The sequence below is a fragment of the Oncorhynchus nerka genome, linkage group LG21 (genome assembly GCF_034236695.1).
Source record: "Oncorhynchus nerka isolate Pitt River linkage group LG21, Oner_Uvic_2.0, whole genome shotgun sequence".
In the NCBI taxonomy this organism is placed as follows: Eukaryota; Metazoa; Chordata; class Actinopteri; order Salmoniformes; family Salmonidae; genus Oncorhynchus; species Oncorhynchus nerka.
In genome coordinates, this window is record NC_088416.1 from 30519473 (window position 1) to 30647218 (window position 127746).

Sequence of the window (127746 nt, forward strand, 5' to 3'; positions counted from 1 at the left end):
CAAAAAAGGTCTGTTTACGCACACTCGCTTCACCTATTCCCACACAGTTCTTTAAAACAGCAATGCAACAGTTCTCTCATGCATACCCTATCCCCAGTCTGTCTGTCATAGCTCACGGCAAAGCAAGCGTAGGCAACCGGACCTATAACCTGTGCGCAATAATGCCTGCTGTTTGCAGACCGTATATCCTCATGTGGGTATAGTTCCTTCATGATCTAAATGTCAGAACATAAATTGGTTATAGCTTCAAAGACAGTGATTAAGTTGCATCTTGAACATCTAGGTAGGCCTTACCATCAATCTCCTGAACAAAATGGCGTTTTCAAAGGATCTTTCATCTTAAAGGTGTACATTTCTGTCCCAGCAGATTGTACATTTCATCTAGAAAAGGACTTTGAAATAAAAAAAGGTGCTTTTAAAGTATGTCAGTTTTAAAGCATTACTGCTTAATTAACTCTGCACCCCTAACGAGTTTCTGTTGGAGTGGGACTATCAAGCCTCTGGAACCACAGAGGAGATAGAGGGAGTTAAAACATCTGTATACGGGAACACATATCCACACACACACACACACGATGCATTAGGCCTATTACCACAGCCCTGTATGTAACAAAGGCAGACAGCTAACCAGTCCAGGTATAGAGTCCACCTCCAGGCACCCAGCGGTGAGATAAATAGCATGTGACAGAGGGCTGTGATTGGCTGGCCCTGGAGCCAGGGTGGCTGCTGCAGGTTGTTGGAGTGGAGCTGTCCCTGGTCCCTGGCTATTCCACACTCCCCAGCCTTATCAGGCTCCTACACGGCACCACTAGAGGAAGGCATGTCTCAGGAGGGCAGGGCTACCAGCACACCGCTTATCGTCCACCAGCAAGGAGGGTTTAGAGGTCCTTATTAACTCTGCCTGTGTGTGTGTGTGCTCATGTGTTTATAAGAAAGGTAAATGTTTGTATGAGTTTTGGATGTGTGTGTATTGTTTGCACATGTGTGCATGAGTGAAGTGCTTGGTGAGATGCTGTTAATCATGACAAAAACAAAGTAAACAATGATACACACTTCTCTTTGTGCCAGCTCCCACTCTTTCAGTTAAAGCTCCAGCCACAGTTCTTCAAAGCCACTGAATGGGAACACAAAGGCTTTTTCTTAAACAAGGTCAAGTGTTCTGTGTGTATACGTTTAGATCCGCTAGGTTATCTCTCCACACAAAGCGGGAAACAATGCAGTGTTTTCTCTCAGGCTGATGAGCTGCAATCAAAACCAAACCACCAACATTTCGTTCCTGTGTGGAAAGACATAAAATGATCTATTTTTTTGTCCTTTGAGTACATGTGTGGCTCCACATCTCAGAGCCCCATTGGAAATACACTTCTTCATCTCTGTGATTTACTCAGGTCTGGCTCCAGCCAGTACCATGGAGAGGGGTATCTGCAAGGGGGTTTAAAGGAAGGGGGTTCTGGGAGAGTAGGGTTGTCCTCCCCCAGGAGAGACCAGCACTGATATAATCTGTTTTCCTGGCTCTCCATGAAAGAGAGAGTGAGACCCACTAGAGACTGGCCCCCTCAGATCAGCTGCCCTCCACCCTTACTGTCTATCTTCATCTGCTATCTCTCCATACCTCTCTCCAGCACTCCTTTTCTCGCTATATTCTCCAAAGCTTATTTTTGTTCCCTCTCTCTATTCATCCACTTCATCTGCTATTCTGCCCATCCCTTGGTTTGCAATTGATTTATTGATTTAATTCTCCATTCCAGTCCATCCTCTGCTTGCACAAGCATCCATTTGCTTTTCCTAACGGATGTCGGTGTGTCAATGTTTCCTTATTCTTATCTAAACGTATCTCTTGGTATCTACGTTTGTATTAAACATGATTTCAAATATGGATTCATATTATTAATAAAAGATGAAGAAATCATTGTCATTATGTACATCCATTCACTTGAGAACAGCAGCTGCCAATATTCTAGTCTTTTTAGATCAGGGTGGGATTTAGCTACTACATGAAAACAATGATGTAGCTACAATTCTATCCTAGAACTGTACAGTAAGGATGACTTGGAAGCACCATTCATATTTGACCACAATTGAACAAAAAAAGTAATATTTCATATTATTCATAAAATCTCTAACTTTTTTCTTTCTCCATATTGTGATTTTAAAAAAATGCATTAGCAGATGGATCAGCTATAATACTGCAAATATATTGTGGCTTCTACCAATGTAATTGTCTGCATTCTTCTCCATATTGTGATTCCCATTCCCCCCTCTCTTCTTGCCCCCATCCCTCTGCTTCCTGTGTTCACTCTTTCACACCTCTGAGAGGAAAGCATTGTTTTATGGAACCGGGCCATACAGTCTGGTCTGGTCCGGTACACTCTCCATCTCAATTCCTCCTTCTTCTTTCCTCACTGCAGTTTCCCCCATCTTCCTCCCTCTTTTCCCCCCCATCGATGGGTAGAGCCTCCTTAGCAGTGGCAGACTCTGTTTGGTAGAGTGGATCCAAGAGAATATGAATATTCATGACTCACCCCCCACCCCCCACTGTCGGCGGCAACACTTGGTAGCAGCACATGGCGAGACAGCTGTTGCAGGCCAAGCCAGGCATCTGTGCAGTGGGAGAGGGAGACACAGAGAACGCCAGGCAGTGGCCGGGGCATCTGGGTAGAGAGCCAGACAGACAGACAGAAGGAAAGGGGCAGAGGCAGGGTCATCTGGGTGAAAAGAAAGTGGAAGAGACAGACAGAGGGATAAGGGCACCGGCGGGGGAGTTGTCTGGAGAGGAAGAGGACAGACAGCTTGAGGAGCAGGGGAGAAAGTGAGACAGACAGACAGACAGACAGACAGGTTGAGGAACAGGGAAGAAAGTGAGACAGTCAGACAGACAGGTTGAGGAACAGGGGAGAAAGTGAGACAGCCAAACAGACAGGTTGCTGAACAGGGGAGAAAGTGAGACAGACAGACAGACAGACAGGTTGAGGAACAGGAAGGAAAGTGAGACAGACAGACAGATTGAGGAACAGGGAGAAAGTGAGACAGTCAGACAGACAGGTTGAGGAACAGGGGAGAAAGCGAGACAGCCAAACAGACAGGTTACTGAACAGGGGAGAAAGTGAGACAGACAGACAGACAGGTTGAGGAACAGGAAGGAAAGTGAGACAGACAGACAGATTGAGGAACAGGGAGAAAGTGAGACAGTCAGACAGACAGGTTGAGGAACAGGGGAGAAAGTGAGACAGTCAGACAGACAGTTTGAGGAACAGGGAGGAAAGTGAGACAGACAGACAGATTGAGGAACAGGGAGAAAGTGAGACAGTCAGACAGACAGGTTGAGGAACAGGGGAGAAAGTGAGACAGTCAGACAGACAGGTTGAGGAACAGGGGAGAAAGTGAGACAGACAGACAGACAGGTTGAGGAAAGTGAGACAGACAGACAGGTTGAGGAACAGGGAGAAAGTGAGACAGTCAGACAGACAGGTTGAGGGACAGGGGAGAAAGTGAGACAGAAATGTAGGGATAATGGCAGGGTCTGCAGACAGACAGATAGACGTTCAGTTTTGGTAGGAGAGGTCTCCTGGACAGGAGGGACATGGGATAAAGAGACATTTAAATGTGTTTAAGCACATTTGAGTGTGAGGTTTCAATGGAATGATACAGTAAGGAACAGTCTATTACAGACTTACATACATATGTATGAGCAGTCATAAAACACAACCAATGAAGACACAGAATCAGGCCCTAGCAATGACAGTAAGAGTGCTAGAACAATACTAGATGTGCTGACACGTACGTTCCGGTTAGCAGGGCCTGCTGATTCTCCACAGGGTGAGACAACGTTCCTTTGCCAGCCATAATAACCCAACCTTGCCAACCCCTGTGCCCCAGCACCCTGCAGTCGCCTCATCCCCTGCCACCCCCCTACGTGGGGCCCCAGTTCTGGCCGGCCTCCCTATCCTTCTCTCCTCCTCCCTCTCCCCCTCTCAGCAAGGCAGCAGGCCCTGTGGTGCCCTACATAGCAGTGAGCGCAGCAGGCTGGCACTGCAGGGAAGCCTGGGGTTTTCTAACTGTGTCAGGCCTCAGGACACCTCTGCGCTGTGTACCAACACACAAAGGACAATCAATGCAATGCAAACAAGAGTGGTACAGAATGATCAATGCTATCAATATGTACTATTTAATATAAAGGGGTCTGATGATTGGTGGTTGGCACCTGGTTCTGAACCTGGGGGCGCAAAAATGGTTCTAGTTGTTTTGTATGTGTATAAAGCAGGATATATGATATATATGGGTGAAACATGTAGGCTATGTGGATGCAAAAATAAGACCTAAAATCATTACTTTATGCTTTTTGATAATTATACCTCCAATCAATCCTTATTAGAAACAGTCCTCTGTCCACTTGTGAGCAAAACACTGAATATTAGGTACAAGCTGAAGTACAGTTTGAAACTACATCCATTGGAATTATCTTTAATCTCAAATATGAGATCATTTATTATTCAGTAGATGGTATGATAAATGTGTGCAAGCCAAAAGTAACAAGCATTTTCAAAACATTTGAAGTCCCAATATTCTGAGAGTAATAGGATAGCAACAGAGATAAGATTGTATTTAATAACAGTCAGAGAGTCTTTATTCCACGGCAATTGAAATATTTAATCTTGCACTGAATTATGTTAAATAATTGTGTGAGTGGCGTTAGGTATCTACCAACTTTCACTTTAAAAACAACTAGCAATGAAAGTAGAGTTCAGGGCAGCAGCCTCATTTTGTACACACACACAAACAAACACACACACACACAACTGAGTGTTTTACCATTTAAAGTAGCCCAAAGAAAAAGCATTATTGAAAACACAAAAAAATGTCATCAGGATTTTGATGACTACACCATCATTCCAATATCAATTGATGCAGGTGACTCCAACTTCTCTACAGGAATACTTTCACCCAAGTCAACTAGACCTTCGCACAACAATACATCCTCTCACCAGAAATCACTTCATCAAACAATCAATTGATTCCTGACAATCAACTTGCCATTTTAAAAAGTAGATACCCACAGGAACAAAACATTTTCTATGCCCTGTACCTGAGCAACAACCTTCACCCAAATGTCATTTTAATGAAGCACATTCTTTCAATTTAATGAAGAGATGGTCAATGGAGAGAAAAGAAAGCGAAAGTGATGGAGAAAGCGAGAGTGATGGAGAAAGCGATAGAGATAGACAGGGAGTATCCCTACCATCCACCATGACCTGGCAGAGAAGTCGTAGCACAGCTGCCACCTGAGCCCTGGGTCACACTGTCTGTCCGACGCCATTCCTGCGCTCACTCCGCCAGCCAAAATCCTCTTCCCGTGATGCCTAATAAATATATAAATAAGTCAATAAGGGAAAACACGGATGGAGCACCAATCAGGAGCTGTGTGTTACCAGGATGCACCCAGTGTGAGTGTGTGTGTGTGTGAGGGAGGGAGAGGACACGGACACAAAAACACCAAGAAGCCCTCTCCAAGCAGCTGTGCCCGGGCTTTGCCAGTCCTAGTACCCTGCCATATGTAGACTTAGAGAAGCACCATTTCTGAACCAATTCAAAGCTGTGTGTGTGTGTGTGGGGGGAGGGGGGGTTCAATGTACCAATGTGTACTTAAATAATTTACCATTTGTTTTGTATGTTGGGCTGCCTATTGTTCTGGAAGTGCAGTCCATGGTGGATACATGCTACAAGGTGCTATGAGCCAAAGTCACATTTCAGTGGCTCGTCATTGAAGTGCCTCCATGTTACAGGACATGTACATTTATCTTCAGTCTCTGTGAATAAAAATGGTTGCTACTGATAGTGAATTGAATAAAATGACCATTGACAATAGCTGTGTCCCGTGTGTCCTGTCCTCCTCAAATCACCTTTGTCTTGTGGTTCATTCCCCTTGCGACATGACGTCTTCTTGGTTCCCCTCCATAATGCCCATTCTAACTGGATGGAAGTCTGTTGTTGATGAGCATAATGAAAACAAAGTCATTTTCCTCAGTGGTATAAACATTTAGTCACTGTCCATGAGGAAAACATTACCGTGAATTCCATTTATTCAAGCTTATTATGGAAAACAAAAAATAAATGTCTAAGATAAAAATGCACTTTCATTGACTTTGTGCTTATTCCAAAGACACCAGTACTATTATCCATAACACTGTTTGCCAGTGTAAGTCATTATTTCCATCTTACACAGATACCATATAGTCTGTCTGTCTGTCTGTCTGTCTGCCTGCCTGCCTCACTGTCTGTCTGTCCAGTATAGTCATACCTGGATCATGATACAGATATGTGTTTATCCAGGGTCTCATTTGTAGTCATTGACAGACTGTGAAGGAGAGAGCCACCACAACGCCATGTATTCCCAGGTGATTTTGCGTAAGTGCTGCTGTCATCTGTGAATGTTACATGCGTGTGAACGAGTACGCAAGATAGAGGAAAGAGGCTGTGTACGGAGAGAGAAAGAGAGACAAAGCCTGGATGGGGACCCGAGGTGTGGGATGAGTGGTAATTATAGGGCCTGTTTTGGTGTGCTAGCTGTTACAGAGAAGCTGGGCTTGGCACGTCGCCCCAAATGAATTAAAAAGTGCTAGACGGGACCCTTTTGTGTGACCCCACACGCCCCCTCCCTTCCCCCAGCGCTGTCTTCAATCTCGCCAGGCCTCAGCGGGGCCAACAAGCAGAGGGAGTGGGCGCAATGCCTAGATGACCCCGGGTAATATGGAAATGGCTGGAGAAACTCCTAACAATACCCCATCAACACACATACAGAACATACATCCCTCATCTCTTGACTTTATCAAAACCATTCCTGCTCCAAAAGTGGCTGCCAACAGAAAATCACCACTGCCCTCTTTAGGAACCTCGACTTACCTCTACAGTTCCCGTGCTGCTATAATGTTATACAAGTGTTCCAGATACATTTACATGCAGCTCAAGAGCTTTCAGATACTGATGGTGTATACTGTGTAGGTGGATTTGATCACCAAAAAGAGTTTTATTGGCTAAAACCATACCACTAAAGTAATCTGTAGAGTGGTACAGCCGTATCATCCGTACTGTACCTAATAGTGGATGAATCCCTCTCTGGCCTTCCCTGCCTGGCCCTCTACAGTTTCTGATCAGTAATCACATGTTAGCAATTTTCCACTCAAGGCAAAATGTATGCCTCAGAGACAGGACACACAGACTAAAATGTGAAGTTTACTCTCTCTCCTGCTCTCCCTCACACTCCCGGCATAATGTGCCGACCCACTAGTTTCACTTATTACATTTCAAAGGTTTCTGGGCAAAGTGGTTTAAGAAAAAAAAAGTAACCATGGCATTTTTTTTGGCACACCACTCCACCCGTCTTGCCCAGGACGAGGGGGTTACTATGGCTTCGGTGGGCACATTATAAAGCAGACCATTGTTGGGGTTTGTGTGTGTGTGCCACATCAGGTTGCATGCCAGCGTCCTCTGAGCATCCAGACTCATACGAAACCCAGATCATGAATACGGGCAATGCCAGGTTGTGATACAACTACACCCACACCAAGCCTTTAGCCCTGTCCATTACTCCATCATCACATTCCTACAAGACTTCACAGAGTCAACTGCAATACAGTTTCTTGAGGTGAAGCAACTTCAAACCATGTCAAATGTTTCTGTGCATTGTGTACTCATTGAGCATGTATTCCCCAAGCAGTTTCATCATGTACATACTCAGAAACATTTCTGCTTAAAACATGGGGGAAATGAAGACATATACACAAAACCTAAAATAACCTGAAGGGGAAACTGAATGTTTTATTTTTCTTTCTTTCCTACTCAAATCCATTAACAAAGAAGTGTTGTAATACAGGTTTGTTTGTAATTGTTTCTGTTCCAAATAGCTCCAAACACTAAGTTACTATGTGTGAAAACCTGGAAACAATTTGTGGTTCCCCTTAAAACATATATGTGAGTGGAGGGGAAGAAAGCTATTTCAGTTGATAAAAGTTTGGCAAGGGTTGAAACACCCTGGCAACAATAACCTTTGACAGGTGTCTGTTCTTTGGTCCAAATAGATCGTGTGTGATTTGAGGTGGGGCTGGATGTGGTTGTGGTGTAACAGAAAGACCGGTGGCATGCAGGAGGAGCAACCGACCTTCAGGGACTAAATGAGTACTCTGGTGCTCTCTGCTGATGGCTTTGGAACATTGCATTGTGCACCTCTCATTGGCTGTGATTATAGGTGTGGTATTCAAGAAGATGCCTGCAGAACAATGCAATACATGTATACGATTATTTTAATATCTGTCAAATTATTTATTTGAATATCTGTCCAAAAAAAAAGTTGTGTATAGTGTTCACAGATTATCATTTGCAAGAACATTGGATTCATTTGTTCCAGAAAAACAAAAAGACCAGTTTGTCCTTCATTCTGCCATACAATGAGACACTATACCTAGCCCTTTGCTTAGTCAGCTAACCCTATGTACAAAAACCTAATACCCTAACACGTGTGGAACTATAGGTCAACTTAATGTTTCCATAGCTTCTTAAAAGGCCCAGTGCAGTCAAAAATGTGAAATTACTGTATTTTTTTAATGTATAAATGTTTCCACACTATGAGGTTGAAATAAACTGTGAAATTGTGAAATTATCACAATTCCCTTGGTGTACGTTTTGGCGTGCCTTGTTGTCATCAATAAGAACGAGAGTTCCAAACCTCTTTGCCAATAACAGCTAGTTTACCACTCCCCACTCAGACCACTCCCAGACAGTCCTAGCAAAATTGTTGCTTGAGAAATTGGTCTTTGCAAAGAAGCTATTTTTCACAGTAAGGTACTTAATCGTTACCCAGAAATGATTCAATATTGAGATAAAAACGGCTGCATTGGACCTTTAAGGAGAAGCTTCATTGACCACTGATGTCCTGGGAAAGATGGAAGGCAAATGTAATGTCAAAACTAATAAATGTAACCACCTGGAAGAGACTCTTAGTCAGCCTGGCCAAATAAATACATTTAACACTGTGTCTGACAGGGCCGTTTGGTGGCCTACAGATTAAAGCTTCAAATTAGGCTCTCTCCTGTTTGACTACAAGGCCTGGGTGTGAGAGAGTGGAGGGAATAAGAGGTTTATATCTCCTCCTGTACTGAGGGGGCATCCCATTATGATAGAGGACCAGGGGAGGGCTTGGTCACAAAGGGTTAAACCTGAGTCTTTTTTTTCCACCACAATAAACAGGATTGGCTTCTTTACATGTGGAAAACAGCTCCAAACAGATTTCAGCACAAGACAGGTGCCAGCATTACCATCTGGTTTGAATTTTACCCCCACTTCTCTCTCTCCTCTATCCTCATATACCACCCAATCCCACTTTGTCCAGCTCTCGCTCTCTCCCGTTGTCTTCCTACCCATCATCAAGCAAGGCTCATTCTCTCCCTGCCTTTGCGGACACTTTTTAAGTACCTGGCTGAAAAGTGAAGAGAAAGCAAATAAAAAGGAATGAATTTACATCACACACACACACACACACACACACACACACTTTCCCAGTAAACACTGATTATCACTGTAGGCCACTACAGGTTTCAGGGTGAGGAGTAAGGCCTGGAACTACTAAGTGTCACAATTTGAGATTAAATATTGAACTCCCATCTCTAGTTGTAATTAATTATACATAATAGCTTTAGAGGACTTCTACCAAACAAGACAATGACTGCAGTCTACATCCCATAGCTCCCTACATTTTTCTTAAAGTCGGTTCATGTTATCCTTAGTTGAACTCTTGGCTTAAGGTTCTCACTCATTGGTTTAGTGGAGGCCCGTCAATAAATCCCCTGTGAAAGGACATGAGGCCTGCTGTCGCCAACGCCAAACACAGGAAACCTTTGGGACTCCAAATGTATGTTCCATACTATTCTCTAAACTTGCTCCCACTGACTTGAAATGTGCTGTAAGCACTTAGGGCAACCATTTAAACACAGCCTACAGTTGGCTATTCCTAAATCCGTTGTTTTTGCCTCTCAAGTAGAGAATATAAAGCATTCCAATAAGGTGAGATTCCCTTGTTGAATATAATATACTGTATTTCTGTGAAAAAATGTTTTGTCTGCTATAGTCGAGTTAAGAAAATAGCATAGTTAAAATGAAACCATATTGTATTTTGTGAGCTTACCCAACATTGAGGGCCAAGCCTAATTTACCGTGTGGTGCCTGTAAATTGGAGTATTATTACTCTAACCTGTGATTTGCGCCTTGCCGGCACAAAGCTCCCGCTAATGAGCCCATTAGGACAAAGGAGAGTCCTAAACAACCAGAAGAAAATAAACAAGCCAGGTGACAAATTGCTACATGGTAGAGTTGAGACTTTGTCGTCACAAATCCACAGCCATGTTCAGCTTGTGCTTTGGTTTCTTCTATAGGTCTACGTTTGAGTTAAACAGAGAGTGCCAATATTTTTGGGGAGGCTTTTTTTGTCTATCTTGCAGGTGCGGTTTTCAAAAGCAGCCCAATTGCCAGGCACTTTTTGGCCGATCTTGAGCTGCTTGCAGTTGAGCTGCTTGCAGTTGAGCTGCTTGCAGTTGAGCTGCTTGCAGTTGAGCTGCTTGCAGTTGAGCTGCTTGCAGTTGAGCTGCTTGCAGTTGAGCTGCTTGCGGGGCCATTTGTTTGCGTACTGGGTAGCCTATTATATTTACAGAACGCAGCCTTCAACACTGTCACAAGAGGCACTTTTCAAGATTGTCTCTTGCCTACTATAAACCTGTACCAGTCAGGATAATGAGTGTGTTCATGTTTCTAAAAGTACAGTCAGGGGCGTCATGTACCCCAACAATCTGAGGGGTCACAAAGCAGTAGAGGTGTGTGGGTAAAATCACTAGGGAAGCCAAGCAAGAAAAAAAAGCCATTTTACAACCTGTGTGTTGTGATAATTGTGCTGTTTGCAGTATAACATGTTAGCTCATATGCCTTACCACTGGTATATGAACTAACAAGTTATACTGCAAATAAGCACAACTATCACAACACACAGGTGAAGTCCACAAAGCATATTACATGTAACAAATAGTTACATGACCTACAGCATGGTCAAGCAAGTTAATGTTTCCTGATATTTGTGGACTACTGAACAACTATTGATTTCGAACCACGTAGAGTTCCCGCAAGTCACAAAGAAAACAGGAGCTGCCTCCACTATTCCAGCACCATTTCAACTTCATCAAATCACCTCTGCTTTGTCTAATACAGTGACAACTAAAATATACACAAAACTATTTAGTCCAATCAATGTAAGCTAAATATGATGTGGCTGTCCATGGTTCTGACTTCTCTCTCTCTGTGTGTGTGTGTGTGTGTGTGTGTGTGTGTGTGTGTGTGTGTGTGTGTGTGTGTTCGTGCAAGTAGAAAAAACATGTTGACTCACCCTACTTGTTGAGAAACGTCAATGCCCTCCTCCTCTCTTACATACATACATACATACATACATATATACATACATACATACAGTAGCCTACACGCTTGTTTTTTTTGTTGTCCTGGGCTACCTGGCTAAAATGCATGCTCGCTAGCCTAACTTCCTTTCATGGGCAACGTTAGCTAGTTAATATTAGCCTACTACATCTACCTACATATTGAACTTCCATCCTCTCAGGCCAAGGGCACAATGTATGAATATATGGTTGGATCAGAATCGCCATTATAATCATTGGTCAGTACAGAGAATTAAGTAAAACCACAAGTCTAAATCCCTATCTCCATCCATGGCTAATTTAGGAAAGGGCCAATTTTAGCTAGCTAGCTAACCACTGGAGTACAATGAGATGCAACAATTTCAGTTGTTTCTGTCAATGACATATTGCTCTCGATGTGATGTGATTGGTGTGAAGCCAAATCCAAACTGGCTTCCCTTGACACTTTTTTTTTGGTGCGCCAGGACCAAAAATTTGGGCTCACTCAGTTTACCTCAACACTGATTGGCTGTAATTGTATACTTTTTTTTTATCAAGGGAGGCCAAATGCTCGCTGGCTTCGATTGCATTCAATGCTACAGGCGGCAACAATGTCATCATCTTTTTGACCAGATAGCATGAGATAGATGACCTACACATACAGAGGGGCGCTGTTTCACTTGCTCGGATGCTTTCTCCGATGAGATTCATTCAGCCTATTGCGAATTGAAGGAAAATTACGAAACACAGAAAGACTAAATATTAAAGAATAATACACACAACTGGCACAAAGTACGTGAGGATTGATGTGCGGTGGAAGTAAAATCATTTTTCATTTTTCAAACACCTGAAACAGCTTTTTCCTGCAATCTAGAGCTATAATCATTTTTGCTTAATTCTATGTGAAAAATATGTTTATTTTTCTGCACATCTATGCATACCTCTTGTGTTGTCTGTATCTTCCTAGCTGGTGGCTATTTAAAAAAAGTAAATATGTTTCTCTGCTAAAATCTGGGTAAAATACTGAAAGGAATGTTAGTCTTATTCAGTACATTTAGCAATTGCTTGGTTTCCTAAAGTCTACCAACCTTGCCAGCAGGTATGCCAGCTAAGATAGTTAGACAAGCTACTCTAACTTCATTGATACCCTGAAATGTTTTCTTGATAGCTAGTTATGAGGTTGGGAACCTATCTGGGCTAGCTAAAGGCAACTTCATAAAATTGCTAAGTGGCTAGTAGTATTACAGAGAAACAACAACAAAAACTCTGAGGGGGCATGTGCCCCTGTGCCTCCAATGGGCATGACACCTCTGAGTGCAGACTGACCATATCCCAACCTGCCCATGCATATGTTGGCCTGCTGTTGATGGAGAGGTCATTTGGCAATAGATTCGTTTTTTTTCTGATAATCACAACAGCTGAAAAGAAATATACTTACGCCTACTTGCAACACAGTTATAGGCCTTTTAAATGATATGACATGCCAGTGGCCCTGAAGAATGTATAATCTTTCAATATAGAGATGGTGTGTTGTTCCCCAACGACAATTATGAATTATTGCCCACTACTTTCATTCTCTTCTTTGTAGAGTGTGTGAGAGCGTGACACCCATAATCTTGATGTGCATGTGAATTAGTTAGCATATTTGTTAGTGTACTGAGCAGCAGTGCTGAGCAGCAGTGCTACTCTGTGTGGCTACTCTGTGTGGCCAGTTTGCATCCTCAGCTGCTGCCTCTAATTCACAATTAACTGGACAGAGTCGTCCTCACTCTCTCAGCAGATGGTTTGGGAGCTCCACATTTGTGAGCAAGTGCATGTGTATTGGTTTAGAGGCAGCTGTGGGAGGTAAGCATTGCCCAATGCCCAATGTTCTGAGTCTAGCAGCTTCATGTTCAAGCACAGATAATAAGAAAAAAAACTTGAAAACCTCAAAGATCAGGAAATCTCAAAAAGAGCTTCTCTGCCAAGCCTTCCGTAAAATCCTCATATCATTCTCTGTATCATCGTTAGAGGCGGCCGTTGGTTTCATTCCAGAGTAAAATCCTTGAGATTATATCCGTGCATGGTGGACAATGGACATATTGTTTTGATCTTGTTGCTGTAATCCAGATCAGTGCTTCAGCACCATATGGAGGAGGCTTCAGTCAGCAGAACTACTGCATAGACATGGTCTGTGTTGAATACTATTGCAGCACTGTGCACCACATGTGGTTCAATTAGTGAAAATATATATGAATGTAAAATACATGATTATAATATTTATTTAGGGAGATACTATCAACCAAGTCATATTTACCATTCAAGTAGATGGTAAAGACAGATATTTCTGACAGTCATAAACACTGCAACATCATGCATTCACATTTCCCAAAAATACAACATGCACACTGAGACTCGGTGTTACCCCAAAATCTTACAGGAGGAGAGTGAAAACAAGGAGGGGATGAGGCCATCTGTTTTACGGTATAATCTGGAGGAGTCACGGCTCATAAAGAAAGAGAAGACTAAGGCCAAATTGACAGTCGGTGGATGGGATGTCATGCGAGCCAGATGGATTTGCCTTAAGGAGAATTTACCCAGTGTGCACAAGTCCAATCCAGCTGAATCACTGCACTCAAATGTAATGTTTGGTTCTGGTGCTGCACTGTGGTTCCGCTAATAGAAACACCAAACATGCTGCTGTAACATTGGTTGACAAGGGCACCTTGGGTTTGCAGATGTTCACGCTGATGAGAGATGGTACCTGTGCGGCTAAGGGAGCGATGAGGAGATGTCTGAACCAGCCTTGTGCCACCTGCACTCCTCTTAAACTCCCTCTCTGCACCCCATTCCCATAACCCAAAACAGTGTGTGTGAGTGTGTGTGTGTGTGACATTACTCAGCGCCGTGGGATCACAGGGTACCAGGGATTGGCACGCTGCTACAGACAGTGGGTGTGTCTGAATCTCTGGTTGGGTCAGGTAACACAGGCAGGACAAGCTGGTGGCTGGAAGTCCTTCAGCATTTCCACTTCCCTGGAGATGGAACATACAACAGCATATGAGGTCAAATCCATCTGCCACATCAAGCTTCAGATCTCAGGGTTTGCTGGGCTCTAGATGTAGGCCTATATCTTTTCTTTTGTAGTGATAAAATGCCATAAGCTGCCAAAAATGTCTTACTGAAGTGGAAATATAAAATGTGTTTTCCCCATACCGGTATAAAGGGATATGGAAAATCAAGAGTTCTTAGTTACCAAAGGTATACTGTAACTTGAGCTGATGCACAGGCAGTAGTGATCACATTTGTTGTCAACATTTACTCAGGCATGGCTTTTTCATCATGACCACACAGTGAAGTGATGGGTTGAAACAAAGGGGTGCCATCATGACCACACAGTGAATTGATGGGTTGATACATGAAGGGGTGCCATCATGACCACACAGTGAAGTGATGGGTTGATACATGAAGGGGTGCCATCATGACCACACAGTGAAGTGATGGGTTGATACATAAAGGGGTGCAATCATGACCACACAGTGAAGTGATGGGTTGAAACATAAAGGGGTGCCATCATGACCACACAGTGAAGTGATGGGTTGAAACATAAAGGGGTGCCATCATGACCACACAGTGAAGTGATGGGTTGATACATAAAGGGGTGCCATCATGACCACACAGTGAAGTGATGGGTTGATACATGAAGGGGTGCCATCATGACCACACAGTGAAGTGATGGGTTGATACATAAAGGGGTGCCATCATGACCACACAGTGAAGTGATGGGTTGATACATGAAGGGGTGCCATCATGACCACACAGTGAAGTGATGGGTTGATACATGAAGGGGTGCCATCATGACCACACAGTGAAGTGATGGGTTGAAACAAAAAGGGTGCCATCATGACCACACAGTGAAGTGATGGGTTGATACATAAAGAGGTGCCATCATGACCACACAGTGAAGTGATGGGTTGATACATAAAGGTGCCATCATGACCACACAGTGAAGTGATGGGTTGATACATAAAGGGGTGCCATCATGACCACACAGTGAAGTGATGGGTTGAAACATAAAGGGGTGCCATCATGACCACACAGTGAAGTGATGGGTTGAAACATAAAGGGGTGCATCATGACCACACAGTGAAGTGATGGGTTGAAACATAAAGGGGTGCCATCATGACCACACAGTGAAGTGATGGGTTGAAACATGAAGGGGTGCCATCATGACCACACAGTGAAGTGATGGGTTGATACATAAAGGGGTGCCATCATGACCACACAGTGAAGTGATGGGTTGATACATAAAGGGGTGCCATCATGACCACACAGTGAAGTGATGGGTTGATACATAAAGGGTGCCATCATGACCACACAGTGATGTGATGGGTTGATACATAAAGGATGCCATCATGACCACACAGTGAAGTGATGGGTTGATACATAAAGGGGTGCCATCATGACCACACAGTGATGTGATGGGTTGATACATAAAGGGGTGCCATCATGACCACACAGTGAAGTGATGGGTTGCTGATACATAAAGGGTGCACATGAAGTGATGGGTGAAACCATCATGACCACACAGTGAAGTGATGGGTTGAAACATGAAGGGGTGCCATCATGACCACACAGTGAAGTGATGGGTTGAAACATGAAGGGGTGCCATCATGACCACACAGTGAAGTGATGGGTTGATACATAAAGGGGTGCCATCATGACCACACAGTGAAGTGATGGGTTGATACATAAAGGGGTGCCATCATGACCACACAGTGAAGTGATGGGTTGATACATAAAGGGGTGCCATCATGACCACACAGTGAAGTGATGGGTTGATACATAAAGGGGTGCCATCATGACCACACAGTGAAGTGATGGGTTGATACATGAAGGGGTGCCATCATGACCACACAGTGAAGTGATGGGTTGATACATAAAGGGGTGCCATCATGACCACACAGTGAAGTGATGGGTTGATACATGAAGGGGTGCCATCATGACCACACAGTGAAGTGATGGGTTGATACATGAAGGGGTGCCATCATGACCACAGTGAAGTGATAGGTTGATACAAAAAGGGGTGCCATCATGACCACACAGTGAAGTGATGGGTTGAAACATAAAGGGGTGCCATCATGACCACAGTGAAGTGATGGGTTGATACATAACGGGGTGCCATCATGACCACACAGTGAAGTGATGGGTTGATACATAAAGGGGTGCCATCATGACCACACAATGAAGTGACGGGTTGATACATAAAGGGGTGCCATTATGACCACACAGTGAATTGATGGGTTGATACATGAAGGGGTGCCATCATGACCACACAGAGAAGTGATGGGTTGATACATAAAGTGGTGCCATCATGACCACACAGTGAAGTGATGGGTTGATACATGAAGGGGTGCCATCATGACCACACAGTGAAGTGATGGGTTGAAACATAAAGGGGTGCCATCATGACCACACAGTGAAGTGATGGGTTGATACATAAAGGGGTGCCATCATGACCACACAGTGAAGTGATGGGTTGATACATAAGGGTGCCATCATGACCACACAGTGAAGTGATGGGTTGATACATAAAGGGGTGCCATCATGACCACACAGTGAAGTGATGGGTTGATACATAAAGGGGTGCCATCATGACCATACAGTGAAGTGATGGGTTGATACATGAAGGGGTGCCATCATGACCACACAGTGAAGTGATGGGTTGAAACATAAAGGGGTGCCATCATGACCACACAGTGAAGTGATGGGTTGATACATAAAGGGGTGCCATCATGACCACAAGTGAAGTGATGGGTTGATACATAAAGGGGTGCCATCATGACCACACAGTGAAGTGATGGGTTGATACATAAAGGGGGGTGCCATCATGACCACACAGTGAAGTGATGGGTTGATACATAAAGGGGTGCCATCATGACCACACAGTGAAGTGATGGGTTGAAACATAAAGGGGTGCCATCATGACCACACAGTGAAGTGATGGGTTGATACATAAAGGGGTGCCATCATGACCACACAGTGAAGTGATGGGTTGATACATAAAGGGGTGCCATCATGACCACACAGTGAAGTGATGGGTTGATACATAAAGGGGTGCCATCATGACCACACAGTGAAGTGATGGGTTGATACATAAAGGGGTGCCATCATGACCACACAGTGAAGTGATGGGTTGATACATAAAGGGGTGCCATCATGACCACACAGTGAAGTGATGGGTTGAAACATAAAGGGGTGCCATCATGACCACACAGTGAAGTGATGGGTTGAAACATGAAGGGGTGCCATCATGACCACACAGTGAAGTGATGGGTTGATACATAAAGGGGTGCCATCATGACCACACAGTGAAGTGATGGGTTGATACATAAAGGGGTGCCATCATGACCACACAGTGAAGTGATGGGTTGATACATAAAGGGGTGCCATCATGACCACACAGTGAAGTGATGGGTTGATACATAAAGGTGCCATCATGACCACACAGTGAAGTGATGGGTTGATACATAAAGGGGTGCCATCATGACCACACAGTGAAGTGATGGGTTGATACATAAAGGGGTGCCATCATGACCACACAGTGAAGTGATGGGTTGATACATAAGGGGTGCCATGGGTTGATACATAAAGGGGTGCCATCATGACCACACAGTGAAGTGATGGGTTGATACATAAAGGGGTGCCATCATGACCACACAGTGAAGTGATGGGTTGAAACATAAAGGGGTGCCATCATGACCACACAGTGAAGTGATGGGTTGATACATGAAGGGGTGCCATCATGACCACACAGTGAAGTGATGGGTTGATACATAAAGGGGTGCCATCATGACCACACAGTGAAGTGATGGGTTGAAACATAAAGGGGTGCCATCATGACCACACAGTGAAGTGATGGGTTGAAACATGAAGGGGTGCCATCATGACCACACAGTGAAGTGATGGGTTGATACATAAAGGGGTGCCATCATGACCACACAGTGAAGTGATGGGTTGATACATAAAGGGGTGCCATCATGACCACACAGTGAAGTGATGGGTTGATACATAAAGGGGTGCCATCATGACCACACAGTGAAGTGATGGGTTGATACATAAAGGGGTGCCATCATGACCACACAGTGAAGTGATGGGTTGATACATGAAGGGGTGCCATCATGACCACACAGTGAAGTGATGGGTTGATACATAAAGGGGTGCCATCATGACCACACAGTGAAGTGATGGGTTGATACATAAAGGGGTGCCATCATGACCACAGTGAAGTGATGGGTTGATACATGAAGGGTGCCATCATGACCACACAGTGAAGTGATGGGTTGATACATGAAGGGTGCCATCATGACCACACAGTGAAGTGATGGGTTGAAACATAAAGGGGTGCCATCATGACCACACAGTGAAGTGATGGGTTGATACATAAAGGCGTGCCATCATGACCACAAAGTGAAGTGATGGGTTGATACATAAAGGGGTGCCATCATGACCACACAGTGAAGTGATGGGTTGATACATAAAGGGGTGCCATCATGACCACACAGTGAAGTGATGGGTTGATACATAAAGGGGTGCCATCATGACCACACAGTGAAGTGATGGGTTGAAACATAAAGGGGTGCCATCATGACCACACAGTGAAGTGATGGGTTGATACATAAAGGGGTGCCATCATGACCACACAGTGAAGTGATGGGTTGATACATAAAGGGTGCCATCATGACCACACAGTGAAGTGATGGGTTGATACATAAAGGGGTGCCATCATGACCACACAGTGAAGTGATGGGTTGATACATAAAGGGGTGCCATCATGACCACACAGTGAAGTGATGGGTTGAAACATAAAGGGGTGCCATCATGACCACACAGTGAAGTGATGGGTTGAAACATGAAGGGGTGCCATCATGACCACACAGTGAAGTGATGGGTTGATACATAAAGGGGTGCCATCATGACCACACAGTGAAGTGATGGGTTGAAACATAAAGGGGTGCCATCATGACCACACAGTGAAGTGATGGGTTGAAACATGAAGGGGTGCCATCATGACCACACAGTGAAGTGATGGGTTGATACATAAAGGGGTGCCATCATGACCACACAGTGAAGTGATGGGTTGATACATAAAGGGGTGCCATCATGACCACACAGTGAAGTGATGGGTTGATACATAAAGGGTGCCATCATGACCACACAGTGAAGTGATGGGTTGATACATAAAGGGGTGCCATCATGACCACACAGTGAAGTGATGGGTTGATACATGAAGGGGTGCCATCATGACCACACAGTGAAGTGATGGGTTGATACATAAAGGGGTGCCATCATGACCACACAGTGTAGTGATGGGTTGAAACATAAAGGGGTGCCATCATGACCACACAGTGAAGTGATGGGTTGAAACATAAAGGGGTGCCATCATGACCACACAGTGAAGTGATGGGTTGAAACATAAAGGGGTGCATCATGACCACACAGTGAAGTGATGGGTTGAAACATAAAGGGGTGCCATCATGACCACACAGTGAAGTGATGGGTTGAAACATAAAGGGGTTCCATCATGACCACACAGTGAAGTGATGGGTTGAAACATAAAGGGGTGCCATCATGACCACACAGTGAAGTGATGGGTTGATACATAAAGGGGTGCCATCATGACCACACAGTGAAGTGATGGGTTGATACATAAAGGGGTGCCATCATGACCACACAGTGAAGTGATGGGTTGATACATAAAGGGTGCCATCATGACCACACAGTGAAGTGATGGGTTGATACATAAAGGGGTGCCATCATGACCATACAGTGAAGTGATGGGTTGATACATGAAGGGGTGCCATCATGACCACACAGTGAAGTGATGGGTTGATACATGAAGGGGTGCCATCATGACCACACAGTGAAGTGATGGGTTGAAACATAAAGGGGTGCCATCATGACCACACAGTGAAGTGATGGGTTGATACATAAAGGGTGCCATCATGACCACAAAGTGAAGTGATGGGTTGATACATAAAGGGGTGCCATCATGACCACACAGTGAAGTGATGGGTTGATACATAAAGGGGTGCCATCATGACCACACAGTGAAGTGATGGGTTGATACATAAAGGGGTGCCATCATGACCACACAGTGAAGTGATGGGTTGATACATAAAGGGGTGCCATCATGACCACACAGTGAAGTGATGGGTTGAAACATAAGGGGTGCCATCATGACCACACAGTGAAGTGATGGGTTGATACATAAAGGGGTGCCATCATGACCACACAGTGAAGTGATGGGTTGATACATAAAGGGGTGCCATCATGACCACACAGTGAAGTGATGGGTTGATACATAAAGGGGTGCCATCATGACCACACAGTGAAGTGATGGGTTGATACATAAAGGGGTGCCATCATGACCACACAGTGAAGTGATGGGTTGATACATAAAGGGGTGCCATCATGACCACACAGTGAAGTGATGGGTTGATACATAAAGGGGTGCCATCATGACCACACAGTGAAGTGATGGGTTGATACATGGGGTGCCATCATGACCACACAGTGAAGTGATGGGTTGATACATAAAGGGGTGCCATCATGACCACACAGTGAAGTGATGGGTTGAAACATAAAGGGGTGCCATCATGACCACACAGTGAAGTGATGGGTTGAAACATAAAGGGGTGCTATCATGACCACACAGTGAAGTGATGGGTTGAAACATAAAGGGTGCATCATGACCACACAGTGAAGTGATGGGTTGAAACATAAAGGGTGCCATCATGACCACACAGTGAAGTGATGGGTTGAAACATAAAGGGGTGCCATCATGACCACACAGTGAAGTGATGGGTTGAAACATAAAGGGGTGCCATCATGACCACAGTGAAGTGATGGGTTGATACATAAAGGGGTGCCATCATGACCACACAGTGAAGTGATGGGTTGATACATAAAGGGGTGCCATCATGACCACACAGTGAAGTGATGGGTTGATACATAAAGGGTGCCATCATGACCACACAGTGAAGTGATGGGTTGATACATAAAGGGGTGCCATCATGACCATACAGTGAAGTGATGGGTTGATACATGAAGGGGTGCCATCATGACCACACAGTGAAGTGATGGGTTGATACATGAAGGGGTGCCATCATGACCACACAGTGAAGTGATGGGTTGAAACATAAAGGGGTGCCATCATGACCACACAGTGAAGTGATGGGTTGATACATAAAGGCGTGCCATCATGACCACAAGTGAAGTGATGGGTTGATACATGAAGGGGTGCCATCATGACCACACAGTGAAGTGATGGGTTGATACATAAAGGGGTGCCATCATGACCACACAGTGAAGTGATGGGTTGATACATAAAGGGTGCCATCATGACCACACAGTGAAGTGATGGGTTGATACATAAAGGGTGCCATCATGACCACACAGTGAAGTGATGGGTTGATACATAAAGGGGTGCCATCATGACCACACAGTGAAGTGATGGGTTGATACATAAAGGGGTGCCATCATGACCACACAGTGAAGTGATGGGTTGATACATAAAGGGGTGCCATCATGACCACACAGTGAAGTGATGGGTTGATACATGAAGGGGTGCCATCATGACCACACAGTGAAGTGATGGGTTGATACATAAAGGGGTGCCATCATGACCACACAGTGTAGTGATGGGTTGAAACATAAAGGGTGCCATCATGACCACACAGTGAAGTGATGGGTTGAAACATAAAGGGGTGCTATCATGACCACACAGTGAAGTGATGGGTTGAAACATAAAGGGTGCATCATGACCACACAGTGAAGTGATGGGTTGAAACATAAAGGGTGCCATCATGACCACACAGTGAAGTGATGGGTTGAAACATAAAGGGTGCCATCATGACCACACAGTGAAGTGATGGGTTGATACATAAAGGGGTGCCATCATGACCACACAGTGAAGTGATGGGTTGATACATAAAGGGGTGCCATCATGACCACACAGTGAAGTGATGGGTTGAAACATAAAGGGGTGCCATCATGACCACACAGTGAAGTGATGGGTTGAAACATGAAGGGGTGCCATCATGACCACACAGTGAAGTGATGGGTTGATACATAAAGGGGTGCCATCATGACCACACAGTGAAGTGATGGGTTGATACATAAAGGGGTGCCATCATGACCACACAGTGAAGTGATGGGTTGATACATAAAGGGGTGCCATCATGACCACACAGTGAAGTGATGGGTTGATACATAAAGGGGTGCCATCATGACCACACAGTGAAGTGATGGGTTGATACATGAAGGGGTGCCATCATGACCACACAGTGAAGTGATGGGTTGATACATAAAGGGGTGCCATCATGACCACACAGTGAAGTGATGGGTTGATACATAAAGGGGTGCCATCATGACCACACAGTGAAGTGATGGGTTGATACATAAAGGGTGCCATCATGACCACACAGTGAAGTGATGGGTTGATACATAAAGGGGTGCCATCATGACCACACAGTGAAGTGATGGGTTGATACATAAAGGGGTGCCATCATGACCACACAGTGAAGTGATGGGTTGATACATAAAGGGGTGCCATCATGACCACACAGTGAAGTGATGGGTTGATACATAAAGGGTGCCATCATGACCACACAGTGAAGTGATGGGTTGATACATAAAGGGGTGCCATCATGACCACACAGTGAAGTGATGGGTTGATACATAAAGGGGTGCCATCATGACCACACAGTGAAGTGATGGGTTGAAACATAAAGGGGTGCCATCATGACCACACAGTGAAGTGATGGGTTGATACATGAAGGGGTGCCATCATGACCACACAGTGAAGTGATGGGTTGATACATGAAGGGGTGCCATCATGACCACACAGTGAAGTGATGGGTTGAAACATAAAGGGGTGCCATCATGACCACACAGTGAAGTGATGGGTTGATACATAAAGGCGTGCCATCATGACCACAAAGTGAAGTGATGGGTTGATACATAAAGGGGTGCCATCATGACCACACAGTGAAGTGATGGGTTGATACATAAAGGGGTGCCATCATGACCACACAGTGAAGTGATGGGTTGATACATAAAGGGGTGCCATCATGACCACACAGTGAAGTGATGGGTTGAAACATAAAGGGGTGCCATCATGACCACACAGTGAAGTGATGGGTTGATACATAAAGGGGTGCCATCATGACCACACAGTGAAGTGATGGGTTGATACATAAAGGGGTGCCATCATGACCACACAGTGAAGTGATGGGTTGATAAATAAAGGGGTGCCATCATGACCACACAGTGAAGTGATGGGTTGATACATAAAGGGGTGCCATCATGACCACACAGTGAAGAAGTGATGGGTTGACCACACAGTGAAGTGATGGGTTGATGGGTGCCATCATGACCACACAGTGAAGTGATGGGTTGATACATGAAGGGGTGCCATCATGACCACACAGTGAAGTGATGGGTTGATACATAAAGGGGTGCCATCATGACCACACAGTGAAGTGATGGGTTGAAACATAAAGGGGTGCCATCATGACCACACAGTGAAGTGATGGGTTGAAACATGAAGGGGTGCCATCATGACCACACAGTGAAGTGATGGGTTGATACATAAAGGGGTGCCATCATGACCACACAGTGAAGTGATGGGTTGATACATAAAGGGTGCCATCATGACCACACAGTGAAGTGATGGGTTGATACATAAAGGGGTGCCATCATGACCACACAGTGAAGTGATGGGTTGATACATAAAGGGGTGCCATCATGACCACACAGTGAAGTGATGGGTTGATACATGAAGGGGTGCCATCATGACCACACAGTGAAGTGATGGGTTGATACATAAAGGGGTGCCATCATGACCACACAGTGTAGTGATGGGTTGAAACATAAAGGGGTGCCATCATGACCACACAGTGAAGTGATGGGTTGAAACATAAAGGGTGCCATCATGACCACACAGTGAAGTGATGGGTTGAAACATAAAGGGGTGCATCATGACCACACAGTGAAGTGATGGGTTGAAACATAAAGGGGTGCCATCATGACCACACAGTGAAGTGATGGGTTGAAACATAAAGGGTTCCATCATGACCACACAGTGAAGTGATGGGTTGAAACATAAAGGGGTGCCATCATGACCACACAGTGAAGTGATGGGTTGATACATAAAGGGGTGCCATCATGACCACACAGTGAAGTGATGGGTTGATACATAAAGGGGTGCCATCATGACCACACAGTGAAGTGATGGGTTGATACATAAAGGGGTGCCATCATGACCACACAGTGAAGTGATGGGTTGATACATAAAGGGGTGCCATCATGACCACACAGTGAAGTGATGGGTTGATACATGAAGGGGTGCCATCATGACCACACAGTGAAGTGATGGGTTGATACATGAAGGGGTGCCATCATGACCACACAGTGAAGTGATGGGTTGAAACATAAAGGGGTGCCATCATGACCACACAGTGAAGTGATGGGTTGATACATAAAGGCGTGCCATCATGACCACAAAGTGAAGTGATGGGTTGATACATAAAGGGGTGCCATCATGACCACACAGTGAAGTGATGGGTTGATACATAAAGGGGTGCCATCATGACCACACAGTGAAGTGATGGGTTGATACATAAAGGGGTGCCATCATGACCACACAGTGAAGTGATGGGTTGATACATAAAGGGGTGCCATCATGACCACACAGTGAAGTGATGGGTTGAAACATAAAGGGGTGCCATCATGACCACACAGTGAAGTGATGGGTTGATACATAAAGGGGTGCCATCATGACCACACAGTGAAGTGATGGGTTGATACATAAAGGGGTGCCATCATGACCACACAGTGAAGTGATGGGTTGATACATAAAGGGGTGCCATCATGACCACACAGTGAAGTGATGGGTTGATACATAAAGGGTGCCATCATGACCACACAGTGAAGTGATGGGTTGATACATAAAGGGGTGCCATCATGACCACACAGTGAAGTGATGGGTTGATACATAAAGGGGTGCCATCATGACCACACAGTGAAGTGATGGGTTGATACATGAAGGGGTGCCATCATGACCACACAGTGAAGTGATGGGTTGATACATAACAGGGTGCCATCATGACCACACAGTGAAGTGATGGGTTGAAACATAAAGGGGTGCCATCATGACCACACAGTGAAGTGATGGGTTGAAACATAAAGGGGTGCATCATGACCACACAGTGAAGTGATGGGTTGAAACATAAAGGGGTGCCATCATGACCACACAGTGAAGTGATGGGTTGATACATAAAGGGGTGCCATCATGACCACACAGTGAAGTGATGGGTTGATACATAAAGGGGTGCCATCATGACCACACAGTGAAGTGATGGGTTGATACATAAAGGGGTGCCATCATGACCACACAGTGAAGTGATGGGTTGATACATAAAGGGGTGCCATCATGACCATACAGTGAAGTGATGGGTTGATACATGAAGGGGTGCCATCATGACCACACAGTGAAGTGATGGGTTGATACATGAAGGGGTGCCATCATGACCACACAGTGAAGTGATGGGTTGAAACATAAAGGGGTGCCATCATGACCACACAGTGAAGTGATGGGTTGATACATAAAGGCGTGCCATCATGACCACAAAGTGAAGTGATGGGTTGATACATGAAGGGGTGCCATCATGACCACACAGTGAAGTGATGGGTTGATACATAAAGGGGTGCCATCATGACCACAGTGAAGTGATGGGTTGATACATAACGGGGTGCCATCATGACCACACAGTGAAGTGATGGGTTGATACATAAAGGGGTGCCATCATGACCACACAATGAAGTGATGGGTTGATACATAAAGGGGTGCCATTATGACCACACAGTGAATTGATGGGTTGATACATGAAGGGGTGCCATCATGACCACACAGAGAAGTGATGGGTTGATACATAAAGTGGTGCCATCATGACCACACAGTGAAGTGATGGGTTGATACATGAAGGGGTGCCATCATGACCACACAGTGAAGTGATGGGTTGAAACATAAAGGGGTGCCATCATGACCACACAGTGAAGTGATGGGTTGATACATAAAGGGGTGCCATCATGACCACACAGTGAAGTGATGGGTTGATACATAAAGGGGTGCCATCATGACCATACAGTGAAGTGATGGGTTGATACATGAAGGGGTGCCATCATGACCACACAGTGAAGTGATGGGTTGAAACATAAAGGGGTGCCATCATGACCACACAGTGAAGTAATGGGTTGATACATAAAGGCGTGCCATCATGACCACAAAGTGAAGTGATGGGTTGATACATAAAGGGGTGCCATCATGACCACACAGTGAAGTGATGGGTTGATACATAAAGGGGGGTGCCATCATGACCACACAGTGAAGTGATGGGTTGATACATAAAGGGGTGCCATCATGACCACACAGTGAAGTGATGGGTTGAAACATAAAGGGGTGCCATCATGACCACACAGTGAAGTGATGGGTTGATACATAAAGGGTGCCATCATGACCACACAGTGAAGTGATGGGTTGATACATAAAGGGGTGCCATCATGACCACACAGTGAAGTGATGGGTTGATACATAAAGGGGGTGCCATCATGACCACACAGTGAAGTGATGGGTTGATACATAAAGGGGTGCCATCATGACCACACAGTGAAGTGATGGGTTGATACATAAAGGGGTGCCATCATGACCACACAGTGAAGTGATGGGTTGAAACATAAAGGGGTGCCATCATGACCACACAGTGAAGTGATGGGTTGAAACATGAAGGGGTGCCATCATGACCACACAGTGAAGTGATGGGTTGATACATAAAGGGGTGCCATCATGACCACACAGTGAAGTGATGGGTTGATACATAAAGGGGTGCCATCATGACCACACAGTGAAGTGATGGGTTGATACATAAAGGGGTGCCATCATGACCACACAGTGAAGTGATGGGTTGATACATAAAGGGGTGCCATCATGACCACACAGTGAAGTGATGGGTTGATACATGAAGGGGTGCCATCATGACCACACAGTGAAGTGATGGGTTGATACATAAAGGGGTGCCATCATGACCACACAGTGAAGTGATGGGTTGATACATAAAGGGTGCCATCATGACCACACAGTGAAGTGATGGGTTGATACATAAGTGGGTGCCATCATGACCACACAGTGAAGTGATGGGTTGATACATAAAGGGGTGCCATCATGACCACACAGTGAAGTGATGGGTTGATACATAAAGGGGTGCCATCATGACCACACAGTGAAGTGATGGGTTGATACATAAAGGGGTGCCATCATGACCACACAGTGAAGTGATGGGTTGATACATAAAGGGGTGCCATCATGACCACACAGTGAAGTGATGGGTTGATACATAAAGGGGTGCCATCATGACCACACAGTGATGTGATGGGTTGATACATAAAGGATGCCATCATGACCACACAGTGATGTGATGGGTTGATACATAAAGGGTGCCATCATGACCACACAGTGAAGTGATGGGTTGATACATAAAGGGGTGCCATCATGACCACACAGTGAAGTGATGGGTTGATACATAAAGGGGTGCCATCATGACCACACAGTGAAGTGATGGGTTGAAACATAAAGGGTGCCATCATGACCACACAGTGAAGTGATGGGTTGATACATGAAGGGGTGCCATCATGACCACACAGTGAAGTGATGGGTTGATACATAAAGGGGTGCCATCATGACCACACAGTGAAGTGATGGGTTGAAACATAAAGGGGTGCCATCATGACCACACAGTGAAGTGATGGGTTGAAACATGAAGGGGTGCCATCATGACCACACAGTGAAGTGATGGGTTGATACATAAAGGGGTGCCATCATGACCACACAGTGAAGTGATGGGTTGATACATAAAGGGGTGCCATCATGACCACACAGTGAAGTGATGGGTTGATACATAAAGGGGTGCCATCATGACCACACAGTGAAGTGATGGGTTGATACATAAAGGGGTGCCATCATGACCACACAGTGAAGTGATGGGTTGATACATGAAGGGGTGCCATCATGACCACACAGTGAAGTGATGGGTTGATACATAAAGGGGTGCCATCATGACCACACAGTGAAGTGATGGGTTGATACATAAAGGGGTGCCATCATGACCATACAGTGAAGTGATGGGTTGATACATAAAGGGGTGCCATCATGACCACACAGTGAAGTGATGGGTTGATACATAAAGGGGTGCCATCATGACCACACAGTGAAGTGATGGGTTGATACATAAAGGGTGCCATCATGACCACACAGTGAAGTGATGGGTTGAAACATAAAGGGGTGCCATCATGACCACACAGTGAAGTGATGGGTTGAAACATGAAGGGGTGCCATCATGACCACACAGTGAAGTGATGGGTTGATACATAAAGGGGTGCCATCATGACCACACAGTGAAGTGATGGGTTGATACATAAAGGGGTGCCATCATGACCACACAGTGAAGTGATGGGTTGATACATAAAGGGGTGCCATCATGACCACACAGTGAAGTGATGGGTTGATACATAAAGGGTGCCATCATGACCACACAGTGAAGTGATGGGTTGATACATAAAGGGGTGCCATCATGACCACACAGTGAAGTGATGGGTTGATACATAAAGGGTGCCATCATGACCACACAGTGAAGTGATGGGTTGATACATGAAGGGGTGCCATCATGACCACACAGTGAAGTGATGGGTTGAAACATAAAGGGGTGCCATCATGACCACACAGTGAAGTGATGGGTTGATACATAAAGGCGTGCCATCATGACCACAAAGTGAAGTGATGGGTTGATACATAAAGGGGTGCCATCATGACCACACAGTGAAGTGATGGGTTGATACATAAAGGGGTGCCATCATGACCACACAGTGAAGTGATGGGTTGATACATAAAGGGGTGCCATCATGACCACACAGTGAAGTGATGGGTTGAAACATAAAGGGGTGCCATCATGACCACACAGTGAAGTGATGGGTTGATACATAAAGGGGTGCCATCATGACCACACAGTGAAGTGATGGGTTGATACATAAAGGGGTGCCATCATGACCACACAGTGAAGTGATGGGTTGATACATAAAGGGGTGCCATCATGACCACACAGTGAAGTGATGGGTTGATACATAAAGGGGTGCCATCATGACCACACAGTGAAGTGATGGGTTGAAACATAAAGGGGTGCCATCATGACCACACAGTGAAGTGATGGGTTGATACATGAAGGGGTGCCATCATGACCACACAGTGAAGTGATGGGTTGATACATAAAGGGGTGCCATCATGACCACACAGTGAAGTGATGGGTTGAAACATGAAGGGGTGCCATCATGACCACACAGTGAAGTGATGGGTTGATACATAAAGGGGTGCCATCATGACCACACAGTGAAGTGATGGGTTGATACATAAAGGGGTGCCATCATGACCACACAGTGAAGTGATGGGTTGATACATAAAGGGGTGCCATCATGACCACACAGTGAAGTGATGGGTTGATACATAAAGGGGTGCCATCATGACCACACAGTGAAGTGATGGGTTGATACATGAAGGGTGCCATCATGACCACACAGTGAAGTGATGGGTTGATACATAAAGGGTGCCATCATGACCACACAGTGTAGTGATGGGTTGAAACATAAAGGGGTGCCATCATGACCACACAGTGAAGTGATGGGTTGAAACATAAAGGGGTGCTATCATGACCACACAGTGAAGTGATGGGTTGAAACATAAAGGGGTGCATCATGACCACACAGTGAAGTGATGGGTTGAAACATAAAGGGGTGCCATCATGACCACACAGTGAAGTGATGGGTTGAAACATAAAGGGGTTCCATCATGACCACACAGTGAAGTGATGGGTTGAAACATAAAGGGGTGCCATCATGACCACACAGTGAAGTGATGGGTTGATACATAAAGGGGTGCCATCATGACCACACAGTGAAGTGATGGGTTGATACATAAAGGGGTGCCATCATGACCACACAGTGAAGTGATGGGTTGATACATAAAGGGGTGCCATCATGACCACACAGTGAAGTGATGGGTTGATACATAAAGGGGTGCCATCATGACCATACAGTGAAGTGATGGGTTGATACATGAAGGGGTGCCATCATGACCACACAGTGAAGTGATGGGTTGATACATGAAGGGGTGCCATCATGACCACACAGTGAAGTGATGGGTTGAAACATAAAGGGTGCCATCATGACCACACAGTGAAGTGATGGGTTGATACATAAAGGCGTGCCATCATGACCACAAAGTGAAGTGATGGGTTGATACATAAAGGGGTGCCATCATGACCACACAGTGAAGTGATGGGTTGATACATAAAGGGGTGCCATCATGACCACACAGTGAAGTGATGGGTTGATACATAAAGGGGGTGCCATCATGACCACACAGTGAAGTGATGGGTTGATACATAAAGGGGTGCCATCATGACCACACAGTGAAGTGATGGGTTGATACATGAAGGGGTGCCATCATGACCACACAGTGAAGTGATGGGTTGATACATAAAGGGGTGCCATCATGACCACACAGTGAAGTGATGGGTTGATACATGAAGGGGTGCCATCATGACCACACAGTGAAGTGATGGGTTGATACATAAAGGGGTGCCATCATGACCACACAGTGTAGTGATGGGTTGAAACATAAAGGGGTGCCATCATGACCACACAGTGAAGTGATGGGTTGAAACATAAAGGGGTGCTATCATGACCACACAGTGAAGTGATGGGTTGAAACATAAAGGGGTGCATCATGACCACACAGTGAAGTGATGGGTTGAAACATAAAGGGGTGCCATCATGACCACACAGTGAAGTGATGGGTTGAAACATAAAGGGGTGCCATCATGACCACACAGTGAAGTGATGGGTTGAAACATAAAGGGGTGCCATCATGACCACACAGTGAAGTGATGGGTTGATACATAAAGGGGTGCCATCATGACCACACAGTGAAGTGATGGGTTGATACATAAAGGGGTGCCATCATGACCACACAGTGAAGTGATGGGTTGATACATAAAGGGGTGCCATCATGACCACACAGTGAAGTGATGGGTTGATACATAAAGGGGTGCCATCATGACCATACAGTGAAGTGATGGGTTGATACATGAAGGGGTGCCATCATGACCACACAGTGAAGTGATGGGTTGATACATGAAGGGGTGCCATCATGACCACACAGTGAAGTGATGGGTTGAAACATAAAGGGGTGCCATCATGACCACACAGTGAAGTGATGGGTTGATACATAAAGGCGTGCCATCATGACCACAAAGTGAAGTGATGGGTTGATACATGAAGGGGTGCCATCATGACCACACAGTGAAGTGATGGGTTGATACATAAAGGGGTGCCATCATGACCACACAGTGAAGTGATGGGTTGATACATAAAGGGTGCCATCATGACCACACAGTGAAGTGATGGGTTGATACATAAAGGGGTGCCATCATGACCACACAGTGAAGTGATGGGTTGATACATAAAGGGGTGCCATCATGACCACACAGTGAAGTGATGGGTTGATACATAAAGGGGTGCCATCATGACCACACAGTGAAGTGATGGGTTGATACATAAAGGGGTGCCATCATGACCACACAGTGAAGTGATGGGTTGATACATGAAGGGGTGCCATCATGACCACACAGTGAAGTGATGGGTTGATACATAAAGGGGTGCCATCATGACCACACAGTGTAGTGATGGGTTGAAACATAAAGGGGTGCCATCATGACCACACAGTGAAGTGATGGGTTGAAACATAAAGGGGTGCTATCATGACCACACAGTGAAGTGATGGGTTGAAACATAAAGGGGTGCATCATGACCACACAGTGAAGTGATGGGTTGAAACATAAAGGGGTGCCATCATGACCACACAGTGAAGTGATGGGTTGAAACATAAAGGGGTGCCATCATGACCACACAGTGAAGTGATGGGTTGAAACATAAAGGGGTGCCATCATGACCACACAGTGAAGTGATGGGTTGATACATAAAGGGGTGCCATCATGACCACACAGTGAAGTGATGGGTTGATACATAAAGGGGTGCCATCATGACCACACAGTGAAGTGATGGGTTGATACATAAAGGATGCCATCATGACCACACAGTGAAGTGATGGGTTGATACATAAAGGGGTGCCATCATGACCACACAGTGAAGTGATGGGTTGATACATAAAGGGGTGCCATCATGACCACACAGTGATGTGATGGGTTGATACATAAAGGATGCTATCATGACCACACAGTGAAGTGATGGGTTGATACATAAAGGGGTGCCATCATGACCACACAGTGAAGTGATGGGTTGAAACATGAAGGGGTGCCATTAAAATGCACGGTGTGCCATGTGTAAAGAGACAAATGACCAGCTCCTGAACCACAGGAAACAGAGAACGGGAAGAAGGGCTGTGAACGGAGGAGAGAGACAGTAATTACCCCCATTAATCTTCATGGGACCACAGCACCCTGTTATGGAGACACGTCCCTAGCGGAGTGCATCCCCACGTTTGATAAATCTCTCCTTAAATTATCCACCACCAGTGGATAGGGCCTCCATCACTCCATATGCTACCATTCATCATCTCATTAAGAGTATGGGCCAGGGGTGGGTTGAGGACTCCCAACATTGTGGGAGACTTTGAGCTCTACCAAAGACAAGCGGTATGGGGTAGGTTACGGTTGTTTATGGTAGGCCTACGTCCAGTCACATTGGATAATTTTTTTTTTTTTAATCACAAATTGGTTAAATGCAGATGCCATTTTTGGGGGGAAATATTTTGATCACAGGCCACTATCCCTTTACCATTTGAGAGATACGTATGTTTCTGCTACTGTTGCATTAGGTCAACAATGTAATAGGAAGCCAAATATTTTGTTGTTTGAAATTAAATCTATCATCAGTCTGTATTTATGTACCCATGTATGTATCTCTGTATTTGTTTACATATGCGAAGAGGATCCATTCGTGTGAGTTAATTTGGTTAAAATGCAACAGTGATTATGTGACGGCACACAGGAAATGCAGTGACATTAAAACTGAACTCTTTGCTGCAAAGTGAGCAGAAATAAAGGCTCTCTCTGGATTACCCCCCCCCCACCCTCCCACGGCCCAGGTGGATAAATCTTTTTAAAAGCCACAAGCATCTCTCTCTTTTTCCGCAGACACAGAGGAGCAGGGCACTGAGCCAACGAGTCCCGTAGCGCTCCAAACACATCACTAACCGGATCTCCATGTGGTACATTCATTACCGTAAAATACGCCGCCACTCCCCGCTGAACGCTCTACACTCACCGCCATCGCATTTTCGCCAGCCCCCCTCCCTCCATAAAACCGCTTACGCCGACAGTTCTGAATTGGGCTGTGTCCAAGTTTAACATTAGTGGGTGGGAGCTGTAAGAGTGATTACAGCCACAAGTTATGCTCCAGTGATAGAATCTGCACATGGATTATTCCGTACTCTGCAGTCAGTAAACTCTCTACCATGAAGACGCTGGTTTCACCATTGATTTACAATACAGTCTTAACCACAGTCAAATATCCCTCTCTTTCATTTGGATGTGATATCCCATTGTCCTTTGAACTTTACAGTGATCACTCACGTGAATTATCAAGGTAAATTGACAAATGGAAACTCAAAGCAAGATCTGAATTGATATAACAAATGTGTCATAGTTCCTCCAAAAGCGTTGCAGCACAGCCTTCTCATCTAATCAGTTTTGTTGTTGCTTTTTTATTTTACAGTATAAACAGTAGGACATCACTGCTGGTCAATTGTATATTTTTAGATTCACTGCGCTTTTATTTGGAATTAGTCTTCATAGCTCGTTTTAAAGAGGAGATGCTGACAAATCTGATTCTTGGTGCCAAATTCTGGATGAAGTACTTTATTTCCAACAAGAGAGGTCTATATTTGGGCCCATATGATTGTTATTTCTTCTTTGTCAACAAATATTAATGCTGACTATGCAAATGTTATATCAAAGCCAAACATGGTGTGTGTGTCAGTGAAGGCTCCTCAGCGGAGGAAGGGGAGGACCCTCCTCAGTGAATTTCATAAAAATACAATTGTAAAACATTTAAAAATGTATCCTTTTTTGATAAAACATACTAAATATAATCACGTCACCAAATAATTGATTAAAACACACTATTTTGCAATGAAGGTCTGCAGTAGCCTCAACAGCACTCTGTTGGGTAGCACCATGATGTAGCCGGAGGACCGCTAGCTTCTGTCCTCCTCTAGGTACATTGACATCAATATAAAACCTAGGAGGCTGATGGTTTCCACCTCTTTCCATAGACTTATGTAAGGAGGTGAAAAATAAATTGAAGTGGGTCTAGGATGTCAGGTAATGTAGAGGTGATATGATACTTGACTAGTCTCTCAAAGCACTTCATGATGACAGAAGTGAGTGCTACGGGGCGATGGTAACTGAACTAAAGGACTTTTGGGAGAGGGAGAGATTGAATATGTCCGTATTCAGCCATATTCCCAGTCACCTCGCCATGGTTAAATGCGATGGTTCGCGCTTTCAGTTTTGCGCGAATGCTGCCATCTATCCAGGGTTTCTAGTTAGGGTAGGTTTTTATAGTCACAGTGGATACAACAACTCCTATACACTTCCTGTCAACTCAGTCAACGTATCAGTGTATTCGTCAATGCTATTCTCAAAGGAAACTCGGGAACATATCCCAGTCTGTGTGATCAAAACAATCTTGAAGCATGGATTCCGATTGGTCAGCCCAGCAATGAATAGTCCTTAGCACGGATACTTCCTGTTTGAGTTTCTGCCCATAGGAAGGGAGGATACAAAATGGAGTCGTGATCAGATTTGCCGAATTGAGGGCAGGGGAGGACCTTGTAGGCATCCCAGAAGTTGGAGTAGCAGTGGTCGAGTGTTTTAGCAGTGCGAGTACCACAGTCAATGTATTGATAGAAATTTGGGAGAGTTTTTCTTAAATGTGCCTTGTTAAAATCCCCAGCTACAAAAAATGCAGTCTCGGGATATGTGGTTTCCAGTTTGCATAAAGTCCAGTGAAGTTCTTTGAGGGCAGTCGTGGTATCGGCTTGAGGGGGAATATATATGGCTGTGACTATAACCGAAGAGAATTATCTTGTGAGGTAATACGGTCTGCATTTTATTGTGAGGTATTCTAGGTCGGGTGAACAAAAGGACTTGAATTCCTGTATGTTATCACAATCAAACCATGAGTAGTTAATTATAAAACATACTTCTTTCCAGAGAGATATTTATTCCTGTCTGCGCGATGAACTGAGAACCCAACTGGCAGTACGGACTCAGATAGTATATCCCGAGAGAGCCATGTTTCCATGAAACAGAGTGTTACAATACCTGATGTCTCTCTGGAAGGAAATCCTCGCCCTGAGCTCGTCAACTTTATTATCCAGAGACTGAACATCAGCGAGTAATATACTCGGAAGCGGTGGGTGGTGTGCGTGTCGGACTATAAGTGGTGTGCGTGTCGGACTATAAGTCCACTACCTCTCCTCCGCCAGCTGTGTTTTGGGTCAGTCTCTTGAATCAGTTCAATTACGAACAAAGGATCCGATTCAGGAAAGTCGTATTCCTGGTTGTAATGCGGGTAATGCTGGTGAGTTACCGTCGCTCTGATATCCAAAAGTTCTTCCCGGCTGTATGTAATAACAAAAATATGGGCACATTTTTTAAAGAAATAACACAAAAACAAACTAAATATTGCAAAGTTTCCTAAGAGCTAGAAGCACAGCAGCTCTATCCATTTGCGCCCTTTTGTAACGCTTGTCTGATGAAGAATGAGGAGTGGACCAAAGCGCAGCGTGGTACATGTTCATGATTTTTTATTAACTCAGAACACTTTGAACAAAAATAACAAAGAGAGAAACGACCAGTTCTGTAAGGTAACTAAACAGAAAACAACTACCCACAAAACACAGGTGTGAAAAAGCTTCCTAAGTATGATTCTCAATCAGAGACAACGATAGACAGCTGCCTCTGATTGAGAACCACACCCGGCCAAACACAAAGCAACAGAAAACATAGAAATAAAGAAGCTAGACTGCCCACCCTAGTCACACCCTGGCCTAACCAAAATAGAGAATAAACACCTCTCTATGGCCAGGGCGTGACACATTTTGATGTCCTACCGTTGGAACTAATGATTACATCCTATATAAGCTATACGCAGGCAAGAGTGTGTAAGGCGGCATTGAACGGGTCTCAGTCTGTGCAAGTGTCACTGTCTGTCACCTAAAAAAAATGTTGACCTGTGCTCACCTACATTGTAAACTTTCATTCATAGGCTAGGTTGTAACAACCACATGATGGTTAAATGGAAAATTTGAGTATCATGTAGTAGCCTAAACCTATCACTGTTACATTGAACTGGGTGAATAGAATATGACAGTCATCCAATATGCTGTAATAGAAATAAGTCCATGCTCAAGAAAAAAAGTGTCCTCCCTCCTCTTAAACGGCACTGACTGCCACTGGACTTTGTGTGTGTGTGTACTAGTAGGTGGAGGTAAATGTTTATCCTGGCATCCTGCTGAAGTGACCAAACTTAATGTACATCTGTACACCATGTGAGAACTCACAAGACATAATTATAAGATGAAATGAGCGCAGTGTAGAAGGGGTCACAGGAATGAAGAAGGGTACAGTAACACTCATGCAATTTAAACATTCATTTTACATGTGTTTATAAGAGAGTGGAGACATTTTAATATTTAATCAAAAGGCAATATGAACGTCCTCTATAGCTGCACTCACTGGGGTTGGCAAACACTGAATCAAACCTTATGCATCTCCATCACTAATCTCCATGGGAAGTCATGTTTGGTGCCAGGGCCTCCTGTTTTTCCCATCCTCTGCCAACACTCCCCAGTAGATACCATGTACATTATCCTCATCCACACCATCACTTACCTCGATGTCTTTCCACCAGCAGGCAGGAGGTTCTTGTCCACTAATGTGGTTCAGTTATTTTCTCTCCTTTCCAACTCAACTCATCTTGTCCACACAGTAACTCTAGAAGTGAAGGTCCCTGCATAGAAAATGAGTTTGGGTTCATGTTAGTCAGTTCATATTTTGTTATCTATTTACAGATCCTCAGATTATTTTGATATATTTTGTGATAACTAGATTGGTTTATCTTATGATGTCCTACTTAATTTTGTTCAATCTTTATCTATATATCCCTCAGTCAGAAATAGACCAAGGCAATGTGCTTGCCATGCCATCCCTTATATTCTAACTGCTAACAAGCCTATTTGCCAGTGACTGACATTGATTTGATCCCTAAAGCCCTGAGCTTGGCACTGGATTGTTCCTAAGCAAATTAAGCCTCTATCATACCCACCCCCACCTTCACCCCTCTCCTCCTCTTGCCATGGGAACCCTACATCTTTAATGATGATGTTTTGAGCAGATCCCACAACACAAAAGCAGTGACATCTGTCTCAGTAAGTGCTGCACTCAAGATCCCCCCCCTTTGTTCTATCTCCTCTTCTTGAAAATAAATCTAAAATAAAAGAGTTGTGGGAGGGAGCTGCTAAAAGAGGAAAGCGGGGAGAAGTTGAAACAAAGAACCTTTCTTTCAAAGTGTGTTTTCTGGATAATTCCCCATACAGCATTCCTAATGTTAAAAAAAAGGTGTTAGAGTTTATACTTCTCTCCTGGTTCTGGTTTTGGCTCTGTTGCCCACCAGCCCACTGCTGGTTCCAGGCCCCACTTGGATCTTGAAAGGACATTTTCCCCAGATTAATTTATACATTTGAAACTCAAACCCATTGAAAAATAGTTTAAGCTAAAAGTGGCTTGCAAGATCGTATGATGGTGGACTCATGAGCGATGTTGAGATGATCATCATAATTTCGTCTGTGGCAGAATTTAACTTAATAAGAAAACAAATAAGTCCAGTTATTGAGCATAGCTCTATTTCATATGCACATGAGCTCTTAAACTCTAGTGTTACCTTTTCCAGCATGGCGTCCACTGATAAGACTGATTGGATACAGCCGACATTCTGTAGCATACGGTACAACTTTTCAAAACGAAGGCAATTTTGACCTAAACTTCATTATATGCTATGGATAAAAATTTGGCAACACAATAATATTTGTTTTAATTATAACACTGACTGGGCCTATAGCCTAAGAGTTGATAACCTCTATGATCCTCTTGCTTATGATGATGGCAACAATAAAGGACAGGCGATGTTGTAGTCAGCTATGAGCAATCAAATGTGACGCAACGAGGGTCCTCCGAACTTTGCCACAAAAAATGGCAACCTCCATGTTGTGTAGGAGGACAGCAATATTTAGCTGGGCTATTCGAAGGGTTTCACCCTTAAAATCGTATAATCCTGCCAGCTCACACTGCGGGCTTCTACATCAGATAGCAAATTATAACCCTAAACCACTGAAATTAAATTTGAAAGATCCATACATACCAGATAGGGAAAGCGAGAAAACTCCGGAATGGCAGAAGACCGCGAAGTATGACCGCAAGCTATTCGGGCGGTATGGCTCTTCGTCGGGAATCGACCCTGCAAAGCTGTGGCCCAGCCATGCCCAGCTCGAGGAGATGATAGCAGAGGAGAGGGAATGGAACCCTCCGCTCCAGGTGATGCTGAAGAACGTCGAGGCGAAAACGAAGGAAGCCAATGCGAAACGTCTCGCGAGGTAAACAGCCATGCTAATACTAGCTATCTTTTTAGGACCTGTCAAATGATATGTTTGCTTCTACGCAACGTGCTATACTAGATAACATTGAGTGAAATTGAGAATGGTAGTTACTGCATGACATTTGCCTATACGACTCAAGGCAACTAGTTACATGGGCATGACATCTCTCAATGAGAGGCCTGATGTATGTATGTATGTATATGTATAACATAAATATGCTCAACAGTCTGATAAGGCTTTGGTTCCAATTCATATTGTTATTTGATAGTGTTGTGGAAGTACCGCATTTTCTTGACAGGTGGATAAAGCTCTCTAACCATACCTTTTTATAGTAGCTTTTATGATGGCATGATACTTGGCCAACACTCCCTCCTTATTTTGCAGAGAGAAACTGGTTGCAGCCAATATGGCCAAGATGCCTAAGATGGTGGCTGACTGGAGGAAGGAAAAACGTGAGGCGAAACAGAAGTTGAAAGATGAGAAGGCCCGTCGTGAAAGGCTGCTAGCCGAGGCCAGAGAACGCTTTGGCTATGCTATGGACCCCCGAAGCCCCAAGTTCCTGGAGATGGTCAGTGAAATCGAAAAGGAGGAGAAGAAGAAAAGGAAGCTGATGAAACGTAGACTAAAAGAAGAACAGAGCCAAACCCCTCCTGCTTCTTTGGCTGATTCCTCGTCATAAGGCACTGACTTTGTAAATATGACTATTTAGTCAACTTTGTAAATGTATTGTTGTCAACTGTGTTTTGAGTTTGGCTACTATAATGAATAAAATGCACTAGAACTAGGTCTGTCTCATCATACTTTACTGACTGACATGATTTACTGACTTTTTTTTTACTGAGTTATAGACTAGTAGCTAGTATAGGAAGAATGATTTTGTGTGATATTAACATGTTTATTATTGGAAAACAATTACACTATTAAAAACAGGCAAAATCCCACCACATTTAGCCATTTGGCAAACTTTTCTTATCCAGATACACAGCAGGAAAAACAGAATCACAATCTTGACTAACAGTCTGTCCTCACAGATTAAGGGAAGCTGTATGTCACATTTGACCAGCAGTCCTCTGTGGATCGCTTATAGATGCAGGGGTGGCGGGCCACATCGTTCTGTGTAGCCAAGTGGTACCAGTTGTAGAAGTATGCTACATGGTTGGTCCCTGGAGGTAGAATGACAGGAGTAGGGGTGGTGTTGTGCCTTTCTTGTTAACTGCTGCAAAAAGCTATACTCTGAGGTTCCGAGCAGGTTGTTGCAATGAAACTGCATGGTGCCACTCAGAGTTCAGAGAGGATACAGTTTCTGATGGCTGAACCAGCCATCAGGGCAGTTCACAGACGTGGTCTACGGTTGTGAGACCAGTTGGACGAACTGACAAATTCTCTAAAACAACATTGTAGGCATCTTATGGTAGAGAAATTAACATTCAATTATCTGCCAACAGCTCTGGTGGACATTCCTGCAGTCAGCATGCCAATTGCATTCTCCCTCAAAACTTGAAACAGTGGCATTGCATTGTGGAACAAAACTGCACATTTTAGAGTGGCCTTTTATTGTCCCCAGCACAAGGTGCACCTGTGTAATGATCATGCTGTTTAATCAGATTCTTGATATGCCACACCTGTCAGATGGATTATCTTGGCAAAGGAGAAAGGCTCGCTAACAGGTATGTAAAAACAAAATGCACAAAAATAGCTTTTTGTGTGTATGGAAAAGGTGTATCTTTGATTTTGGCTCATGGGACCAACACTTTACATGATGCATTTATATTTTTGTTCAGTGTATGAGATATGATTAACATAAAACAGTCAGATCCAAAGACACAGATTGAAATTGGTTAAAATTAGGTTATGGTTACAGAAGGATGGCATTGGGTTAGCAAACCACCATCCAGAACCATATGAAATCAGCAGGCTGTATATAGTATACACCAGAAAATAAGTCTTGATCTTGAGGATTGGTCTGAGACTACTTGAGACCAAGTAAATGCAGTCTCGGTCTGGTCATGGTCTCAATACCCTGGGTGTGACTCTCAATATGTTAAAAATACCTGAATATCATCGCAACCCTAAGGTGTCGGTTTCCCGGACACAGATGAAGTCCTGGAGTAAGCATGTTCAATAGAGAATCTCCATTAGAAAATAGCTTTTTAGTCCAGGACTAGGCTTCATCTGTGTCTGGGATACCGGCCCAATAGTTTAGGTAAACATCCTACAATTAGATCCTGTATGTATTGTAGGTTTTGTGCATTTGTATGCTGACTAAACAAAATGTCCATGTAAATGGACAAGGATGTAGAACATTTATCCCCTGGCCTTACATAGTGCACACTGTTGTGCAGACCGTGTATGTAACCTTTATTTAACTAGGCAAGTCAGTGAAGAACAAATTCTCATTTATGACGGCCTACCGCGGAACAGTGCCTTGTTCAGGGGCAGAACAGATTTTTAACTCGTCAGCTGTGGATTCAATCCAGCAACCATTGAGTTACTGGCCCAACGCTCTAACCACTTGGCTACCTGCCGCCCCATGATTGACACTGGGTGTGATGTCATGATCCACCGATTAAGTTCAAGGAAGTAGCAGGTAAGTTTATACACATTATACAAAACATTAAGAACACCTTCCTAATATTTGAGTTACACCTCCTCCTTTAGCCCTCAGAACAGCCTCAATTTGTCAGGGCATTGACTCTACAAGGTGTCGAGTATGTTCCACAGGGATCATGGCCCATGTTAACTCCAATGCTTCCCACACTTGTGTCAATTTGGCTGGATGTCTTTTGGGTGGTGGACCATTCTTGATACACACAGGAAACTGTTAAAATGTGAAAAATGGTTCTTGACACAAACCAGTGCACCTGGCACCCAGTACCATACCCTGTTCAAAGGCACTTGAATTGTCCATTCACCCTCTGAATGGTACACATACAAAATCTGTCTCAATTGTCAAGGTGTAAAAATCCTTTAACCCGTCTCCTCCCATTCATCAATAAGGGATCATAGCGCAGTCAGTCTGTCAGGCAAAGAGCAGGTGTTCATAATGTTTTGTATACTCCGCTTAGGTACTAGTCATAAATCTTTCTGTAAAGTCACATAATGTCACCTCTTAATCAGTTTGTTATTTATAAGCCAATATGGACAAGGACGGGTTATGCTCCAGTAAAATATAATAAAAAGGGCTTGTAGCAAATGGACATATTTAATTATGTTTTTCAAATCTTTTAACCACGCCTTTCTTTGTACAAGGTCTTGAGTGAGTCTAAACATTATTTTAAGTAATGAATATCAGAGGTTAGTGAGGTTAAACTTATTTCAACTGACTACTTTCCTCTGTACATTGCAGCAGGGACAACATACAGTTGAAGTCTGAAGTGTACATAAACTAGTTTTAATGACTCCAACCTAAGTGTTTGAACCACTCCACACATTTCTTGTAACAAACTATCGTTTTGGCAAGTTGGTTAGGACATCTCCTTTGTGCATAGGTAATTTTCCAACAATTGTTTAAAGACAGATTATTTCAATTATAATTCACTGTATCACAATTCCAGTTTGTCAGAAGTCTACATACAAAGTTGACTGTGCCTTTAAACAGCTTGGAAAATTCCAGAAAATGTCATGGCTTTAGAAGCTTCTGACAGGCTAATTCAATTGAGTCAATTGGAGGTGTACTTATGGATCTATTTCAAGGACTACCTTCAAACTCAGTGCCTCTTTGCTTGACATCATGGGAAAATCAAAATTCAGAAATTGTAGACCTCTACAAGTCTGCTTCATCCTTGGGAGCAATTTCCAAACACCTGAAGGTATATATTCATATATTCACCATATTCATCTGTACCAACAGTACGCAAGTATAAACACCATGGGACCACACAGCAGTCATACCGCTCAGGAAGGAGACGCGTTCTGTCTCCTAGAGATGTACGTACTTTGCTGCGAAAAGTGCAAATCAATCCCAGAACAGCAAAGGACCTTATGAAGATGCTGGAGGAAACAGGTAAAGGTTTCTATAGCCACAGTAAAACGAGTCCTATATCGACATAACCTGAAAGGCCGCTCAGCAAGGAAGAAGCCACTGCTCTAAAACCGCCATAAAAAAGCCAGACTACGGTTTGCAAATGCACATGGGGACAAAGATCGTACTTTTTGGAGAAATGTCCTCTGGTCTGATGAAACAAAAATACAACCGTTTGGCCATAATGACAGTCATTATGTTTGGAGGAAAAAGGTGGAGGCTTGCAAGCAGAAAAACACCATCCCAACTGTGAAGCACGGAGGTGGCAAAATGGATGGCATCATGAGGAAGAAAAATTATGTGGATATATTGATGCAACAGCAAGACATCAGTCAGGAAGTTAAAAGCTTGGTTGCAAATGGGTCTTCCAAATGGACAATGACCCCAATCATACTTCCAATGTTGTGGCAAAATGGCTTAAGGACAACAAAGTCAAGGTATTGGAGTGGCCATCACAAAGCCCTGACTTCAATCATATAGAAAATTTGTGGGCAGAACTGAAAAAGCATGTGCGAGCAAGGAGGCCTACAAACCTGACTCAGTTACACCAACTCTGTCAGGAGGAATGGGCCAAAATTCACACAAATTATTGTGGGAATCCTGTGAAAGGCTGTCCAAAACATTTGACCCAAGTTAAAAAATTTAAAGGCAATGCTACCAAATACTAATTGAGTATATGTAAACTTCTGACCCTCTGGGAATGTGATGAAAGAAATAAAAGCTGAAATCATTCTCTACTATTATTCTGACATTTCATATTCGTAAAAGGAAGTGGTAATCTAACTGACCTAAAACGGAATTTTTACTGGGATTAAATGTCAGGAATTGTGAAAAACTGAGTTTAAATATATTTGACTAAGGTGTATATAAACTTATGACTTCAAATGTAGCATGACCTATTGATTATTAAGCTTCTTCTACATCTACTAATACATAAATGTTAATACATTTGTTAAAATAACTTGGATCAAAGCAATGTCATACGTTATGTAGTCGTATGTCTGTCTAACTCAATTATCACTAAATGGGTGCTTTTGTCAAAATGCTTACAGTAATCACTTTTGGAGAAGTTAAAAGCAAAACTCTACCTCACAACTTACATTGTTAATAAGTTCATTTCAACATGTTTTTCCCCACAAAAAAATGTGGATATACCATATTCAAATTGTTTTGAGCATCTGCCTCCCCATCTATTGTTCTGGGTAACCAGTACAGTGATATAAGTACCACACATTCAAACACTGAAGATAGGTTCAGCTTCTAACTACAGATGTAGGATCAGGGTGTTCACGCAGTAGGTGGATAAAATGCCTCTGATCTTGAACCAGCAGGTAGAGGCAACTTCTACCAACCCCCATTCAAAACTCAAGTGTTTTAAATCAGGGAAAGATCACCATCCATGCAGGACGGAGACTTTCACCACAAAGCAAGTAACATTTGGAGGCAGTGATCAAAGTAGCTGAAGATGTAAAAGAGAGCAAGTCTTCTCGGAACGTCTACACACGGCAGGGGAAGCAAGTCCAGTGCTTGCTCAGCACAATGACACCTGTTAAACTACAGTGGTGTGATTTCATCTTGGTCACTAGTGTCAGCCTTGAGTTTGGAGAGAGCAGCATGGATCCTGAACTGGGTGCGTGACTCCATGGAGTACTCCTTGTAGTTAGTTCTGAGGGAACAGAACAAAGTGGATAGGAATCATGAGTAAGACTTAGTAACATTGTGTATGTGTACACCCAAAAGCTTCAAAGGTATTGGGACAGTGACATGTTTTGGCTCAGTACTCCAGCACTTTGGATTTGAAATGATACGGGTTAAAGTACAGACTGTCGGCTGACAGTCTGCACTTTAACCTCTGTCATTGTATAATTTAAAATCCAAAGTGCCGGAGTACAGAGCCAAAACAAAAAGTCACTCCCAATACTTTGAGCTCACTATCTTGCAGCAGTCACCATTCCTGGTCCTGTAGAGCAAAATAGTGTGCAGGATTTTGTTCCAGTCTAGCCTCAATACAACCAATTCAAATACAATTTATTTGTCACAAGCACTTAACAAAAAGAGTTAACTTCACTGTTGGTTAAGAAAATATTTACAAAATAAACTAAAGTAAAAAAAAATAAGGGCAACAATAAAATAATGCTATATACAGGGGGTACCGGTACCAAGTCAATGTGAGGGGTACAGGTTAGTTGAGGTAATATGTACATGTAGGTAGGGCTAAAGTGACTATGCATCGATAAACAGTGAGTAGCAAATAGTCAATGCAAATAGTCTGGGTAGCCATTTTATTAGCTGTTCAGCAGTCTTATGGCTTGGGGGTAGAAGCTGTTCAGAATCCTTTTTCACCTAGACTTGGCGCTCCGGTACCACTTGCCGTGCAGTAGCAGAGAGAACAGGTTGACTAGGGTGGCTGGATTATTTGGCTATTTTTAGGGCCTTCTTCTGACACCGCCTAGTATAGAGGTCCTGGATGGCAGGAAGCTTGGCCCCAGTGTATTGGGCCGTACGCACTACCCTCTAGTCTAGTGCCTTGCGGTTCGGAAGCAGGGTAGTTGCCATACCAGTCGGGATGCTCTCGATGGTGCAGTTGTAGAACTTTGAGGATCTGAGGACCCATGCCAAATCTTTTCAGTCTCCTGAGGGGGAATAGGCATTGTCGTGCCCTCTCGCCACGACTGTCTTGGTGTGTTTGGACCATGATAGTTTGTTGGATGTGGACACCAAGGCACTTGAAGCTCAACCTGCTCCACTACAATGGGGGCGTGCAAGGCCCTTTTCCTGTAGTCCACGATCATCTCCTTTGTCTTGATCACTTTGAGGTTTTCCTGGCACCACACTTCCAGGTCTCTGACCTCCTTTCTATAGGCTGTCTCATCGTTGTTGGTGATCAGGCCTACCACTGTTGTGTGCAAACTTAATGGTGTTGGACTTGTGTTTGGCCATGCAGTTGTGGGTGAACAGGGAGTACAGGAGGGGACTGAGCATGCACCCCTGAGGGGCCTCCCGTGTTGAGGATCAGCATGTTGCCAACCCTTCCGACCTGAGGGAGGCCCGTCATGATCCAGTTGCAGAGGGAGGTGTTTAGTCCCAGGGTCCTTAGCTTAGTGATGAGCTTTGAGGGCACTATGGTGTGGAACACTGAGCTTTAGTCAATGAACAGCATTGTCAAGTAGGTGTTCCTTTTGTCCAATCTCTATTGCACTCTATTGAGTGCAATAGAGATTGCGTCATCTGTGGATCTGTTGGGGCGGTATGCAAATTGGAGTCAGTCTAGGGTTTCTGGGATGATGGGGTTGATGTGAGCCATGACCAGCCTTTCAAAGCTCTTCATGGCTACAGACGTGAGTGCTACGGGATTCAATCTTAGTCCTGTATTTACGCTTTGCCTGTTTGATGGTTCAGAGGGCATAGCGGTATTTCTTATAAGCGTCCGGGTTAGAGTCCCGCTCCTTGAAAGCGGGAGCTCTACCCTTTAGCTCAGTGCAGATGTTGCCTGTAATCCATGGCTTCTGGTTGCGGTCACTATGGGGACGGCTTCGATGCACTTATTGATGAAGCCAATGACTGATGTGGTGTACTCAATGCCATCGGAAGAAACCCAAAACATATTCCAGTCTGTGCTAGCAAAACAGTCCTGTAGCTTAGCATCGGTGTCATCTGACCACTTCCGTATTGAGCGAGTCACTGGTACTTCCTGCTTTAGTTTTTGATCAGGAGGATATAATTATGGTTAGATTTGCCAACTAGAGGGCGGGGGAGAGCTTTGTACACGTCTCTGTGTGTGGAGTAAAGATGGCCTAGAGTCCCCCCCTCCCCTCGTGGCACATGTAACATGCTGGTAGAAATGAGGTAAAACAGATTTAAGTTTCCCTCCATTAAAGTCCCAGGCCGCTAGAAGCACTGCCTCTGAATGAGCATTTTCTTGTTTGCTTATGGCTTTATACAGCTCATTGAGTGAGATCTTAGTACCAGCATCGGTTTGTGGTGGTAAATAGACAAACTCTTGGTAAATAGTGTGGTCTACAGCCTATCATGAGATGCTCTACCTCAGGCGAGGAAAACGTAGAGACTTCCTTTATTTGATTTTGTGCACCAGCGGTTATTGACAAATAGACAGACTGGCACACCTTGTCTTTACCGGAGGCAACTGTTCAGTCTTGCCAGTGCACTGAAAAACCAGCCAACTGTATATTATCCATGTCGTCGTTCAGCCACGACTCAGTGAAACATAAGAGATTTTTTCCCCCCCTTTGGTAGGATAATCTTGAACGGAGCTCCTCCAGTTTATTCTCCAATGATTGCACATTGGCAAATAGGACAGGTGGTAGAGGCGTCCCCTGTATCTGCAATACTCGTTAAAGAAAAAACATTTTTGTCTAGTTCGAGGTGAGTAATCTCTGTTCTGATATCCAGAAGCTCTTTTTGGGTCATAAGAGATGTGGGAAAAACATTATGTACAAAATAAGTTACAAATAATTGGTTAGTAGCCCATAAAAACAGCAGCCATCTCCTCCGGTGCCATTATTTTCAACTAACCAATCAACAATCTTCATTAGTTTAATAAGGTGTTTTCATGTCGAGCTGGAATGTAAGCCTGCTACATCCTACTACAGCTTGCAGGCTGTATTGGAACAACCAGTAAGAGATGACTCACTTAGCTTTCACCAGTAGTTTGATGGCCTCCTCCTTGCGGCCCGTGTCTATGTAGACCACACTGAGCTCCAGCAGAGCGTTGGGCACTAGGTAATGGTCAAACTTGATCTTCTTCTCACTGGAGGTTAGAGAACAGATGGCCATATCATCAACCTCTTCGTCGTTTACACTGAACATGTTCATATATCACTGACTGTTCTAAAAACACATCTCTAGACATTATTCAGAGTGCATTTCACTGCTATGAAGTCCTACCCTCCTTCATAACACTGCATTGTTCAACTTGCTATGGATAAAACATTGGTGTGGTTTAATCAAACAAAGAACATATTGTTTGATTAAATACCATGAAAATATTTCCTTTTGGCATGGATGAGCTTGTTAAAACAAGTGACACTCTGGCTAAGGAAGAATAGCTGCTGTTTTGGCAACGGCTAATAGGGATCTGAATAAACCAATAAACACATTTTATAACCTCTCAGCAAACATGTTACGCATGCGTCGGCATGTATTTACCATTATGTTATACAACACACAGATTCCAGGTGTGTATAAATGAAAGATACCCGGACTAAAAGATTCCCTACATCACCTGTTGTACACCTTGTTGAAGCATTCCTCTGCAGCCTGAATGTGTCGCTGGTTCTTCAGACACAGCCCCTTCAGTAGGTAGATCACACAGCGGTCATCCATTGAATACTCATTCACTTCCAAAACAAAACACAGATGATAAAACCATGCATTCAAAATTACTCATCAACACAGGCTCAAGCAGAATTTGAAGAATCAGTCTTTATCCATTCTCATTTGGTGATATTATAAGAGTGGTTATTGCTTCATGACCAGCTTAGGCAAGCAGGCTGGTTTGGCCCAGTTCAGTTTGACTGCCTGAAACTGGTTAGCCCCAGACATGTTGCAATACCGGGAGATTCCAGCAGGGTGCGCTCTGCCTCCACCAGTGTTTGCAGCATGCCCTCGGTCAGCTCTGGCCGCTTGCTGATCATGGAGAAGCCGTTCCACATGTACATCATCTCCTACAGCACAGTGTAGCAAGAGATACTGTCAGAACCACAAATACAAGTGACCCATTTTAGTAACAGATTTGTGCATGTCTTTATGCAGCTTTGCGTATGTGTATTTGTGGGGTCTCACCAGCACAGGTACTGGGAGCCTCACTGGGCAGCTAGCTTTGTAACGTCTAGCCTTGCGAATGGCAAACTTCTCTGTGGGTGGAGACTTCCCTGCTATCTTTTGCTTGAAGGTGGACACTCGTCTAAGAGAGTAGGCAAAGACAGAAAAAGAGAAGGGGCCAGGAAAGAGGGGTGATCACAATGAAATGGGACTGGGGAATTTCAAGTTATGTTTTTGTTGTGATGAGCATGCCTTTACCTGAAAAGCTCCACCTCATCTTCCCCAAAAGGCCTAGCCTCCCCAGGAGCAAGCATGCTCAGGTAAGCAGCCTTCATGTACACATACATAGCCTGAAGGAAAGACAAGCCTTATTCAGTCAGGACTCAGTCATACAGTAAGTACAGTCGTGGCAAAAAGTTGAGAATGACACCAATATTACATTTTCAAAGTCTGCTGCCTCAGTTTGTATGATGGCAATTTGCATATACTCCAGAATGTTATGAAGAGTGATCAGATGAATTGCAATTAATTGCAAAGTCCCTCTTCCCATGCAAATGAACTGAATCCCCCAAAAAAATGTCCACTGCATTTCAGCCCTGCCACAAAAGGACCAGCTGACATCATGTCAATGATTCTCTCATTAACACAGGTGTGAGTGTTGACGAGGACAAGGCTGGAGATCTCATGCTGCTTGAGTTCGAATAACAGACTGGAAGCTTCAAAAGGAGGGTGGTGCTTGAAATCATTGTTCTTCCTCTGTCAATCATAGTTACCGGCAAGGAAACACCTGCCGTCATCATTGCTTTGCACAAAAAGGGCTTCACAGGCAAGGATATTGCTGCCAATAAGATTGCACCTAAATCAACCATTTATCGAATCATCAAGAACTTCAAGGAGAGCGGTTCAATTGTTGTGAAGAAGGCTTCAGGGAGCCCAAGGAAGTCCAGCAAGCGCCAGGACCGTCTCCTAAAGTTGATTCAGCTGCAGGATCAGGGCACCACCAGTACAGAGCTTGCTCAGGAATGGCAGCAGGCAGGTGTGAGTGCATCTGCATGCACAGTGAGGCAAAGACTTTTGGAGGATGGCCTGGTGTCAAGAAGGGCAGCAAAGAAGCCACTTCTCTCCAGGAAAAACAGGAGAAAAAAAACAGGAAAAACATCAGGGACAGACTGATATTCTGCAAAAGGTAGAGGGATTGGACTGCTGAGGACTGGGGTAAAGTCATTTTCTCTGATGAATCCCCTTTCCGATTGTTTGGGGCATACAGTAAAAATTTTGTCCGGAGAAGACAAGGTAAGCGCTACCATCAGTCCTGTGTCATGCCAACAGTAAAGCATCCTGAGACCATTCATGTGTGGGGTTGCTTCTCAGCCAAGGGAGTGGGCTCCCTCACAATTTTTCCTAAGAACACAGCCATGAATAAAGAACGGTACCAACACATCCTCCGAGAGCAACTTCTCCCAACCATCCAGGAACAGTTTGGTGACGAACAATGCCTTTTCCAGCATGTTGGAGCACCTTGACATAAGGCAAAAGTGATAACTAAGTGACTCGGGGAACAAAACATCGATATTTTGGGTCCATGGCCAGGAATCTCCCCAGACCTTAATCCCATTGAGAACTTGTGGTCAATCCTCAAGAAGCGGGTGGACAAACAAAAACCCACAAATTCTGACAAACTCCAAGCATTGATTATGCAAGAATGGGCTGCCATCAGTCAGGATGTGACCCAGATGTTAATTGACAGCATGCCAGGGCGGATTGCAGAGGTCTTGAAAAAGAAGGGTCAACACTGCAACTATTGACTCTTTGCATCAACTTCATGTAATTGTCAATAAAAGCCTTTGACACTTATGAAATGCTTGTAATTATACTTCAGTATTCCATAGTAACACCTGACAAAAATATCTAAAGACACTGAAGCAGCAAACTTTGGAAAATAATATTTGTAATTCTCAACTTATGGCCACGACTGTAGAGTTTAATAATGTTAAGTCTGTTGTGGGGATAAAAATATTGCACTGGCTTTAAAAGCCATACACTTAGTGGGTAGGTCAAATTGACTGAATTCAATTAAGAGTGTCTGCTCAAGTGGTTTTGTGTCATCTTAAATTGGGTCCTAGGCTGTACTCAACACTACAGCACACTCTCTTGCCTTGGACCAGCGGCTCTCATTGCTCAGTAGGTCAGCGTAAAAGTAGGCCATCCGCCACACGCACTTGTAGGTGAAGCACCACATCAGCTCCCAGTAGCACATGTGGTGAAACTGCTTCCACTGCTGCTGAGCTTTGCAGCCATCCTCAAACAGCACCACCGCCTGGTGACATATCATAATTACAGTACCCCCCCACCAGCAAACCACAGGCACACACTGATCTCATTCTAGGCCTATCAATACAAACACCACTGCTAAATATGACTGGAAAAACAGACAGATAACAAATAGTATAACATAGATATGTAGTTTGAGGCTCACCTCATCGATGTTCCCCTTGATTGCCTCAGCCCTGCCTGCAAAGAAGAGAAATATGGCCCCCTGAAGGGAAGTGGAGAGAAATGTAAACATTCTCTGATAACACCATATATAATACTTTGGCGGTGGCTAGCACTTGTAAAATGACATACTTACACAATGGTAGCTCAAGCATCTCCTCTGACTAAATGACCTCTCTCTTGGTCAGTGCATTACTTACCCACATTACAAAACTATTACTTTAGATTGTGTTTGCCCAGGAGTCTGCTGGTATCAGTATGCATTGTGGTTCCATACAGAGTTGAGTTTGCTTTGGGCTGGGTGAGAGCCTGGGGAGGAGTGTCACTCACCTGTGGGTAGCGGAGCCGGAAAGGCTTCAGCAGCTTCTCAGCATCAGCCACGTCCCCCTCACCGGTCCCTGTAGAGTGATAAAGAACTGAATACGATGTATGGACAAAACCAGAAACTCACACAGTCTACTCTCTCGTTCTTTATCTCTCGCTCTTTCACACATGTGTGTATGTAATTGTGTCAAGTCAGTTGTGATCTCCATTCACTTCCTGGTTGTGAAGAGTAGAGTACCGAGTATGAAGGTGAGGAAGGTGTAGTAACAGAGCAACAGCAGGGCACACAGCATGGAGCGCAGGTTGTTTGTAGTGGCACCATCATTCAGCTGGGACAGACCATACTCCTGCACACAATAACATACAATATATACTGAGAGAGGGAGACAGAGAACCTGTAAAGCAGGGCTGCCCAATGCTGTTCCTTTAGAGCTGCTGCCATGTAGAGAATCTAGCAAACCGGATTATAATAATGACCTGCTTGTTAAGGTGAATCATGTTAATTAACTACAGCAGGCTAGCTCTCCAGAAACAGGGTTGGGCAGCCCTGCTGTAAACCAATCACTTTCTAGACAAGTTAGAATGAGCAACTATACCTTGTCTCCAGAGAAGCCAGCAAACTCTAAAACTTTGAGTAACCGAGGTGGAAACATGGAAAGAGTCTGGAAGACAGTACAGCATCCTGTGATACAGCATAAGGTCTGACTGACACGTGCTAAAACACACAATTATCTAACAAATTGACCATTAATGGAATACGGGGATGCTTGTGGAACATACCAAGTTGAATGCTCCGATCCCAAAAGACACTCCTCCCTCTAAGTGAATGTGGTTGGGTCCTTGGAGAGAGCTGTTAGACTGTAGGAAGGTGTGCAGCTCCCTGTGTCATAAAAGGCAATTATGTCATTCATAGTCTAACATGATTATATTATAGGCTGTAATAATGTCTGATTATTACACAATAAAAACACATCTAAATGACTGATAACGACAGACACTTACCAGAGAAAATTGCCATTACTGTTATAACATCTGAGCATAGTTTTATTGTAATAGCAGTTCATAATTTGGTCAACAGAATTATCGATTCCACCTGTTGATTCACAATCACACTGTGTGAGCCTGTTTAATGTGAGAACCATTTCTGCCCTTTCTCCTGCAAACTTACTTGTAAATCAGATAACTGTTGCGTACTTTGATTCCTCCTTTGATAAAACTCACCATGTTCTCATCCTTGAGGAAGAGGGAAAATAAATGAGAGGACAGGGGAAACCTGTTGGATCGCTCTTTAAAAAACTATGCACACAGACGCAAAACACAAGAAGCAGGAAGGCAAACAACCACAATGTGTTTCATCGACCGATATCTAATCAGTTGGATACAGTTATCATACATACAGGTAACTGTCAAAATCAAGGAAACACAATAGGGCCACCAGAACAGCTTCAATGCTCCTTGGCATAGATTCTACAAGTGTCTATGGAGGGATGAAACACCATTCTTCCACGAGAAATCACATAATTTGGTGTTTTGTTGATGGTGGTGGAAAAAGCTGTCTCAAGCACCTCTCCAGAATCTCCAATAAGTGTTACATGGGGTTGAGATCTGATGATCGAGAGACAGACATACACATGCACTCACTTTAAAGCCCTTATGCTCCCTTGAGACCCCTCTTTCAAAGTAACTGATCTCTTCTAATGGGCAACTAGGCCTTTTTATACATTATCCTAAGCATGATGGGATGTTAATTGTTTAACTTACTCAGAAAACCACACCCGTGTGGCACCCCCGGCTTTCAATATACATTGTATCCCTCATTTACTCAAGTGTTTCCTTTATTTTGGCATTTACCTGTGCATTAATGCTAAACATCAGCAGTGTCATTAACCAGGATCAGTAAGATTTATAGTTGAGGACAGGAGGACCCGTCTTACCTGTAGGAAGGTGAGAGCAGCCCTTTGGAGCAAGCATTCAGCATAACACGCATCAGCATGGAGAGCTTGGAGCTGCTCTGCAAACCCACACACACGGTCAGTGGCTATTTGAAATCTGCCATAATAATAGGCTGAGATGCCCAATTATAAAAGCGCTCTTACCTTCAGTTAGATGCTCTCCAGGTGATTTACTGATATTACTAGGGGACTTTCGTCGAAACCTAAGAAGAAATGAGACCAACTATGAGCGTAAGACTAAAACAATTACATCTCATTGAGCAATGCATGTTTCTCATGTTAATCACATGGGCATTAATGTGGAACATTATAATAACACAACAGCCTTTCGACCACCTCCAGCAATCTCAAGTGTCCTTGCTTGCTGTAGGCCAGGGGTGTCATTCATTCCATGGAGGGCGTAGTGTCTGTAGGTTTTTGCTTTCAATTAAGCCCTAGACAACCAGGTGTGGGGAGTTCCTTACTATTTAGTGACCTTAATTCATCAATTAAGTACAAGGGAGGCATGAAAGCCCGCAGCCACTCAGCTTAGTGGAATGAGTTTGACACCTGTGCTGTAGGCACCTCAAACTCACCTCTGGACTTCGAAGCCAATTCCAGTGCTTGTTTTTATTGTTCCCATCTAAATCAGGGACTGATTTATACCTGGCAATTCATTCTCAGGTAGAACAGAAAACCAGCAGGCTCCTGACCTCGTAGGGTAAGAGTTGAATACCACTGCTGTAGGCCATCAATAGAGCTGCTCTGGCCATGCAAACACAGGCAAATTCCAGCCGGGGCGCAAAGAGACCTGGTTGCCATGTAAATGCTCTCATTTGCCTGCAGGTTATGGCTGATGGACAGGAGACTAATAGCTCTGGGCATATTAGGCCTCAATGTTAGAGGCCAGACCAACTGTCAGAGTATTCCAGGATTTCCCTCTATTTACCTTTTCTGGACGTTGCTTGTGTCTATAATATGAACTAATGTGTTAAAGAGGACATGAAACAGATGAGTGTCCATGTATAGTAGCATCCTCACCTCTGGCAGACCTCCTGGGCACTCTTCATGGTGTTGCCTGCGTTGACGATGTCATCCTGCTGGAAGGTCATCATAGCCTGCATCTCCAGCACAGTGGCGTAGATCAGAGCATGGTACATGCTCTCTTTCACCCTTCAACGCAACACACAACATCATCATACACACCTCACTGACAATCAGAAAACAGCAAGTATTTATTGTCCAGCGAACATTTTAATTTCCTTTCGAAAAGAAAATGTGCCATTCTTCCAATATATGGCTTCACCTATTGATAATGAGAAAAGACAGGAGTAGCCAACAGACACCTAATTATTTTCTTATTTCACTCTAGCAGTATGGTGTTTATTTTCCAGGGCCTCTGTTCTGCCCGTTGAGCCCTGGGCGTCAGCTTCAGTAAACACTCCATATCCTGGAGAAGTGACGAGGCCTAATGCTTTGGGTAGCAGGAAGTGTGACACTTCACTGTACTACACCACAATACCACTGTACATCACACCTCAACGGTGATGATGCTGCACTAAGTTACACACCACTCAACGACAAAAGGCTAAAGGCTGCACAAATATACCCCAAGACACCCTGTACATGCTAATTGGCCAATGGAGAGTTTGAAGCCCACTTTAGTCCAGAGAGAGTGGCACTGTTACCGTGGCCGCAGTTTGTCCAGGCTCTCACTGAAGTGGTTGTTGAGGAAGAGGTCCAGGGCCTCCATACACTCCTCAAGGCACACCTGCAGGGTCATCTGTGAGGAGCTGTGCACACACACACTACAATGGTTACATGACAGTAAGTATCAGCTTTAGTATTGTCTCTCTTCCTGAGAAAGAAAATAGGTAATGGAAGGACTCTAAGGCCCATAGGTAAGGTAAGTTGCCTGCAACCGTGTCAATACACATGCACCCATCTGTTCACAGCAGTCTTCATTGTTGGGTTTAGAGCTTGCAAGAAATGCATTTCCTTGTACTTGTGCACATAACATTAAAACTTGGCACGGATGGATCTGAAGCTCTCTGATGTACAGTAAAAAGAAAATGTAAAAATATCATTTTGGCCAAGCTAGTCCTGTCAAAATTCTCAAATGTATGCATTTATTTAGTCAGAACTCTTAGAAATAAGCTGCAAGATGATCTAAGTAAACCTGCCTTCTTGTACGACTTCAAGATAACACTACAGTGGATTTCGCCCTCCACAAAGAGCTTGTCAACATATGTGAGCAGTAATATGTGGAAACATGAAATAAACAAGCACTAAACTGAAACTACACTTCCCTTGACAGGAATAAGTTAGAAAGGAGGAGAGAGTCATTTAAAATAAATAAGATATCTTCAGCTATTAATGCATTGGTTGGTCTTTTGTTGCATTATTTGAATAGTCATGAATCAGATGTACTCCATACAAAATAGATTTATCAAATAAACACTCACAAAATATTGTTAAACTACCATCTTGACCCTGTCCATCTCAATGTCAACACAACAATGTAAAGAGGAAATAACTTTTAAAATATCTTAAATAACTTCTGAATAAAGTAATGTAACAAAGTCACTTGATCAGTAGGTACTTGTACTGGCAATATATAAAACAAACCTGCGTATTTACATGAATTAAAATTGATGTTGAATAACTAACATATAAACCGAACAACCAAGTAAAGTTCAGGGCAGTAGGCCAAGCTGACACGACGTTGAAACTTACTTTGCCGCAGCAGGTGCATCTTTCCCATTGGACATTTTTCTTCCGGGCACTCTGCCCAAAACACCTGTCGAAAAGTAGCCTACTCAGAAGGGTTTGAGGAAAAACATTCACTAGCTAATTGTCTTAATAACAAGCTGAGTGGAGGGTTGATTGATTCTGCTTTAAGAACAAAAGTTGCATTGAGCTGTGGAATCTTGTTGGGATTGTAATTTGAGAAGAGTTGCAGAGAAGCGTCAAGTGCTCGAAAGCTGTGTGGGAAAAGAAACGAGGACTGGATCGACTCCTCCTTCAACATCCGCAAACTCAATCGGTCATGTCTAGAAGGGATATTGCTTTTGTCAAATTGACGTAAAAAGTATATATTTTTTGTATTATATTATCCTAACCTGCTACATCAATTATCCTAACCTGCTACGTAAGTTCTCCTAAAACGGCTACGAAAATGTTTTGACAAAAGCTGTATCCCTTCCAGACAAAACCGTCTCAATGCCACGAACACTTTGCAAACCTGCCATAACCTTTAATCAAAGAACATACATAATGGCTCGACGTCAACATGGCTATTTCTTCGTTTATTAGTCATTAGTCTATAATATGGCCATGGCCCATTTATGCATATATTGGCAAAATAATAGGATAAGAAACTGCAGTTTTCTAACAGCCTACATTTTATATTAAGTCATTAATTCGGGATTATATTATGTGTGTTGTTTGACTCAGAAAATGTCACACGCCAAGCCTCTTATATGTGACCCGTTACATATTAACAATGTTCTGTAAACTGTATAACTCACTGGAGATGGAAAACCCTAAAAGTTAACACCAGTTCAAATGAATTAAAGTCTCACTGAAGTTATATAGAGCCCCACAGTGGTGTCAATATACCATAAAACCTAGCGGTTAAACAGGGAAATGGTTCCAGTCGTTATTCCACCACTCATTTCTTACCTTCTCATCCAGATCATGGCATTTGTAGTTCTTTATGACAGCCACATTAGCAGCTTATTAGCGTTTCATTTTTGGGAGGTAAATACATGCAAGGTTATTGATAAGTTACCTTGTCCTAGAGAGATTTACAGTTATCAAAATGTCACACCAGGGTAAGCCTTCACGAAACACAGCCCTTATTTGAAGTGTTTCTAAAATCCCCTATGGAAAAAATTAAATGTGGAAAAACAATTGTAACCATTTGCCCGTTTTATGGGTATTATAACTCACACGGTGGTACTCTATAACCAGCTGTTATAAACACCCCCATTTCTTTCCATTTGATCACTGAAGAATTATTGTACAATATGTGGACTGAACACCTTTTTAATTCAGTTAGGAATTAATCTAAAGCTCAACCGGCAAGGTTACACTATTATTCAACTTTATGGTGAACACTAACTGTAATGTCTAACTCTGATGTTTGCCTGTTTAGTACATGATGTTTAGTACAGTACATGTTGTTGGTCTCCTTCCATTAAAGATTGATCAAGCATGAAGAAGCCAAAGTCATACACAAAATCCACTGTGATGTGGACACGGTCCTGTAAACACAGGGATTTTAGATGTTGCCTTCAAGTGTCACTTTTTGAATAAGACATATTCTACACCTTATGAACAAGTGGCAGATGTATAGATTTTTAAAAAATAATGATAATAATAATTCTAAAAGCAAAAAATAGATTTACATCAATCAGCTATTTTGTTTAAATAGAAGCAGCTATTGCATATCAAGTCACCTTAAATGGGTCTTCGCTATACACTTTACTAATTAATAATTTCACATGAGGGCACTGTTGTCATATTTGTGAGCACTAAAATTAAAATTCAGTTGTACAACTGACTAGGTTTCCCCTTCCCAGTGAAAACAAAGTACATAGATTTAAAAAATAACATATTCAACTTTTAATATAACTAAAATAACAGATATGATTTAATCTAAGGAAAACACACTAACTTTTATTGTTTAGCAGAACTTTATTGTTGCCTGTGGGGGTTGTTGGTGTCCTCCAGGTGTGGATGGACCCTTTGGCTTCACTATGGATGCCTCATGAGCCCCAACATCAAACAAAACCATGGCAAGGATCATGGAGAATAACTGCAAAGAGGAGAGGACAGGAAAACAATGCCTTGAAGCCAAGCAACATTATCTATTCAGCAACCAATTGCTATAGAATAGATAGCTATCAAACTAAGAATACTCTTTATGGCCTAATGGTGAGCTACTGTAGAAAAAGCATTACTATGCTTTAAAAAGTCCATTCATTTTCAGCAATAGTCCTTGGGCCTGAGAGAGATTAAAGTTCTCCAGAAGAACTTGAGGGAGCAGTGTAACTCATAGGGAGATTCTCAATTGGGCAAAAGTCTTCCTCCTTTCCTCCGTGACCCGGAAACCGATAAGTGGTTAAGGACAGTTGAAATTCGTTAGTAAGCGAACAGAGGAGTTTGCTCCCATCGTCAATTACTTTGTTCGGCAAAGGATACTGAAGTGCATCCTCTGCGAAGTGTTTTGAAATCTGCCACTCCTCCTTTGAATCAGCTGTATACTCAGAAGAGAAAAGCATGCACAGATTTTAAAATGATACATTACTAATCTTTTTACCTACATGTATTTTTACCAATTTACACATGTATTGTAAGATTCCTTCTCTGTTAACGTCATCTGTAGAGGAGAAAGTCACTTCGTACCAGCACTTTTTTTCACACGTTTCCTCAACTTCTATCCTCGATTTACTTTTGACATTTTTCAAAGAGGTCAAATCAAAATCAAATCACATTTTATTTGTCACATTCGCCAAATACAACAAGTGTAAACTTCACCATGAAATGCTTACTTACATGCCCTTAACCAACAGTGCAGTTCAAGAAGAGTTAAGAAAATATTTACAAAGTAGACCAAAATAAAAAGTAATAATAAAAAGTAACAATAAGAATAGCAATAACGAGGCTATATACAGGGGGCACCGGTACCTAGTCATTGTGTGGGGGTACAGGTTAGTTGAGGTAATCTGTACATGTAGGTGGGGGTGAAGTGACTATGCATAGATAATAAACAGCGAGAAGCAGCAGTGTACAAAAGGGAGGGGGGGGGGGGGCAATGTAAATTGTCCGGTGGCGATTTTATTAATTGTTCAGCAGTCTTATGGCTTGGGGGTAGAAGCTTTTGAGGAGTCTTCTGGTCCTAGACTTGGCGCTCCAGTACCGCTTGCTGCGCGGTAGCAGAGGAAACAGGTGATTGGAGTTTGACAATTCTATGGGCTTTCCTCTGACATCGCCTAGTATACAGGTCCTGGATGGCAGGGAGCTTGGCCCCAGTGATGACTGGATCATTCAGAGATCCTCACTGAACTTCTGGAGAGAGTTTGCTGCACTGAAAGTAAAGGCGCTGAATAATTTTGCACACCCAATTTTTCAGTTTTTGATTTGTTAAAAAAGTTTGAAATATCCAATAAATGTCGTTCCACGTCATGATTGTGTCCCACTTGTTGTTGATTCTTCACAAAAAAATACAGTTTTATATCTTTATGTTTGAAGCCTGAAATGTGGCAAAAGGTCGCAAAGTTCAAGGGGCCGAATACTTTCGCAAGGCACTGTAAGTATTTGGTCAATAACAAAAGTTTCTCAATACTTTGTTATATACCCTTGTTGGCAATGACAGAGGTCAAACGTTTTCTGTAAGTCTTCACAAGGTTTTCACACACGGTTGCTGGTATTTTGGCCCATTCCTCCATGCAGATCTCCTCTAGAACAGTGATGTTTTGGGGCTGTTGCTGGGCAACACGGACTTTCAACTCCCTCCAAAGAATTTCTATGGGGTTGAGATCTGGAGACTGGCTAGGCCACTCCAGGACCTTGAAATGCTTCTTACGAAGCCCCTCATTCGTTGCCCGGGCGGTGTGTTTGGGATCATTGTCATGCTGAAAGACCCAGTCACGTTTCATCTTCAATGCCCTTGCTGACGGAAGGAGGTTTTCACTCAAAATCTCATGATACATGGCCCCATTCATTCTTTCCTTTACACGGATCAGTCGTCCTGGTCCCTTTGCAGAAAAACAGCCCCAAAGCATGATGTTTCCACCCCCATGCTTCACAGTAGGTATGGTGTTCTTTGGATGCAACTCAGCATTCTTTGTCCTCCAAACACGACGAGTTGCGTTTTTACCAAAAAGTTCTATTTTGGTATCATCTGACCATATGACATTCTCCCAATCTTCTTCTGGATCATCCAAATGCTCTCTAGCAAACTTCAGACGGGCCTGGACATGTACTGGCTTAAGCAGGGGGACACGTCTGGCACTGCAGGATTTGAGCCCCTGGCGGCGTAGTGTGTTACTGATGGTAGGCTTTGTTACTTTGGTCCCAGCTCTCTGCAGGTCCTTCACTAGGTCCCCCGTGTGGTTCTGGGATTTTTGCTCACCGTTCTTGTGATCATTTTGACCCCACGGGGTGAGATCTTGCATGGAGCCCCAGATCGAGGGAGATTATCAGTGGTCTTGTATGTCTTCCATTTCCTAATAATTGCCCCCACAGTTGATTTCTTCAAACCAAGCTGCTTACCTATTGCAGATTCAGTCTTCCCAGTCTGGTGCAGTCTACAATTTTGTTTCTGGTGTCCTTTGACAGCTCTTTGGTCTTGGCCATAGTGGAGTTTGGAGTGTGACTGTTTGAGGTTGTGGGCAGGTGTCTTTTATACTGATAACAAGTTCAAACAGGTGCCATTAATATAGGTAACGAGTGGAGGACAGAGGAGCCTCTTAAATAAGAAATTACATGTCTGTGAGAGCCAGAAATCTTGCTTGTTTGTAGGTGACCAAATACTTATTTTCCACCATAATTTGCAAATAAATTCATTAAGAATCCTACAATGTGATTTTCTGGATTTTTTCTTCTCATTTTGTCTGTCATAGTTGAAATGTACCTATGATGAAAATTACAGGCCTCATCATTTTAAGTGGGAGAACTTGCACAATTGTTGGCTGACTAAATACTTTTTTGCCCCACTGTACGTACAGTCACTGTGGGGACGACGTCGTCGTCGATGTACTTATTGATGAAGCAGATGACTGAGGTGGTGTACTCCTCAATGCCATTGGATGAATCTAAGAACATATTCCAATCTGTGCTAGCAAAACAGTCCTATAGTGTAGCACCAGCGTCATCAGACCACTTCCGTATTGAGCGAGTCACTGGTACTTCCTGCTTTAGTTTTTGCTTGTAAGCAGGAATCAGGAGAATAGAATTATCGTCAAATTTGTCAAATGGAAGGCGGGGGAGAGCTTTGTATGCATCTCTGTGTGTGGAGTAAAGGTGGTCTAGGATTATTTTTCTCTGGTTGCACATGTGACATGATGGTAAAAAAAATGGTAAAACGGATTTAAGTTTGCCTGCATTAAAGTCCCAGCCACTAGGAGCGCCGCTTCTGGGTGAGCATTTCCTTTTTGCTTATGGCCTTATAGAGTTGCGTTCTTAGTGCCAGCTTCGTTCTGTGGTGGTAAATAGACGGCTGCGAATAATATAGATAAGAACTCTCTTGGTAGATAGTGTGGTCTACAGCTTATCATAAGGTACTCTAACTCAGGCGAGCAATACCTCGAAACATCTTTAATATTAGACATCGCGCACCAGCTGTTATTGACAAAGACACACACCCCCACCCCTCGTCTTACCAGAGATAGCGTCTCTGTTCTGCCGGTGCTTGGAAAATTCCACTAGCTCTATATTCCTTATCATCGTTCAGCCACATCTTGGTGAAACATAAGATGTTACCGTTTTTTTATGACCCGTTGGTAGGATCTTAATCGTAGGTCATCAGTTTTATTTTCCAATGATTGCATGTTAGCAAGAAGAACGGATGGCAGTGGGATTTTACTCGCTTGCCTACGGATTCTCAGAAGGCTGCCCAATCTGCGGCCCCTTTTCCCACTGCCATCCTTTTCCCACTGCCAAACACACAGGGGGCATTTGGCTTAAGGCTTTACAGATTTAGAGCACAAACTGATACAACATAGTGCAGTGAGGCACTGGGTTAGGTAACCTGTGGTTGGATCAGACTTGGAGTGATGGTGATACCGTCACAGTCTGCAAGGGTCTTGTTCACGCAGCAAGTCTTAGGGTAGTTCAAACCCATGGTTGTACTGAACACAGAGCCCTTGAAATCTACAGTCGAGTTCTCAAAACCACAGCATTTGAACTAAGAGATGAAAAAACAATAAAGACATCAAAGACATTAGCTGTGATAACTACTGTCTGGGATGCTCTGGTGGTCAAAGGAACCAAATAGTAAAGCCAAGCCTATTTGGACCTATCCCAATTAGAGCTTCTCACCTTGACCATGACTGTGTTCCATGCTGTTGAGATTGGGTCTTTTGCTGCTGGGCCCATATTGGCAGTCATCAGGGAATTCTTGCTTGCATCACGTACCACTAATCTAACCTGTCACATTTAGACATCACAGCTTATTGAAAGGCATAGCCTGACTAGGCTATATCATACATATGTGACGTAGAAGTCCGTCACTGGCCGCGGGCAGCATTTGTTACTTTAACACATGCACACATTCATCACTCCTCCCTGCTCCGTTATCAGATACGTTAACAATGTGGGTCGACACACAAGTTAACTTCTCTGTCTTAGTACATACATTTCACACTTGTCAGTGTGTCAGTGTTCATATTTAATATAAGCAATATTTATTATACATATCGATGTTGTGGATGAGCTCGTTTGTTTGTTTGTTTGTTTGTTCCTCTCTCTCAATCTCTGTAGCTTCCGGGTATGCTGGATAAGGACCCGAGCTAAGGGAATGGGCTGACTTTGTAGTGCCTGTCCCAAATGGCTCATTAATGTAAATGGACTTATTGAAAGAAACTGTCAGTAGTGATGTAATTTTGTAAATGTTATATTGTGATATTGTTTCATAAAAAACATGTGCAATGTATATACATTAGTATTTTTAGTTAAATGTCAAATGTAGGTTTGTTTAGGTAATTGCCTAATTAATTTGTGTTAATTGTTCTGAGGGGAGGGGCTAGCCCTACAAAAGGAGCCTCTCTTTCAGTTCATAGAGAGGCATTTTTGGATTGAGCTGTGGATAGGGTAGTATTGTTTTTAGCGGGCCCAAAAGGTATATGTTTGATGGCAGTACTGTTGTTTTTGTTCCGGAATCACTTTGTAAATAAACACACTTGCACAGAATAACTTTTGTGGCTCTGCCATCTTTTTTTAATTTGATAGAGGTTAGGTTTTCAAGTTTAGCCTTCTGGCCTACTTTACGTGACAACATATAAATCAATAATTTACAGTGCTCTAAATTATGATGTAGGTTTGCCTACTTGATGATACAGATGCCAGCATGTTCATTTATTCTTACCAGATTCCGGTACGTCAAGACAAAAACAGTCCCAATGATTTCGGCAACAAACAGCATTGTCACGATGAAGAAAAACTGTACAGGGTACAAAAAATGCAGAGAGAGGTCAAATATTGCCTCTTATTGTAGCTTACAGGGGGAAAAGAGTGGGACATTCACAACTCTGCAGTACTATAACACAGTAAAACAATTATTGTCTGGTGCCTTGAAATTGACTGCACAGCTGTTGTCTCTCACCAGCATGATAAAGAAGTGGTTCTCTTTCCAAGCCCCACAGCAGCCAATGAGACCCGTGAAAGACCGCACTGAGCCCATACCAATACAGATGTAGCTGAGCTGAGACGAGTAGGGGCCCAGGACATCCACAAACGTAGCTGCTCCATATCTAATCCATGCGCCAAGTCCCAGCAGCACAAAACCACTTATCTGGAGGAGAGAGAAGGATGGTGGTCTAATTTCATTTAAAAAAAATGTTTTTATCATCAGCTAATAAATTACATGGACCTGTTTTTTTCTTCTATGTTTTGCCAGATGGATTTCTCAGGCTAGGTAATATTACAGTGACAACAACAGCAGTTGCTGTCTTCTGTGTGTTTGACTTTTGCAGTTCAACTGGGCTTTGTTTGCTAGCTAGGCAACATTTAGCTATTTAGCTAAGTACCACACAAAGCAGCAACATCAAATACCGCATCCATGTGTACAGTTTGTCATGTCTAGCCATTTTGCAAATTCGACCTTCTATAATCAAAGGAGAAAAGATATGACAAAATGATACAGAACAGAATAGGCTTATAATAATACTGGCTAATGAGACACATTTTTGGTAAACAGTTGAGAGATGGGGCTGAAGAAATGTAACTACTCTCAAATTCATAAATGGAGCTATGGATGCCAGGACTGACCATCCATTAGATCCAAATGTTAACCCATTTTTGAAGCTATACAGAGTTTGTTTAAAAGTACATTGTTTACAAACAATGGAATAGATATGCGAATGCAATTTTGGGTTTAAATGTGGTAAAGCAGTTTAACTAACGCTAAGCTCATGATACATGTATGAGTTATATTCGTCAAGAGTAAATAGCTAGCTAATAGTATCAATAATTAAAAATATATAAATACAAAAATTGATGTACCAATCCCAGATTCTCCCTTTAATAACTAACATTAACAATCAGTTCGAGCTGGCTAGTGTTAGCTAACTAACGTGGCTAGCTAACTATTAGCCTAGCTAGACTAGCTATTGTAGCTAGCTAACGTTAGTGACCTGACTATGGATCGCTTGCTCCTGGTAGTTAGCTAACTTAGCTAGTCAACCCTATAGGTTTAGACGTTATAGTTAAATTAGCTATCTAGCTAGTGACATTTTAGCTAGATAGCGAACGTTAGCATTAGCTAGCGTAGTCACATGAAAAAATAAGGACCGGACGATTTTGGCCTACTGCTATTAAGGCCTACTTGCTGCCAACTGTCTGTGTCTGCCTGGCCATCAGGTGTCATATTCTCGGTCCAGTCACAACACACCGCGGTCAAAACCAGTACAGTATGAAGAAAGAATAAAACTGCTTCTCCAATAGAAATCCCCGATCACACTTGTAGGCGATGTCATGGCGACCTTTTTTTTTGTTTGTTTTTTTGAGTTCCAAATATATTTTATTAATAACAAATCAATACATAAAGCACATGAGGGAACACAAGCATACATAGATTACAAACAATAGTCAATCGAGCTAGGGGGTACAATATCACATTACAATTACACAAGGACCTTAAGGGATATGCATATACTTACAATTCTAACAGCTTTTTTGTTAGTAGAGCATTTAACCGTCTTAAAATACAGTTCAATTTATTTTTGTAGGGTACGAAAATGTGGTTTTCTGTTTGTAAATTTACATTTGTGTATATGAAATTTGGCCAAAAGAATAATGAAATTAATTACATAAAAATGATTCCGCTTATTTCTATTGTATGTAAAGAATCCAAACAGTACATCTCTCCACAATAGTGTAAAATCTTCATAAATGTGTTCAATTATAAACCTACTGATGTCTTGTCACAGTTTTCTTACATGCATACAATGCCAAAAAAAGATGCAAAACTGTTTCTGGGTGGTCATTACAAAAGGAGCCATTTGAGTTGATGTTTTCCTTCAACTTCTTCATATAGTGGTTGGCAGGATAATATTTATGAATAATTTTAAAGGAAACTTCCTTAATTTTGTTAATAAGTAGGTATGTGTGTGGCAACATCCAAACTTTTTTCCAACAGATATTATCAATAAATCCATTCCAATAAGGCATGACATAAGGTATAGATACAACATCCTGCTGAAACAAGGATTGTATCGCTCTGTTGTTGAATGGACCAAAAGAGAAACAAATCTTTCCTACTGATGAGTCAACAGGGTCATCAGAAGGTAGGCTCTGAGGGTCAGGTCTTGACATGTTCCTGAATAACATAGCAACACCTGAGGGAATGGCATCTAAAACAATTGCAAAATCTTTAGGTGTTACAGGGACCTTGTAAAGTGATAAGAATTCTTTATAACAGAGTAAAAGACCCTCTGTATTTACCAGTTGGCTCACCAATAGGATATTATTTCGGAACCAATATTCTAAAAACAGAGAGGTATTTTTATACAATATATCCCGATTATTCCATATATAATATCTGTGTGGAGAAAAATTGTGTTTATAAATTAAGGACCATGACAAGAAAACCTGCCAATGAAAAGCAGAAAGTTTCACTGGAACTTTGTCAATATTATAATTGCAAAACAACATGAAGTTAAGGCCACCAAAAGTAGAGAAGACATGATGAGGAATAAAATTCCAGATAGAAGTGGGTCTTCTTAGGAATTGTTTTATCCAATTGATCTTAAAAGTATTATTTAAAGAAGTAAAGTCCAGAAAATTCAGTCCACCATTCTCATAAGTGTTCATTACAACAGTTTTCCTAATGTAATGGGTATGGTTTCTCCAAAGAAAGTTGAAAAGCATCTGGTCTATCTCCTTGCTTATTTTACAGTGTAGATATAAAGATAGAGCACCATATGTTAGGCTAGAGATACCTTCAGCCTTGGTTATTAGGACTCTACCTTTTAAATATAAGTCCCTCTGTAGCCATTGATTTAGTTTCTTCTGGGGCTTTTTAATAAGAGGGTTCAAATTTAGTAAGCCTCTAGACTTCTGATCCTTTGTAATGGTTATGCCTAAATATGTAAGTTCTTCTTTTACTGGAATACCATAATATGAAGGTCACACAATCTTTGACAGCTATGAGTTCACATTTATTAATGTTAAGATATAGACCAGACGCTTTGGAAAAGGATTGTATCACATTGATCGATATGGGAATTTGGTTAGCGTCTTTCAGAAAAAGTGTAGTATCGTCAGCCAGCTGGCTTATAATAATTTCTTTACCAGCTATGGAAATACCTTGTACAGGACTATATACTATTATTTAAAGAATTTGCAAGAAGTTGGGTGATTAATAAAAACAAGTACGGAGAGATAGGACAACCTTGCCTAATTCCTCTCTTTAACTCAAATCTAGGTGAGGTTCCATATTTCAATTTGATAGAGCTGTTACCATTTGCATAGAGTCTTAATAGCCTTACAGAAAAAATCCCCAAAGCCAAGTCTCTCAAGGGAGTGGAAGAGAAACTGATGCTCTACTGTGTCAAATGCTTTATAAAAATCTAAAAAATAATATGAAGCTATCCTCAGTTATTAGGTCTTAGTCTGACATTGTTAGAAATATGTCTGTTCCTCATGAAGCCAGACTGTGTTTCATCAATGATTGCATCCAGGACTTCTTTAATTATTTTTGCAAGTAGTGATATCTTATAGTCATTATTAAGAAGACAAATTGGACGCCAGTTATCGATGAGCAGCACTTCTTTTTTAGGTTTAGGTTTCAGTGTTATTAACCCCTGACTCATTGTAGGAGGGAGAACATTGTTTTTAATACTCTCTAAAAAGACTTCAAATAGGAAGGGAGCTACTTGTTCAGAAAATAATTTGTAAAATTCTGATGTAATTCCATCAACACCTGGTGATTTATTGTTCTTTAGATGTTTGATAGACTCTACAATCTCTTCAGCTTTGATGGGTTCATCACACTATTTAGATTCTATATCACTGATAGAGTGAACATTATTCAGTGAGTTAAAAAACATATCTGTGGATTCCTGACAGTACGTAGAGCTATACAATTTTCTGTAAAAATTGCTACAGTATTTAGCGATTCATTTTTGGTCATCTGTAATAACACCATTAATGTTTAACTTATGGATAGTGTTATTTTTAGAGTGACATTTCTCAAGTCTAAAGAAATAGGATGAATTCATGTCATGGCGACCTTGCGAGCTAAACTCATGCATAGAAAACGTCATCGGCTCTAACGGTCGTCTCGCACCGAAATGCGCATGTGCAGGCCGTCAAAATCAAATGCACTCCTTAGTTTTTTTTGTTTGTCACTTTCACGAGGTTGGAGTAATAACATGTTCAACTACCTAAGACATTGCCTCGAATCTACGTTGTGCCTTTATATTTCATTTATCTCATTAACTTTTTAAACCACAAACCCCGGCCTGGTCGGTTGTCTGTTTCGCAAGCGTTCCCAGAAGTCTCGCGATGTTGCGCCTCTGGGTTTAGTAACTCTGTTCTGTGGTGAATCTCCGTTTTGCATCCTTTCTAAAGACAGAATTTCCAACAGCAGATAGACACCACACAGATTGAACTATTTTAGAGAGAACTTGGACTAGAAAAGATGTGTGCCTTTGATACCAAAACGTGAGTTAAACGTATTTGAAAAACATTGCCATTATACAATAGTTACAATGTAATAAATCAGTTAAACTTATTTTCAGAGAGTTGCAAGTTGCAACCTTTTTAGTCATTCTCCAGAGCATGTAGCATCTGTAGAAAATCAATTAATACAATTATAAAAAGTGGCACATATATATTTCCTGACAGTGAATTGATATTGTTATTTTAATAAAAACCTTGATGATACTGTGCAGAGTGGAATGGACATAGGACGCAATGTATTGCTGCAATCTAAATGTAAGACTGCATCATTTTCAGGTGAACTATGTATACAATACAATAAAAGACTTCAATACAAATAGACATTTCCTATATCCAATAATCTCGTACAGGATTTAATTTAAACTGGCTTAGTGGTGGGACGCCTCTCCTTATCACAAAGCTTCCTTAGATTTCTCTTCAGCCTTGGTGATTTCAGAGATTCTTATGCATCCATCCCTGTAGTTGTCCTAAGGAGGGTCCAGAGATGCCATCCAGTCAGGTGTTTCTATGGCCCTCCCTCCATTGGTTTTCAGTCACTCTTTGAGCCTATTATGCAGTACAAAGTCATGGAGACAACCATCGCCAATATCTAGGAAAACAGGAACAGTAAATAAATGCTGTGGTTATGCTAAACTTTTAAACAAAGCCCACTGTATGAAACTGAACACAACATCACATTATTTTTGTTGAATTTGCATCAAAGCATCTACATTTACATTTGTGGTATTTCAAAAAAAGAGAATGTGACCTTGAAATAGACAGAGCGAGGGAAGGAGTCAACAGTACCTCAAGGGCAGCGATCCCCAATGCCACTGCCACAATGACAATAGTGTTTTTATCAATCAGTTGCATAAGCTTTGGGAAGCAGCCGATGATTGTCTGTGGGGACACACAAATGTAATACAGTTATTTAGACAGGTGAGGCCACTGGGTGTCCAACTGTAAAGTGTGTTACATTCTCAAACGGGCCTTCCATTGATGAGTTTGAGTATGGATGGAGTGTGATTAACTTGTTGAGGTGATGAGTTCAGAGCTCATACCAAGTTTGGACCCGCACTGACTACAGTGTTAACTCAAAATGATACAACGACTAGGTTCCAGTTTAACAAGGTTTACTTCACCGTATATCGTCACCATTACACTCAGGCCAGTTCCATCAACAGTTATACTACTGCGCAGGCGTACTAAACAGTGATATCACCGTTATAACAGAAATATAGGGATACTTAAAACATGAACTTAACATACAGCACTTGTATCATCACAAGAGCTGAAATCAGCACTGTGGCAGCACTGTTGAGGATAGAGATGGGTGTATTTTTCAAATGGAGAGTCAGTGAAGTCTGTATAGTTGTAGAATCCACAGCACTTTAGCTAGAGTGGACACAGAGACATATCTCATTAGAACAGTTCTGTTGAAAAACAAAATAAGATGTCTAATACACAAGCAAATATAAATGACGTAATGTTATTTGAGACATTATTTGCAGGCCTAACATCTAATTTCCAAGGTATGAAAACAGGCCGGCAGGATATTGTAAAGTACCGTATCCATAGTAGCATTCCAGAGAGCGGTGACGTCTGAATTTTCTCCATAGTCCTTCCTAATGTTCTGAACCACTTTGGTTCCCAGTTTCTCAATCAACTGACCTGCCTGAAAGACATAACACAAATCACACACTCTTAGAAAAAAGGGTTCCAAAAGGGTTCTTCGGCTGTCCCCATAGGATAACTCTTTTTGTTCTAGGTAGAACCCTCTGTGGAAAAGGTTTTCATGAAACCCAAAAGAGTTCTAACTCAAACCAAAAAGGGTTCTTTGGCTGTCCCTGTAGGATAACCCTTTGAAGAACCCTTTTTGGTTCGAGTTAGAACTCTTTTGGGTTTCATGAAAACCTTTTCCACAGAGGGTTCAACATAGAACCCTTTTGGGTTCTACCTAGATTCTACCTTTTAGATTCTAGATAGCACCTTCTTTTCTACGAGTGTAGTCTTTTCATCAAATTCTCCACAGACAGTCTGTAACCCCTTTAGCAATATGAGGAGAGCGAATGAACCTAATGTACGCTTACCAAGGGTTTAAACACCAGGATAACCACTGCTCCAGCCACCTCTGCAATGAACACCACCAACACAATCACAAAGAACTAGAAAAAGAGGAAAAGGAGACAATAAGAAAGAGAGATTGAGTGGTTGAACTGAGAAAACGGATTACAGTGCATTTACACACATTTCAATTATACTGAACAAAAATGTAAAACACAACATGTAAAGTTTTGGTCATGAAATAAAAAAGATCCCAGAAATGTTCCATATGTACAAAAGCTTATTTCTCTCAAATTTTGTGCAGAAATTTGTTTACATCCCTGTTAGTAAGCATTTCTCCTTTGCCAAGATAATCCATCCACCTGACAGGTTTGGCATATCAAGAATCTGATTAAACAGCATGGCCATTACACAGGTGCACCTTGTGCTGTGGACAATAAAACACCACTCTAAAATGTGCAGTTGTCACACAACACAATGCCACAGATGTCTCAAGTTGAGGGAACATGCAATTGGCATGTTGACTGCAGGAATGTACACCAGAGCTGTTGCCAGAGAATGTAATGTTCATTTCCCCCACCATAAGCCGCCTCCAACGTTGTTTTACAGGATTTGGGAGTAGGTCCAAACGGCCTCACAACCGCAGACCACGTGTAACCACACCAGCCCAGGACCTCCACATCTGGCTTTTTCACCTGCGGGATTGTCTAAGACCAGCCACCCAGACAGCTGATGAAACTGTGGGTTTGCACAACCAAAGAATTTCTGCACAAACTGTCAGAAACTGTCTCAGGGAAGCTCATCTGCATGCTCGTCGTCCTCACCAGGGTCTTGACCCGACTGCAGTTTGGCATCATAACCAAATTCAGTGGGAAAATGCTCCTCTTTAATGCCCACTGGCATGCTGGAGAAGTATGCTCTTCATGGTTGAATCCCGGTTTCAACTGTACCGGGCAGATGGCGTCATGTGGGCAAGTGGTTTGCTGATGTCAACGTTGTGAACAGAGTGCCCCATGGTGGCGGTGGGGTTATGGTATGGGCCGGCATAGCTACGGACAACAAACACAATTGCGTTTTATCGATGGAAATTTGAATGCACAGAGATACCGTGACGAGATCCTGAGGCCCATTGTTGTGCCATTCATCTGCCGCCATCACCTAATGTTTTAGCATGATAATGCACAGCCCCATGTCGCAAGGATCTGTACAAAATTCCTGGAAGCTGAAAATGTCCCAGTTCTTCCATGGTCTGCATACTCACCAGACATGTCAACCATTAAGCACGTTTGGGATGCTCTGGATAGGCATGTACGACAGCTTGATCCAGTTCTCGCCACTATCCAGTAACTTTGCACAGCCATTTAAGAGGAGTGGGACATCATTCCACAGCCTGATCAACTCTATGCGAAGGAAGGGCCTCCCGAGTGGCGCAGCAGTCTAAGGCACTGCATCGCAGTGCTAGAGGCTTCACTACAGATCCGGGTTCGTGTCCCGGGCTGTGTTCGTATCCCGGGCTGTGTCGCAGCCAGCCGCGACTGGGAGACCCATGAAGCGGTGCACAATTGACCCAGCGTCGCCCAGGTTAGGGGAGGGTTTGGCCGGCTAGGATGTCCTTGTCCCATCGTGCTCTAGCAACTCCTTGTGGTGCCCGGGTGCATGCACACGGACTTCAGTCGCCAGCTGTACGGTGTTTCCTCCGACACATTGGTGCGGCTGGCCTCCGGGTTAAGCGAGACGGGTCGTGTTTTGGAGGACACGTGGCTCTCGACCTTTGCCTCTCCCGAATCCGTACACTAATTGCATATCACAGGAATTGGATTTGAATATCACAAAATTGGGGAGAAAAAAATTATATGCGAAGTAGTTGTCGCCCTGCATAAGGCAAATGGTGGACATACCAGATACTGACTGGTTTTCTGATCCACGCCTTTTTTTTAGGTATCCAACAGATGCATATCTGTATTCCCAGTCATGTGAAATCCATAGATTAGGGCCTAACAAATTGATTTCAATTGACTGATTTCCTTATATGAAATTGTTGCATTTACCAGTGTAGCTACCTACTCTACTGTAGAAAGTTCTGAAAGGAGAAATGAGTAGCTTGATAATCAAGCTTGTTGACTAAGTCATTGTCAATCACATTGGTGACAACATAGCACATATAACAAATAGCTCATGTTTTAGGTGACATACCATGAGCAGCATACACCTGCTCTCCTTCATGGCGCCACAGCAGCCCAGGAAACCTACAATCAGCAGCACGGCCCCCACAGCAATCAACAGGTAGCCCACATTTAGGATCTGGTTCATCTCCGCCGGAGCGTCTTTTATACCCTTGAGGAACCCCAGGATCGAGCCGCTGTCCACCTTCACCCAGATCCCCACGCCCAGGATGGCAGCGCCCGCCAACTGGGGGAAGAGAGCATAGCATTGTTGGGTGGTTTCCATTCATTCAATGAAGACCACATCAACTGCTGCCCTTTGTGTCTTACCTAACATGCACATATAGTGCCTTCTGAAAGTATTCATGCCCCTTGACTTATTCCACATTTGGTTTTGTTACAGCCGGAATTCTAAATGGATTACATTTATTTTTCCCCTCACCCATCTACATACAGAAATCCCATTTACTGTACGTAAGTATTCACACACTTGAGTCAATGCTTTGGCTGGGCCACTTTAGGACTTTCATATATTCTATTCTTCATATTCAACACAGCGTTGCTTTGGGTGTATGCTTGGGGTCATTGTCCTGTTGGAACGTAAAATCATCACCCCAGTCTAAGGTCATTTGCACATCTGAAGCAGGTTCTCATTAAGGATTTGCCTGTATTAGGCTCCATTCATTGTTCCATCTATCCTTACCAGTCTCCCAGTCCCTGCAACTGAAAAGCATCCTCATAGCATAATGCTTCCACCACCATGCTTCACGGTAGAGATGGTGTTATATGGGTGATGAGCTGTGCCTGGTTTTCTCCAGACATAGTGCTTTGCATTCAGGCCAAATAAATACATTATTGTCTCATCAGACCACAGAATCTTTTAATGATCTCAGAGTTTTTCACTCCAGGTGTGCTGTCATGTGCCTTTTTCTCAGGATTGGCTTCTGTTCGGCCACTCTCCCATAAAGCCGAGATTGGTGAAGTGCTGTAGAGACTTATCCCTCTGGCAGGTTGTCAGCCAAGGAACACTGTAGTTCTGTCAGAGTGGTCATTGGGTTCTTGGTCACCTCCCTTGGACTTCATGGTAAGGTTTATGCTCTGACATATACTGTTAACTGTGGGACCTTACATAGACAACTGTGTTTCTTCCTACAGTCATGGCCAAAAGTTTTGAGAATGACACAAATATTACGTTTTACAAAGTTTGCTGCATCAGTGTCTTAAGATATTTTTTGTCAGATGTTACTATGGAATATTGAAGTATAATTACAAGCATTTCATAAGTGTCAAAGTATTTTATTGACAATTACATGAAGTTAATGCAAAGAGTCAATATTTGCAGTGTTGACCCTTCTTTTTCAAGACCTCTGCAATCCGCCCTGGCATGCTGTCAATTAACTTCTGGGCCACATCCTGACTGATGGCAGCCCATTCTTGCATAATCAATGCTTGGAGTTTGTCAGAATTTGTGGGTTTTTGTTTGTCCACCCGCCTCTTGAGGATTGACCACAAGTTCTCAATGGGATTAAGGTCTGGGGAGTTTCCTGGCCATGGACCCAAAATATTGATGTTTTGTTCCCCAAGCCACTTAGTTATCACTTTTGCCTTATGTCAAGGTGCTCCATCATGCTGGAAAAGGCATTGTTTGTCACCAAACTGTTCCTGGATGGTTGAGAGAAGTTGCTCTCGGAGGATGTGTTGGTACCATTCTTTATTCATGGCTGTGTTCTTAGGCAAAATTGTGAGAAGCAACCCCACACATGAATGGTCTCAGGATGCTTTACTGTTGGCATGACACAGGACTGATGGTAGCACTCATCTTGTCTTCTCTGGACAAGCTTTTTTCCGGATGCCCCAAACAATCGGAAAGGGGATTCATCAGAGAAAATGACTTTACCCCAGTTTCCAGCAGTCCAATCCCTGTACCTTTTGCAGAATATCAGTCCGTCCCTGATGTTTTTCCTGGAGAGAAGTGGCTTCTTTGCTGCCCTTCTTGACACCAGGCCATCCTCCAAAAGTCTTCGCCTCACTGTGCACTCACACCTGCCTGCTGCCATTCCTGAGCAAGCTCTATACTGGTGGTGCCCCGATCCCGCAGCTGAATCAATTTTAGGAGATGGTCCTGGCGCTTGCTGGACTTTCTTGGGCGCCCTGAAGCCTTCTTCACAACAATTGAACCGCTCTCCTTGAAGTTCTTGATGATCCGATAAATGGTTGATTTAGGTGCAATCTTACTTACAGCCATATCCTTGCCTGTGAAGCCCTTTTTGTGCAAAGCAAATCAAATCAAATTTTATTTGTCACATACACATGGTTAGCAGATGTTAATGCGAGTGTAGCGAAATGCTTGTGCTTCTAGTTCCGACAATGCAGTGATAACCAACAAGTAATCTAACTAACAATTCTAAAACTACTGTCTTATACACAGTGTAAGGGGATAAAGAATATGTACATAAGGATATATGAGTGAGTGATGGTACAGAGCAGCATACAGTAGATGGTATCGAGTACAGTATATACATATGAGATGAGTATGTAGACAAAGTAAACAAAGTGGCATAGTTAAAGTGGCTAGTGATACATGTATTACATAAGGATGCAGTCGATGATGTAGAGTACAGTATATACGTATGCATATGAGATGAATAATGTAGGGTAAGTAACATTATATAAGGTAGCATTGTTTAAAGTGGCTAGTGATATATTTACATCATTTCCCATCAATTCCCATTATTAAAGTGGCTGGAGTTGGGTCAGTGTCAATGACAGTGTGTTGGCAGCAGCCACTCAATGTTAGTGGTGGCTGTTTAACAGTCTGATGGCCTTGAGATAGAAGCTGTTTTTCAGTCTCTCGGTCCCAGCTTTGATGCACCTGTACTGACCTCGCCTTCTGGATGATAGCGGGGTGAACAGGCAGTGGTTCGGGTGGTTGATGTCCTTGATGATCTTTATGGCCTTCCTGTAACATCGGGTGGTGGTGTCCTGGAGGGCAGGTAGTTTGCCCCGGTGATGCGTTGTGCAGACCTCACTACCCTCTGGAGAGCCTTACGGTTGAGGGCGGAGCAGTTGCCGTACCAGGCGGTGATACAGCCCGCCAGGATGCTCTCGATTGTGCATCTGTAGAAGTTTGTGAGTGCTTTTGGTGACAAGCCAAATTTCTTCAGCCTCCTGAGGTTGAAGAGGCGCTGCTGCGCCTTCTTCACGACGCTGTCAGTGTGAGTGGACCAATTCAGTTTGTCTGTGATGTGTATGCCGAGGAACTTAAAACTTGCTACCCTCTCCACTACTGTTCCATCGATGTGGATAGGGGGTGTTCCCTCTGCTGTTTCCTGAAGTCCACAATCATCTCCTTAGTTTTGTTGACGTTGAGTGTGAGGTTATTTTCCTGACACCACACTCCGAGGGCCCTCACCTCCTCCCTGTAGGCCGTCTCGTCGTTGTTGGTAATCAAGCCTACCACTGTTGTGTCGTCCGCAAACTTGATGATTGAGTTGGAGGCGTGCGTGGCCACGCAGTCGTGGGTGAACAGGGAGTACAGGAGAGGGCTCAGAACGCACCCTTGTGGGGCCCCCCGTGTTGAGGATCAGCGGGGAGGAGATGTTGTTGCCTACCCTCACCACCTGGGGGCGGCCCGTCAGGAAGTCCAGTACCCAGTTGCACAGGGCGGGGTCGAGACCCAGGGTCTCGAGCTTGATGACGAGCTTGGAGGGTACTATGGTGTTGAATGCCGAGCTGTAGTCGATGAACAGCATTCTCACATAGGTATTCCTCTTGTCCAGGTGGGTTAGGGCAGTGTGCAGTGTGGTTGAGATTGCATCGTCTGTGGACCTATTTGGGCGGTAAGCAAATTGGAGTGGGTCTAGGGTGTCAGGTAGGGTGGAGGTGATATGGTCCTTGACTAGTCTCTCAAAGCACTTCATGATGACGGAAGTGAGTGCTACGGGCGGTAGTCGTTTAGCTCAGTTACCTTAGCTTTCTTGGGAACAGGAACAATGGTGGCCCTCTTGAAGCATGTGGGAACAGCAGACTGGTATAGGGATTGATTGAATATGGCCGTAAACACACCGGCCAGCTGGTCTGCGCATGCTCTGAGGGCGCGGCTGGGGATGCCGTCTGGGCCTGCAGCCTTGCGAGGGTTAACACGTTTAAATGTCTTACTCACCTCGGCTGCAGTGAAGGAGAGACCGCATGTTTTCGTTGCAGGCCGTGTCAGTGGCACTGTATTGTCCTCAAAGCGGGCAAAAAGTTATTTAGTCTGCCTGGGAGCAAGACATCCTGGTCCGTGACTGGGCTGGGTTTCTTCTTGTAGTCCGTGATTGACTGTAGACCCTGCCACATGCCTCTTGTGTCTGAGCCATTGAATTGAGATTCCACTTTGTCTCTGTACTGACGCTTAGCTTGTTTAATAGCCTTGCGGAGGGAATAGCTGCATTGTTTATATTCGGACATGTTACCAGACACCTTGTCCTGATTAAAAGCAGTGGTTCGCGCTTTCAGTTTCACGCGAATGCTGCCATCAATCCACGGTTTCTGGTTTGGGAATGTTTTTATCGTTGCTATGGGAACGACATCTTCGACGCACGTTCTAATGAACTCGCACACGAATCAGCGTATTCGTCAATATTTTCATCTGACGCAATCTGAAACATGTCCCAGTCCACGTGATGGAAGCAGTCTTGGAGTGTGGAGTCAGCTTGGTCTGACCAGCGTTGGACAGACCTCAGCGTGGGAGCCTCTTGTTTAAGTTTCTGCCTGTAGGCAGGGATCAACAAAATGGAGTCGTGGTCAGCTTTTCCGAAAGGGGGCGGGGCAGGGCCTTATATGCGTCGCGGAAGTTAGAGTAACAATGATCCAAGGTTTTACCACCCCTGGTTGCGCAATCGATATGCTGATAAAATTTAGGAGTCTTGTTTTCAGATTAGCTTTGTTTAAAATCCCCAGCTACAATGAATGCAGCCTCCGGATAAATGGTTTCCAGTTTGCAAAGAGTTAAATAAAGTTCGTTCAGAGCCATCGATGTGTCTGCTTGGGGGGATATATACGGCTGTGATTATAATCGAAGAGAATTCTCTTGGAAGATAATGCGGTCTACATTTGATTGTGAGGAATTCTAAATCAGGTGAACAGAAGGATTTGAGTTCCTGTATGTTTCCTTCATCACACCATGTCTCGTTAGTCATGAGGCATACGCCCCCGCCGCTCTTCTTACCAGAAAGATGTTTGTTTCTGTCGGCGCGATGCGTGGAGAAACCCGTTGGCTGCACCGCACCGGATAGCGTCTTCCCAGTAAGCCATGTTTCCGTGAAGCAGAGAACATTGCAGTCTCTGATGTCCCTCTGGAATGCTACCCTTGCTCGGATTTCATCAACCTTGTTGTCAAGAGACTGGACATTGGCAAGAAGAATGCTGGGGAGTGGTGCGCGATGTGCCCTTGTCCGGAGTCTGACCAGAAGACCGCTACGTTTCCCACAAAGAACCTTATATAATGTTACTTACCCTACATTATTCATCTCATATGTCGCGGAAAACATATTCTTGGTCGTACTGATGGTGAGTTGACGCTGATCTTATATTCAGTAGTTCTTCTCGACTGTATGTAATGAAACCTAAGATGACCTGGGGTACTAATGTAAGAAATAACACGTAAAAAAACAAAAAACTGCATAGTTTCCTAGGAACGCGAAGCGAGGCGGCCATCTCTGTCGGCGCCGGAAGTTGAGTAATGATGACGGCACGTGTTTCCTTGCAGGTAACCATGATTGACAGAGGAAGAACAATGATTCCAAGCACCACCCTCCTTTTGAAGCTTCCTGTCTGTTATTCGAACTCAATCAGCATGACAGAGTGATCTCCAGCCTTGTCAACACTCACACCTGTGTTAACGAGAGAATCACTGACATGATGTCACATTGTGTTAGCTAATCCAAGTTTATCATTTAAAAAGGCTAATTGATCATTAAAAAACCCTTTGGCAATTATGTTAGCACAGCTGAAAACTGTTGTTCTGATTAAAGGAGCAATACAACTGGCCTTCTTTAGACTATCCGGAGCATCAGCATATGTGGGTTCAAAAAACTGGCCAGCAACAATGCACTTTCTTCTGTAAAGAGAGTAGTACACATCTTTGTACAAGTTTCTTGGCAATTTCTCGCACGGAATAGCCTTCATTTCTCAGAACAAGAATAAACTGACAACTTTCAGAAGAAAGTGCTTTGTTTCTGGCCATTTTGAGCCTGTAATCAAACCCACAAATGCTGATGCTCCAGATACTCAACTAGTCTAAAGAAAGCCAGTTGATTGCTTCTTTAAATCAGAACAGTTTTCAGCTGTGCAAAAGAGTTTTCTAATGATCAATTAGCCTTTTAAAATTATAAACTTGGATTAGCTAACACAACGTGCCATTGGAACACAGGAAGGATGGTTGCTGATAATGGGCATCTGTACGCCTATGTAGATATTCCATTAAAAATCTGCCGTTTCCAGCTACAATAGTCATTTACAACGTCTACACTCTTATTTCTGATCAATTTGATGTTATTTTAATGGACAAAGGTGTTTTTTTTGTCAATAACAAGGACATTTCTAAGTGATCCCAAACTTGTGAATGGTAGTGTACGTAAATGAGATATTTCTGTATTTAATTTTCACTAAATTGTCAAATTTCTAAAAGCATGTTTTCAGTTTGTTATTATGGGGTATTGTGTGTCGATGGGTGAGATTTTTTATTTTATTTAATCCATTTGGAATTCGGGCTGTAACAACAAAATGTGGAAAAAGTCAAGAGGTATGAATACGTTCTACATTTCTCTTTTCATCATTTTTTATGTCTACATAGGTATTTTCCAGTCAAATTAAATATTTATTTATTTATTTAATAGCTCCGTCACATTCTCTGACATTCATGCTGCATTTACCTTGCAGCACATCACACTATTCTACTCTGTGCCTAATCTTATTTATCTGGTCCAAAATGACATGTCTGTGTCGTAAAAAGTAGTAAAACCACAACAAATGTCTGTCCTTATGTTCCATGTTCTCATAACTTTTTCACATTGCAAATTAGATGAGATTTTTCTGGGACACAGAATAAGGATAAGGAGTGGTAAGTGATACGGATCGATAAGGAGTGTTCTGATTGCCTTCAGATTCATTATTGTGAAGCATAACTGAACTCTGTTGCTTTTATCATCAATAATTTACTCAAAAAGATGAAAACATCTCCAACTTACAAAGATGATGCCATTAAAGACAAACATCATGACTTTGAGGAATCCGAAGCAACCCATTCTTGATGAATTATTCTGCCTGGAAGAAAAGAAGAGTAAAAGGGTGAGAAAGGGAACATTGTTATGAATAATCATCTATGGTAATGATTATAATGTTTAGTTATTCTATGAGACTTCTGAATCATTAAAATGAGATCAGAGGTCAAAAGTCTGAACTAAATCTACTGCCTATGTCTTTAGCCTACTGTCTAGAGGAGGAAGCATAATGACCAAAGGTTCTCTTTAATTCATTTGGGAAGTACTATCTTAACATAACAGCTAAATGATGGACTTCTTATGTTATTTATCAATGACATTTTGGAAATTGTATGTTGAGGGTTTTGGTCAATCTTATTTTGCAAACTTACACCAGGAACCTTTCTACACCTTCTGAAAAAACATTTGAGTCATATTGAATGATATTGGAAGGTGACAGTTATGGTTTTGTGGACACAATCAGTCACTAACGAAGCAAATATATATTCTGTCAAACAAAGACAAAGCATTTCTCTACTACTTCAGCACAGATTTGTTCCGTGCCATTTGCAATGAGTTGTTATGTCTGGCTAATTAGGTGACAGATTATCAGTTCCACACAATCCCTGATGCTGTTTGCTGTCTCTTGACTTGTTAGCAGGAAACCAGCCCTTTGTCATCTACAGTAAGAGTGGGGGGAAACGCCAGCCACTTAACTTATCCTCCCTATCACCATTTCGTCCTTGAACAGTCAAGAGTGCCCTTGCTTTTTTTTTTTTACTAATGTCATATGACATTTACTGTACAGTCCACTTTCCCAACACCAACAAGAGTTAAGTGAGCCTTTGCTTTAGAATTAAGGAAAGTCCAAAGGCAACGACTAGGCAGCATGTCCCACTGTATTTTCATTTAAATGGGCCCCGAAACAAATTAATTGGCCCCTAAACTGAATATATTTTTTTTTTTTTACAAGAGGCAGGCCAGTCCCAAAGCCTAATTGTCAGAAAGAGTATACACAGTAATTCACTTGATGTCTGAAAACCCTCTTCCACCTGGGGCCACTAAATGTTCAATGCAAAAGACATCTGATTACAAGAAAACTATCAAAATGTTCAACATGGTCTGCTATTCAGATGAGAACAGTGTCCATCACCTGTCCAGGTTGTACAAGGAAATTGTAAGGAACTTTATCTTCCTCGCCCTCAGTGTCAATCAGCGGCTTATTAAAACACAGGAGCCCATTACACACACACACACACAGCAGGTTAATGTCCTGTCCCGTTTTGCTAGTTAAACCATCTGTGGATCATCTCATCCTGCTCTGTTTTATGACCCCATGTGGTGCGCTTTATCACTATGTGTGTTTAGGACTGTCTGTCCCTAGTGTGTCTGACTGCATATGACCCCATACGATGGGGACAGTGATTGAGTGACTAAACAACAGCTAGTTTGTACTGTACTCTTAATAACAGCAATAACAGAACAGTAGCACCAGTAGTGTGACAGTGAACTATGTCAAGGAGTTTCTGATTGACATGTATGTCATTTTCTTTCTGACTTTCTGATTAAAGTATCCATAATAGTGTGTTTATCTTATACGGTCCCAGATAGAGTACTTAGAAAGTGAAATGGCATCGGCATACATTACAAGTACTGAGAGACGGATGCTAAACGTCAGGATGTTTATCACTGTGTCAATGTTTAGCCATGAGCATCAGGTTAGTCATATGAAGTGGCCATATCCCAAATTGGTTTTCCCTCTTTCATTCATGGAGTTTTTCCTGCAAGTGGCCACTCATCTTCTGCCTTCACAAAGCCATAGGCAACAGTGGAGTCCATAGTTAGCCTAGTGATGTAAAACAACCAGTCACATGCAAATGACTAACAAAACATCCCAGCCAGGAGCCATCAACACACAGTACAAAGACACCACCAGAAATGTTGAGGACTGCCATTTTGAGCTAGACAGTGAATTACAACCTCAGGGCACTGTATTGTAATGAGTCGACACATAATATTGGTCCTTTCATGTTTTGAAAAATAAATTGACACTGTTATTTACCCTTATTTAAAGGCAAATGCAACACGAATGTGAGTATAATATACAGTAGCTATGGACCTTAAGACTTTACATACTTTGAAAATTAAAATGCAATAAACACAAAGCAGCTAAATAACCCACAATCCCAATGTAAAGAACATCATTTAGACAAGAGTAACCTAAAAAGGAAATCAATAGATACAATGATCAGGTGAATTTCAGGAAAGTATTCTTTAATCTGCTGAATAATATGACACAGTGAGTGGCATAGCTTTGTTGATTTCATGTTCGGAGTAATGTGGTATTCAGTCATGAAGACCGGGATAATGAATTCATCAACAAGGAAGCCAGTGACCTGGTGACAAACATTTCCCGGAATGATGATCAAGATAGCAAATACCTGTTGACGAACATGCCATTTAACGACTAGAGGAAAGACTGGAAAGACATCATATTTATCAAAGCTTTATCTAAGTCAGCTGTCATCCCGTGTAACAGTTTACCTAATATGGTTCAATGACAATTCCTAACATGTAGTCTACTCCAAAATGGGAAAGTTTGAAATGTATGAAGGATTACATTGTTGAAGGTGTGTTTCCTCATGAGCCTTAGGGTAGTGCTTTGAGTTATGGGGTTTTGGGCTTAATGGTAATACATGAAAATATTCCATTCCACAAGGGCAAATCTAAATAATTGTCAGAAAGAATATACACAGTAATTCACTCACAGAGACAACCCTTTGTCAGACTCTCTGTCTGAGCTGAGCGTGCTAAAACTCTAAACACTGGACAAATCTAAAAGGATGTCATGAGCTGTTTCCATCCAATTGGCGACAGATTTTCATTCAAATATCCTAAAATGTGTTTAAAAACTATGCGCATTTTCCCAGCAGAGATGTGAATCCATCAAATTGGCTTGCTGCAGATAAAAGGCTGTGCGTGCAATGTAGTGCACATAAACATTACCGTTGCAGTTAAATCGGTTTCCATTTTCAACTATACTGGTGGTTGTCTCACAAAAAAAGTGCCTTGGGCTACATTAAAGTACCACAGCATGAAACAATTGTTTCTAAAAAAATCCCCTATGGGGAAAAATGAATGGTGGAAAAGTGATCGGAACCATTTTCCTGTTTGACCGCTGGCTTTTATGGGTATTATGACGCCTCCATTGTGGAGCTTTATAGTAAATGTGTCCACTCTGGTATTGGCACGTGCTAAAGTGTACGCATGAGATTATTATGGACAAAAGAGCGAGATTTAAAATGTAAAAAAATTTAACGGCAGCAAAGCATCGATTATCATGTCACCAGAATAAGACCCTCGATATTTGTTGGGAAGGCGCATCAAGCGCAACAGCTTTCACTATCACCACCCTGTTAAATTCATAATTGATTTAATCTGTAACCTAATACAGTTCATGCTTTCCCGACAAATCGTAGTGGGGGACTACAAATCATCGCGTGACTCCCAAATTTCCTTCGATATGATGGTTATTATATCAATATTTGCGCATAAAAGCGTTTCCACCTCCATTAATCGCATAATTTATTTTACCGACACAAAAAGGTCTCATCTTGTCTAGTGTATTTTGTTTTGTCGACATTATGAAAATTTACTGAAAAATGTTATGTTGCCATTAGGCCTGTGATTTTTTTTAAATCCGACATCTACTTTACTCGCCTAAAACGGTTGGATGGAAACCTGGTTATAGAGAGGAATAATTACAGGCTTGAGTCAAGGTCTCCGGAGAGGAACAAATAATTAATTTTTGTCAGTGCACCTGACTACAGGAGAATATAAAACGCAACATCAAATTACTACTCTATGGAGCATTTTCAACAACCAGATGAGTCAACCCTTGTTATTCTCATTTACAACAGTATACCCTACAGTGGAATGGTACAACAGGTTTCGTTGAGACTGGGCCTTACCTTCACTGGGGTGATGAAGAGCGAATGTGGCTAATTTACCTGTGTCCTCGAAGAGTGACCTGTACTGCGTTTTTCTCTCTTCTACACACAAACTCTCTCGTTCTCTCCTCGTGTTTCTCGGTGGCTGCAGGTTGGTTATAAACAGTGAGGGAGGGGGCGTGGTGAGGCAAACAGGTGGGAGTGAGGCAGGTTTCAGAGGCAAGGAGCTCACTTCCCTGTGGAGTAGAAGGCCCACCTGAGGGAGTGTCACAGCAATGTTACAGCTACATAAACACAGGCATAAGCACATTCTTCTATCACCATTTTTACCTGTGGCATCACTGTATATTAAAGTGGGCTTTTGGAGATGTGAATGTTATGGAAGCAGAGAAAGAATATATCTATGGATTTTAAAGAAAATGTTAGATTTAATTAACATACTTTTAAGACCTGACTGGTAGTTCCATTGAAGTCATTGTTTTGCAGACAGAGGATAATTCATCAGTCGGAATGTTTCTCTTGCTTAGAAATTTGCTCAGACGCTGACCAAAGTCTTCCTATGACAGCCTCTAATGAAATGTAAACTTCCACAATCATGCAGGAATCTGGATTGAGCTTTAAAAATACCCAAGAGTGACAGTGATGGGGGAATTTGGAGGAGGTAAATTGGAATAAACGTATAATAACAAGATTAACTTTGATTTTTCAATTCACCGCCTTCAATGATAATCCTACCAGCTGAAACAATGCCTGTTGAATTAAATCTAACATTTATTAGCAAGTGCATCGGTGATGTCGTACCCACAGCGTCTATTAAAACATTCCCAAACCAGAAACTGTGGATTGATGGCAGCATTCGCGCGAAACTGAAAGCGCAAACCACTGCTTTTAATCAGGGCAAGGTGACCGGAAACATGACCAAATACAAACAGTGTAGCTATTCCCTCAGCAAGGCAAACAAACAAGCTAAGCGTCAGTATATAGACAGAGTAGAGTCGCAATTCAACGGCTCAGATGCAAGAGGTATGTGGCAGGGTGTAACGCACTTCTATGAGTAGTGGGTGCGGAGTCAGGCGCAGGGAACAGAGGGTAAAGGACAATTGTTTTTTATTCCAGCGCAGGAAAACGGTCACGCCAAAACACCAGGCGCATAACAAAGACCGGCCCAAAAACAGGACCCAACCAGTCACAAGAAAATCGCACAAACACAAACAGAGGAAATAAACCCGCACAAAAGCAGGCGGGCATCACCGGCTTAAATAGCCCAACTAAAACCTAAACAAGAAACAGGTGTAACCAATATGACAAAACCAACAGAAGAGGGAAAAGGGATCGGTGGTAGCTAGTAGACGACGACTGCCGAGCGCCGCCCAAACAGGAAGAGAAGCCACCTTCGGTGGGAGTTGTGACAGTACCCCCCCCCACCCCGACACGCGGCTCCAGCAGCGCGCCGACACCGGCCTCGAGGGTGACCCGGAGGGCGAGGCTCAAGGCGATCCGGATGGAGGCGATGGATATCCGTCAACAGTGACGGATCCAAGATATCCCCCACCGGTACTCAGCACCTCTCCTCCGGACCGTACCCCTCCCAGTCCACGAGGTACTGCAGGCCCCTCACCCGGCGTCTAGAGTCCAGAACAGCACGTACTGTGTACGCCGGGGACCCCTCGATGTCCAGAGGGGGCGGAAGGACCTCCGGCACCTCACCTTCCTGCAGGGGACCAGCTACCACCGGCCTGAGGAGAGACACATGAAACGAGGGGTTAATACGATAGTAAGAAGGGAGTTGTAATCTATAACACACCTCGTTTATCCTCCTCAGGACTTTAAATGGCCCCACACACTGCGGCCCCAGCTTCCGGCAGGGCAGGCGGAGGGGCAGGTTTCGGGTCGAGAGCCAGACCCCATCCCCCGGTGCAAACAAGGGGGCCTCACTGCGGCGGTCAGCGCTCCTTTTCTGCTGTCCACCAGCTTGCTTAATTAAGGGATTCCTGGACGTCCCTCCAGGTCTCCTTAGGGCGCTGCACCCACTCCTCCACCGCAGGAGCCTCGATCTGAGTCTGATGCCACGGTGCCAGGACCGGCTGGTAGCCCAACACGCATTGAAACGGTGACATGTTCGTGGAGGAATGGCGGAGCGAGTTCTGAGCCACCTCTGCCCATGGGACGTACCTCGCCCATTCTCCTGGATAGTCCTGGCAATACGACCGCAGAAACCTACCCACCTCCTGGTTCACTCTCTCCACCTGCCCATTACTCTCTGGGTGATAACCCGAGGTCAGGCTGATAGAGACCCCCAGACGCTCCATAAACGCCCTCCAAACTCTGGACGTGAACTGGGGACCCCGATCAGAAACAATGTCCTCATCAAATCAAATCAAATGTATTTATATAGCCCTTCGTACATCAGCTGATATCTCAAAGTGCTGTACAGAAACCCAGCCTAAAACCCCAAACAGCAAGCAATGCAGGTGTAGAAGCACCTCGTGCACCCCGTAGTGCTGGAAGACGTTGGCAAATAGGGCCTCCGCAGTCTGTAGGGCCGTGGGGAGACCGGGCAACGGGTGGAGACGGCAGGACTTAGAAAACCGATCCACAACGACCAGGATCATGGTGTTCCCCTGAGACGGGGGAAGATGGGTAAGAAAGTCCACCGACAGATGAGACCACGGCCGTTGTGGAACGGGAAGGGGCTGTAACTTCCCTCTAGGTACGTGCCTAGGAGCCTTACTCTGAGCGCACACCGAACAGGAAGAGACATAGAACCTCACGTCCTTAACTAAGGTGGGCCACCAGTGCTTCCCCCTAAGACGCCGCACGGTCCTCGCCACACCAGGATGACCCGAAGAGGGTAGTATGTGAGCCCACCGAATCAATTGATCACGGACACCAAGCGGCACGTATTTAAGACCTGTAGGACATTGCGGAGGCGCAGGTTCCAATCGTAACGCCCGCTCAATGTCCGCGTCCACCTACCATACCACCGGTGCCACCAGCCTTGAAGCTGGAAGGATGGTAGTAGGATCGATGGGCCGATCCTCGGTGTCATAGAGACGGGACAGCGCGTCCGTCTTCGTGTTGAGGGAACCTGGTCTATACGAGATAGTGAACCTAAATCTGGTGAAAAACATGGCCCACCTTGCCTGACGAGGATTCAGTCTCCTCGCTGCACGGATATACTCCAGAATACGGTGGTCAGTCCAGATGAGGAAAAGGTGCTTGGCCCCCTCAAGCCAGTGTCTCCACACCTTCAGGGCCTTTACCACAGCCAACAACTCTCGGTCCCACACATCATAGTTTCGCTCTGCCGGACCGAGCTTCTTTGAAAAGAAAGCGCAGGGGTGGAGCTTCGGTGGCGTGCCCGAGCGCTGTGATAGCACGGCTCCAACCCCAGCCTCGGACGCGTCCTCCTCCACTATGAACGCCAAAGAGGGGTCCAGATGTGCCAACACGGGAGCATAAGTAAACAGCGCCTTCAAACGATTGAACGCTCTGTCCGCCTCTGCCGACCACCGTAAACGCACCGGCCCCCCCTTCAGCAGTGAGGTAATGGGAGCCGCCACCTGGCCAAAACCCCGGATAAACCTCCGGTAGTAATTGGCAAACCCTAAAAACCACTGCACCTCATTTACCGTGGTCGGAGTCGACCAATTACTCACAGCCTTAACGCGGTCACACTCCATCACCACCCCCGAGGTGAAAATGCGATAACCCAGGAAGGAAACGGCTCGTTTGGAGCTTAACGTACAGGTCATGCTCCAGTAGTCGCCCAAGTACCTTGCGCACCAGAGACACATGCGCGGCGCGTGTGGCGGAATAGATCAGGATATCATCAATATACACCACCACACCCTTCCCGTGCAGGTCCCTAAGAATCTCGTATACAAAGGATTGAAAGACGGCTGGAGCATTCTTTAACCCATACAGCATGACAAGGTACAGATGTGGTACTAAACGCGGTTTTCCACTCGTCTCCCTCCCGAATACGCACCAGATTATACGCACTCCTGAGGTCCAGTTTCGTGAAAAAACCTGCTCCGTGAAATGATTCTACCGCCATAGCGATGAGAGGTAGCGGGTAACTAAACCCCACTGTGATGGAATTGAGACCTCGATAATCAATGCACGGACGCAGACCTCCCTCCTTTTTTTTCACAAAAAAGAAACTCGAGGAGATGGGTGACGTGGAGGGCCGAATGTACCCCTGTCCCAGAGATTCCATGACATATGTCTCCATAGCCAACATCTCCTCCTGTGACAATGGGTACACGTGACTCCTGGGAAGTGCAGCATTTACCTGGAGGTTTATCGCGCAATCCTCCTGTCGATGAGGTGATAATTTGGTCGCCGTCTTCTTACAGAAGGCGATAGCCAAATCGGCATACTCTCAGGGAATGCGCACAGTGGAAACCTGGTCTGGACTCTCCACCGACGTGGCACTGATGGAAACTCCTATACATCTACCTGAACACTCCCCTGACCACCCCTGGAGAGCCCCATGTTTCTATGAAATCCTGGGATTGTGACTAGCCAGCCAGGGAATCCCCAGCACCACTGGAAATGCAGGTGAATCGATAAGGAAGAGACTAATCCGCTCCCTATGATCCCCCTGCATTAACATGTCCAGTGGAACCGTGGCCTCCCTGACCAGCCCTGACCCTAACGGTCGGCTATCTAAGGAGTGCACGGGGAAGGGTGGATCTATCGGCACCAGTGGATCCCCAGCTTACGGGCGAGTCCGCAATCCTTAAAGTTCCCAGCTGCGCCTGAATCGACTAGCGCCGTATGCTGGAGAGAGGGAGAAAACTCAGAAAAATAAATTAATACAAACATGTGACCAACAGGGAGCTCTGGGTGAGTTTGGTGCTGACTCACCTGGGGTGACCGAGAAGTGTTCTGCCTGCCCTCTCGACTCCCAGACGAGCTCCTCCAGCACCGGTCGGAAGTGTGTCTGCTCTGACCACAGCTGGCGCAGGAAGAGCCTCCTCCGGTACCCCTCGATACGGCCCCCCCCTAACTCCATAGGTATGGGAGCGGGAGGGCCAGGAGGTAGAACTGACAGGACCCTTTCTGAACGCCCGCGGGCAGCTAGCAGATTGTCCAGTCGGATCGACATGAGTTCATCAAGGGAGAGAGTGGCGTCCCGACAAGCTAGCTCCCTGCGTACATCCTCCCGGAGGCTGCACCGGTAGTGGTCCATCAGGGCCCTGTTATTCCACCCAGCCCCAGCGGCCAAGGTCCGGAACTCCAGCGCGAAGTCCTGCGCACTCCTCGTCTCCTGCCTAAGGTGGAACAGCCGTTGAACTGCCGCTCGGCCCTCCGGAGGGTGGTCGGTCGAACACGGCACGGAAACGGCGGGTGAACTCTGGGTAGTGGTCCCTAGCCGAGTCTGGGCCATTCCAAACTGCGTTGGCCCACTCCAGGGCTCGGCCCGTCAGGCAGGAGACAAGGACGCTCACACTCTCTTCACCCGAGGGAGTCGGCCTCACAGTAGCCAGGTACAGCTGGAGCACTCCAACGTGCTCCCTCGGGTGCGCGAGACGAAATGCGCTGGGGCCGGACGCTGCCGGAGGAGTAGGTGGAGTCGTCGGAGGAGCTGGATGCGAGGTAGGGAGACCACTCCTCTCCCATCGGTCCATTCTCTCCATCATTTGGTCCATCGCCGACCCAATCCGATGGAGGATGGCCGTATGATGGAGGACGCGCTCCTCCATAGATGGAAGGAGGGTGGCCGCTGCTCCTGCTGACTCCATGGTGGTGCGGGCTTCTGTAACGCACTTCTATGAGTAGTGGGTGAGGAGTCAGGCGCAGGGAACAGAGGGTAAAGGACAATTGCTTTTTATTCCGGTGCAGGAAAACGGCCACGCCAAAACACCAGGTGCATAACAAAGACCGGCCCAAAAACAGGACCCAACCAGTCTGGAGAAAAACAAGAAAATCGCACAACCACAAACACGAACAGAGGAAATAAACCTGCACAAAAGCAGGCGGGCATCACCGGCTTAAATAGCCCAACTAAAACCTAAACAAGAAACAGGTGTAACCAATATGACAAAACCAACAGAAAAGGGAAAAGGGATCGGCGACTGCCGAGCGCCACCCGAACAGGAAGAGGAGCCACCTTCGGTGGGAGTCGTGACACAGGGTCTACTGTCCATCATGGATCACAAAAAGAAAACCATCACCGTCACGGACCAGGATGTCTTGCTCCCAGGCAGACTAAATAACTTTTTTGCCCGCTTTGAGGACAATACAGTGCCACTGACACTGCCCGCAACTAAAACAAGCGGACTCTCCTTCACTGCAGCCGACGTGAGGAAAACATTTAAACGTGTCAACCCTCGCAAGGCTGCAGGCCCAGACGGCATCCCCAGCCGCGCCCTCAGAGCATGCGCAGACCAGCTGGCTGGTGTGTTCACGGACATATTCAATCAATCCCTATTCCAGGCTGTTGTTCCCACATGCTTCAAGAGGGCCACCATTGTTCCCGTTCCCAAGAAAGCTAAGGTAACTGAGCTAAACGACTACCGCCCCGTAGCACTCACTTCCGTCATCATGAAGTGCTTTGAGAGACTAGTCAAGGACCATATCACCTCCACCCTACCTGACACCCTAGACCCACTCCAATTTGCTTACCGCCCAAATAGGTCCACAGACGATGCAATCTCAACCACACTGCACACTGCCCTAACCCATCTGGACAAGAGGAATACCTATGTGAGAATGTTGTTCATCGACTACAGCTCGGCATTTAACACCATAGTGCCCTCCAAGCTCGTCATCAAGCTCGAGACCCTGGGTCTCGACCCCGCCCTGTGCAACTGGGTACTGGACTTCCTGACGGGCCGCCCCCAGGTGGTGAGGGTAGGCAACAACATCTCCACCCCGCTGATCCTCAACACTGGGGCCCCACAAGGGTGCGTTCTGAGCCCTCTCCTGTACTCCCTGTTCACCCACGACTGCGTGGCCACGCACGCCTCCAACTCAATCATCAAGTTTGCGGACGACACAACAGTGGTAGGCTTGATTACCAACAACGACGAGACGGCCTACAGGGAGGAGGTGAGGGCCCTCGGAGTGTGGTGTCAGGAAAATAACCTCACACTCAACGTCAACAAAACTAAGGAGATGATTGTGGACTTAAGGAAACAGCAAAGGGAACACCCCCCTATCCACATCGATGGAACAGTAGTGGAGAGGGTAGTAAGTTTTAAGTTCCTCGGCGTACACATCACAGACAAAGTGAATTGGTCCACCCACACAGACAGCATCGTGAAGAAGGCGCAGCAGCGCCTCTTCAACCTCAGGAGGCTGAAGAAATTCGGCTTGTCACCAAAAGCACTCACAAACTTCTACAGATGCACAATCGAGAGCATCCTGTCGGGCTGTATCACCGCCTGGTACGGCAACTGCTCCGCCCACAACCGTAAGGCTCTCCAGAGGGTAGTGAGGTCTGCACAACGCATCACCGGGGGCAAACTACCTGCCCTCCAGGACACCTACACCACCCGATGTCACAGGAAGGCCATAAAGATCATCAAGGACAACAACCACCCGAGCCACTGCCTGTTCACCCCGCTATCATCCAGAAGGCAAGGTCAGTACAGGTGCATCAAAGCTGGGACCGAGAGACTGAAAAACAGCTTCTAGCTCAAGGCCATCAGACTGTTAAACAGCCACCACTAACATTGAGTGGCTGCTGCCAACACACTGACTCAACTCCAGCCACTTGAATAATGGGAATTGATGGGAAATTATGTAAAATATATCACTAGCCACTTTAAACAATGCTACCTAATATAATGTTTACATACCCTACATTATTCATCTCATATGTATACGTATATACTGTACTCTATATCATCTACTGCATCCTTATGTAATACATGTATCACTAGCCACTTTAAACTATGCCACTTTGTTTACATACTCATCTCATAAGTATATACTGCACTCAATACCATCTACTGTATCTTGCCTATGCCGCTCTGTACCATCACTCATTCATATATCTTTATGTACATATTCTTTATCCCCTTACACTTGTGTCTATAAGGTAGTAGTTTTGGAATTGTTAGCTAGATTACTTGTTGGTTATTACTGAATTGTCGGAACTAGAAGCACAAGCATTTCGCTACACTCGCACTACCATCTGCTAACCATGTGTATGTGACAAATAACATTGGATTTGATTTATATTCATCCCACCATCCACTGAAAATATGTTTGCCAGTTCCTTGTGTGTCAGTGACAACACTCACATTATGCCTTTCCTTGCCACATCAGACAATCCCAAACTCCAATACAATACTCCTTTTTTTATTTTACATTTGTCTCAAACAAATGTCTCTTCCATAAATATGTAGTCTATTTGGGCCATATTCACATATTTTACATTGATCATTTCAGTAATACAGAAAACAGGAAAATAACTATAAATTAGCGATTCTGCTTTGGATCTTTAGAAAAAAAGGTTTTCAAAAACTACATTTGCCATTTTAGTACACAATACAACACCACTCTGTTCATAGACACACAGTTCAACAGACAGATCTGAAAGATGATGCAAGACTTTCACACAAAAAGACTACTCCTTGGTCAGGTCAATGACAAAAATGACCAATTCTCTATTTCAATGTAGGCAGCCCACTTGTGTGACAACACAACTCTTCTTTCTGAATCCATTGACATGTCCTTTACATCCATATGCACATTGTTACAATTACTACTCAAGACGTAATTATAATTTCCCCATGAATATGTAAGTTGTTAGTTTTGGCATTTTACCAGTAGGCATCAGTTCATGTACTGACGTGAGAACACAAGAATTAACACAAAAAAAAACATTTTTTCCAAACAAGTACATTACAACTGTGGATGACAAGGGTATAAAAATGAATAAAAAAAGAGAGAATCTATGGATATGTTAATAATATGGTATAGAGACAGTATGGTTTAGAGGCATACAGCACATTATGTAAACAATTGTGCTGAAATGTACAATATCAACAGCTAGGCTGTGTCCAGCACAGCTTTGAGAGCAGGTTCTAAAGTCCATTATAGTGAGAGAGTCTAAGCAATGTTCATTCAAAAGAGCTGCTCTTTCCCAAAAAGGGCATACCAGTCTCTACGGGCACTCTTCTTCTCTGTGTCGACAGATTCAGTCCCTTTCTGGTCTGACCCTGACCAGTTGATATTTAGTGCACATTCCAGCAGCACTGCACCTTATGTTGCCTGTTTGTCTGGGTGGCTCTTTAACTTGTGGAACTTAACACTGTCAAGCTTTTCAAACCTCTTGCCACAGTGTTCGCAGGTGAAGTTGTAGTGGGCCTCGGGGGTGTGTTTCTTCATGTGCCAGTTGAGAGATGCTCGCTGGCGACACTGGTACCCACAGATCTCACACCTGCAGAAGAGGTAGAGGGGTGGAGGAGGGAGACGAGATAAAGGGGGAAAATGTAAGATGATTCTAATCTGCAGAAAGTGTTTTTAGGAGTGCAATGTAGTCATTTCTGTTTATGAGACACAATTGCATATATTGTACAAAACCAAAATATAAAATGTGTAGAGAAAATGAAATAAACCGTCTGGGTGTAAAAACTTGAGTGATCAAAGTGTTTCACTCACTGAAGGGGCGTCTCTCCTGTGTGCGTGCGCCGGTGAACCTCCAAGTGATTCTTCCTTTTGAACGATTTCCCACATGTTTCACAGATGAAGTCTCGGACTCCTACACAAAGTTTGACGGAAAAATTCTAATCAAATCAAATTTTATTTGTCACATGTGCCGAATACAACAGGTGTAGTAGACCTTACCGTGAAATACTTACTTACAGGCCCTTAACCAACAATGCAGTTCAAGAAATTGAGTTAAGAAAATATTGACTAAATAAACAATAACGAGGCTATATAAAGGGGGTACCAGTACCGAGTCAATGTGTGGGGGTACGGCATCTGCGACAAACTTAGTTTAAAAAATGAAGGGACAAGCCCAAGTTAGTTGGGCGTGGGCACAGCCTGGAGGTGCAGAATTCATATACTTGTAATATTGAGTCCCCAGGACAGCTCACAAATCATATAGCCTCTCTGCTGATTGGGGCTCTCATCAATTAGATTTTATTTCGAAGTGGTTCAGAATCCCCATTAGACATTATTGCTTAAATCAGTTAGTGTATTTAACAGCCATTGTATTTGGCAATTCTAAATGACCATTCTACAGACCATTGTAAAGTTGGGTGATTTTACAACCAGGTCAGCAATCATTTCACGGGCAGCACGGTTAGATAAGAAGCATCACCCAGTAAAGTTCCATACGGTCAAAACCATTAGCTTTAGAGATGGGTTGACATTCCAAGCTGCATTATATAGTACATATCATAGCAGGATAAATATGAATACATTATTACTAGCTCATGCACCACTGTACAGTATAGCCCAGATTTAGAGTTGTTTGTGCCCACCTGAGTGGATGATCATGTGGCGATGCAGGTGGTTGGACAGATAGAACTTCTTGCCACAGCCGGGGTGGGGGCACACCTTGGTCCTCCCCTTCCTGTGAACCAGATTCACATGGTTCTGCAGGGAACATACAAAGAAAAAAAAGTACATATTATGAATCACAGCATGAAATGGTATTTACAGCAACATGTGTGCATTTGTATTATCTTTATTCGTAACTTGATGGCACGACAAGGTCAAGGTGTTCCAACTCAAGGCAAAAGCTGAAGTGTAGAGTACCTAAAAGGGCCTATTTACCTGAAAGCTGCTGATGGCTACATAGACTTGACTACAGCCTTCATACGGACAGTGGAACATCTTGAGCATTCCGTCTGCCTCGATGACAGGACCTCGTCTGCTCCTTCTACATCTGAAATAGAAAAGAGGGTGATGCCCGTGGTTCGTCTACAGAAGTGCTCTGAGGAAGTCAAGATGGGAATGAAAATGGCATGTCCATCTAAGTTTGTCTCTACAGATATGATCCCCATAATTCTCCATGCTGGCCACTCACCTGCTTAGGCCCCTCTGTAGCTCCCTTTCACAGGTGGGCTCCAAGCCATGAGACTCAACACTGGGCTGGAGCAGCTCCTTGTCACTCAGGCCTGAGAGAAAAATATCTCAAACCATTGGAATAGCAAGCTATTCATCATTGATTTTTGTCAATGTCAGTATCCATTAAATGAGCATATACAACAATTACAGCATATTCTAATGCATTGTCTGTTGGTGTAAGCAAAGGCTAAAATACTCTGTGCCAGCAGTACCTGTGATGGATTCTTCCTCTGTCGTCCTAAAGTCTGCCACTGACTGGCACATTTGGTTGTAAGCCATGCCCTCTATGACAGTGCAGGTGACCTCCTCCACGTCTCCACCCCCCATGTTGAGCTGGATGCCCTCGGATGCCAAAGCCTCGTAGCTGGGGCCAGTGATGATGATCAGCTATAAATGACAGGGAGAGGGACATAGGATAGGCTACATGTTAATATTACTATATAAAGGCAGTGCTTTCAGGGACGAGAAACACTTGATTGTGATAAAATTCCAAGACAAATGACTAATGAGTATTTTTCTTAACCTGAGAACCATCCAGAGTTTCTCGCTGGTCTGGTATCTCACAGGTGGTCCCCACAGTCTGTAGTGTCTGAGAATCAAACAGCTCCCCTTGCCCAGGCACCTGCATAGAGGCTGGGACTGGATGGAGGATGGTCTGAGTGTCTACACCAACTATGTCACCCATTGTCTGTGTGGTGTCCTGCTCATTGGCTTTGTCCAGTCTGTCAGTTAAGGATGCGGTCACTACAACACACTCATAGCCATCTTGTGATGTACCATCTCTTCTCAGGTCCTCCGCCTCCTCCTCTGGGTTGATGTCCTCCCCTACAGCATTGTAACCGGTCTCCTCCTCGTCAGACTCCTGGGCTTGCTGTCTGCCTGCCTCCATCACCACCTCCATCTCCCAGACAGACTGATTCTCAGAGAGATGCTCCATTAGTGGAGTGTCTTTGGATGGGGCCTCCGTCCCTGGGAGCTGGCTGAGAGCTGTGGCCTGCTCCACCTGATCCATAGTCACCGGGGCTCCGGCCACTTCCAAATCCCCTCCTGCATCTAGGAAAGAGAAGGTTACAGAATACGGATGCATTTAAATACAAGTTACCTTGTTTATTTCAAATCAGTGGTTCCCATACAATTACATGTGACCCAGAGCAATTAAAAGCCAAATTAGCATCTGAATGTTCGGTATTTCTTACCAGTGAGCTGTATGTGGGCATCTGTCTCTCTCCTCCTCCTGGTCATGATTCCTCTGGTATCCTCTGTCCTTGTGTCACTATCAACTTCCTCCTCAGTCTCTGTCTCCATCTCAGGCTCACTGACCCCTCTTGGTGGCGAGGAGAGGTGCTGCACAAATGAATGGTCAGCTTCACACTGCCAGATAGCAGAGGTGGAGAATCCAGGTTGGGGTTCCAGAGCTCTGAGCTGCGGTTCATGTGGGCAGGTCTGGGAGTGATCCTGGTACCAGGTCACCATGCTACAAAGGCTAGACACTCTCTCATTTTTCCCTGTAAGAAAATAAGTATCAACAGTGACATAAATGTAATCAATCAATCCCTCATGTAGGGATACTTTTCTTACATTTACATTTACATTTAAGTCATTTAGCAGACGCTCTTATCCAGAGCGACTTATGGTTAGGTGGATACAATGCGTTGTTCTTTCTTACCTCTCTTCAGTTTCGTACAGACTTCTGGGGTTGTCTTCCTAGCGGCCAGGAATATAAATATGAAGTTATTGCATGAGGATACTGTGTTAACGTTAAGCACTATTGAGTTGATAGCCCGAGCTAGCTAACCCAATTGATTGAAGGAGGTGGCCTGGGGAAGGGACTCACATTTAAGAGAGGACGAGAGAGGGGATAAGCTAGCTAAACAATATTAGTTACTATCTAGCTTGATATTCTGATTTGATGTATTATTAGTAAACATACCCTCCGTATTTTTGCTGGTATCTCATCCCGTACGTGGAGTTGAGCAGGATTAGGTACTCGGCAAGTCCAGCGTCACTCAAACTCGTTCGCCGGCGAAGCTCACTCCAAACCTTGTGAGATTCTCCAAGATAAACTCGCCTAACATCATACTTCTTGCGGGACTCGAGGCGTCTTTGTGCTCGGTCAGAATCCGTGAGCCTGGGACGGCCTCTACAACGCCTCAAAATTGATTTTATTTGATCCCCAGCTTCTTCAGCATCCAGGGGACCCTCTTCTCCTCCATAGCCATCCGCCATCTTGACAACAGCTGTCTGTTGTTGTCATTCCTAGCGGAAGTTGTCTTACAGGAAGTGACACCACTTGGCGGGAAACAAAAATGTTCTTTGCAGATCACGCATTGAGCAGAACGTTTTATCAACGATAAACCAAGTTCATACATGTAGATAGATAGCCATAGAAAGATATGGCCGATATTTTGATGCATGTCTTTAGGACATTTATCAAACAGAATGGAAAAACGAAGGATTTCAAAATCATCGCACCATCAAAATGCAGTACCTTGGTGGTCGGAGACTGTAGCGTCAACCGTTCGTTATTGCTACTTGCTGCGGTGACAGCTGCCTCTGAATTGGGGCTCAAAGTCTCATTTTTCACTCAGGTTCAAATTCAGAGCCTTCCAGGATCATTACACGAATCCATGTCCAACCTGAGCCCCGACAATTTGAAGGTAATTAGCTATTTACATACTACTAAGCCTTAATAACAACTACCCAACTAGCCTCCAGCATCTGTGTTATTTGGCACTACCTTGATAAACATGACATAACACACAGTAACACACTCCCTATTGAAATCATTGGTCAGCCCACTGACCTAACAATGTCTTATGACATCAAGCACTTTTATTTTGTGCCATGTTCAATTGGAAGATGTAGCAAGTTAATTATACATTTGTATGTCCTAAGCACCCCCAATCAGTCACAGAGATGTGCATTACTTATCAGCACAAAACATGTCTGATGGGCCCACGGCCAAGTTCTCCCTAAAAATCAGAGGGAGAAAATGTTTTCCTGAAAAGTCCTAAACAAACTTCTGATTATTGGCATGAATTTATTGCAGAAAATCACGTTTTCATACCCCAGGTCCTTGGAAGATTTGCTTCAGGACGTGGCCTCTTTGCATGAATCAGCCTCTGGATCTGCTGCCCCTCCGTCGCTGATCATCGTGGACGGACTGGAGGGCTACCTGCGCGGGCCTGGGGTGAGTGGTGGCCTTCAGCAGGCGGAGCAGTCCTCTGCTGCCCCTCCGTCGCTGATCATCGTGGACGGACTGGAGGGCTACCTGCGCGGGCCTGGGGTGAGTGGTGGCCTTCAGCAGGCGGAGCAGTCCTCTGCTGCACACATCTCTGCTCTGCTGTATGACACGGCTGCATTTCTCTCACAGACCTTGGAAGAGAGAGCCGCTAGTCTGGCCCCCTGTCGGGTCATAGCCTCGTTCCAGTCCGAGTGGGAAGGGCATGCTAGTGGGGACTCCTCAGACCCTGTCCTCTCAGTGTTAGACCGCTACTTTCAGGTTAGGTGTACCTTGGACCAGGACTGGAACTCTGCCCCTGCTGTAGCAGGACCACAGGACACGTGGCATGTTTACCTCTCTGGTGCTGGGATCACAGAAGACCCTATTGCTAAGGATGAGGAGGACTCAAGTCTGGCACGAGAATGGCGACTAGTCATTTGCCCCAATCGCTCAATGGAGTTTACAATGGTTTGAAATCTATTAAATGACTTACTAGTGGACAAGGAAGAAATAAAAGACATGCAAAAAACATATATACTTATATTAAACAATTGCATTCCCAAAGACAGATGCAAGGGGAACAGTTTTTTTCCCCATTGTACAAAATGGCTTTCACTAGTGTATACAAAAGTTTTCAGCAAGGTTTTTATGTGAATTAAACCACTCTGACTGAATCGTACCGTTCCTGACTGCTTTGGCACAATATCATTTGAGTCTGTTCTCCTCCCTTGCCCTGTTGTCTTCTCTCCTACACAATGTGACTTCACATTCAACCATTCAATTCTAATTTACATGACTTTTCTGTCTAACTGTTGTGCTTGTGGCGCTTTCTAAAATAATTTGTAGAGGGAAGATTAGGCTGATGTTATAGACGGGACAGCAGAGAACATCACGAAAACGATGTGCACTCTTCAATGGGGCAGAAGGCTGTGTGTTGTCATTCTGGATGGCCAGATAGCTAACAATAATGACAAACTGCCAAGTGGCTCGTTTCAGCTAGTTTTTATCTTGTTCTTGATACCATGTCTTGTTTTGACTGATGTCACGTCTACGCTAATATGGTAAACATTAGCTAGCTAACCACCAACTGTAACTATGTATTTGAGACAACAAGTGCTCATTGTACAACCTTTATGATTTCAATAAACATTGGAGATGAAATATAGTGTACATGTTGTCAACAATCTAAGCCAACCCCTTCGATTTTGCCACATAGTTGTGCACCTGTTGGTTTTATTGCTAAACAACCAACCCATCTATAGATATTAGCTATCAGGGGCAATTAGAATGTCTCCCCACGTTTTTCTCAACTAAAGGACAACAAGAAAATCAGTTTACAAGCATTTCGATACACCTGCAATAACATCTGCTAAATATGTGTATGTGACCAATAACATTTGCTTTAATGCCATACATTTTTAAATCATATTAGTACAAAAAAAACATTGAAGATATCTAATATGGAAGCGCATCAGAATTGATTAACATTTGTTATATTTCAGGCATTATAATGACATTTTTGTTGACCATAAAGAGATACTGAGTTACAGAAATGATTGTCAGACGTTCCGTATAGGTAATCATCACAGTATTATCATAACATGTCATGAAAAAGTCAGGAAACATTCACCAGTTTGATTAGAAATGAACACTGAAAATAACTGAAAACTAAAGGGTTTAAATTTAAACCCCCCCAAAAATGTCATTTGAATTATTTACAGTTTCAACAATTATGGCCTCTCAAAATGTATGATAATATGTAAGATTCAATGAGGTGACAATTAGATAGACAAATATACAAACATTCAAACACTGGAACCATCATGACTTTTACAACCTTTGTTGATCTAAGCATTGCAAGCAAGAGGTGTACAATAGCATCATACTGAAATGTGACACATTGCCTAAACACATTCCTGCACATCCTACAGTACCTCTTCATTCTCGCAGGAGCTTCATGTTAAGACCATGGCTATGTCTTAGTGATACTCTTACACAATAGACAAACACAATATTTACAATGAAAGTGTCAACATTATCTAGTTATTCCAATAAAAATATAGAAAATAACCTTATAAATTGACCTACAAGATCCAATGATCTTAGAACATACACATTACATGTGTTGTATAATATCAACTTTAGAGTGTTTCCGTTGGTCATGTATTTCTCAAACAGCTGCCTTCCGATTGAAGGGATATTGTGAGAATGAGCTTGTGACATCCAAAAGGATTATGAAATCCTTATCAGGGATACCTTTGACTTTTCTTCACCAAAGCCTTTGAGCTTAAATGTTGCTTTGTCTGTTATCTCATAGTTATGAGAGTAGCCTACACCCTGGCTTTTTACATTCCACTGACAAGAAGATGGAGTCCATGTAGAAGCCTTGGCCAAACATCCCAACTGTTTTTCAGCTTCAATGGACCTTTAAGCCTCAGTTCATAGCCTGTTACATAGCTTAGCCTTAATTCAGAATGCAAAGTGGATGGGCGTACCTATGGGTCTTCTGTGTGCAGGGATCTCGTTCTTGTACTCATTGGTATAGATAACTCCCTTCCCAATGTCATCGATCTTACTTGAGCTCATCGGACTGTAATCCATGGAGACGCCTGAGTCGGCCACTGCTATGTAGGTGTACCCAGGGCCCTTGGGCGGCCAGGTGTGGTTTGGGTACTCAAAACTGGACTGGGACGAGAGGTGGCCCAATCCTGAGCTCTGTTGGAAGGAGCCCAAGTCTGATCGAGATTCAGAGGATGTCCTTCCAGAGGCAAAGAGAACCTGCAGGGGCAAGGTTTCTTCCAATATGTCGTCCAGAGGCTCCTCCCCACTGTGGTTCTGAGCATTGAGGGTGACATAGGCATCATGGGACTCCAGTAGAGAAGACTGGGTCCAGGGTGCAGGGTGCTGATGAATAGCCCGGAGCTGGTCCATCGGCCAGTGCTCCTGGGGGGTTTCTCTCCACCCCTCCAATGCAGAATCCACCCTCTTTAGCTTCTCGTCTTCATCCTCCTCACCAAGTGCCTCTGAGGCCTTGGGTGGCAAAGCGGAGCTGGGTAAGACGGGACCAAGGCTAACCTCTGAGAGCACCTCTAGTGGTGCAGGGAATTCCTCGGAGTAGAAGTAGGTTGGCCTCAACCATAAGCCTCCAGTGCTGTGGCCCAACCACTCCTATTGACAAACCAAATGAGAGAGGTTCAGGAGTCTGCACTAATATTGAGTCAAGATGAACAGACTACGATACACACAAAATATATAGATAAACACTGCACAGGGTACTTCATACCGAGTTTCATATTCCAAGGATGCGAAGACTAATACTGGATTTATTTGTCTCACCTGAAAGTCACCGCCATAAACCTTAAAGAGGCCTTGGAACTTGCTTTCAGGGGTGGGAATGATTGGCCAGATCTTCTTCAACAGGAACCTGAGGACAGTATTGTACAGCCTTATTCCATAAATACACCACTGAGGATGTCTCTACAAAGGAGATCACTAAAGAGTGTAGTTACAGTGGTAGACCAAAAACTTTGGAAAGTTGTTGTTTATGGTAACTGACCTGCGATGAGACATGAGCACAAGGAGAGACAGCAGGGTGAGGACGAGAGAGATGATGAGACTCAGGGACACGATGAGAGGGTCCAAGTCTGCAAATAAGATATCACAGCAACAAGGTTACACCAGGGATGAAATCCAAGGGAGGGATCCCTCACAAATAGAAGAAAGATGTTGAGCTCACGAGACAAGCACATTCTTTTTGTGAATGTTGCTGCAGGAGAAAGAAGCTTACCACCAGGCATTGTTTCCATCAGTACCGGGTCAGTCCAGGTGCTCCAGTAGCCGCTGTAGCTGATGCCGTCCAGTTTGACACGAATGCGCACCTTGTACTTAGTGCCTGACTGCAGACCACGCAAGATGAGCTCAGAGCTGGCTTGCACCTCCTCCACCTGAAGACGAGATGATAATGCATTGTCATTGACACATCTCTGCCGAAGGCCAAGAAAGGAACAGCACCATTATTCACAAGAACTTTTCTCTTGTCTGGTAAAAAAAACTTCTACCTCTGATATGAGTGTGTGTTGTTCATACCTTTCCAATGTGGCTCCCTGCCATGGCGTAGCTGACCTCGTACATCATGCTGTCACCCATGTACTTGAGAGAGGGAGGCAGCCAGCTGGCCTTCAGCTGCCCCTGCGTCCCTGTACTCGTCAATGTCAGATTGGCAGGCGGGTCTAACAGGACTGACACACAGACATGAGAAGAAAATGTCATTCCTAAATCCTGAGAAAAAACAAATGGAATAGTTCCCAAAAGTCACCCACAACCAAAACTCTATAACTCACAGACAAGTTCAATGAAGAGACTGCGGTTGTGGATCAGCAGGTCGTCCCGAAACACCCGGATGTCAAGGGGCACAAATAATTGAGTCTGGGACAACCTGCAAAAATACAGCCTCTTGCCACCTGCTGCTGGTAGGGCAGTTACGGAACACTCACTGCTGTTCTCATTCCTGCAGAGGAGAGACATTTGGATTGTTTACACTTTGTATAAAGTTTCTAAGCTAAATGGAAAATTGAGGTGATCATTCTTCAAAACACATCTTCATAGCAGGTAGCAACCTTCTACCAAGACAAGGTGGGAGAATATGGTACACGTAGCAGCAATTATTAACGGAGCGCTTTGCCTGATCATGACTTACTGGTATGTATATATGAATGAGTATTGGTCAGCAGAGCCAGCCCTTTCCTCATCCTCCTCCCAGAAGCAGGTGAGGTCAGACATCCCTTCAGCAAAGCACTTTGGATTCTCTGGCTCAGCGTGGAGCAGCAGAGCCACTGTGTGGACAAGGGAGGGAAGTCGTAGTCCACAAGGAAAATGTGTGTTGGGGCATTATTGGTATTGACAATTTAGTAAACACAGGTGAAGACTTAAAGTCTCCAAACAGCTCCAGAGGAATGACTATTGCTGATTAGTGATTATTATAACTATTTTTAACAGCTATTAAATTCACCAAATTCACCAAAACCTTTGACAATTGATAACCTGTCTCTATCTTAACCCAAATCTAAAACATCAAACATATTTTGTGGAAATACAAAATATAACATGATTGAAAATACGCGTTGTAATTGTAAACACTTGTGTTACAGAAGGTGACGAAAACAAGTAGGCTATTTGGGAAAATGTGTCCTACCTTTAGTTTCCAAAGCTTGTGCACCATGCACGATGGACGCTTTCTGAGCGCAAAATAATACACAAAATACCAACAGCTTATTCAGGTTATCATTTGTCATCTTTTTGTCTCCTCTGAGAACAAAGCGGCCTACGCGTTCTGTTGTACTGCATAACTGGTAGGCAACCAGCTCCAAACGTCTGTTTTCTCCATCTCGCTTCGTGACAGTCTGTCTCCGAGATACTATGGATAGTGCAACACAGTTGTGCGTGCATCACAGGAGATAAGGTGTGAGCGAGTGTCCAAGCCAAGCTGTTTACTTTTTACTCAAACCCAACTGTAGAGGTGGAGCATACAAAATATTTTCACTCATGTCTGTGGGCGGGACTAGAGTAAGGTTACAACATGCTTCCATTGGAACAATATGTCCCCCCAAACCACAGGGAACCTTGAAGAAAGCTGAGGGCCACAACACAACTCTAAGTGACAACTGCATTTAGTTGTAGTGGGCTATTTTTTCGACATGCATAATTGAAGTTCCTTATTGTGAGGAACAAAGGAGGCACGTGGCAGACATACGCAGGTAATAGGGTAGGCCTAATAACTGAAAACCCACATGGAGCCAGTGAACTCACAACTCAGCGTAAACGGTCTCTTATCTCTGACCTACACCCATGTTTTTGAGCTCGACCTGCGTTATCTGTATTGCAAGGGGTAGTGTCCCGTGATAAGCATGGGGGCGTTTAGGCTCATCCCAACCCTACATCATTTGAATGTCATTTAGCCTGGCCTACATCACTTGACTTTAGTGGGCTCAGGCTGAGGATTTCTCATTTGGCACTAAGGAAGATCACTGATAGGCACCAGTATATGATGGAAGACTACAGTATGATGTAAAAATATAAAAAGGTTACAAAACATTGCAAGAAGATTAACTGCAAAGGACACAAAGGCTGTGGTTAACTGGTAGGTGACAGGAAAGGGCACCAGGAAACCTCTTATTGTTGAGGAGGACCACAGCAGTGTGGTTTTCTGTGTCGTTAGATAACAAAAACACCACAACCCCCCCTTATCCAAATGGGAAGGGAGGTAGGACGTAAGGCCATAAATTATTAATGATATCACCATAAAGACTAACCTAACCACATAGAACATGGGTCTCAAGGCTTTGTCCGCTTGACTGCATAGATGTTGTGCTTTCACAAGTTCTAATCATCTAAACGATTTAGCATCAGGATGGCACAATAAAACAACAACTCAAGATTTTATATTTTGTAATGAAGTCTTTATTTTCATAAACACATGCAATGTATATGCCTTTTCTAATAAGATTTTCCATCAGACAGAGAGCCTTAAAAATTGGAACAAAACAAATATACATTGACACAACAGTATAGTTCCCCCTTAATAGTATAACAAACCTCCTATATAACCTATGGAATGCCATACTACACAAAAACTAACCAATTCCACAGAAAGAAATTAAAAGGATAAAATGATTAACTTACAACTTCAGATGAACATAATTATCAAAAGATATGTTATGGGTCCTTTTAATCAACTGACATTGAAGTATTTAGATAAACTGGGTATCAGTGCATCAGCATGTGATTTAGAGAAGTCCTCCTCAGTACTTTCAGTAAAACCTCACCACTTTCAATCCAGTTACCTTCAGCAGCAGAAAGAAAAACTATTTAAATACACTGACAAACATCACCCAGAAAGCTTTACAACTTGGGCATAATGCAGATGTAATGTGGGTATAGTGTTTTTACACAGCTATAAAAAGGTTAACAGTTAAGTCTCCAGTCAAATATTTCACACCACAACGAGACCACTTGCTCGTGGTAGGAGATGAACAGGGGAGACCACTTGCTTGTGGTAGGAGATGAACAGAGGAGATCACTTGATACAAATCAGCCAGCTAATATCAAACAACGAGTCAGTATCAGCTGTGCTTCCAGGTGGATAGGTGTGATAAGCAATTGGAGAGAGTAGGCGCTCATGAATACTTTTGGCGGGCTTTGACCCAACCCCTCAGCTTTAGCAGTGCTTTGGCGTAAAAACATAAGGCTGCTATCCCGCCGAGACCGTGCCTGTCCCTAACTGATGGCCAGTGAACAGTGTGGGGCTAGTGATAGGGAAATGGCAGTCACTGTGAGTAACAGAGGACCAGTGAACAGTGTGGGGCTAGTGATAGGGAAATGTCAGTGTCTGTGAGTAACAGAGGACCAGTGAACAGTGTGGGGCTAGTGATAGGGAAATGTCAGTGTCTGTGAGTAACAGAGGACCAGTGAACAGTGTGGGGCTAGTGATAGGGAAATGGCAGTGTCTGTGAGTAACAGAGGACCAGTGAACAGTGTGGGGCTAGTGATGGGGAAATGTCAGTGTCTGTGAGTAACAGAGGACCAGTGAACAGTGTGGGGCTAGTGATAGGGAAATGGCAGTGTCTGTGAGTAACAGAGGACCAGTGAACAGTGTGGGGCTAGTGATAGGGAAATGGCAGTGTCTGTGAGTAACAGAGGACCAGTGAACAGTGTGGGGCTAGTGATAGGGAAATGGCAGTGTCTGTGAGTAACAGAGGACCAGTGAACAGTGTGGGGCTAGTGATAGGAAAATGGCAGTGTCTGTGAGTAACAGAGGACCAGTGAACAGTGTGGGGCTAGTGATAGGGAAATGGCAGTGTCTGTGAGTAACAGAGGACCAGTGAACAGTGTGGGGCTAGTGATAGGGAAATGGCAGTGTCTGTGAGTAACAGAGGACCAGTGAACAGTGTGGGGCTAGTGATAGGGAAATGGCAGTGTCTGTGAGTAACAGAGGACCAGTGAACAGTGTAGGGCTAGTGATAGGGAAATGGCAGTGTCTGTGAGTAACAGGACCAGTGAACAGTGTGGGGCTAGTGATAGGGAAATGGCAGTGTCTGTGAGTAACAGAGGGCCGGAGAACAGGGAGATGCATGTCTCTCCAGTCCAGTTAGAGAGATGCATATTTTTTCTACTGAAGCCATCCAAGCAGTACAATGGAATGTACTGTACATGCTTTAGGTGCACCATTTGTCTTTCTGTTTAAGCATATGATTTGGAAAATGAATTAACATGGGTGTCATGCTTGGCCAATCACCACGCTTTAATTAGGCTACTTCATAGACAGTAACTTAGATGTAAGAACAGTACAGTAACATCATGCAAGTAATGCAGGCAGTTTACACTGGCACATCCAGATTACAGGACACTGTTGAAGCCTTGTGCAATCAGGTTGGAAATTGTAAGAACAATGAGTAGGAAGGGGAGGCACAGAGGGGTGAGTGAGGACATGCCAGAGCAGATCACATGACGCGTGTCAGTGTCACTAGTGTTATACGACTTCCTCCCAGACAAATATCCTGGAGCACAACATTGCTTTAACATTGAGATTGTTTGGAACATACTTTTTCACCTTCTCTTTCCTATAAGCAGTAGTGGTTAAGAAAGTCTCAAGAATAGTAGTGCACAATTATTCTGAGGACATGGCAAAATAGCATCTTCAGTGTCACAGAGTAAAGCATGGAGGTCAGGGAATGAGGAAGCAAAAGGCCAAAGCAGCAGAATAACTCAGTTTTGTGATTGTCTGGATGATGTCATCTTCATTAATAAGTTACATTTAGATTTTGATCAAGGATATGACAAAAAACGTTTTTTGTTAAATGTTTTTATCAGGTTTTGGGGTGCTGTTTTCTGTCCGGTTTTGGTTTCAGAGAAGTTAAGTCCAATGAATACATTCAAAGCAGAGCACCTAGCCAGGGGGCATCCAAAACAAAAGCACCTTCTGCTCTGTTTGAGTCTTGAACTATTATATTTTCATTAATTAAACTCTGAACACAACAATGACCTAAAATAATGACTACTGGAAACTATTTCATTATGACAAATCTTCTTCAGATTGGCACTTTTTTAAGCTGATTTGAACTACCTTTGCTTTAAAAATAAAGCCATTAAAAAGGTTTCGCACAATAAATACAGTACTTACATTTCTTTTGTGCCAGAAGAGCAGAGGGGATGCCATGTGGTAGAGGCTGGGGGGGGGGGGGGGCACAGTACACAGCCTTTTCAGGGAATACAGAAACTAGAACAGGGGATATGTGGGATAACACTGGATGGACTGAGGGGAGGGGACCGATGGTTATCTCAGCTAGCTGCTTTATGGTTTTCACTGTAGTGGCTGTGTTAGGGGGTGTAGTTTGTGAGGTGTACTCTCTATACTTCAGGCACAGTGACGGGGTTTGGTGTGGGGCTGTGAGGAGAAATGAGGTGGGATTTAGCAGCCACAGCCCCCATGGTTCTCTGGAGGAGAGTCCTGTAGACTGGTGCTCCTGTGATTGGACAACATGTTGGCATCTCCGCCCATGCTCTCGTTCATCTTCTCACAGATGACGTCTACCAGCCGCTCAAACACCTGCTTCACGTTGATGTTGTCCTTGGCGCTGGCCTCGAAGAACTGGTACCCTGTCAGACAGACACGGGGAAATTGAGTAGAGTAATTACTTACTGTGGAGAGATTTCAAGAAAAGCAGATGAGATATTTAGGCTTAATGGTTCGGTGTCCCCTGCTATATCTGTGTGTAAGTGTGTTCTCATGAGGTCAGTATGCTGTGGTAGTGTGACCTCTTGGTGTATAGTCTTTGCGAAGACTGCATGCTGTCGTGGATACTACTCACCAAGATCTTTGGCCAGTCTCTGACTATCCTCTGTGGGGACGAGCCTGTCATCCTCCAGTTCACACTTGTTTCCCACCAGGATCACCTGTGCGTTGTCCCAAGAGTATGTCTTAATCTGAGTTGCCCTGTATGACCGAGGTGAGAGTAGACGAATGCACAGTCTGAGAAGGCAGCAGGGTCAATATGGAAATGATGGAACCTTCCACCTTTCACTCACCAGTCCTGCACAGCGTTGAAGGAGTCCTGGTTGGTGATGTCATACATGAGCAGGAAGCCCATGGCTCCTCTGTAGTAGGCTGTGGTGATGGTACGGTAGCGCTCCTGTCCCGCTGTGTCCTGTGGGGAACATGATGTATGGTCATTCTTTACAGGTTGGGTTTGGGAACATGTTAAATTGTGTGGTATTTTGTGAGACCAGAAGGGGGCAACATTGACTAAGACCAACAGACTTGAGATGCTAGAGGTGAATGTGTGTGTGTGTATTAGAGGTCAACCAACTATGATTTTTCAACGCTGATAACGATTATTGGAAGACCAAAAAAAAGCAGATACCGATTAATCGGCCGATTTTCTTTTAAAATATTTTTTGCACATTTCTTTTACATTTATTTGTAATAATGACAATTACAACAATACTGAATGAACACTTATTTAAACTTAATATAACACATCAATAAAATCAATTTAGCGTCAAATAAATAATGAAACATGTTCAATTTGGTTTAAATAATGCAAAAACAAAGTGTTGGAGAAGAAAGTAAAAGTGCAATATGTGCCATGTAAGAAAGCTAACATTTACATTTACATTTAAGTCATTTAGCAGACGCTCTTATCCAGAGCGACTTACAAATTGGTGCTTTCACCTTATGACATCCAGTGGAACAGCCACTTTACAATAGTGCATCTAGGTCTTTTAAGGGGGGGGTGAGAAGGATTACTTTATCCTATCCTAGGTATTCCTTAAAGAGGTGGGGTTTCAGGTGTCTCCGGAAGGTGGTGATTGACTCCGCTGTCCTGGCGTGAGGGAGTTTGTTCCACCATTGGGGGCCAGAGCAGCGAACAGTTTTGACTGGGCTGAGCGGGAACTGTACTTCCTCAGCGGTAGGGAGGCGAGCAGGCCAGAGGTGGATGAACGCAGTGCCCTTGTTTGGGTGTAGGGCCTGATCAGAGCCTGGAGGTACTGAGGTGCCGTTCCCCTCACAGCTCCGTAGGCAAGCACCATGGTCTTGTAGCGGATGCGAGCTTCAACTGGAAGCCAGTGGAGAGAGCGGAGGAGCGGGGTGACGTGGAGAGAACTTGGGAAGGTTGAACACCAGACGGGCTGCGGCGTTCTGGATGAGTTGTAGGGTTTAATGGCACAGGCAGGGAGCCCAGCCAACAGCGAGTTGCAGTAATCCAGACGGGAGATGACAAGTGCCTGGATTAGGACCTGCGCCGCTTCCTGTGTGAGGCAGGGTCGTACTCTGCGGATGTTGTAGAGCATGAACCCACAGGAACGGGCCACCACCTTGATGTTATTTGAGAACGACAGGGTGTTGTCCAGGATCATGCCAAGGTTCTTAGCGCTCTGGGAGGAGGACACAATGGAGTTGTCAACCGTGATGGCGAGATCATGGAACGGGCAGTCCTTCCCGGGAGGAAGAGCAGCTCCGTCTTGCCGAGGTTCAGCTTGAGGTGATGATCCGTCATCCACACTGATATGTCTGCCAGACATGCAGAGATGCGATTACCTGGTCGTCAGAAGGGGAAAGGAGAAGATTAATTGTGTGTCGTCTGAATAGCAATGATAGGAGAGACCATGTGAGGTTATGACAGAGCCAAATGACTTGGTGTATAGCGAGAATAGGGAGAGGGCCTAGAACAGAGCCCTGGGGGACACCAGTGGTGAGAGCACGTGGTGAGGAGACGGATTCTCGCCACGCCACCTGGTAGGAGCGACCTGTCAGGTAGGACGCAATCCAAGCGTGGGCCGCGCCGGAGATGCCCAACTCGGAGAGGGTGGAGAGGAGGATCTGATGGTTCACAGTATCGAAGGCAGCCGATAGGTCTAGAAGGATGAGAGCAGAGGAGAGAGAGTTAGCTTTAGCAGTGCGGAGCGCCTCCGTGATACAGAGAAGAGCAGTCTCAGTTGAATGACTAGTCTTGAAACCTGACTGATTTGGATCAAGGTCATTCTGAGAGAGATAGCGGGAGAGCTGGCCAAGGACGGCACGTTCAAGAGTTTTGGAGAGAAAAGAAAGAAGGGATACTGGTCTGTAGTTGTTGACATCGGAGGGATCGAGTGTAGGTTTTTTCAGAAGGGGTGCAACTCTCGCTCTCTTGAAGACGGGAGGGACGTAGCCAGCGGTCAGGGATGAGTTGATGAGCGAGGTGAGGTAAGGGAGAAGGTCACCGGAGATGGTCTGGAGAAGAGAGGAGGGGATAGGGTCAAGCGGGCAGGTTGTTGGGCGGCCGGCCGTCACAAGACGCGAGATGTCATCTGGAGAGAGAGGGGAGAAAGAGGTCAGAGCACAGGGTAGGGCAGTGTGAGCAGAACCAGCGGTGTCGCTTTGACTTAGCAAACGAGGATCGGATGTCGTCGACCTTCTTTTCAAAATGGTTGACGAAGTCATCTGCAGAGAGGGAGGAGGGGGAGGGGGAGGAGGATTCAAGAGGGAGGAGAAGGTGGCAAAGAGCTTCCTAGGGTTAGAGGCAGATGCTTGGAATTTAGAGTGGTAGAAAGTGGCTTTAGCAGCAGAGACAGAGGAGGAAAATGTAGAGAGGAGGAGTGAAAGGATGCCAGGTCCGCAGGGAGGTAGTTTTCCTCCATTTCCGCTCGGCTGCCCGGAGCCCTGTTCTGTGAGCTCGCAATGAGTCGTCGAGCCACGGAGCGGGAGGGGAGGACCGAGCCGGCCTGGAGGATAGGGGACATAGAGAGTCAAAGGATGCAGAAAGGGAGGAGAGGAGGGTTGAGGAGGCAGAATCAGGAGATAGGTTGGAGAAGGTTTGAGCAGAGGGAAGAGATGATAGGATGGAAGAGGAGAGAGTAGCGGGGAGAGAGAGCGAAGGTTGGGACGGCGCGATACCATCCGAGTAGGGGCAGTGGGGAAGTGTTGGATGAGAGCGAGAGGGAAAAGGATACAAGGTAGTGGTCGGAGACTTGGAGGGGAGTTGCAATGAGGTTAGTGGAGGAACAGCATCTAGTAAAGATGAGGTCGAGCGTATTGCCTGCCTTGTGAGTAGGGGGAAGGTGAGAGGGTGAGGTCAAAAGAGGAGAGGAGTGGAAAGAAGGAGGCAGAGAGGAATGAGTCAAAGGTAGACGTGGGGAGGTTAAAGTCGCCCAGAACTGTGAGAGGTGAGCTGTCCTCAGGAAAGGAGCTTATCAAGGCATCAAGCTCATTGATGCACTCTCCGAGGGAACCTGGAGGGCGATAAATGATAAGGATGTTAAGCTTGAAAGGGCTGGTAACTGTGACAGCATGGAATTCAAAGGAGGCGATAGACAGATGGGTAAGGGAGAAAGAGAGAATGACCACTTGGGAGAGATGAGGATCCCGGTGCCACCACCCCGCTGACCAGAAGCTCTCGGGTGTGCGAGAACACGTGGGCAGACGAAGAGAGAGCAGTAGGAGTAGCAGTGTTGTCTGTGGTGATCCATGTTTCCGTCAGTGCCAAGAAGTCGAGGACTGAGGGAGGCATAGGCTGAGATGAACTCTGCCTTGTTGGCCGCAGATCGGCAGTTCCAGAGGCTACCGGAGACCTGAACTCCACGTGGGTCGTGCGCGCTGGGACCACCAGATTAGGTGGCCGCGCCATGCGGTGTGGGAGCGTTTGTATGGTCTGTGCAGAGAGGAGAGAACAGGGATAGACAGACACATAGTTGACAGGCTAGAGAAGAGGCTACGCTAATGCAGAGGAGATTGGAATGACAAGTGGACTACACGTCTCGAATGTTCAGAAAGTTAAGCTTACGTAGCAAGAATCTAATTGACTAAAATGATTAAAATGATACAGTACTGCTGAGGTAGGCTAGCTGCGTTGTTGACACTACCCTAATCAAGTCGTTCCGTTGAGTGTGAAGTTTCTACAATGCTGCTTTTCGGGGGCTAGCTAGCAGTGTTGGTTACGTTACGTTGCGTTAGGAGAACGACAATAGCTGGCTAGCTAACCTAGAAAATCGCTCTAGACTACACAATTATCTTTGAAACAAATACGGCTATGTAACTAGCTATGTAGCTAGCTACGATCAAACAAATCACACCGTTGGGACTGTAATGAAATGAAATTGTGATACTACCTGTGGAGCGAAGCGGAATGCGACCGGAATGCGAAAGTTCTATTCAGTAGACGTTGGCTGGCTATTGGCTAGCTAGGAGTGTCTCCTACGTTAAGGACGACAAAATAGCTGGCTAGCTAACCTCGGTAAATTAAGATAATCACTCTAAGACTACACACTCTAACTACACAATTATCTTGGATACGAAGACAGCAAAGACAACTATGTAGCTAGCTAATACTACACTAACGTTTAAGTTCCTTGCTCAGAACATGAGAACATGTTAAAAGGATATATATACTTGTGTGTATTGATTTTAAGAAAGGCATTGATGTTTATGGTTAGGTACACGTTGGAGCAACGACAGTCCTTTTTCGTGAATGCGCACCGCATCGATTATATACAACGCAGGACACGCTAGATAAACTAGTAATATCATCAACCATGTGTAGTTATAACTAGTGATTATGATTGATTGATTGATTGTTTTTTATAAGACAAGTTTAATGCTAGCTAGCAACTTACCTTGGCTTCTTACTGCATTTGCGTAACAGGCAGTCTCCTTGTGAGGCAGGTGGTTAGAGCGTTGGACTAGTTAACTGTAAGGTGGCAAGATTGAATCCCTGAGCAGACAAGGTAAAAATCTGTCGTTCTGCCCCTGAACAAGGCAGTCAACCCACCGTTCCTAGGCCGTCATTGAAAATAAGAATGTGTTCTTAACTGACCTGCCTAATTAAATAAAGGTGCAAAAACATTTTTTTTTGGGGGGGGGGCAGAATTGGCATCCAAAAATACCAATTTCCGATTGTTATGAAAAGTTGAAATCGGCCCGAATTAATCGGACATTTTGATTAATCGGTCGACCTCTAGTGTGTATACGCTTGTAAATATTCAGGTCTAGAAAAGACTACAATTAATATGTTTTTGTTAACATACAAAATAGATATTTGACATAAATAAACATATTTCTGTGATAGGACAAAGCACTATCAGCCGAAACCTTCCCACCCAAAGCCACTGTTAACTTCAGACTATTAGAAATTAAAGTGTCAGATACATGATTAAACAGAGTAACACCTACATTTGCCATGTCCGTCAACAGAACTTCTTGTCGAACAACAAACCCTGGCCCACTAACAAAAACCCAGTAAGAACAAAAAGAACACGGAGAGCGTCAGATGTCGATAACAGCTCTCTGGTGCCGCAGAGCTGTAGAGACCTGTTTATCGGAAACATCTTTCAATTAAGTAGAGGTTGAGTGTGATGTCAGAGTGGCTTCCCTGGAAAAGGTTAACATGAAAAATAAATAGTCAAGCAGGTGAGGAGATTAAATTGGCACGGCAACGATCCTTGGCCGTCGCTTGGTAACCTGGCTTGGGTCCCTCATTTGCATTGGAGGACTTTACATCACTGAATAGTGGGGGGGTGTTTATGAATGTTTCATTAGGGCTAATAGTGTGCAGGGTAGTCAGCCAGAACGAACTACCACCGATTTAGAGATTGCAAAAAATAGAGCTATTCTTAACTTAGAGCAGGTGCCGGGCTAGAGAGACAAGTGCTCTGTAAGTGTGTGAGTCGGTGTATCCGCAGCGGTGTACTTCTGTTAAATGACCTTACCCAGAAGGAGAGTCTGCGTCATTTTTGTTTAATTTATGAATGAAGGATACCAGATGCATATCTTACCTGATATGAGCAGACATGATCAAATATTTGGCAGGGTAATGGATCTTACAGTAGCACTAACCAAATACACTGTCTCCATAACTATCTATACAACAAGTAAAGAAAATACTGTCCAAAAGCATATGCATGAGGACAATGAGTGTAAAATGGTTGGGGGTCAGAGCCATTGATGTCACTAGGACCCTTCTCAGCATGCGTCACCTGGTCCTGCCGCCCACACAAAGCAGGGACACTCTAAGCCCTGGGCTTTGTGGTTCCGACACCAGGTGTGTCATTGTGCAGTTAACATATTGCCATGTGGTGTATCCTCCTAGAATAAACAGTATGGTTCAGGTTGAGAAAGTAGAACCATAATGGTACTATAGAAGGCTTCAAATTAAACTCATTTTTAAAACCATGATAAAAAAATCATTTCAAGCCCTTCTCATGCCACAGACGCGGAGGAAAGCTTGCAGCAGTGTGGACAGGGCACCACCTGTACACCCTCCATAGAGAGGCGAGGCTCAGAGGGTTCGAGTGAAAACAGGACACTGCGGATTAAACGCCCCTGGCCATTCCACATAGGGTTGTTCATTAACTGTACACTTGCTCTCGAAGCCAGGGCTCATTTATTGGACATGGTTGCTACTTCCACACCTCCAATGTATGAGGCAAACTGAGGAGGGTTTTATTCTTCTCTGATTTGAAACTCATCAGATGGCATTCAGTGATCCCAGCCACCACTGACAACATTAAGCCAAATCATGTGTCCTAGGTGGAAACAGGGTCAGTGCGTCAGTCAGCTTGGTTTTGGTGTGTACATTGGTGTGGACACGGTTGCTGCTGATTCATCTTGATTGAATAGAATACCATATAGGGTGTTTGTCTTGTTTAAACAGCATTCACTGTACGTGGAAATAGTTTGTCTTGAAACACTTTCAGACGTCAGGGGACTAGGCTACATTGTAATAAATTCTACACTTCTGGTAGCCCTGTAATTCAAGTATTTCCACAGAACATTATATTTATTTCCAATCGGTTCTTTTGACCAATCAGTTCAGCTCTGAAAAAGATCTGATGTGGTTGGTCAAAAGACCAATAAGTGGAAAATGGATCAGAATTGGTCTGCCTGTCCAAACACAGCCTTAGTCTCTAGAGCATGTGGTACAAGCAGCAACAACACACTGCAGTAGCTTGAGATGAGAAACCAAGTTTTCTGCAAAACATACAAGAGAGACGGAGGGTAAAATCATTGGTGGAAAAATGACTAAATTGTCATACTTGAGTAAAGGTAAAAAATGACATGCTATAAACCTAATTCCTTATATTAAGCAAACCCGATGGCGTGACTTACAGAAAGCCAGGGGCACACACCAACACTCAGACATATTTTAAAAATGCAGTATTTGTGTTTAGTGAGTTCACCAGAGGCATTATATTGATAGGTGTGTGAATTGGACCATATTGAGGTCCTTACTGAGCATTCGAAATGTAATGTATACTTTTGGGTGTCAAGGAAAGTGTATGGGAGTAAAAAAGTACATATTTTCTTTGGAATAAAATGGAGTAAAATTTGTCAAAAATGTATTGTAAAGTATTTTTACACCACTGTGTAAAATGCAAGGGCCTTGCAGATGAAGGTTTGTGATTGACCCACTATAGAATTATCAGCCACCTGTCAGAAAAACTCAATTCAATAGTGAAGGATTTGGTCTATGGATTTATATTCTGGTTTAATACAGAGGACAACTTTCCTCTTGATGGGATGTGTATGAGAGTCCACTATGATGGCAAAAATGTGGCACAAAGGTGGCAATCATGTTGTAGAGACCATAGCTGGCATGTGGGACAAAATGCATAAGGCTAACTCACCCATATCTGTAGCTTTATCCTTTTCTCATTGCGGAAGACGGTCTTGACCTTGAAGTCTATGCCCACAGTGGAGACAAAGGCTGGGGTGAAGGAGTCATCAGCATAGCGGAACAGGAAGCTGGTCTTCCCCACACTGCTGTTGCCAATGATCAGCAGCTTGAACATGTAGTCAAAGTTCTGGTCAGCCGCATCCTTCTGGGCAGGCTGCTGCTGAAGGCGAGAGTCATTCACTGACGCCATCTAGAAGGGAAGGCAGAGGTGTGAGAGGTGATACTACAGCTCAGGGTGAATTAAACACCAAATCATCAGGTTAGGGGCTCGTAAGTAAGCATTTCACTAAGGTCTACACCTGTTGTAGTCGGCGCATGTGACTAATAACATTTGATATGAGTCTTTGAATTTCATACCAATACAACTCAAAAGTTGGTAGGTAAAATCAACAGGCCAGGCCCAGTCCCCTAAATTGTTATGATCCAGTATGTTGCGGGGAGTTTTCAAAACCTGCTCATCATAGCTATTATGACTCAGTCACTAGCAGGCTGCAGCATCTGCCACTGGGTATCAAATTGCACACTATAAAGACCTTTTAGTGTCTGTCACTTGTTCCTAAAAGTGGGTGTAATGACTGCAAGGAATGGGTGTGAAAGGAGAGTCCATGGCCTCCCCCCTCATCCTCAGCTGGACAATCAGGGCTGCACACTACAGCTTCCTTCTGATGAGGACTGTCTCCTTGAAAACCGGTCAAGAACATAGCTGCCAGGCCCATTAGTGGGCCAGGCCAGCTAGCTCAGCATGGCCATCTTAAGAAGTAGTGATATTTAACATCAAAGGGGAATGTAGAAGACGGTCCACAGTAGAGGTCGACCGATTATGATTTTTCAACGCCGATACCGATTATTGGAGGACCAAAAAAAGCCGGTGCCGATTATTGAAGGACCAAAAAAGCCGATACCGATTAAATCGCCCAATTTTTATTTATATATATTTGTAATAATGACAAATTACAACAATACTGAATGAACAATGAACACTTTAACTTAATACATCAATAAAATCTATTTAGTCTCAAATAAATAATGAAACATGTTAAATTTGGTTTAAATAATGCAAAAACAAAGAAAGTAAAGGTGCAATATGTGCCATGTAAAAAAAGCTAACGTGTAAGTTCCTTGCTCAGAACATGAGAACATGTTAAAAGGAACCACCAGCTTTCATATTCAATATTCCCAGGTAAGAAGTTTTAGGCTGTAGTTATAATAGGACTATTTCTCTCTATACCATTTATATTTCATATACCTTTGACTATTGGATGTTCTAATAAGTACTTTAGTATTGCCAGCCTAATCTCGGGAGTTGATAGGCTTGAAGTCATAAACAGCGCAACGCTTGAAGCACAGCGAAGAGCTGCTGGCAAACGCAGTAAAGTGCTGTTTGAATGAATGCTTACGAGCCTGCTGCTGCCTACCACCGCTCAGTCAGACTGCTCCATCAAATCATAGACTTAATTATAATAACACACAGAAATACGAGCCTTAGGTCATTAATATGGTCAGATCCAGAAACTATAATTTCGAAAACAAAACATTTATTCTTTCAGTGAAATAGGGAACTGTTCCGTATTTTATCTAATGGGTTGCATCCATAAGTCTAAATATTGCTGTTACATTGCACAACCTTCAATGTTATGTCATAATTACGTACAATTCTGGCAAATTAGTTTGCAACGAGCCAGGCAGCCCAAACTGTTGCATATACCCTGACTCTGCATGCAATGAACGCAAGTGACACAATTTCTCTAGTTTAATATTGCCTGCTAACATGAATTTCTTTGAACTAAATATGCAGGTTTAAAATAATATATATTTCTGTGTATTGATTTTAAGAAAGGCATTGATGTTTATGGTTAGGTACATTCGTGCAACGATTGTGCTTTTTTCGCAAATGCGCTTTTGTTAAATCTTCCCCTGTTTGGCGAAGTTGGCTGTATTTGTTAGGAAGAAATGGTCTTCACACAATTCGCAACGAGCCAGGCGGACTAAACTGCTGCATATACCCCGACTCTGTTGCACAGAATGCAAGAGAAGTGACACAATTTCCCTAGTTAAAAGAAATTCATGTTAGCAGGCAATATTAACTAAATATGCAGGTTTAAAAATATATACTTGTGTATTGATTTTAAGAAAGGTGTTTATGGTTAGGTACACATTGGTGCAATGACAGTGCTTTTTTTGCGAATGCGCTTGTTAAATCACCCATTTGGCAAAGTAGGCTGGGATTCAATGATAAATTAACAGGCACCGCATTGATTTATATGCAACACAGGACAAGCTAGATAAACTAGTAATATCATCAACCATGTGTAGTTCACTAGTGATTATGTTAAGATTTATTGGTTTTTATAAGATACGTTTAATGCTAGCTAGCACCTTACCTTGGCTCCTTGCTGCACTCGCATAACAGGTAGTCAGCCTGCCACGCAGTCTCCTCGTGGAGTGCAATGTAATCGGCCATGATCGGTGTCCAAAAATGGCGATTACCGTTTTGTTATGAAAACTTGAAATCGGCCCTAATTAAATTGGTCATTCCTATTAATCGGTCGACCTCTAATCCACAGACACTATTGTGGGGCAAAGAAAATCTCTTGTTGAAGCTGTATCTCTATGATTCCATATTTGTGCCCACTGAGATTATAGGGGTGTGAGAAGTGAGTCCACTGCCCCTTACTTGAAACATGGGGGATGATCTGTGCGGTAAATGTTAAATAAGGCAAATGTATGATGTAAAGGCCAAAATGATTCTGTGCAAAATCAGGTCTGTACTATAATCCCCTATCACATGGCACCAATCAAACTTTCATCTGACCATTGCTTTGTGGGTCTAAAGTCATTGGATCATTGGTCCCACACTGTGTGTACAAAGAATATGCGGGAAACCCATTGGATCAAATGTTGTTTTCCTCTCAGAACGTAAGCCTGCTAAATCCTGGTCACATCATGCACATTTACACTGTGGCTCAAGAAGTCTTGAGGCAAAATAATATTTTGGGAAACTGTTTTTCTACCCTAAATCTGTGACAACTGTTGTGCTGCTGAGGCAATGAGTAGCCTACAATATCCAATATCACTCAATTCAATATCCCATTGTACAATAATAATATTATATAAGCCATCCCAATGCTGCAATCATACTGTCCAAATTATACTAAGATATTAGAGACCAAAGTTACTGGATGATGAAGTGTTGAGAAACACATGGCCAAAACTGTTTGTGGACAAGTAGCATTAGATCACTTTGACCAGGGGGTGATGAATTTAATACTGGCATGCCACCATCTGCCACAATAATCGGGTACATCTCTGACGGGACAGATTTGACATCACTGTCATCACAGAACAGGCCTCACTTAGTAGAGTTGAAATGGGAGTCATTTTTTATGCACTGGAGAAGCATTCGTTCTGTAAAACAAATAAAAGAGGCCATTATGGTGAAAAGGCCTATTGTGGTCTCTCAGCTGGCACTGTTTGCAGAGTAAGGTCCCTGGCTGTTATAGGAAATTAGCTCTTGATTGGTTGGCAGCTGTCTGTTCCCTATTAAAGAATGGTCGTAAACACAGGTGAAAAATTTTGTGGTTTCAGTATACCTGGACAAGCTCAAATTAATAGCACAAAAAGTAGGCCTATACTTGTCAACTCACTCTCTACCCATCATATTGAAAGTTGTCAAGTGTCCATTCTACATCTCTATAAGCCCTTGATCATGACTCTCAGTTTCATTACATTACACATAAAATCATTGGACAAAGGCATCTTCTGTATGGGGGAGTTTTGTTAAGAGCCCCGATGCTCAATCTGAACATTAACAAGCGTCTGTTTTGGAAGCATACAGGAACTTATCTTTCATATCAGTGAGAAATCATTTAAAAAGGTTGAATTGATACACCTTGATAGGGTTGGTCAGTAGAGGACGACTCCTAATAATGGCTGGAAAGGAGTGAACGGCATCAAACCTATGTGTTTTTTGGTCAGTGGAGGACGACCACCTGTGCTAATTAGCCATGGAGCGTGTTCTGAACACCTGTATGTAAGCGTAACTCGGGAGGTGTAGTTTTGTCAGATGGAGGCACCCATAGCTGTATAGATATGTGCTTTTTTTTTTTAAATTTGACGGATTATTTCTTGCTAATGCAAAGGCCACAGCAAACGACGATTTGACGTTTCAAAACGTTGAAACAGCGTCGGGATTTAAGTTCACATGAGAGTCGTGAATGGCTGAAAACTGTAGGGATAAGGTAAATGCCGCCTAGAGTTTGACAGCTATATCTCTATATGATATAGAACTGCCAAAGTAGACCCTATACAGAGAATGGGGGTGAAGAAAATCCATAGCTGACAATTTGTCCTTTCGGTTCTTCAAATCGCACCAGGTGCTCGAGCCTCGATGATTAATTGGCGATGTCTCGAAAACCTGTTGTCGCATTATAGAAACATGTAAAACTAAGTCCAGTGTATATTAAATTGAGTTAAGTAAACGAGAATATAATGCCCAGCAAATTATTTTCGTTTGGACATGAAGGAAGCTGGACAAAGGTGCAGAAAATATTGACCAAACTTTTTCCAGCCACTTACCTACTAATCTATGGAAACGGAATTTCTTTGACTTTAATCTTCAATGTTATTTCCTTTCAAGTGAAGAGTGAAAGTTCCCTAGGTTCTTCAACAACCTGAATTCTCTTTCCGCCCACCGCTTTCTGCCTCACCGTTTTCCTCTGAGCGTTTGTGGAATAGAACAGGCAGCTCCCGGATCTCGTTTGTGTACAAAGGAGCACCCTTCGAGAGCGCAGCAGTCAGTGTTGTGATCACCTCACACGACAGTATTCACACAGCTATAATCTCTCTCACACACTTCCAGAGAGCAAATTTACTGTACTTTATGATCCTTTACTCAGCTCTAGCCTGTTTCGAAATAAGAGATTTCACAAATCAAGGCAGCATTTACAGTATGTTTGATTGATGTTTATGTGTATTAAATTGTTGAATAATATAGAGAATATTCTGAGCTGGGTCAGTCTTCTGATCTGAACTTCAGAGATGCTCTGCAGTCTGCCAACCTCATAATTTATTAAGTATAACTCAAAATATGATAATGCAGATCATTAGAAATAAACTAATGAGATATTTTTTTATTTTACCTTTTATTTTACTAGGCAAGTCAGTTAAGAACAAATTCTTATTTTCAATGACGACCTAGGAACAGTGGGTTAACTACCTGTTCAGGGGCAGAACGACAGATTTGTATCTTGTCAGCTCGGGGATTCGAACTTGCAACCTTTCGGTTACTAGTCCAACGCTCTAACCACTAGGCTACCCCAAAATCACTTGGCTTAGATCCTAAAATGTTGTGTAAGTTAATATTTTCATGCAGATATGGGAGGCAAACTTTGGAAAAGCATCCACCAGTTAATAAATCAGAATTATTTCCATGAGTGAATATGTGCACATCCTTGACACTTCCTGGTGGGGCCCCCTTTAGGTGCACTTTTTGTTTTTGATTCAAATAATCAAAGCCACCAACATCCTGTGGTTAGTGATAGGGAAAAACAAAACATGCACCCAGGACCGAGTTTTGGAAATCCTGTTTTAGACACTTGCTCATAGTCACTACTTAGGAATTCCAGAAATCAGCAGTGTGTGAAATGTTTTTTTCTACTACTGCACATGAAGGGTACTTTGTTTTCTAGTTCACACGGCTTACTTCCAGCAACACCATACCACCAGTTTGTGGCTCATTGACCTGCTGTGGTATCTGGGTAATGTAACATGGGGAGTGAATGAGTTTGGTTGTAGTGTACCTGTATATCTGTAAATAATTTGTTCTCTTTTCCTTTTTTTGAAAAGTAAACAGTGTTAGTTCACTGCAAGAGAAACTCCAGAATTGGTGGCCTGGTTTACCTCTAATTACATAGGGAGAGATTTCTCTTGAAATCTCACCTAATCAGTGTAGGTGAACTTGTGCTGCTGGAGTTAAAAGAATGTAATTTCCTGGTGCCACTTAAGCCTGTCTGACAAGGCTCATCTCAAGATGAAGTCTTTCCTTCTGAGCCAAGAGGAGTGGCCCAGACTGCTGAGAGACATACAATATAGGCATGATAAGAATCTAAACAACATTTCCTATGACACTGTCACTCTCCCTGTACTTTCCATACCAAACGGTTTCATCTTGATGATCTACCACTGTAAACTAACTATTCTGAGTCAACATCTCAACATTGTAGTTTGACATTAACACTAATAAAGATACTTACATGCATACAGCTAAAACAACCAGACTAATACATCACAACATGTAGGTTGTAGAAGCCTTTTCACTCACTCTGAAACACCATTACAGTTTTGGGTTCTGTCCAGTTATCCATTAGTGATATTTTAACTTTATTAAGACATCATCCCTCTCCTCCCAGACTTGCCAGCAAAGCAGTGGTCGGTCTATTTATTCAAAGCTGTTTAAATGTTTTGTATTTTTACATGATGTCCGTCACAATAATGAAGTTAGAACCAGTCTGTTCAAGAGGTGGGCACCACTGTGAAAGGATGAATGTAATAAACATCGATTTATATTTTACAAATAATGAATTCAATAGCACCAATAATATTGTTAAGTCATCTTTGATGTTGAAACAAGAAAAAAAAATCTGTTTTAGTTGTTACCCTTGATGGAAGCAGGAAATGCACTCCTACAGTTTGAGCATTTTCTTTTGAAAATCAGGTGCAATACAGGGTTAATAACATGCATGGTCTTAATATGTTGCATGTTATTGACCCTGTATTGCACCTGATTTTCAAAAGAAAATGCTCAAACGGTAGGAGTGCATTTCCTGCTTCCATCAAGGGTAACAACTAAAACAGATTTTTTTTTCTTGTTTCAACATCAAAGATGACTTCACAATATTATTGGTGCTATTGAATTCATTATTTGTAGGAATTTCCATAATTGTAATTTATTCACAGTACATAATTATGTGCAACAACCCTGTGCTAAATGTTATGTTGTTAAAAAATATCCACCTAATGATTGTACAAAGTTTTTTTTGCAGACATTACCCTCTAGTGGAAGTCACAAGCAATACAATTTCCCATTTATTAACAGTCCAGAATCTTGTGCTTTTCAACAACAAAATTGTATCTACAAATTCTGTGTAAGTGTTAAACCTCCGTTTTGAAACATTATCACGATCACTGCACATTATACTTCAGCTCTAACCCTTCAAGTACATCAATGTAAAATGAACAATAATTGTAGGGAAATCAAAAAGAGGATCACTAACATTAATTATTTTTCTAAATCATGTACATCTGAAAAATATAAATCGATGTTTATTGCATTCATCCTTTCACGGTTTTGACAAAGGAAATACCAAAAATACTTTGAAATCTTTTGACATTGTGTGCTGTTTTCTATTGACAGGTGAAACAATTAGATTAAAAAGGCATATTTTAAAAAATATGGTTAAGCGTTATGTTCAGGGGCCGTATGCATCAAGCGTCTCACTAGGAGTGCTGAAATAAGATCAGGCCCATATGTAATATGCCTAAAGCTGTGTTTACACAAGCAGCCAATTCTGATATTTTTTCCCCACTAATTGGTCTTGACCAATCACATCAGATCTTTTCCCAGATCTGATTGTTCAGATGAGAAACCTATGGAATCTTATTTATTGTGATTTAAAGGCAAAAATCCTACATCAGCATTCCTACTCTGAGACACTTGATACATACATCCCCTCATTGAAAGTCAATATGAAAACCTGTCACCAAACACAATCTCTAAATGGTGTGTAAATTGAGAGCTGTGTACACTATGTTGGTGGTTGTGCAGATAAACCCAATCAGGTTGCACAGGATGGACAGGCCATGATAGTGGCCAAAGGTGCTCTTGTAGGCCTTATACTTGGGGTCCTGCTCCCTGAGTTTGGCGTAGGCTTCCCTCTGGCTCCCTATCCCTATTTGGTTCCCCAGGCCATGCTCCTGCTCCACCTCCCGCAGCTTGAACAGGACTTCTGTGGCAGACGGGCCAAACCACTGTGCGTTTAGACCTGCCATGATGACTGCCACAAAGTACAGAGCCATCTATAGGGGAAGAACAATTTTTATTCAGAATTTCAGCATTGCTTGCTGTTTGGGGTTTTAGGCTGGGTTTCTGTACAGCACTTTGAGATATCAGGGCTATATAAATAAATTTGATTTGGACATAGGTGACGTCTATAATGTAGATACAACCATTATCTAAATCGGAAATAATCTTTACATGTCGATTGTGCAAGCTGTAATGCTTCACCGGTACAGATTGAATCCTACCCTAAATTACAAAACAGAATGTGATATGACCTGCAGGCTTTCGTGCCAATCCAGCAGCTCTCTGGGGTGGTAGACTGCATACACAGCAAGGCTGACAAAGTTGCTGCCCAGTAAGCAATAGAAATAGACAGGGAACAGCTTGCTTTGCACCAGCCCAAAGGTGTGCAGTGTTACCTGCTTCAACAGTGTAACACCTGTGGGTGGGAAAGGAGATCATGTAAGTGAGAGAAATGGGGAGACAAATACTGTGCCTCAAATTCTTAATCTTGGCTTCTATTGATATGCCACTTTGAGTGTTAGCAAAACCCTACAATCTAACAGATTTCTTCTGCTCATCCCCTATCGATCCCAATATCATCACCTGCTATAAAGGAGACCCACAACTGCATTCCCCATGCAAAGGACAGCACCAGCAGGTGCAGCACTTTCACCAAATCTGTAGGCTCCCCTTCTGTGACCATGGTATTAATCTGGGGGACAAAAAGAGAAAAAGTCCCAGATAAATGTTGGCAAGCAAACCAGATAAATTAAGTTCCATTACAGCATTGGGGACATAAAACCAACAAAACACATCCCCACTCAAAAACACTAATTCAACAAAGACCCTTGGAAGCCCCTTCAAACAGCATAATTTGAGGACTGGAAAGTGGTCCGTCTACACGTGCAAACTTGATTAGCATGCAAGTGATGGTGGTTTCGAGAGATAAGAGTTCTGACCTGTTTACTAAGACTATTACTCCAAAGTTGGATAGCTAGCTATCTAGCAAACAAAAAAATCAAAAAATTATATACTGTTAATTGAGGATTAAATACTTAATTCAATATCATATTTTGGGAATTGGAAACCATAAGTGGAATGGCATTTGTCAAATAAACTAGAAATCTCGCTAGCACAACTCATCGAACGTTAGCCAGCTAACATAGTAATTCGTAGCTAGGTGAGTTACACAACTGCGCGCGTGTAGTGTTGCAGTGCATTCCAAAGAGAGGAAAGTGGCTTTTCACTTGTTTGTCTTATTTTTTCCTTAAAAACTCAACTGAAAAATAACTACCTGGATGTGGTATGTTGACTGAAGGGAAACCGTCTTCGCAACTCCCGTTGATCGAACACCAGAACAACACTTCCTCTCTCAGACGTCAATGTCCATTAACCACGCCCTCAAGCAATATCTACAAATCACATGATTACAAAATGAATATTACGTTAAATTATAACCCACAAACCAATCATCAATGAGATAGAACGTATCCCCGCCTTGTCATTGTGACACCGTTTTTATCTACCCACTTACAATTTACTTAGCTCAGGTCAGTTGACATGGACGACAAGAGGGGCTTGGTGAGTAGAAAACACATGTGGCACTCAATGTCATACAGTACCAAAATAGTTTGTTAGAATGATTTTTAATACAATGCCGATTGTTGTTTCAGTGTGAACCACCGCCCCTTCCTGCTGAAGGTGTGTAAGTGTTATTGTGTCAGTGTGATCATCAGAAACTAACATAACTTGACAATACCTGGTGTAATACTGCATGGTCATTGTTCACTGACTTTCTTGAGTTGTCTTCTAGTAGCAGTAGGTGAATCTCAGGAGTCTCTCCGAGATGTTGTGGAAAGAATTAGGTCAGAGGTTGAAACACAAGCCAAGGTGACTAACTGCTTCCTGTAAAATGTAGTATTTTTCCCATATTCACGATTGTCTACTGTTTTCTTTGGTGGCTTGTTTTGGTTACTGTTTTATTCAGGGGATATTGTTTCAATTAATATTTGCTGTTTTGTAGACTATTGATTCCCTGTGCAAAACTTTATTCATGCACGAGGCAGAGAGAACCCAGAATCTCAATACCATGGCAGTCCTTCAATGTAAGTGAGGACACAACACAATCACGCCCGGACCACACCTGACCCTTGATTCCATGATTATTATTATTACTGTTTACTTGAGTTGAACCCTCTGTCATAAGGGCTAAATAGCACTGTCATAACAATGACTTAAAGATGACATAAACTGTCCTCCTGTCCTTGTTCCTCCAGCCGAGGTGCACCATTTGGCTGCACATGTTGCCGCTCAGCACCTTGAGGAGCGTTTTGAGGGCCTACGCTGTGAGGTCTCCACTGAGCTCCACTACTTGCGCAGCCTCCTGTCCCACTCTCTCTGTTCCTGTCCTACTCTCCAAGCCTCCTGCTCCAGCACTCACCCCTCAGACATCCAGAGGCAGGCTGCCATCAACCACATCTCTCAGGAACTTTACCACAGGTAGATCTGGATAAGGCAGTCTGAAGTGTGGTGGAGATACTTTGGTGAACTACACTTGCATGATGATAAGTAGACTTTAGCTCAGTGGGCTAATGCAGTAATAACATGTAATTCTCTCTCCATTTTTTTTATGTGTATGTTGTCTGTTTCTTCAGTCGAAGAGTCCTGTGGGAGCAGATTGCTGAGCTAAGGGAGGAAATCCACAACATTCATGGCCTGCTTAGCAAGTTTGATTTGATGTTTTTCAGAACAAGACCCTCTTCCATAATGTTGTTCTAATGGAGGGTTTTTTAAAACCTTACTCAAGTTTTCCTTTCCTTTTTAGAAAAACTAAGAGATGAAACTATGCGCAGATTGACAGAGAAATACTGCAAAGATATGGTATTTCAGAGCTCACATTTCTCTCCCCCAATTCACTTTGACCTGAATGATTTCACTTCATCAAACAAATTATACAAACTTTACAATTGAAACAATATTCTGAACTGTACTTGGGCTATAATGATTTGGACTGCTGAAGCTTATCTAATGTTATGTGACATGTTCTGGAATATGTGTCTATCTGTCTCCATTTTCAGTGCTTGGAGAGGATGATTGACAGCTATCAGATGAAGGACGACGCTCTCAAACTGCAGAGGCCTCAGGACATGCTCAGGTCAAATGCAAGGTGAAAGCTCTGGGGTGAGGTTAGAGTAGATGGCAAGCAATCTGACAGACTGCTATTACTAAAGGAATTATGATGATGCATCCCTATAACAAGTGTTCTCCCCTAGGTCAGATGTTTCTGAGTTACAGAATAAGCTTCAGACTATAACAATATCGAAAGGCAAGGCTCCCAATAAAACAGGTAAGATATCTGGTAATTAACTTGCTGTTGATCTACAAAAGATGCAGCATTTGCATTGAAATACAAAGTGTATTTTTCTGTTTGCTGAGATCAGTTTTTATTGATAGATCAGTTTTTTTGCTATGTGCATGGTCTCTTGCATCGCATACTAGGCCGAACTGAACGAATAGGACAGAGGGTTATGCCAGCCAATTCAGATTCAGATGAAGGGCAAAGTGGAATATGTGCTAAAGGAATGACACCAAAGATCAAA

General features: G+C 43.6%; 8 protein-coding genes and 1 pseudogene across 11 annotated transcripts; 2 read left to right on the forward strand and 7 right to left on the reverse strand.

Moving 5' to 3' along the window:
- Nucleotides 1-38821: 38821 nt before the first annotated feature.
- LOC115109910 (large ribosomal subunit protein mL64-like) lies at nt 38822-40048 on the forward strand. The gene is made up of 2 exons (XM_029635160.2): nt 38822-39261; nt 39649-40048. The coding sequence occupies exons 1-2, from the start codon at nt 38861-38863 to the stop codon at nt 39941-39943; spliced, it is 696 nt and encodes a 231-aa protein (XP_029491020.1). The 5' UTR covers nt 38822-38860; the 3' UTR covers nt 39944-40048.
- A 1595-nt stretch (nt 40049-41643) lies between these two features.
- Nucleotides 41644-56852, reverse strand: LOC115110556 (tetratricopeptide repeat protein 39A-like). 3 transcript variants are annotated; one of them, XM_029636312.2, is made up of 18 exons: nt 56551-56849; nt 55503-55622; nt 54856-54987; nt 53980-54038; nt 53818-53894; nt 53052-53116; nt 52664-52763; nt 52480-52545; nt 52122-52230; nt 51890-51957; nt 51543-51602; nt 51222-51383; nt 49325-49416; nt 49088-49208; nt 48858-48969; nt 48528-48642; nt 47937-48053; nt 41644-44951 (listed from the first exon to the last, which is right to left on the reverse strand). In XM_029636312.2, the coding sequence occupies exons 1-18, from the start codon at nt 56583-56585 to the stop codon at nt 44840-44842; spliced, it is 1722 nt and encodes a 573-aa protein (XP_029492172.1). In that variant the 5' UTR covers nt 56586-56849; the 3' UTR covers nt 41644-44839. The 3 variants fall into 3 exon arrangements, with proteins under 3 accessions (XP_029492172.1, XP_029492173.1, XP_029492174.1); XM_029636313.2 differs by having other exon boundaries at nt 55503-55607; nt 56551-56847; XM_029636314.2 differs by lacking the exon at nt 41644-44951 and having other exon boundaries at nt 47966-48053; nt 48528-48595; nt 56551-56852.
- A 4066-nt stretch (nt 56853-60918) lies between these two features.
- Nucleotides 60919-65407, reverse strand: LOC135563619 (tetraspanin-16-like; annotated as a pseudogene).
- A 3486-nt stretch (nt 65408-68893) lies between these two features.
- On the reverse strand, nt 68894-84243 carry LOC115109912 (tetraspanin-1-like). Its single transcript, XM_029635162.2, has 8 exons — nt 84181-84243; nt 80159-80234; nt 72961-73176; nt 70794-70868; nt 70271-70378; nt 69973-70098; nt 69511-69603; nt 68894-69313 (listed from the first exon to the last, which is right to left on the reverse strand). Exons 2-8 carry the CDS (start codon nt 80213-80215, stop codon nt 69254-69256), a joined length of 735 nt encoding a protein of 244 aa, XP_029491022.1. The 5' UTR covers nt 80216-80234; nt 84181-84243; the 3' UTR covers nt 68894-69253.
- An 8180-nt stretch (nt 84244-92423) lies between these two features.
- On the reverse strand, nt 92424-97494 carry LOC115110557 (zinc finger protein 653-like). Of its 2 annotated transcripts, none has more exons than XM_029636316.2 (10): nt 97094-97494; nt 96830-96867; nt 96360-96668; nt 95687-96216; nt 95376-95550; nt 95123-95213; nt 94870-94981; nt 94575-94689; nt 93745-93844; nt 92424-93523 (listed from the first exon to the last, which is right to left on the reverse strand). In XM_029636316.2, exons 1-10 carry the CDS (start codon nt 97387-97389, stop codon nt 93346-93348), a joined length of 1944 nt encoding a protein of 647 aa, XP_029492176.1. In that variant the 5' UTR covers nt 97390-97494; the 3' UTR covers nt 92424-93345. The 2 variants fall into 2 exon arrangements, with proteins under 2 accessions (XP_029492176.1, XP_029492175.1); XM_029636315.2 differs by having other exon boundaries at nt 95123-95228.
- LOC115110558 (uncharacterized) lies at nt 97454-99547 on the forward strand. The gene is made up of 2 exons (XM_029636318.2): nt 97454-97820; nt 98213-99547. The coding sequence occupies exons 1-2, from the start codon at nt 97557-97559 to the stop codon at nt 98858-98860; spliced, it is 912 nt and encodes a 303-aa protein (XP_029492178.1). The 5' UTR covers nt 97454-97556; the 3' UTR covers nt 98861-99547.
- A 217-nt stretch (nt 99548-99764) lies between these two features.
- epor (erythropoietin receptor) lies at nt 99765-103876 on the reverse strand. Its single transcript, XM_029636319.2, has 8 exons — nt 103578-103876; nt 103083-103218; nt 102727-102893; nt 102473-102624; nt 102174-102330; nt 101943-102030; nt 101723-101810; nt 99765-101554 (listed from the first exon to the last, which is right to left on the reverse strand). Exons 1-8 carry the CDS (start codon nt 103675-103677, stop codon nt 100856-100858), a joined length of 1587 nt encoding a protein of 528 aa, XP_029492179.1. The 5' UTR covers nt 103678-103876; the 3' UTR covers nt 99765-100855.
- A 943-nt stretch (nt 103877-104819) lies between these two features.
- Nucleotides 104820-120902, reverse strand: LOC115110560 (ras-related protein Rab-3D-like). The gene is made up of 5 exons (XM_029636320.2): nt 120664-120902; nt 116039-116278; nt 108467-108585; nt 108250-108374; nt 104820-108037 (listed from the first exon to the last, which is right to left on the reverse strand). Exons 2-5 carry the CDS (start codon nt 116276-116278, stop codon nt 107850-107852), a joined length of 672 nt encoding a protein of 223 aa, XP_029492180.1. The 5' UTR covers nt 120664-120902; the 3' UTR covers nt 104820-107849.
- A 1632-nt stretch (nt 120903-122534) lies between these two features.
- Nucleotides 122535-125550, reverse strand: LOC115110565 (transmembrane protein 205-like). The gene is made up of 4 exons (XM_029636326.2): nt 125442-125550; nt 124751-124859; nt 124420-124583; nt 122535-124161 (listed from the first exon to the last, which is right to left on the reverse strand). The coding sequence occupies exons 2-4, from the start codon at nt 124848-124850 to the stop codon at nt 123859-123861; spliced, it is 567 nt and encodes a 188-aa protein (XP_029492186.1). The 5' UTR covers nt 124851-124859; nt 125442-125550; the 3' UTR covers nt 122535-123858.
- Nucleotides 125551-127746: the final 2196 nt, after the last annotated feature.

Excerpts from the sequence above, each read along its gene's own strand:
- LOC115109912 (XM_029635162.2), bottom strand. The coding sequence starts at position 80,215 with ATGGGTTGCTTCGGATTCCTCAAAGTCATGATGTTTGTCTTTAATGGC. Across the intron at positions 73,177-80,158 it reads TCTTTAATGGCATCATCTTT|TTGGCGGGCGCTGCCATCCT; the intron begins GTAAGTTGGAGA and ends CTCTTCCCCCAG. Across the intron at positions 69,314-69,510 it reads TGGGGATCGCTGCCCTTGAG|ATATTGGCGATGGTTGTCTC; the intron begins GTACTGTTGACT and ends CTGTTTTCCTAG.
- LOC115110558 (XM_029636318.2), top strand. The coding sequence starts at position 97,557 with ATGGCCGATATTTTGATGCATGTCTTTAGGACATTTATCAAACAGAAT. Across the intron at positions 97,821-98,212 it reads TGAGCCCCGACAATTTGAAG|AAAATCACGTTTTCATACCC; the intron begins GTAATTAGCTAT and ends AATTTATTGCAG.
- epor (XM_029636319.2), bottom strand. The coding sequence starts at position 103,677 with ATGACAAATGATAACCTGAATAAGCTGTTGGTATTTTGTGTATTATTT. Across the intron at positions 102,031-102,173 it reads GATGGAAACAATGCCTGGTG|ACTTGGACCCTCTCATCGTG; the intron begins GTAAGCTTCTTT and ends TCTTATTTGCAG. Across the intron at positions 101,811-101,942 it reads GTGCTCATGTCTCATCGCAG|GTTCCTGTTGAAGAAGATCT; the intron begins GTCAGTTACCAT and ends TACTGTCCTCAG.
- LOC115110556 (XM_029636312.2), bottom strand. The coding sequence starts at position 56,585 with ATGTCCAATGGGAAAGATGCACCTGCTGCGGCAAA. Across the intron at positions 51,603-51,889 it reads TCCGGCTCCGCTACCCACAG|GGGGCCATATTTCTCTTCTT; the intron begins GTGAGTGACACT and ends ACTTCCCTTCAG. Across the intron at positions 48,970-49,087 it reads GGCTCCCAGTACCTGTGCTG|GAGATGATGTACATGTGGAA; the intron begins GTGAGACCCCAC and ends ACTGTGCTGTAG.
- LOC115110560 (XM_029636320.2), bottom strand. The coding sequence starts at position 116,278 with ATGGCGTCAGTGAATGACTCTCGCCTTCAGCAGCAGCCTGCCCAGAAG. Across the intron at positions 108,375-108,466 it reads TTCAACGCTGTGCAGGACTG|GGCAACTCAGATTAAGACAT; the intron begins GTGAGTGAAAGG and ends TCGGTCATACAG. Across the intron at positions 108,038-108,249 it reads GAGACTGGCCAAAGATCTTG|GGTACCAGTTCTTCGAGGCC; the intron begins GTGAGTAGTATC and ends TCTGTCTGACAG.
- LOC115109910 (XM_029635160.2), top strand. The coding sequence starts at position 38,861 with ATGGCAACCTCCATGTTGTGTAGGAGGACAGCAATATTTAGCTGGGCT. Across the intron at positions 39,262-39,648 it reads AATGCGAAACGTCTCGCGAG|AGAGAAACTGGTTGCAGCCA; the intron begins GTAAACAGCCAT and ends CTTATTTTGCAG.
- LOC115110565 (XM_029636326.2), bottom strand. The coding sequence starts at position 124,850 with ATGGTCACAGAAGGGGAGCCTACAGATTTGGTGAAAGTGCTGCACCTG. Across the intron at positions 124,584-124,750 it reads GTGGGTCTCCTTTATAGCAG|GTGTTACACTGTTGAAGCAG; the intron begins GTGATGATATTG and ends TCCCACCCACAG. Across the intron at positions 124,162-124,419 it reads ATTGGCACGAAAGCCTGCAG|ATGGCTCTGTACTTTGTGGC; the intron begins GTCATATCACAT and ends CTTCCCCTATAG.
- LOC115110557 (XM_029636315.2), bottom strand. The coding sequence starts at position 97,389 with ATGGCGGATGGCTATGGAGGAGAAGAGGGTCCCCTGGATGCTGAAGAA. Across the intron at positions 95,229-95,375 it reads AGAGGAAGAATCCATCACAG|ATATTTTTCTCTCAGGCCTG; the intron begins GTACTGCTGGCA and ends CAATGGTTTGAG. Across the intron at positions 93,845-94,574 it reads CCACATGATCATCCACTCAG|GAGTCCGAGACTTCATCTGT; the intron begins GTGGGCACAAAC and ends AACTTTGTGTAG.